General features: G+C 37.1%; 12 protein-coding genes across 13 annotated transcripts; 7 read left to right on the forward strand and 5 right to left on the reverse strand.

The window, feature by feature from the left end:
* Nucleotides 1–3,491: 3,491 nt before the first annotated feature.
* Nucleotides 3,492–6,685, reverse strand: LOC131488824 (olfactory receptor 10AG1-like). Of its 2 annotated transcripts, XM_058690668.1 has the most exons (2): nucleotides 6,673–6,685; nucleotides 3,492–4,417 (listed from the first exon to the last, which is right to left on the reverse strand). In XM_058690668.1, the coding sequence occupies exon 2, from the start codon at nucleotides 4,398–4,400 to the stop codon at nucleotides 3,492–3,494; it is 909 nt and encodes a 302-aa protein (XP_058546651.1). In that variant the 5' UTR covers nucleotides 4,401–4,417; nucleotides 6,673–6,685. The 2 variants fall into 2 exon arrangements, with proteins under 2 accessions (XP_058546651.1, XP_058546650.1); XM_058690667.1 differs by lacking the exon at nucleotides 6,673–6,685 and having other exon boundaries at nucleotides 3,492–4,448.
* A 9,832-nt stretch (nucleotides 6,686–16,517) lies between these two features.
* LOC131488825 (olfactory receptor 5F1-like) lies at nucleotides 16,518–17,358 on the reverse strand. The gene is given in 2 exon segments (XM_058690670.1): nucleotides 16,518–16,553; nucleotides 16,555–17,358. Coding segments are annotated over 2 exon segments (840 nt in total).
* A 10,709-nt stretch (nucleotides 17,359–28,067) lies between these two features.
* Nucleotides 28,068–28,908, reverse strand: LOC131488826 (olfactory receptor 5F1-like). The gene is given in 2 exon segments (XM_058690671.1): nucleotides 28,068–28,103; nucleotides 28,105–28,908. Coding segments are annotated over 2 exon segments (840 nt in total).
* Nucleotides 28,909–39,513: 10,605 nt separating this feature from the next.
* On the forward strand, nucleotides 39,514–56,691 carry LOC131488827 (olfactory receptor 1052-like). Its single transcript, XM_058690672.1, has 3 exons — nucleotides 39,514–39,702; nucleotides 54,749–54,801; nucleotides 55,626–56,691. The coding sequence occupies exon 3, from the start codon at nucleotides 55,753–55,755 to the stop codon at nucleotides 56,689–56,691; it is 939 nt and encodes a 312-aa protein (XP_058546655.1). The 5' UTR covers nucleotides 39,514–39,702; nucleotides 54,749–54,801; nucleotides 55,626–55,752.
* LOC131486662 (olfactory receptor 5AS1) lies at nucleotides 45,669–46,607 on the forward strand. The gene has a single exon (XM_058686555.1). It carries the CDS (start codon nucleotides 45,669–45,671, stop codon nucleotides 46,605–46,607), a length of 939 nt encoding a protein of 312 aa, XP_058542538.1.
* A 14,148-nt stretch (nucleotides 56,692–70,839) lies between the features above and the next one.
* On the forward strand, nucleotides 70,840–71,790 carry LOC131488828 (olfactory receptor 1052-like). Its single transcript, XM_058690673.1, has one exon. The coding sequence runs from the start codon at nucleotides 70,852–70,854 to the stop codon at nucleotides 71,788–71,790; it is 939 nt and encodes a 312-aa protein (XP_058546656.1). The 5' UTR covers nucleotides 70,840–70,851.
* A 7,226-nt stretch (nucleotides 71,791–79,016) lies between these two features.
* On the forward strand, nucleotides 79,017–80,064 carry LOC131486663 (olfactory receptor 1052-like). Its single transcript, XM_058686556.1, has one exon. The coding sequence runs from the start codon at nucleotides 79,057–79,059 to the stop codon at nucleotides 80,062–80,064; it is 1,008 nt and encodes a 335-aa protein (XP_058542539.1). The 5' UTR covers nucleotides 79,017–79,056.
* A 10,322-nt stretch (nucleotides 80,065–90,386) lies between these two features.
* Nucleotides 90,387–95,012, forward strand: LOC131486664 (olfactory receptor 8I2). The gene is made up of 2 exons (XM_058686557.1): nucleotides 90,387–90,472; nucleotides 94,052–95,012. Exon 2 carries the CDS (start codon nucleotides 94,080–94,082, stop codon nucleotides 95,010–95,012), a length of 933 nt encoding a protein of 310 aa, XP_058542540.1. The 5' UTR covers nucleotides 90,387–90,472; nucleotides 94,052–94,079.
* Nucleotides 95,013–104,115: 9,103 nt separating this feature from the next.
* On the forward strand, nucleotides 104,116–105,063 carry LOC131486665 (olfactory receptor 8H1-like). The gene has a single exon (XM_058686558.1). It carries the CDS (start codon nucleotides 104,116–104,118, stop codon nucleotides 105,061–105,063), a length of 948 nt encoding a protein of 315 aa, XP_058542541.1.
* Nucleotides 105,064–114,475: 9,412 nt separating this feature from the next.
* Nucleotides 114,476–115,408, reverse strand: LOC131488829 (olfactory receptor 5T2-like). The gene has a single exon (XM_058690674.1). It carries the CDS (start codon nucleotides 115,406–115,408, stop codon nucleotides 114,476–114,478), a length of 933 nt encoding a protein of 310 aa, XP_058546657.1.
* Nucleotides 115,409–124,236: 8,828 nt separating this feature from the next.
* Nucleotides 124,237–134,266, reverse strand: LOC131488830 (olfactory receptor 5T17-like). The gene is given in 3 exon segments (XM_058690675.1): nucleotides 124,237–124,286; nucleotides 124,289–124,442; nucleotides 133,361–134,266. Coding segments are annotated over 3 exon segments (1,110 nt in total).
* Nucleotides 125,675–126,682, forward strand: LOC131488473 (olfactory receptor 5T1-like). Its single transcript, XM_058690366.1, has one exon. The coding sequence runs from the start codon at nucleotides 125,690–125,692 to the stop codon at nucleotides 126,680–126,682; it is 993 nt and encodes a 330-aa protein (XP_058546349.1). The 5' UTR covers nucleotides 125,675–125,689.
* Nucleotides 134,267–144,179: the final 9,913 nt, after the last annotated feature.

Below are 144,179 nucleotides of genomic sequence, written 5' to 3' on the forward strand. Positions count from 1 at the left end.
AGAGGCCCTGAATCAAGACTCGAACCCATGAACCATGAGATCATGACCTGAGCTGAAATTGGACGCTCAACCGACTGAGCCATCTGGGTGGCCCCCTACACTAAAGTCTTGAATCCCACTACTTCCTCCACTAAAGGCAGAATGGTGAGTCCTTTCCAGAAGGTTTTTCAGTTTACTTTTCCCAGGTCCATCAAAGGGATCCCTATCTACGGCAGCTATCACTTCATAAAATGCATTTCTTAGCTAATAAAACTTGGAAGTTATAATTATTACTTGATCCATGAGCTGCCAAATTGTCTTAGCAGGCATGGAAACCACACTAATCTTGTCCATCTCCATCAAAACTCTCAGATGATCAGATGCATGGTCAATGGGCAGTAGTAGCTTGAACGAAATCTTTTTTTTTTTTTTTTTTTTTGAGTGATAGGTCTCAACTGTAGGCGTAAAATAGTCAGTAAACCACGTTGGAAACAGATGTGCTGTCATCCAGACTGTGTTGTCCCATTTCTAGGGCACAGGCAGAGTAGATTTAGCATAATTAGCATAATTCCTAAGGGCCTTAGGACCTTCAGAATGGTAAATGAGGACTGGTTTCAACTTAAAGCGAGCAGCTGCATTAGCCCCTAATGAGATAGAGTCAGCCTGTCCTTTGAAGCCTTTGAAGTCAGGTATTGACTTCTCCTCTCCCGCTGTGAAAGTCCTAGATGGCATCTCCTTCCAGTAGAAAGCTGTTTCATCTCTGGTGAAAAATCTGTCGTTGAGTGAGGCCACCTTCATTAGTATCTTAGCTAGATCTTGTTGGTAACTTGCTGGAGCTTCTGTATCAGCTTCTGTTGCTTTACCTTGCCCTTTGATGTTATGGAGACGTTTCCTTTCCTTTAACCTCATGAACCAACCTCTGTTAGCTTCAGACTTTTCTTCTAGTTTTACCTTTCTCACCCTTCATAGAACTGGAGAGAGTCAGAGCCTTGCTCTCAGATAAGCTTTGGGATAAGGGAATGTCGTGGCTGGTTTGATCTTCTATCCAGACAACTAAAACTTTCTCCACGTCAACAATAAGGCTGTTTCACTTTCTTATCATTTCTGGGTTCAATGGAGAAACACTTTTAATTTCCTTTAAGAACTTCTCTTTTGCATTTACAAACTTGGCTGTTTGGTACAAGAGGCCTGTCAGCCTATTTTTGGCATTAAGCACACCTTCTTCACTAAGCTGAATCATTTCTAAGCTTTCTATTTAAAGTGTGATCTTTTTTTTCACTTGAGCACTTAGAGGCCGTTGTAGGATTATCAACAGGCCTAATTTCACTATTCTTGTGTCTTAGGGAATAGGGAGGCCTGAGGAGAGGAAGAGAGACAGGTGAACGACCAGCCGGTGGAGCTTTCAGAACACACACTACATTCATTGGTTAAACTTGCCTTCTTACATGAGTGCAGTCATGGAACCCCAAGACATCAACGATTGCTGACCACAGATCACCATAACAAGTGTAATAATAATGAAAAAGGTTGAAATACTGTGAGAGTTACCAAAATGTGACCCAGCTTTGCTAAAATTATACGATGATGACCTTGATAATTGTTTCTTAGCATTTTTTTTCCTTTTCTGTTCTTTCTTTCTTTTTTTCCTTTAAGTTGAAGTTTTATACCAGGGAAGAATCATAGGGAAGTTGTGTTATATACACTCTCTTATTCCTTCTAAAGAACTCTGGTGATAAATGCAGTATGGTGATGGAGAAGGTGAAGGGGGGAGTGAAGGTACTCTGTATTTTCAAAGGAATATTATGAGAAGCTTGCTGGGAATACCGAAGGGCCTGGAATGGTTGGTGCCCAGAGGTTTATAGAATTCGGGATGGTGTGGAGGAAACAGATATGGGAAGAACAGATATGGGAAGATAAATGCAGTATGGTGATGGAGAAGGTGAAGGGGGGAGTGAAGGTACTCTGTATTTTCAAAGGAATATTATGGGAGGCCTGCTGGGAATACCCAAGGGCCTGGAATGGTTGGTGCCCAGAGGTTTACAGAATTCGGGATGGTGTGGAGGAAAGAGATATGGGAAGAACAGTATTGACTAATAGGAGTTTTATCAAATTTTGCTTCTTCAATGTTCAGATTTACTCTTTCCTGTCTTCCCACACAGCTATTTCTTTGTCATTAAGACACTGGAAAGTTTCTTTTTAAAAAAGAAAGAAGGGAAATTGCTGATTTCTACTTTAAGAAGGGAGGAAGAGATAAGAAATGTAACTCACACAGCCCAGAACTAACATTTTTTTTAACTTTTATTTATTTTTGAGAGACAGAGACAGAGCACGAGTGAGGGAGGGGCAGAGAGAGAGGGAGACACAGAATCCAAAGCAGGGTCCAGGCTCTGAGCTGTCAGCACAGAGCCCAACATGGGGGTTGAACTCTGGAGCCATGAGATCATGACAAGAGCTGAAGTTGAACGCTTATCCAACTGAGCCACCCAGGTGCCCCACCAGAGCTAACATTTTGATAGTTTTATGTAAAACTCGTTTCAATTACCCAAAACTGTTATCTCTTTCTCCCCACATTTGCATCATTTCTATACATTTACAATCTATATGTCCAAATTACCATCAAGTCTTCTAATTAACATGACAAAAGTAAAGTAGATTAGTTAACATTCTGGAGGAAGACTGGATCCTGGAAAGGAGATAATGTGGCGTCCTTTTCCATCTGTGAATTCAGCTTTAGGGAATAGCTGATGATTCACCAATAAAAAACAGATTGAATGTGAATTATCTGTAACATGTCAACTGTACTTAGTACCATTGGATTCAAATCCTTCCTTTCTTTACATGACCTCACCTGATTAGAAGGTGATTACTAATCATGAGCAGATAAAATATCAGCAGTTCAACTTTTATTATTTGTCATCCTTTCCATGTAACAAAGTTAACTAGATGTCTAATATTTTTCATATAATATGTGGGGACTGGAGACAGAAAAATGAATAATCTTTCTGTGAAACAGAAAATGTTGGCCATATTCTGGAATCTTACCAAAAAGCAGCAGCAACAGCACCTTTAATAACTCCTATGTGTTGTTTTAAATATTTCAATACTTTGGATTAAATGTGGTATTAATATACTGTTTAAAAATAACAACTGTGGGGCACCTAGTTGGCTCAGTAGGTTAAGTGTCAGACTATTGATTTTGGGTTGTCATGATCTCATGGTTCATGAGTTTGAACCCAGCATCAGGCTCTGGGGCTGACAGCACAGAGCCTGTTTGGGATTCTCTCTTTCCCTCTCTCTCTCTGCCTGTCTACCACTCATGCTGTCTCTCTCTCTCTATCTCTCAAAATAAATAAATAAACATTAAAAAATAACTGCTGAGTTTACTTAATATGAGGTAAGAATATGGCAACACTTAATCGAATAATTAAGAGTCATGTTGGAGAAGAACCAACATGAATGGATGGAGACTGTGATAAATAAGAAAATAGATTTTACAAAGCTATGTTTTTGAGTCATATTACAATCCATTTTGGTAAGAATTTTTTGAGTGCCACTAAAACATCTTTGTTTCTCAGACAATATATTATGGGATTAAACATTGGTGTCACAATGCTGTAAAAGAGAGAAAGCAATTTGTCCATTCTTGTTGAATGGCTGGACTTTGGTCTCAAATACGAAATGATGCCTGACCCAAAGAATAAAGCCACAACCACAAGGTGGGAAGAACACGTAGAGAATGCCTTGGCTCGCCCAGCGGCTGATGGCAGCTTCAGGATGGTTGAGATTATTTTCACATAAGATCCGAGAATCAACATAAAAGGAATAGTGACAACTAGAACAGCAATTGTATAAACCAATATCTCAATCGTAAAAGTATCCCCACAGGCAAGCTTAAGTATTGGAGGTATGTCACAGAAAAAGTGATTCAACTGATTGGACCCGCAGAAGGGTAGAGAGAAGATTAGGTAGGTGAACCCTATGTGTACTGGAATTCCAGTGATCCAACAGCCAGCTGCCAATTGGATACACAACCTATTGTTCATGATGAGAGGGTAGAGTAAGGGGTTGCAAATGGCGACATACCTGTCATAAGCCATTGCAGTCAAAATAAAGCACTCGGTGGCTCCAAAGACCAGAAAGAAATACATTTGTGTAGCACAGGCCAGAAAGGAAATACTTCTACTTTGTCTACAAAGATCTGTTAATAATCTGGGGACAGTGACTGACACATAACATATTTCCAAGGAAGAAAAGTTCCCAAGGAAAAAATACATGGGAGTCCGGAGGGAGGGATCAATCTGCGTTATTATGATAATGAGGCTATTTCCCATCAGAATAATCACATAAATTATCAAAAACACCCCAAAAAGAAACTCTTGGAGGTCAGGAACATCAGAAAAGCCAAGCAGGATGAAATCCATTAATGTAGTGTGATTCCCTCGTGGAGGATATTGTCCTTTAGATTCCATCTACAAAGAAAATGATTTCAAGGCTTAGAATTCTCTTCAACTGCTGGGCCCATTGCAGAATGGGACATATTAAATAGATGATTTCAAATCCACTGACACAGGATAGATATCCAGTTTTTCTGTTTTTTGTTTTCTATTGTTGGTGATATATTTCAAATCCAACATCTCCAAATTCCAGTACACAAAAACAGAAAGTAATCTTAAACACTAATCTTCCTGCTGCTATTAATAACATATATAAATGGATAACACAGCAAAACAAACAACAATAAAATAAAAACAAAACGCATCAGGTAGCCTATTCTTAGGATAAGAACTGCACTAATTAATACAGGACGTTCTCTAATGAGGAATGTGTCTCTTTCCTGATTGATCTGGTATCTACAGTACTTTATTTGTCTTTTTTTTTCTGCCTAACACCTTCTTTTTTTAATGTTTATTATTGAGAGAGAGAGAGAGTGAGAGAGAGAGAACACACATAAACGGGGGAGGGACAGAGAGCAAGGGGGACAGAAAATCTGAAGTGGTCTCCATGTTAAAAGCAGAGGGCCCAATGTGGGGCTAGAACCTGCAAACCACGAGATCATGACCTGAGCTGTAGTTGGATTCTTAACCGACTGAGCCACCCAGGTGTTCATGCCTAGCACCTTCTAATTTCCAATCAATTTGTATGATTCTTTCATGTTTGGTTTGATGTTTCCTCTGTGAACTCCATCTCAGATAACCACAGGGCAAGGTGGTCAGTAGGACTGCATAGCCAGGCCCTGCCTCAGGTCAGTCTTGGCTGCTCACTAACTGGGAAAGAGACTTAGAATCTGATCAGGAAAATAGGGAATATTGCCCAGATTCCATCAGAGAAAAAGACTTCATTTAACATATCATATACAGTTGTGTTAGAAATCATGTACCACTCATAGTAAGTCATATGTTCGGAATGTAAAATAAATTATATAAGATTTTGATGTAATAAGTCCTTAACCCTACCATGCCCCTCTCCAAAATCTTAATAATTCTGTTTATATTCCAAATGTTAGGACTTTAGGAATAATCAGATAAGTTTAGGGCTTTTATGGAGTAATTAAACAAGGAAAATGGAAAATAAAAGGTGTGAGGGAATTTGATCTTAGGGTTGACACATCTAATGCCAGACAAAATATGAAATCTGTTTTTGTATACCTTACTTTTACCTCTAAGTATGCATTTCTGAATATATAATTAATATACAATATACTTTTCATATAAATTATAAACATATCCATCGATACATATTTTTAATATATATTATAGCTTACTTTGAATAAATACTATGTATTATGAATATATACAGTTGACCCTTGAAAAATGCACCAAGCCCATCCCAGGCAGTCAAAAATCTGGGTATAACTTTTGACTCCCTCAAAACTTAGTTACTAACATAAACAGTCAATTAGCTCATGTTTTGTATGTTATAGGTATTATATACTGTAGTCATACAATAAAGTAAGCTAGAGAGGGACGCCTGGGTGGCTCAGTTGGTTGAGCGTCTGACTTTGGCTCAGGCCATGGTTTCATGGTTTGTGAGTTCAAGCCCTGCGTCGGGCTCTGTGCTGACATCTCAGATCCTGGAGCCTGCATCATAGTCTGTCTCCCTGTCTCTCTGCCTCTCCCCCTCGCGCATACTCGATCTCTGTCTCTCAAAAATAAATAAATATTTTTAAAAATAAAGTAAGCTAGAGAAATAAAATCAGAAGAAAAAGAAAACACATTTATAGCATCTACTGCAAAAAAAAAAAAACCCCACATACAGTGAACGAGTGGACCCGTGTGGTTCAAACTGTTATTCAAGGGTCAGCTGTCTTCTAAATATCTACAGCTGACTAACCACTGGGAAGCACAGCACTAAATGCACTGTAGATGGATTCTACCCCGCTTCTTCAATAAGTAAGCATTTTTAGACCACCTAAGTTTGCTCTCTTTGCCACCACCCTGCATCCAAAGACACCGCATCACTTTTTGTGATTTTCAGCTAGCCTTCATTAATGCCAAACTGTGACCTTTCACGTAGATGGTCACAGACTCCGAAACCCGTATCGCCATGAGTTTTGAGTCTCTTCCTCAGTTTCTCAGACTCCAAATTTGCCTTCCTTTTCCTCCAATACAACCCCTCTTTCTTCTTTTAAGAGCTGGCTCCTTCCACCTCGGACAGATCCCACAAGACTGAAGCAATTTACAATTTATACTTGGCCTATCTGACTTTTCACACGTCCTCAGTGCCTCCCTCCTTAGTTCAGTGAATCCTCTATTCTGACTTTAATTTTTCACTGCATACCCTGAAGATAAAAGCCCTCTCCTGGTTCCTCTCTGTTTATGGCTCAGAGCGGTCAAGAGGAGGGACAAGGTCCTGGACGTTTCAGGTTCAAATAATATGTTCTATAAACTGGGACTGAGCGCATGCTCCCCACATCCTCTCTTGCCATCATCTCTACCTTTGTTTTGCTGATCTTTCTTTGTTTTCTCCTCTTTTCACACTTTGGCAGTTATCTCCCCCATTTTATATCTTCTCAAAAGTTTCATGATTTTATATCATCTTTCCTATATATTTCTTTCTCCAGAAGTTCCTCAGAAAAAATTGCAATGGAAAAAGAATTGAATTTTCAGTGACCCAGATATGTTTGATGAACATATATTATATAGGAACAAATATATACAGGAACAAACATGTACAGGAACAAATATATATATATATATATATATATATATATATATATATATATGTATATGTATATGTATATATAGTGTGTGTGTGTTGTGTGTGTGTGTGTGTGTGGTTTATTATGAATAAATCCTGAGTGTATTCAATACAAAGTATACTGAGGATACTAATGGTAAACAACATGAGCTCAGTTTCCATCTGTACAGAGCCTACAGAAGTCAGCAGTCAGGTGTTCCTGGGAATGTGTAATCTATGTAGAGAGAAGTACGAGGTGTTAAGAGAGTGTAAGACAATTTCTTAAAAATTTTTTTAATGTTTTTGTTTATTTATATTTTTTAAATAAAAAAAATTATGTTTATTCATTTTTGAAAGACAGAGAGAGACAGAGCACAAGCAGGGGTGGGGCGGAAAGAAAGAGGGACACAGAATCTGAAGCAGGCTCCAGGCCCCAAGCTGTCAGCACCAGAGACTGATGCAGGGCTCGATTTCACGAACCGCGAGATCATGACCTGAGCCGAAGTTGGACGCTTAACCAACTGAGCCACCCAGGTGCCCCAACAATTTCTTAAGGAAGCGACATCCAATGTGAGAGCTCATCAGATTTTGAGGTATCATAGAATCATTGCATTATTTTTACTTTTAAGAAAAAAATAAATAAAACACTCTAGGAACAAAATGCCCTCGTGTGCTTATTTAGTTTCATATTCCAGTAGCTAGTAAGGGCTTACATGGGTGAATGGTTTTTAAATACTTCCTCACAGGTAATGGCAAAAATGATTTTCCATTGATTTCAGCAAGCTGTAATCAACTAGATTCAAGTTCACTGAAAAAAGAACTTGATATTGAGTGACCTACAATTCAAATTTGATATAGTCTGGTGATATGTTTTTATTTAAAGGATCAGAGCTCAACTTTCCTTGGTTGGAAATATAGGCTGTAATGATATCATGTAGCTTGAAGGGTTGTTTGTGGAGTAAGTAACATAGTTTAATCACTGTACTTAAAATAAGTGATAGTTTGATTAAGCATTTTTATGATAATGATCATACTTATTGTATTCATTATTATGATTTTAACATACATCTTTTTTTTTTCTTTTGAACTTCGATCATCTTCTGTCCTGCCCTGAAATAATCTTTTCTTAATCTAATGGGGGAGAGAATGAATGTACAGGGTAGTGTTCTGGCAGAAAAACTGAGTTTGAAATTAGTGAACTTTTCCTGCTGTATAGATCTAAACCAGCAGCAAAACCTACAGAAAAATTTTTAAAAAACATTCTAATTTAATGGGCTTTCATTTTTAGTTTTTTTCCCCCATCTGTGCCAGGGTTCTGTACTTTAAGCTAATAAGAGAAGTAGACTTGTGTATGTAAATACAGGAGAAAAATTAAATGTGAAAGTCTAACTCAAATCCTATTTAATATATGAAAGCATCCTCAGAGATAACTTCCTTTGATTATTTTCCTTTCTGAAACTGATATATTCTCTTTATTAACAATTAATGGTAGGGGCGCCTGGGTAGCTCAGTCGGTTAAGTGTCCCACTTCAGCTCAGGTCATGATCTTATAGTTCGTGAGTTCCAGCCCTGGTTGGATTCTGTGCTGATGGCTCAGAGCCTGGAGTCTGCTTCCGATTATGTGCCTCCCTCTTTCTCTGCACTGCCCCACCCACTCCAGCTCATGCTCTCTCTCTCTCTCTCTTCTGAAAAATAAATAAAGCAAAAAATTAAAAAAAAAACAAGTAATGGTATTTTGCAGTCTTATTATGGGAAGTTCAGTTCTTCCTTTACCAATGTTTCTATTTTAGCAGGGATGAGCATAGCTATGCAGAGTGGAGAGTCCTGATTATTTGAAACTATTTTTTACTGTTAACAAGTTTGGAACATTTATTATGTGCTAACCACCCTGTTAATGGATTTCCCCACGTAATTTCATTTTATTGCATTCTATAAATTTTTTAATGATTATTTTTGCAAGAGAGAGAGAGAGTGCATGAGAATGCTGGGGGAGAGGGGCAGAGAGAGAGGGAGACAGAGGATCCAAAGCACACTCTGAGCTGACAGCAGAGATCCTGATGCGGGGCTTGAACTTACCAATGGTGAGATCTAAGTCAAAGTGGGATGCTTAACTGACTGAGCCACCCAGGTGCCTCTCATTTTATTGCATTCTAAATGAAATAGGCACTGTTACTATTCACATGTTGCTTAAAGAGGCAGAGGCATAGAGGGGTTAAGTAACTTGCCCAATATCAGGAAGGCAGGATGCAACCAGACTTCAAATTCACCCATATAATGCCAGAGTCCATTCTCTTAATCAAAACGAATGGGCTTTGCAGCATTGTCTTGTGACAGATGGTGGCTACACTTGTGGTGAGCAGAGCATAAGGTATAGAGTTGTTGAATCACTATGTTGTACACTTGAAACAAATGCAACATTGTGCATTTGTATGGCAACTATACTCAAAAAAAAAAAGAAAAAAATCCCTCAATGGGCTTCATAGAACATTCTCTAGGAAACACAGTTTTGAATTTAATATTCTAATAATATAAATACAACTAAGAAATAGAAAACTTTTTACAGTGGCAAGAGGATTTTGTGTCCATTTTATATCTCACTTTCTGTTATGAAAATGAAGGATTGATTACTTCTAGTTATAGATTGTATAGTTCCTACATAAACTAATTTGATGCTTATGATACTATTCTTTAATTTTTATTCCATAATTAGAACTCTTCTTGTCATTATATTTCAAATTCAGAAGATTTATCTCATAAAGGGATCTGATTAGAAGAAAGTATTTTGCTTCATGACTTTTGATTCTTTTTATTTAAAATTTTTTTAATGTTTATTTGTTTTTGAGAAAGAGAAAGAGACAGAGCACGAGTGGGGTAAGACAAAGAGGGAAAGAGACACAAAATCTGAATCAGGCTCCTGGCTCTGAGCTGTCTGCACAGAGCCCGATGCAAAGCTTGAACCCACCAACTGTTAGATCATGACCTGAGCCAAAGTCGGACACTTAACCAACCGAGCCACCCAGGCGCCCCAATGACTTTTGAATCTTAATACACATATACAGTGCCATAAAATAAGCAGGGTAAAATAATTACTGCTTACCTTTTTATATTATGGAGAAAGCGCTGTGGGTCACTCTTTTATAAAGACTGTGGTCTTATGTAATATAAATTTTGGTTTTGAATTACTCAAGGCAGATTCCAGCCATTCTTATTTTTCTGTGAAACTTGTACTTTACTTATATTGATCAGTGCGCCTTTGGTTGAAAAAAAGCCCCTTATTCTTTGCAGGGGCATCTTCTCTCTGTGATGTGGCATTTTTAAACTCAATCATCTGTTTACCAGGTGGTAACTAAGAAAATAACTAAGGCTGTCTCTGGTTGGATCAGCACTGCCTTGAAGATTCTCTCCCTGTGGAGTATGGTCCAAGGAACGGGAGCCTCCTGGCTACTCCTCTTTACCTTTCTCCCCATTCTGTCCATCTTTGGAGAATAGAACAATTCCCCTGCTAGGACATTCACAGTGTTAAATTTGCTATGTATGTATGTCTGAAAGCGGAGGATACCAAATTTGAAAGTATTAAAACACCATTTCTTAGCCTCAAACAATGCAATTTTGAAACTATCTAGAGCTCATGCATCATCATCTGGGGTTTTTGTAGTTACACACACTTACATAAGGAACAAAAAAGAATTTGGACAAGAAGATAGAGTACACTGAATTTCAAGTTTTCTGCATTGTGAAGTTGAAGATGGGAAAATTGCATTATGAGGGCTTTAACACTATTAGGAGAGGAAGGTAGAGTGAATTTTTATTGCGGCTGTAAATCTTTGGTAAATTCTGCAAATTAATTAATTAATTAATGCATTCATCTTTTCTCTATTAAAGCATTCAACAAGCATCTAACTATATAAGGTGTTGTGCTATATACTACAGGAGGCACAGAAAACTTTGTACTCTATAGATTGTTCTGCATATATTGGTTTCTCTGTTGAACTGAGCTGGTGTTTCACATCCCTTGACAAGTGACCCATTATTCCTGCAGGTGAAGTTAACTATTTCTACTGTAAGGCTCTCACATCCCTCCTCCATAAACTTCTAGCTCGCACCTTATGATGTTATGGTTTAATTTTTATTCCATAATTTGACCTTCTCTTCTTATCGGTAGCTCCTTGATTCAGGACATTAGTGTTGCTCACTGGTACACCTCCAGCTCCAAGTATGGAGCCAGCTGCATATAACCCTCTGGGGCTTTTTAGGGACTCGGCATTTCACACCTGTATCATTTAACCTTCCCAAGTCACTAACCATAGATAGTGTTCTCTCCAATTGTTTGCAGGGACTAAAATTTAAATCCAAGTTAGTTATACAGTGGAATAATGGTTTCAGGAGAGGAATGAAGACTTTTGCAGCCATTAGATCACTTTTAATATTTCTTTATATATTTGTTTATTTATTTCTCTTATCTATTTATTTTTTAGGTTGCATGATCCAGTATTTACAGTTTAATTTGTCATTGGGGGTTCATTATTTTGATAACTTTCTAATATCCACATAGATGGGATTTTTCATTATTAGTAATGTCTTTTCATCTAATTATAATGCAATATAAAAGCCTGTGTTTCCTTATGCTTCATAGGATGTATTGATTGATCTGAGGTTGGGACATCCTTAGGAGTCCAAATTCAATCTACACAATCCAGTGTCTACACAACTGTTCACACTGTTGTCAAGCTGCTGTTTTTCATGGCTACTGCATAGCTGTGGGAACTGTGATTGGATTAGGTCAAGTTACAACACCATAAATTCTGTTTTTCTTACCAAAATTCATCAATTCTTATTGAGTAAATGCTCTTCACATTGTATCAAACCTTTGATTGATATCCTGAGCTCTGAAAAAAGTTGATTTAATCATTTCAAAGTATTTACCTTGATTTATTGAAGACAGATTCATAGAGGTCCTCCCATTACAGAAGTCCTTCACATTTCTTCTATTTCTCATTTTTTTCATTAAAACAAATCCTGATCACTTATTTTTTTAAAGTGTTTGTTTATTTTGAGACAGAGAGAGAGGGAGAGAGAGCTCAAGTGGGGGAGGGAAGGACATTTTTTTGTGTTTAATAAACAGTTTTAAATGTTTACTTATTACAGACAGAGATGGAGAGAGAAAATCCCAAACAGGCTCCACACTCACCACAAAGCCCAACACAGGGATCACATTCACAAACCATTAGATCATGACCTGAGCTGCAATCAAGAGCTGGATACTTAACTGACTGGGCCACCCAGACACCCCTAGATTCCTTACTAATATCATTCATTATCCCATAGATCCTTACAGCTTTGAACCATGGACAACTCAGTAATCATCCCTAAAAATGTCTCAATATTTGTATTATTGGGATGTAAGATTTTCTATTCGTTTATTTGGTGACAGTTTAAAACATTGCTTTTTAAATGGTGAAATATTAATTTTTTTTCCATTGAAGAATCATGGTAGGAATTAGGGATTTTTTTCACTTCAAATCTGTCATGATCTGTTCACCTAAACAGATCAATAGTAGATACCGACTTCATATGGGTCTCGTATGAGGTTATCAACCAATCCTCATGGGATAATTTAAAACACATGCAATTTTTTTGGGGCGCCTGGGTGGCGCAGTCGGTTAAGCGTCCGACTTCAGCCAGGTCACGATCTCGCGGTCCGTGAGTTCGAGCCCCGCGTCAGGCTCTGGGCTGATGGCTCGGAGCCTGGAGCCTGTTTCCGATTCTGTGTCTCCCTCTCTCTCTGCCCCTCCCCCGTTCATGCTCTGTCTCTCTCTGTCCCAAAAATAAATAAAAAATGTTGAAAAAAAAAAAAATTTAAAAAAAAAAAACACATGCAATTTTTAAAGGGGAAAAATTTTTTAAAAAATTAAGAAATAAGAAAACAGTATATTTTGCAATTTTGTTTACATTTTAGAAAAAAAAAAGTTACTGGCAGTAGCCATTTAAAGATAAAACTTGTTTCTTGTCACTCTGCTTCTGATCTCTGTTGCCACAGTCTTAACTCTGTTTGTCATCTGTATTGACCCCAGCCATTGGAGGATAAAACTATGTCCCTGCAATCAGCCATAGATAATATCTTTAGCATGTGCTCCTTAAATGTGTGGTTCCCATTGACCACTTTCACCAAATCTAGCATTTCAGGTCATTCTAACACACAGTTCACTTCTGTAATGCACAATTTGGGCATGATAATTTTATGACTGGGAAGATCAAACCTCAACCTTTATTTCACATGGTTTTAACACTGCTTATTTTTTGCCAGCTAAATAAAACTTCTGTTTCCATACCCTTTCTAAGTCTGTACCTTCTTTTCATCTTTTTGTTTCTCTCATCAGTGTATAAGTGAATCTGACACACTTTCAACACAAACTTAACAAATACATTATATTTTATTGATTTTATTTGGTTACAACACATGATTAAAATGATCATAAGACGTCAGGAGGTTGAGGGTTCAGAGCACAATTCAGGAACTCGGTTTTTGACATAGGTATTCATCTGGTTGATCTCCCGTTTTCAAAACCTCAAAATTACTTAGCCAATATTCAGCAACTTCCTTTTTAGTAGCAGATCTGAGGGTAAAAATTTTGATTAAGTGGCTGAGAATATACCAAAAATTCTTCTGATACTTTGGAATGGTACAGGAATGCATGCAATGTTTTCACGTTAATATTCAAATCACAAAATTTAAAGAGAAACTTAAAGACAATATGCACCAATTTCCCAGCCAAAGTAGTAGATTATATCTAAGTTTAGCAACAATGCAATTTCTGCTTTGTGTTGCCACCCATCCTATTTAACGTGTGTTACATATTTTTCCATAGAGCTATTTAAGATTCTTTCTATAAAGCTATATATTTTAATAAAGCTATATTTTCATTCCATACAGCTCTTTGTGCATTCCTTTTCTACAGATTACACATTTTCACATCAACTCAACTAATGTGTATCTCCTTTTTTTCCCATACAGCCAACCACTTGGGTATCATCTTCTTGACAAAATTTTGCTTGTCTATATTCTTTGAAAGATGCTTATTATGAGTTAACATACTATCTTTTCTTTCATTTGAGCAGTGTGAAATTAAGCGTGATGATAACTTCATGTACTCTCAGCACCTAGCCTTTACTTAACTATTGTTGATAAAGGTACACCTGCCATTTTTAATAGACCAATGGAAATTACATGTTTCCGTTGTTAACTTCCACTTAACAAACTAAATCCAAAATTATTTTAATGTATAATATCAATTTATTTCTCCCTAAATTCAGGATTTCAATATTAATATTTTTGTTGTTTATTTGGAGCTCTGTGATTCTTGAATATTGATTCTTTCATTATTTCCAACTTGTTTGTTCACTCAATATAATAATTAGAAGTATAAATGGCTTCACAGATAAAATTTATTTTGAGTTAAAGAAGATAAATAATTTCTGGGACATTTTTAACATAAGTGAATTGTATATTAAACAAGAAATTATGATAATTTAAAAAAATGTTTTTTACAAGTTCATAGTTAAAGAAAAAATCAAAATTTATATAGGAAATACACATTTAAGGAATTAAAAAAGCGCACAAGATAATTAGATGATAATCATTCCCAAAGTTGGAAGTATTTGTAGTCCCTGTAAACAAGATTCGGTAAATGTAGGAAGGTTCATTAGGGTGCAGAGAACATGGCCTCAAATAAGATACATCTCAAACCCAAATCTCAGAATAACTGGACTCATCTCCCAAACATTTTTGTTAAATTTTACTAGGAAATAAAACTTTTAATGGACGGGATACATTATTACAATTTCGCTGTGAAATATCGTGGTCCCATATATGATTCTGCTGAATAGTAGGGAAAAGGAAAGGAGAAAGGATACAACCAGTGGGCAGGTAGGCAAGGCACTCAGTGAAAGAACAAACTATCTCAGAGAACAAACCATCATTTTGCTGTAAGGGATCTAGGCCAGGTAACCATCGTGGGACCAGCGGAGTGAGGATACAACCCACAGGTGCATACACAGCACCAATCACTTCATGAACACCTGTCTGGGCGGGGTAATCTACAGACACCACTGGAGACATTAAATGTACCAGCTGGATGACTTCTTTGTGACAGGACACAATGTATGGAGATGTATCTCAGATGACACGGACATCGCTTCTATTAGGTGCAAAGTCAGCTGCAAGAACAAGGCCCATGGGCAATTTCTCCCCCAAAACTCTAAGTGCGGTCGATTCTTTAGAAAATGCTAGCCCCCACTCAGTCTCCGCTGAGTTCTACTAAGCCAACTCCCCGTTTACCTCCATATCAGCAAAGCTTAGCTCTAAGAGTAATTTCCATTGATTTTTACTGAACAAATGATAGATACCTATAAATACCTAGAAGCAGGAAATTCATGAGCATATTGCAAAGAGTATATGTGAGATTCACGTGTTGAACAACTGATCCACCTCCTTTGGAACGATGCACTGGTTACACTCTGCAACACGTGGATATGTGTGTCTGTGTGTGGCTTTCTGGTATGTGTCAGTCCAAGAGACAGAAAAGGAGAGGATGGTTAGAAATTTGGGAGACAAGAGAATGGAATATGAGAGCTGTCATTGGTGCAGTCTAATGACATGGCACTTTTCTGATAGCGTGCTTTTGCTCAAGCTCACCTTTATTTTATTTGTGAATACATATGTACACACGGAGATGGATACAGAACACAAAGAGGTGGAGAGTTTACACTGCAATGAAAATTGTAGCCTTGAAATCTGATTTAAACATCCTACTGGAAGATAATCCAATAAAGTAAGATGAAAATCTACTTAAAATTTAAAGCATCTTAAACAGGTGATATAAAAGATATCTTAAAAATCACAAATGGTGGAATAAAAATGCAGAGGAAAAAAACCAAGAGAGCAATTACAAATATTGTATGTGGCTAATTTCATGTGATATTGTAACTTTGGTAACTTTTGACTCTAAATACTGAATCCCTTTCTTCTGTAACCAAGATTTTATCAGAAATAAGACCTATGTTTGAGGACCCAGCAAAATTAGAGAATAATTAGATCGAAGTCCTGAGTCCAGAGAGAAGATGGACTATTTACATTATACCAATTTGGGGACATGTATTTCAGTATTAACAGAAAGCAACTATTTATAGAAATATCTTCATGAAAAGTGTAGACTTCAATCAACCCGCAGAAAAATTAGTTCAAAAAATTTGCAAAGCATATCAGACGAATGGAGGGATCCTCCTCCTGGTAGTGAAATTCCATAAAGCCTTCTTTACTTCCTCGTTCCTGAGGCTGTAGATCAGGGGATTCAACATGGGGATCACTATTGTGTAGAACACAGAAGCCACTTTGTCCTGACCCAAGGAGTAGCTGGAACTAGGTCTCAGATAGGTATAGATGGCGGTGGCATAGAACAGAGTTATCGCTGTCAAGTGAGAGGCACACGTGGAGACGGCTTTGTGCCTCCCCTGCCCTGAATGCATGTGGAAGACAGAGAAGAGAATGTAGGAATAGGAGGTGAGGATGATCAGCAGAGTCCCGGCCAGATTCGCACCAGCAAATGCGGAAAAGATACTTTCATTCACGTGTGCGTCAGCACAGGAGAGCCTAAAGAGTGGAGGGCTGTCACAGAAGAAGTGGTGAATGACATTGGAACCACAGAATGGCAAGCTGCCTACATAACTCGTGTTAACCATGGAGTTCAAGAATCCTGCCGTAAAAGCCCCTGCTGCCATTTTGAGGCAGGCTGTCCTGGACATGATCAAGGAGTAAAGGAGGGGGTTGCATATGGCCACGTAACGGTCATAGGCCATTAAGCCAAAGAGGATGGCTTCGGTTGTGGCCAAGGCGATAAAGAAGTACAATTGCAGGAAGCAGCCTGCGAAGGAGATGGTTTTCGTCTCTGACAGTAAGTCTGCCAGCATCTTTGGGGTGATGGCGGAGGAGTAACAGACATCCACAAAGGACAGGTTAGCCAGGAAGAAATACATGGGTGTGTGAAGTCGGGAATCAGTGCCGATTAAGAGGATCATCCCAACATTCCCCAAAACTGTAAGGGCGTAAATCCCAAAGAAAAGCAGAAAGAGGATGATCCGTAGCTCCATGGTGTCTGCTAATCCCAACAGGATGAACCCCTCCAGCGAAGTGTCGTTCTCGCCGCTCATGTGTTACAAATGCAGTTTGCTGAAACTTGCATTAGGTGTCAATATTGTCAATATTGCTTATGGGAAATAGAAATGTGAATGGGGTTATTCATGCATCGGAAAGGAAAAAACAACCTAAGGTAGTCCAACACAGTAAATAGAGTGATCCAAGAAGAAGAAACAGGGGACAAACAGAGAAGCCTTTGAACTTAATCAGCAATTGTCTGTACTGAATCTGAATCTGGGCTTTGGGCCTCTCGACTCACTAGTGCAAGGCCACAGACATGTCACTCAATTTCTGCAAAAGCAATACATGTTGTACTATTGTCTGTCTACAGTCCGTGCCCAAATCCAAAGGATACAAGTGTCCTTGCTGATGTCTCTCTCATTCTCTGAACAGGTAAATGAGTTTAACTCAGTTTTTTTTCTCCTCCAGACTACTCTGAATTTCTCCTGAAGACCGTTCCTCAACATGGCCTCCCAGAAATCACTCTTGTGTACGTCAAACAGCAACAATCACGACCATTTCTAATAGTCAATTTTTAGACTCCATCTTATCCTTAGAAATGATTTTGTAGTGTTCTAAAAGTGGAACACAATATTGTTCTCATTAGAAAGAACATTGTCGAATCAGCATCCTGTCGGAGCAGACATGCTGTCCACAACAGTGAGTGACAGCATGAAAAATCCTGATCACTTCCTTCCCAGCCCCTCACCTGTGTGATCTTGTTGTTTCTTTTTTATTAGGAGATTTCAAATCAAATGGAGCTTACAGAAAAAGGAAAAAATTTTCATTTGAAAATGAAATGAAATGCAATACTAATTCAATTTACCCCTCTGCAAAAATTGAGATTTCTTCTGAGTACATACGTATCACTGCCCTTATGTTTTGTGTTCAGAAGGAGGAGTGGGTAACCACGGGAGCTAGATTATAGGCTAATTGTGAGTCAGTCCTCCAGAGGGAGACAGTGCAGTCTCCAGAGCTCACTCAATATGATCACTTGCTGATAAACGGAATCCATGTGTGGGGCTTGCATCAGAAAGTACTTTCTGACCTCTACGTTATTTAAAAAAACAGTATTGACAAGAAAAATCATACTTTCTCATTGAATATTTATATTGCCTCTCCCTTTTTATTTTTAGCTTACTCCAAATGGGTACATATCTCAGTACCAAAGTATTATTTTTCCCTCGCCATCTCAGTAATGGAAAGAATCATTAATCTTTTCTTTCCCTGTTGTGTGATATTGTGTTTTTTGCGTTTATGTGTGTATGGGGGGGGGCATGTGTGCGTGGGTGTGTATGTCATAGGCATATACACATGTGCCCCTTCCTTTGTCTGGGTAAGAGTAACTTTCCATTCAACTCTGTCTTGAGTAGAATATATAAGAAGGAAAAACTAACTCCACTGCACAATGTTTATTTTTTTATCTTTTTTTAAATCTTTAATTATTTATTTATTTTTTAATTGTTTATTTTTTCAATATATGAAATTTATTGCCAAATTGGTTTCCATACAACACCCAGTGCTCACCCCAAAAGGTGCCCTCCTCAATACCCATCACCCACCCTCCCCTCCCTCCCACCCCCCATCAACCCTCAGTTTGTTCTCAGTTTTTAAGAGTCTCTTATGCTTTGGCTCTTTTCCACTCTAACCTTTTTTTTTTTTTCCTTCCCTTCCCCCATGGGTTTCTGTTAAGTTTCTCAGGATCCACATAAGAGTGAAAACATATGGTATCTGTCTTTCTATGTATGGCTTATTTCACTTAGCATCACACTCTCCAGTTCCATCCACGTTGCTACAAAGGGCCATATTTCATTCTTTCTCATTGCCACGTAGTACTCCATTGTGTATATAAACCACAATTTCTTGGGAATCCTGGGAAGATGGGGGCGTAGGAGGACGCTGGGCTCACTGTGCGTCCTGCTGATCACTTAGATTCCACCTACACCTGCCTAAACAACCCAGAAAACCGCCAGAAGACTAGCAGAATGGAGTCTCTGGAGCCAAGCGCAGACGAGAGGCCCACGGAAGAGGGTAGGAAGAGTGGAGAGGCGGTACGTGCTGCACGAACTGGCAGGAAGGAGCTGGGGCGGAGGGGTGGCCTGAGGGCCAAGTAGAGCCCCCGAGTCTGGCTAGCAAAAACAGAGGGGCCGGACGGAGTGTGTTCAGACAGCAAGAGGGACTTGACATCTGGAAGGTTATAAGCTAACAGCTCTGCTCAGAGAACGGGAGGGCTGGAGGACAACGGGAGGGAGAGTTGTTGAGCCCGGACAACAGAGCTCAGCTTGGTGGGGAACAAAGGCACTCAACAGGGCCATCTCCCTCGCCCATCCCCCAGCCAAAATCCCAAAGGGAACCGGTTCCAGCCAGGGAACTTGCTTGCACTGCGCAAACACCCAAGGCTGTGCTTCTGCGGATAAATCCCTCTGGCGGGTCTGACTCCCTCCCGGTGCTGCAGGGCCTCTTCCGAAATGGATCTCCGAAGGATAAGTGAGCTGAGCCTGCTCCTCCCGCTCGTGTGCACCTTGCTGATCCACCCCAGTTAATATGTCAGATCCCCAGCACCACAAGCGTGGCAGTGTGCAAGTAGCCCAGATGGGCCACGCCACCCCACAGTGAATCCCGCCCCTAGGAGAGGGGAAGAGAAGGCACACACCAGTCTGACTGTGGCCCCAGCGGTGGGCTGGGGGCAGACATCAGGTCTGACTGTGGCCCCGCCCACCAACGCAAGTTATTCAAGACAGCACAAGGGAAGTGCCCTGCAGGTCCGCACCACTCCAGGGACTATCCAAAATGACGAAACAGAAGAATTCCCCTCAGAAAAACGTCCAGGAAATAACAACAGCTAATGAACTGATCAAAAAAGATTTAAACAATATAACAGAAAGTGAATTTAGAATAATAGTCATAAAATTAATCGCTGGGCTTGAAAACAGTATAAAGGACAGCAGAGAATCTCTTGCTACAGAGATCAAGGGACTAAGGAACAGCCAGGAGGAGCTAAAAAAATGCTATTAATGAGCTGCAAAATAAAATGGAGACAACTATGGCTCGGATTGAAGAGGCAGAGGAGAGAATAGGTGAACTAGAAGATAAAATTATGGAAAAAGAAGAAGCTGAGAAAAAGAGAGATAAAAAAACCCAGGAGTATGAGGGGAAAATTAGAGAACTAAGTGACACACTAAAGAGAAATAATATACGCATAATTGGTATTCCAGAGGAGGAAGAGAGAGGGAAAGGTGCTGAAGGTGTACTTGAAGAAATAATAGCTGAGAACTTCCCGGATCTGGGGAAGAAAAAGGGATTGAAATCCAAGAGGCACAGAGAACTCCCTTCAGACCTAACTTGAATCGACCTTCTGCACGACATATCATAGTGAAACTGGCAAACTACAAGGATAAAGAGAAAATTCTGAAAACAGCTAGAGATAAACGTGTTCTAACATGTAAAGGGAGACCTATAAGACTTGTGACCAATCTCTCTACTGAAACTTGGCAGGCCAGAAAGGATTGGCACGAGATCTTCAATGTGATGAACAGAAAAAATATGCAGCCAAGATTCCTTTATCCAGCAAGTCTGTCATTTAGAATAGAAGGAGAGATAAAGGTCTTCCCAAACAAAAACTGAAGGAATTTGTCACCACTAAACCAGCCCTACAAGAGATCCTAAGGGGAATCCTGTGAGACAAAGTACCAGAGACATCACTACAAGCATGAAACCTACGGACATCACAATGACTCTAAACCCATATCTTTCTATAATAACATTGAATGTAAATGGACTAAATGCACCAACCAAAAGACATAGGGTATCAGAATGGATAAAAAAACAAGACCCATCTATTTGCCGTCTACAAGAGATTCATTTTAGACCTGAGGACACCTTCAGATTGAGAGCGAGGGGATGGAGAACTATTTATCATGCTACTGGAAGTAAAAAGAAAGCTGGAGTAGCCATACTTATATCAGACAAACTAACTTTAAATTAAAGGCTGTAACAAGAGATGAAGAAGGGCATTATATAATCATTACAGGGTCTATCCACCAGGAAGAGCTAACAGTTATAAATGTGTATGTGCCGAATACCGGAGCCCCCAAATATATAAAACAATTACTCATAAACATAAGCAACCTTATTGATAAGAATGTGGTAATTGCAGGGGACTTTAACACTCCACTTACAGAAATGGATAGATCATCTAGACACACGGTCAATAAAGAAACAAGGGCCCTGAATGATACATTGGATCAGATGGACTTGACAGATATATTTAGAACTCTGCATCCCAAAGCAACAGAATATACTTTCTTCTCGAGTGCACATGGAACATTCTCCAAGATAGATCACATACTGGGTCACAAAACAGCCCTTCATAAGTATATAAGAATTGACATCATACCATGCATACTTTCAGACCACAATGCTATGAAGCTTGAAATCAACCACAGGAAAAAATCTGGAAAACCTCCAAAAGCATGGAGGTTAAAGAACACCCTACTAAAGAATGAATGGGTCAACCAGGCAATTATAGAAGAAATCAAAAAATATATGGAAACACATGAAAATGAAAATACAACAATCCAAATGCTTTGGGATGCTGCAAAGGCAGTCCTGAGAGGAAAATATATTGCAATCCAGGCCTATCTCAAGAAATAAGAAAAATCCCAAATACAAAATCTAACAGCACATCTAAAGGAAAGAGAAGCAGAACAGCAAAGACAGCCTAAACCCAGCAGAAGAAGAGAAATAATAAAGATCAGAAATAATAAAGATCAGAAATAATAAAGAAATAATAAAGATCAGATCAAACAATATAGAATCTAAAAAAACTGTAGAGCAGATCAACGAAACCAAGAGTTGGTTTTTTGAAAAAATAAACAAAATTGACAAACCTCTAGGCAGGCTTCTCAAAAAGAAAAGGGAGATGACCCAAATAGATAAAATCATGAATGAAAATGGAATGATTACAACCAATCCCTCAGAGATACAGCAATTATAGGGGAATACTGTGAAAAATTATATGCCAACAAACTGGACAACCTGGAAGAAATGGACAAATCCCTAAACACCCACACGCTTCCAAAACTCAATCAGGAGGAAATAGAAAGCTTAAATAGACCCATAACCAGTGAAGAAATTGAATCAGTCATCAAAAATCTCTCAACAAATAGGAGTCCAGGACCAGATGGCTTCCCAGGGGAATTCTACCAGACGTTTAAAGCAGAGATAATACCTATCCTTCTCAAGCTATTCCAAAAAATAGAAAGGGAAGGAAAACTTCCAGACTCATTCTGTGAAGCCAGTATTACTTTGATTCCTAAATGAGATAGAGACCCAGTAAAAAAAGAGAACTACAGGCCAATTTCCCTGATGAATATGGATGCAAAAAATCTCAATAAGATACTAGCAAATCAAATTCAACAGCATATAAAAAGAATAATTCACCACGATCAAGTGGGATTCATTCCTGGGATGCAGGGCTGGTTCAACATTCGGAAATGAATCAATATGATACATCACATTAATAAAAGAAAAGAGAAGAACCATATGATTCTGTCAATCAATGCAGAAAAGGCCTTTGATAAAATTCAGCAACACTTCTTAATAAAAACCCTCGAGAAAGTCGGGATAGAAGGAACATACTTAAAGATCATAAAAGCCATTTATGAAAAGTTCATGGCTAACATTATCCTCAATGGGGAAAAACTGAGAGCTTTTTCCCTGAGATCAGGAACACGACAGGGATGCCCACTCTCACCACTGTTGTTTAACATAGTGTTGGAAGTTCTAGCATCAAAAATCAGATAACAAAAGGAAATCAAAGGCATCAAAATTGGCAAAGATGAAGTTAAGCTTTCACTTTTTGCAGATGACATGATATTATACATGGAAAATCCAATAGACTCCACCAAAAGTCTGCTAGAACTGATACATGAATTTAGCAAAGTTGCAGGATACAAAATCAATGTACAGAAATCAGTTGCATTCTTATACACTAATAGTGAAGCAACAGAAAGACAAATAAAGAAACTGATCCCATTCACAATTGCACCAAGAAGCATAAAATACCTAGGAATAAATCTAACCAAAGATGTAAAAGATCTGTATGCTGAAAACTATAGAAAGCTTATGAAGGTAATTGAAGAAGATATAAAGAAATGGAAAACATTCCGTGCTCATGGATTGGAAGAATAAATATTGTTAAAATGTCAATACTACCCAAAGCTATCTACACATTCAATGCAATCCCAGTCAAAATTGCTTCAGCATTCTTCTCGAAACTAGAACAAGCAATCCTAAAATTCATATGGAACCACAAAAGGCCTCAAATAGCCAAAGTAATTTTGAAGAAGAAGACCAAAGCAGGAGGCATCACAATCCCAGACTTTAGCCTCTACTGCAAAGCTGTAATCATCAAGACAGCATGGTATTGGCACAAAAACGGACACATAGACCAATGGAATAGAATAGAAACCCCAGAACTAGACCCACAAACGTATGGCCAACTCATCTTTGGCAAAGCAGAAAAGAATATCCAATGGAAAAAAGACAGTCTCTTTAACAAATGGTGCTGGGAGAACTGGACAGCAACATGCAGAAGGTTGAAACTAGACCACTTTCTCACACCATTCACAAAAATAAACTCAAAATGGATAAAGGACCTGAATGTGAGACAGGAAACCATCAAAACCCTAGAGGAGAAAGCAGGAAAAGACCTCTCTGACCTCAGCCGTAGCAATCTCTTACTCGGCACATCCCCAAAGGCAAGGGAATTAAAAGCAAAAGTGAACTACTGGGACCTTATGAAGATAAAAAGCTTCTGCACAGCAAAGGAAACAACCAACAAAACTAAAAGGCAACCAACGGAATGGGAAAAGATATTTGCAAATGACATATCGGACAAAGGGCTAGTATCCAAAATCTATAAAGAGCTCACCAAACTCCACACCCGAAAAACAAATAACCCAGTGAAGAAATGGGCAGAAAACATGAATAGACACTTCTCTAAAGAAGACATCCAGATGGCCAACAGGCTCATGGAAAGATGTTCAACGTCGCTCCTCATCAGGGAAATACAAATCAAAACCACACTCAGATATCACCTCACACCAGTCAGAGTTGCCAAAATCAACAAATCAGGAGATTATAGATGCTGGAGAGGATGTGGAGAAACGGGAACCCTCTCGCACTGTTGGTGGGAATGCAAATTGGTGGAGCCACTCTGGAAAACAGTGTGGAGGTTCCTCAAAAAATTAAAAATAGACCTACCCTATGGCCCAGCAATAGCACTGCTAGGAATTTACCCAAGGGATACAGGAGTACTGATGCATAGGGGCACTTGTACCCCAATGTTTATATCAGCACTCTCAACAGTAGCCAAATTATGGAAAGAACCTAAATGTCCATCAACTGATGAATGGATAAAGAAATTGTGGTTTATATACACAATGGAGTACTATGTGGCAATGAGAAAGAATGGAATATGGCCATACAGAGAAAGACAGATACCATATGTTTTCACTCTTATGTGGATCCTGAGAAACTTAACAGAAACCCATGGGGGAGGGGAAGGAAAAAAAAAAGAGGTTAGAGTGGAAGAGACCCAAAGCATAAGAGAGTCTTAAAAACTGAGAACAAACTGAGGGTTGATGGATGGTGGGAGGGAGGGCAGGGTGGATGATGCGTATTGAAGAGGGCACCTTTTGGGGTGAGCACTGGGTGTTGTATGGAAACCAATTTGACAATAAACTTCATATATTGAAAAAAATTTTTTTTTAATTTAAAAAATTAAAAAAAAATAAAACACAATTTTTTTTATCCATTCATCAGTTGTTGGAGATTTAGACTCTTTCCATAATTTGGCTATTGTTGAGAGTGCTGCTATAAACCTTGGGGTACAAATGTCCCTATGTGTCAGTACTCCTGTATCCCTTGGGTAAATTCCTACACTGGGCAATGTTTAAATAAATACTAAACACTGGGTAAATAATAAAATGGATAAGGAAACTTTTTTTTAATTTCAGAATTGTGCTGGTGTTTACAATTGTTGTCTATTATTCAGATACTAAAATGGGATGACATGACAAGTTTTCCAGATCTAAACACAAGAAAAGGGTGCCTGGGTGGCTCAGTCATTTGAGTGTCCGGCTCTTGATTTTGGCTCAGGTCATATTCCCAGGGTTGTGGGATCCAGCCCGCAATGGGCTCTGGGATGAGTGTGGAGTCTGCTTAAGACTCTCTCCTCTCTCCTCTACCACTCTCCCTTGCTCGCACTCAATCTATCTCTAAAATTAAAATACATAAATACACACACACACACACACACACACACACACACACACACAAGGAAAGCAAAGTGAAATAAACCACATTGGGTGTTCCTATGCATGGTGAGCCCATTTGCATACAGAACTCATAACATGTTACTCTTTTCAATTTAATACCTCAATTAATCTTCCACACCCATCTTTGAAGTTCTTATTATTATTTTACACATGTTGCAGTGGAGATTTGAGACTATTAAATGACTTTTTAGTAGAAAAACCGTTAGCAAGTAAGGTAATCAATTTGAGTACAATCTATACTGGAGGGAAATAATGCCAAGCTACTTAACTTCCCATCCCATCCTATTTTATGCTAGTCACTTAGAAGATAACAAATATGTATATGTGTGTGTGTGTGTGTGTGTATACATACATATATATATTTACTAAAGCAATGAAAATTACACTATATACGTTAGTGTACATTTCACAAACTAAATCAAAATTACTTCTGTGTGTTACTTGGATATATGTGATTCTTGAATATTGATGTTTCATTCCTTCCAACTTGTTTATTTTTCCAACTTTGTGATGCTCATAGGTTTTGAAGGGTAGCTCTATTTGAATTCATTCACCTCATCACTGATGAAAATATTGGCCAAAACAAAGCCCAAATACATACACTTCAAATACCCTTCATTAATTTTAGTAAATGACTTACTCAAAAAAAAAAAAACATCAAATAAGGCAAAATATAGGGTTCCATCTGTGTTTTTATATAATGAATTTGAATTAAACATTCAACTGAAACAAAAGTCTGAGGGAAATAAAAAAATAGAAAAAGTGGAGAGTATATAGCAAACAAGGAAAAAGCATATTACATTCACGAAGAAGGATATAGTAAATATTATCAAGGACGTAAGACAAAATGGAATGATAAAACACACTCAGTAGAATAATGAAAAGACTCAATGTTTTACAGTTTAAATTTATTTTGAGCTAAGTAAAATATGTAATATTTGGAACATTTTTACATAAATGCATTAAATAATAAGCAAGAAACTAGAATAATTTAAAAATATGTTTTACAAGTAACTTGTATTAATGAAACAATCAAGATTTAGATAGGGAAAAGATAGTCAATGAATTACAAAGCAGGCAAGATAATTAAGTGATCATCCCTCCCAAAGTTGGAAGCATTTGGAGACACTGTGAAGAAGATTCAAGAAACATAGGAAGGGTGAATTGGAGAGCAGAGCACATGGCCTCACATGCGTATAAATGTGACAGATAAATGCCAAATCTCATAATAACTGGATTTTATCTCTCATTGTTTCAATTTCTAAGTTTTAATAGAAATTAAAGCATTTAAGGAAAGGAATATACTATTATCATTTACTTGTGCAACATCTCTGTCTGATCTATGGATCTACCAAATATCCAGGGCAGAGAAAAGAAAGAGTCCAGTCAATGAGCAGCCAGCTGGTGCAGAAGAATGTGAGCAAACTGCTCAGTCAAGGAGCAAATTATGTCTGAGGACAACATGGTCATTGTCTGAAGAGTGCCCTAGGCCAGGAAACCCCTACAGACCTGGAGAGGAAGAGTTCGGTGCATGGGTGCAGAGACCATACCGATGACTCCATGTACACCTGTCTGGGCAAGGTCACTTATGTGGATCTTAGGAGACATTGGAATACAAGCGGGATGACCTGTTTGTGACAGGACACAATGTATGTGATGTCCCAGTTATCATGGACATCACTACTATCATGTACAACTTTAGTGGCAAGGGTAAAGGTCACGGGTAATCTCTGTCTGAAGATTATCCATGTGGTCGTCCCCCATGCAAGCATTGGCACCCATCAGTTTCTAAGTAGCCAATTCCCTGTTTGCCTTCATACTAATAATGCTTACTTTCAAATATTAGGTTAAGTTAATTTTATTGGCAAGAGATAGACACATTTTTGAGCTGAAATCCATGAGCTTATTGGAAAGAAAATATGTCAGATTTAAATATTGAATATTGATCTCTCCCTTTGTAACTATGTGTGGATTAAAATACATAGCAGCTGAATGTGTGTATGTGTTATTCTGTTGATGTGTCAGTGAAAGCGAGACAAAGAGGGAAAAGGGCTGGAAATTTTTGAGATGAAAGGAAGTTAAATATGGAATAATTACAAGGAAGTTCTATGGCCTCATGTAAGTTTGGTAATTTACCTTATGCCTCAATGGTTACATATATTTGAACACTATAGACTGTAATTACTCAGAAAATATTCTAAAAAAAACCTGTAGGCTTGAATCAGCCTCTGAAAATCAATGAAATACTCAGTTTTGTTCAGAGAATCAACCAAACAACCATAAAAATGGAGGGATCCTTGTCCTGGTGCTTACGTTCCATAAAGCCTTCTTTACTTCCTCGTTCCTGAGGCTGTAGATCAGAGGATTTAACATGGGGATCACTACTGTGTAGAACACAGAAGCCACTTTGTCCTGACCCAAGGAGTAGCTGGAACTAGGTCTCAGATAGGTATAGATGGCGGTGGCATAGAACAGAGTTATCGCTGTCAAGTGAGAGGCACACGTGGAGACGGCTTTGTGCCTCCCCTGCCCTGAATGCATGTGGAAGACAGAGAAGAGAATGTAGGAATAGGAGGTGAGGATGATCAGCAGAGTCCCGGCCAGATTCGCACCAGCAAATGCGGAAAAGATACTTTCATTCACGTGTGCGTCAGCACAGGAGAGCCTAAAGAGTGGAGGGCTGTCACAGAAGAAGTGGTGAATGACATTGGAACCACAGAATGGCAAGCTGCCTACATAACTCGTGTTAACCATGGAGTTCAAGAATCCTGCCGTAAAAGCCCCTGCTGCCATTTTGAGGCAGGCTGTCCTGGACATGATCAAGGAGTAAAGGAGGGGGTTGCATATGGCCACGTAACGGTCATAGGCCATTAAGCCAAAGAGGATGGCTTCGGTTGTGGCCAAGGCGATAAAGAAGTACAATTGCAGGAAGCAGCCTGCGAAGGAGATGGTTTTCGTCTCTGACAGTAAGTCTGCCAGCATCTTTGGGGTGATGGCGGAGGAGTAACAGACATCCACAAAGGACAGGTTAGCCAGGAAGAAATACATGGGTGTGTGAAGTCGGGAATCAGTGCCGATTAAGAGGATCATCCCAACATTCCCCAAAACTGTAAGGGCGTAAATCCCAAAGAAAAGCAGAAAGAGGATGATCCGTAGCTCCATGGTGTCTGCTAATCCCAACAGGATGAACCCCTCCAGCGAAGTGTCGTTCTCGCCGCTCATGTGTTACAAATGCAGTTTGCTGAAACTTGCATTAGGTGTCAATATTGCCAATATTGTTTATGGGAAATAGAAATGTGAATGGGGATATTCATGCATCGGAAAGGAAAAAACAACCTAGGGTAGTCCAACACAGTAAATAGAGTGACACAGGAAGTGGAAAATTGGGGGACAAAGAGGTGAGTTTATGAGCAATTGTCTGTGTGATGTCACTAGTGCAAGGCCACAGACATGTCACTCAAATTCTGTAAAAGCCACCTGTGTTGGTCTATTCTTTCATTCCAGCTAATAGCTGAATTCAATTGATAAATATATCCTTGCTGAAAACTCTCTAATTTTGTGAACGTTTATGGGAGTTTAACTCAGATGTATTTTTTCCCACTCAGGCCCACTCTGGATATTCTTTAGTACCAAAATTCATTCGTTGCCTGCCAGAAATCATTCTTGTCTACCCAAGGAGCAACTATATTGACCATTTCAAACAACCAATAGGTTGTCACCTCTCATAAAAGTTTAAGAACGATTTTGTGGTGTTTTCAAAGTGAATCGAGGGACGTCTGGGTGGCTCAGTCGGTTAAGTGTCCTACTTTGGCTCAGGTCGTGATTTCATGGTTTGTGGGTTTGAGCCCTTCATAGGGCTGTGCTGACACCTTAGAGCCTGCTTCCGATTCTGTGTCTTCAGCTCTCTCTGCCCCTCCCCTGCTCCCTCCCTCCCTCTCTCTCTCTCTCAAAAATAAATAAACCTTAAAAAATAAAAGAAAAAATAGAAGTGAATCAAGCAATCGTTCTTGTGACAAAGTACACTCTCCGTTAGCATCTTCTAGTAGCAGGCATGCTGTTTGTCCACCTCAGTGCATTACGGTGCCAAAGCCTGATAAATTCCTTCCTCATGTCTTACCTGTGTAGTGTAGTGTTTTCTTTTTTATTAGGAGTTCTCAGCTGAAGCTCCGAAAGAAAAGAAGAGCATTTTCATTTTTAAAATGCAATGCTATGCAATCCAAATTTGAATTAACTCTTTGTTAAAATTTAAGACACCTGGAAAAATACACATTTCCATGCTTTTATATTGTTTTTCATAAAGAGACATGGGTAACCATTGGAACCAATTTATGAGTTTTCATTGTTAGTCAATCCCCTAAAGGCAGAAACTCCCGTCTCAAAGGAGAACACAATATGATCACATGCAGATCTATGGACTCAAACATTATGTGGGACCCTTCACCACAGAGTACTTCTTGATCTCTATGTTACTTTAAGGGCTTGCCAAAGTAATTGATGAATCACTATATTATACACTGCATGTTGACTACGCTGGAATTTAAAGGAATTGAAAAATTGTCATTTGCCAAAAAAAAAAAATTAATTGGTTATTTGTTTCCTCTCTCTATGTATTGGTAGTTTATCCCAAATGGGTACATGGTCAACCACCAATTTATTATTCTTCCCTTGCCTTTTTAATAATTGAAAGAATTATTCTTTTCTTTTCTCTTTGTGCGTACATGTGTTTGTGATGTGTGTGTATGTGTGTGTGTGCATGTGTACAAGCACACACACTTTTTCCCTTTGGGCAAGTTTTATCCTTCAACCCAACTCGAGTCCTGAGTGAATTTCATGACAATGAGAAACTAAATCCATTGTACCATGTTTAAAGAATTACTACGCCCTGAGCAAATGAGGCAATAGATGAGAAAACTTAACTTCTTTTTTTATGATTTTAGAGTTGTGTTGGCTTTTTGCAATTATTGTCTGTGATTCTGTCCCTAGATGGGGGTTAAAAAAACAACTTTCCATATCTAATTATAAAGAAAACAAGATAGCCAACAAATACACGGGGCATCCGTATGCACAGAGTCTATTTGCATAGAGAACTTGAAATATATTACATTTGTCCACTTAAATTCCCAATTAATCTTCCACACCAGTCTTTGAGGTTCACATTATTATTTTACACATTTTGTAGCTGAGGTTTCAAGCTATTAAATGACTTTTCAGTAGACAAATGGTTAGAAAGTGGGGGGATCAGTTTGATCACAATTTTCAACAGAAAGAATATCCAGCTACCTAACTTTGTTATCTTGTTCCTTTTTATCATAGTCACTTAGAACATTATAAATAAATAAATAAATAAATAAATAAATAAATGCACATATATGTACATATACACACACATATATACTGCACACATATGTTGCATGTATCTTCCAGTATATAGAATCTTCCAATCATTAGACCAGGGAGAATACTTCTAAAAAAAGGTCTCTAACATCATGCAATATATTGCTTGAAAACAACTTGATGTAAAGATGTCATCCTCATGCCATTAAAAACTACCTCCTAATTCATATATATATATATACATATATATGTATATATGTATATATATATATGTGTATATTTATATGTATATATGCATATATATACATATGTATGTGTATATGTATATATGTATATATATACATATATATGTGTATATATGTATATATGTATATATATGTATATATGTGTATATATGTATATAGGTGTGTGTATATATATATATATATATGTATATATATGTAATGTTTATTTATTTTTGAGAGAGAGAGAACAGGGCAGGGGAAGAGAGAGAAGGAGACAGAGGATCTGAAGCAGTCTCCATGCTGAAAGCAGAAAGCACGATGTAGGGCTTGAAACATGAGACCATTAACCTAGGTAAAGTCAGATGCTTATTCAACTGAACCATCCAGGTGAGCCCATAATATTTATTTAAAATGTGTATGAGTTATCATGGGAGCAAGGGAAGGAGATAATGTTATGAACAAAGAACAGATCAGTGTTATTCAACCAAACTTAAAACAAAGACCAAAAACCAATATTAAAATGGGGCACCAGGGTGGCTCAGTCAGTTAAAAGTTCGACTTCAGCTCAGGTCTTGATCTCGTGGTTTGTGAGCTTGAGCCCTGCATTGGGCTCTGTGCTGACAGCTAGGAGCCCGGAGCCTGCTTTGGATTCTGTGTCTCCCTCTCTCTCTGCCCCTTCCCCACTCACACTCTGTCTCCCTCTGTTTGTCAAAAGTGAATAAATGTTAAAAAAATTTAAAAATATATTACATTTATTGAACAAGAGATTATAACTGAAAATCTTGAGTTTCATTGGAGAAAAAGCAGAAAGGACAATAAATTTAAATTTTTTTTCCATTTAAAACATGGTTAAAAATGGTAAAATAATGAGTTGGAAGCTGTGACCTTTTAGTTTTTTTTTTAGTGTTTTATTTATTTTTGAGAGAGAGAGAGAGAGAGAGAGAGAGAGAGAATGAAGGGGGAAGGCCAAAGAGAGAGGGAGACACAGAATCCAAAGCAGGATCCAGGCTCTGAACTCTCAGCATAGAGCCCAGTGTAAGGCTCAAACCCAAGAACCGTGAGATCATGACCTGAGCTGAAGTCAGATGCTTAACTGGCTGAACCACCCAGATGTCCCTGGAAGCTGTCAGATTTTTAAAGTCAGGTTTACTGTACCACAGTTTTCCTACAGTAAATTATCACCATGTTTAAGTACACAGTTTCATGATTTTTGACCAAGAAAGTCTTGCAAACACCAGCACAATCAAGACAGAATATTGCTGCTAGCCTAACAAATTCCATTATACCCCTTTATAGACAATTCCATCCTTTTCTCCAATCTCTGACAACCAAGGGGAAACCATTGATGTGATTTATCTCATGCTTTTTGTCCTCTGCAGGCTATGATCTAAATGGAATCATGCTGGAGGAGGTCATTGAGAGGATGTGACCTCTAGTTGAGTTGTGATCTGAACCTAGGCAATCAGAGGCTCCTTACTCCTCTCCTGTCTTTGAAATGCATGTTCTACCCATTATTCCAATGTTAGCAGCCATGACAAGGATGTAGCCTTGAGAGAGTAAGGTGATGTTGAGATCTTCTGGACTGAAAGCATGACTAAATCCAGGTAAGGCCTCTGTATAAACTTTTAAATTTCCGGTGAGCAGGTGTAGCAACCTACTTGTCTTGCTTATTAAACCTGCCACCAATGGAGTGGTCTACCTCTTTCTTAGGTTTCTCTTTGCTATCCATGCTTGGGGTCAATTTGCAAACCAACCATAGCAATGTAGCCTTTTGAGTATGGCTTCTGTCCTTCATTGTAACTTTTGAGATTCAACAATGTTGTTACCTTTATCCATGTTCCCCCTTATATTACTAAGCTAGTGCCTTCTATATATGCATCATCCATTGATGGCAATTGAGTCTGTTTCCAATTTAGAGCACTTACGTATAAAGCTCCTCTTCCTGTGGACCTATGTTTTTATCCTGAGTAAATAATAAAATTTCTAGAATCCATAGTAAGTGTTTAAAAGACTGACAAACTTTAACAAAATTATCGTGTTGCTTTTTATTTCCACCAACAACGTCTGAGAAGTTCTGTTGCTTTAAATAATCTCCAGCACCTGGCATGTTCTTTCTGTTTTTTTTTTTTCTTTTTTTAAAGTTTTAGCCATTTTAATAGTTATGAATGTGTTTCTTATTGTGATTTTAATTTGTTTCCTTAATGACTAATCATCTTGAACATTTTCATGGGCATATTTCCACCTTTATTTTACTTTGGTGAAATATCTGTGAAAATCTCTTGCTTATTCTGTTATTTGGTTGCTTGTTTTATTGCTACTGAGTTATAATAATTCCTTATATATTCTGGATACAAGTCTTTAAATGGATATGCACTTGCCAATATTTGTTTTCTAGTTTGTAGCTTGACTCTTTATATTTTTATAAAAATATAAAATATCACTTATAATAAAATATATTATATATATTATTTTTATATAGTGTATAATATTATATATTTTTATTAAAATAAACTATATTTTTATAGTGTCTTTTTGAAAACAAATTATACTTTTAAGTACAGCTTATTAAATTTATTTGTGTTTGTGCTTTTTGTGCAATATTTAAGAGAAAGGTTCCTAACTCAAGGTGAAATTATTTCCTCCTGTGTTTTGTTCCAGAATTTTTAAATTAAATTTTACTTCAGGTCTATCACTTTTCCCTTGACTTGGGTATATGGTTTGACATAATTTTCCTTTCTCCCTCCCTCCTTTCTTCCTTCTCTCTCTCATTTCCTCTCCTTCTTTTATTGCGTTTTCTTTTTCTTTCCTTTTTGTATTTTTTTTCCTGTGAATTAATGTCCAATTGATCAACCAGTGGGTTGAATCTTTCCCTGGGTTCCAAGGTCATCAAGTTCTGGGAAACTGGTGTTTCTCAGCACTCCTCTGAACAGCTGACTCAAATTCAGGCTTTGGCACCTGAGTTGATAATATTTGTCATTCAGGGGTAAGGCCACACACACACACACACACACACACTGAATCCATAAAAAGAGAAAGCCACAGGGATAGGGCTGTCTTTCCGAAGTCAAGCTCACTATATATCTAGCAGGCTTTCCATGTCTCTATAGAAAAATAAGGAGATGATAGGGATAGGTCTGGTCTACTTTCTGAAGACCTCTGTGTTATAAACTTTGCCAAAATCCTGATCTTTAATCTGATGTAAGTGGTTTGGTGTTTACATTCGCCTGCTTTTGCACAGTAACTGATCAAAGTAGCCATGACTTTTATGACCTGGTCAGACCTAAAGGGAACATCTCATGGCATCATTTTCTTAACAGGGTTTAATGTTCATAGGTGCAAACTTTTCTGTCCTGCCACAGATGACTCCTCTTGTAATAATACCGGAAAAACAGAAAACACTATAGCTGCTCAGGCAGGCTTAGAATCCTGATGATGTTCTTAATTATTTCTTTTATAATGTACTCATTTCCATTACATAAACATAAATAATTAAGGGCTAAAATATTGAGTTTGTTGGAATTACTTCCCACAAGTAGAGAGGATTGGGTAATATATCCTTGAGCAGAGACGTCATAGAGTTTGAGACCCTTACATTGTATATTGTATCTTTGCTACTGTGGCCTTCTTTTCAATGCCATCAGTGACTTGCTTTTTGCTACATCCAATGGATTTATTTTACTTTTTAACTTAATAATGTCTCTGAAGAATTCTACACATCTGTGAAAACTTTCAGTGTGTGGATATATTCACTTGTATTTGATTCCTTCTGATTCTCTTACAGACTTTCACAGAAAGTGTCTAGGAAATAAACTCTAGTGTTTTGATAATTGCAATCTCTTGACTCAGTATAAATTGGACTCCTCAAAGGGCCATTATAGTTTATGAGATGTAGGGTAAGTCCTGTGTTTTCACATGTCATTTACTCAGTTATGACCAAACAAAAACATCGACATAAAAATGGAGTTTGAAAGGATAATTTTAAGTAAGCTAAATATTTTTGTTATTCATTGAGTTACACGATGAAGAGGATATTCATTTATGTTGATTCAGATTTCTATATATCTTGACGTTATTACATAAGATTGTTGTGATATTTACATAGTTTTTAAAACTTCAACATCAAAGGTAGAATAAAGCCCTTAATTATTAAAGTTCATTCATTTATATTCTCAGGACATAATAATAACAGAATTTATCATTTTCAGTTACTGGTTTATGTATTTTTCTTTTTTACTTTTGTAACAATTTTTTTGGAGCACAAAGCTTTATAATATTGACAGGTTGATAGAACAGTGTCTGTCATATAGTAGACATTCAACAAGTATTTTAGAGAAATAAAAAAAAGTATGAATAGACTTGCTTATATTTTAAACTGTAAAATTATAAATCTTTAAGTCATTTTATACATAATTAGAATCATAATTCATCACTTCCTAGATTGTAAACATGTTTATCTGTGCAATTTAAGGATCAAAACGTTAATATTTTATTATAATAGTTTTATTCAAATTAATAAAGCAAATACACATAATAAATTGTGCATTAATATTGTAGGAAACTTGGTTATTAATTTAGTCATTTCTGTTGCTGAAATTCATGAGTGGATTTTTTTATACTTAGAAGAATGAAAAATATGTTGAATCATTAAGTAACTGTGATGTCTATTAATTTCTCTTGAGATTCAATAAGAAATAACATAATTAGGAAGCATTCTGATGTTGAGCCTTATATTTTTCCCAGTGCAAAAGGTAGTAATTCACAATTTTCAAAGGGATTTATTACATTATAGTAAAAACAGTTAGTAAGGAGTCTTCATTTTCTTATCCTATAGTAATTATTTTTCTCTCACGGTATTCACCACCATGGTACTTATCCCTTCAGTAGTAATTGAACTGTATACTCCTTAAATTTAAGCTAAAAAATGCACCAAAGGTTATTGTTGATGAGGTCCATTGGGCATTAATTTTGAAAGGTTAATCTTTCTCAAAAGGTAATAACATCAGCGCTGCAAATTTGTGGCTTAAAAAGGTGAAATGATAATGCTTTTGAAAATAGTGGACAACCACCTTTAATGGCTTGTCTTGTTTTGCAATTTAATGTCTAAAAGTGTATGATTAGTTGCTTGAATTTTTGTTCCAAAAGATTTATCATTGAAAAAGTTTTTTTTTTCCTTTCCTTTTTTTTTTCCTTTTTTGTATCTTCCTTTATGGTAACAATGGTACAAGACAAGCCAGATAAGTTGCATTTGGAGGCTCAAACATAATTTCGATTAAGATTTAAAATTAAGTTGGCATACTGTTATCAAAACTAATAAACAAGGTTAGTTATATTCACTTTAAAATTAAATACAAAACAATGATGTTCAATGTTGTCAATTCTAGGTAACAATTCAATGGAAGGTGCAGTTAGCAGAAAAAAAAAACAAAACAAAAACAAAACAAAAGTTTAAAATGTATATGGAATAGATTCTTGGAAAAGGTAAGATAGAAATTAATAAGAATAAATAAAAACATTGTCTGAGTTGTTGAATTTAGGATGAATATCTGATCCAAAACTTAGTTGTATTTTCTGACCACTTCAGTATATAGAAGAGTATCCTACAATGTAGCTCAATTCTGACACTGTCTACCTAAAGGTAGCATCAGATTCCACAGGTTAAGGATTCAGTCCTGCAAAACTGACCTCGCCCTCAAATGCCATTCATAAGCCTGGATTGTTACCCATGTTTCTGATAGACTGGCTATTGATTGGAGCTTCCAAGGGCCCCCTCCTGGGATTATAATTTAAGGTCTCTGTCCTACAAGATTCTCATTCCCTTGAGGTGCCCATTACAAGTCCTGATTGTCACCTGTACTTTTGACTGAAATGGCTAAAAATCAGAGGTTCCCAGTTCCCTCCCTTGGGTTTAATTAAACTGCTACAGTGGCTTGAAGAACTCAGGGACATTTCACTTACCGGATTAGTAGTTTATTATAAAAGGACATAACTCAGAAACAGCCAGATGACAGTGATGCATGGGGCAAGGTATGAGAAAAGGGTGTGGAGCTTCCTTGCCTTCTGGGAGAGGGTTCCACTCTGCCTGAATCTCTAAGTGCTCACCAATATGGAAGCTTCCTAAATCCCATACCTTCAAGTTTTAATGGAGGCTTTATTACACAGGCACGATTGATTAAATCATTGGCCATTGCCAATAGATTCAACACCCAGCACTCTCACCTCCCCCTTCCCAGCCTTAGGTTGACATAGGGACATCCCAAAGGTTACCTCATTATTAACATAGCAGAAGACATCTTTATATCTCTCACAAGTTAGGAAACTTCCAAGGGTTTTATTTGTGTGTGTGTGTGTGTGTGTGTGTGTGTGTGTGTATGTTTATCCTTTTATTTTTTAAATGTAATTTATTGTCAAATTGGCTTACATACAACACCCAGTGCTCATTCCAACAAGTGCCCTCCTCAATGTCCATCACCAACTTTCCCCTCCCCTCCCACTTCCATCATCCCTTAGTTTGTTCTCTGTATTTAAGAGTCTCTTATGGTTTGCCTCCCTCCCTCTCTGTAACTATTTTTTTACTCTTCCCTTCCCCTATGGTCTTCTGGTAAGTTTCTCAAGATCCACATATGAGTGAAAACATATATCTGTCTTTCTCTGACTTCTTTCATGTAGCATAATACCCTCCAGTTCCATCCACGTTGCTGCTAATGTCATGATTTTATTTTTTCTCATTGCCAAGTAATATTCCATTGTATATATAAACCACATCTTCTTTATCCATTCATCAGTTGATGGGCATTTAGGCTCTTTCTATAATTTGGCTATTGTTGAAAGTGCTGTTTTAGAAGCCCTGTGCTAGAAACTGGGACAAAGAACAAATATGTATTTTTTATTATACATCACAATATCACATCCTTCCTAGGTGGAGGCACACTTTTCTAAACCTCGTGTTTCCTACCACATAAAAATGCAACCTACTGAGGGGCGCCTGGGTGGCGCAGTCGGTTAAGCGTCCGACTTCAGCCAGGTCACGATCTCGCGGTCCGTGAGTTCGAGCCCCGCGTCAGGCTCTGGGCTGATGGCTCGGAGCCTGGAGCCTGTTTCCGATTCTGAGTCTCCCTCTCTCTCTGCCCCTCCCCCGTTCATGCTCTGTCTCTCTCTGTCCCAAAAATAAATAAAAAACGTTGAAAAAAAAAATTAAAAAAAAAAATGCAACCTACTGATAAACAGCTTTCAATTCTGGAGATTATATCTTCTATATGGGTGAGTCCACTTTTAACCCACTTGGTGGTTCCTTTTATAGGTTGACAACTCTGTGCAGGACGCACAGCAAGAAGGGCTCTTCCAACTGCAATGCAAGGAGTTCCAGACCTCAGTCATTTTCATACAGCATTTCCCAAATTGACATGGGCATATCAAAATGATATGTGCAATAACAGAAGCCTTTAGAAATTTTAAATAGATCAAATTTTTTTTTCAGCAAATGTACTTCCCCCATCTTGAAAAACAGCATTATCTTCCTACTGGGTTCTGGCTAAGATAGAAATGACTGACCATAAGACACCAGGTTATCACGAGTCCTAAATTTTCTATTATGAACATGGTGTTATAAGGTCTCTTATTGATAAAGTCAGGTACTCTATGAAGAACAGTATTATTTCATGGAATTTGCATATGTGAAGCTGGGCCTGAGCAAATCCTGAAGGTTTAAGTAATTTTCAGGAGACCCCCACTTACTTTCCCAGCACAGTGTGGCACCAAGGGACTCTATGGACAATTAACAGAAGAGTTTAAACAAAAGCAAAAGCAAAACAAAACAAAAAAATACAAAAACTAAGCCCGGTTTTTGGGAAGATCTACATACCGTAGTGATTGTACCTCAAAGAATGTACTGCAACAGTATTTTTACCCCAGGCTAGGGAATTCCTAAAGAATATTGGATGATTTATCCATTAAGTAGAGCTTCTAGAAGTTCTAGAACATTTTTATCTACACTGCTTGGTAGAAGAGATCTATTTCAGTTTGGCCAGTTGGTCACGAACATGAAGGAATACAATTGGTAGCAACGGGGAGATTCAGGGAAGTTATATGTGGATGGACTTCTTGGTATGGGTTGTGCACAGTTGACGACACACCCCTAAAAATGATTCTTCCCTACTCTGGTTCAACTGTTTGTATGAAGGAGAGTTAAATTTCCTCTGATGCACACAGTAGTGTTTGGACTGAATCGGAATCCTGTGGCAGGAATGTCACAATGCCCTTTTAGCCACCCAACTAAGGTCACGGAGAGAAATATTTCATCCTCTAGCTCCCTAGAAACTAAAGCTTGAATATGTGCACTACTCCTGGCTAATCAAAATTTCCAGTCCTAACTTAGAATTCAAAGCAAAATGAAAGATTATTTACAACAGCTGGAAATGCAAGGGGCGGGCGATTGTGGTATATGAAACAGACTGTTTCCATGGTGAGATCCTCGCTCTTGTCTATTTCCTTTGGTTCCTGCCGGTTTCTCAAGGTCCTCACCTTCCCGATACTCTGAAGGAATTATCCAGTCTATTTTCTGCTTTCAAAGGGCATATCTGTTCTGCTGTTTCTCCCCATATCAATGTTTGTGAAACACGATAGTACCCTTAAAGTGAAGGATCTTTGTGTTTTAATAACAGACACACACTCCTTATAGAAAGGGAAATGTTCTTCACAATTACATATGTTGAAAACACAATGGAGAGATTGCTATTTGTTACTATTTTTGTATTTCTTTTTGCCGGATGTGTAGGGTTCGTCAATGAAATAGGAAAGAAAGAAAGAAGAAAGAAAGAAAGAAAGAAAGAAAGAAAGAAAGAAAGAAAGAAAGAAGAAAGAAAGAAAGAAAGAAGAAAGAAAGAAAGAAAGAAAGAAAGAAAGAAAGAAAGAAAGAAAGAAAGAAAGAAAGAAAGAAAGAAAGAAAGAAAGTGATTTTGGCATCTGATCTTTTGTTATTAAAGATCTGACCTTTTGCTTATTAAATAAGAAACCCTCTAGTTGCAACAAAAGTGATTTTAATTTTCCCACTAGCCATAAGAAAGAAGCCAGATGTTTACAATGTAATGTCTAGCATCCTGGATTTACCTGTTTTCCATTCTGTCTACCTTAAGAGTCTTAAGGTACAGACTCTACACCATTGCCGATAACTTAAAAGCTAGAACTGTGTTTGAATTACCAAGAAATTCTGCTGTAAATGCTGCTATAATTGTTAAAGAAAGCTAACCGTTATTAAATGAATGCAATGTGCTGAACAAGGGGCTAGGTTTTACATGCATTGTCCCAATCCTCACATGAATATGATGAAATGGACAATTATTATTCATAATTAAAAAATTAATAACCACCGGGCGCCTGGGTGGCTCAGTCGGTTGAGCCTCCGACTTCAGCTCAGGTCACGATCTCACGGTCCGTGAGTTCGAGCCCCGCGTCGGCTCTGGGCTGATGGCTCAGAGCCTGGAGCCTGCTTCCGATTCTGTGTCTCCCTCTCTCTCTGCCCCTCCCCTGTTCATGCTCTGTCTCTCTCTGTCTCAAAAATAAATAAACGTTAAAAAAAATTAAAAAAAAATAATAACCACGAGGCTAAATAAGTAGCTTAATGGCTCACAGTTACGAAATGGCAAAACGCCTATTCAGATCCAGGTTGCCTGAGTCATAAGCCCTTACTCCAGCATCTTATCATTCAAGGCACATTTTCTTATAGTCACTCAGATAATTGAATGCTAAACAAAAATCCGGGTGCCTAGGATTCTTCTCAATAGTATTGAGACTGTACTTTAGAATCCCCTCAAATACCGAATGCTTTAAAGTGTCTTTCAGCATCTGATAGAAATCTTAGAATTTACAGGAGAGAGCTTTTTTTTTGTTGTTGTTCAGTACTATTAAAATGTTTACTTTATTCAGTCAAACATTTTCCAGTGATGGAGACACGTGTTGTTTCCTAACTGGCTATATTAGAGTCGATTATATTACCAGTTTTCATCTTTCTCATTTAAAAGAAGCCATTTAAGGGGTGCCTGGGTGGCTCAGTTAGTTGAGCATCTGACTCTTGAATTTGGCTAAAGTCATAATCCCAGGGTCTTGGGATCGAGCTCCGAGTCGGGCTCTGAGTCGAGTGTGGAGGCTGCTTGAGATTCTCTCTCTCTCTCTCTCTCTCTCTCTCTCTCTCTCTCTCTCTGTTTCTCTCTCTGTCTCTCCCTCTGCCTTTCTCCCTTGTGTTTTCTTTCTCTATAAAATAAAAAATAATACTAAAATAAAATAAAATAAAATAAAATAAAATAAAATAAAAAATATAAAATAAAATAAACCCTTCAAGCCATACCACTGGAAACAAAGTGGTTGCATATCCCAAGTCCTCCTGGGGTTGGGGATTATCTTGAGGTAATGTCCCACTTGTCACACATTGGGAGATAAATACTCATCCCTCATAAGATCCATTTGTAAAATTTGGAGAGAAGTGTTGTCAACAGCTTATACAAGATAAATTCTACAATTCAGAATTCTAGATGGTGCTAAGGTAGGTGACTGCTGCGAATGGGACAGTGTAACGAAAATAATGTTGTCTTAGAGAAAAGGTTATGCTCACTGATTATCTGTGGTATTTTCTTAGTTTACGTGTATATGTGGGCCGGGGGAGTAGACAGGGAATGATAGAGGCATTAATCTGCACTTACCTTACCTAGAGCTTTTTCCAAAAGTACCGTTTCATTCATTTTGCTCATTATTGCCAGGAGGCGAAAGCTGACTTGTGTCTAGGTTGGAATTTGGGAAAATCCAATGATTTAATTAATTGAGTAAAGCTTAAGTAAGCTCACCCTCATCAGTAAGGTGAATCTCACTTTCTATGAGCACATACGTATATTTGCATACAATGTGACTATTTTGTGTTTGTGCCTATAAATATCAATTTAGGGAACTTGTGACTTTGTGTCAGATATTGAATAATCATAATGGCATTAATGGTAATAATAGATAATAATGAATCCATTTGATGCATCTCTAATACAATAAGTTCTATAAATGGTGCTATAAATTATCCACGTTAATCCTGGTTTCAACCTTCTTTGTGGGATATTATTACGTTAATAAATGAAATAAAACAATTCAGGGATACAAACCTTGAATGGCTTACAAAACCTTAGAGACCGCATCTGAGGTTAAAGTCAACTTTGGCTACCCCAAATCTTGCGTGTTTAACCACTACGGCACGGTGCCATTAGCTTGTTGATACCAATGGGAAAATAAAACATGTTTCAAGGAACGTGCCTGATTTTGAGAATTTCTATTAATATTCTACAAACAAAGATCAAAGTGTCCTACCCCGTCATGAAGCTCTTGAATATGCAGTCTTGTTTGCCTTACAGGACAATTCTATACAGTGAATAAAGTGGGTCTGATTTCATAAACAAGGATAGGTTGGCGTAAAGATGGAATGATTTGTAGTAGAAGAACCAGAATTAGAGCTCAGGTATCCAGACACTTCTTTTTTCCTATTTCCTAGTCCTTGCTATAGCCTCTTTTGCAGCAGTGATAGCAAAATCAAGCCCGATAAGCAGGCAAACGTGACGATCTGGAGGTCTCAGTGTAGAGTGTTGTTACTCGTATAGTCAAAAAGCTGATGCTAATAGTGATATCTTGTCTGATACAACCCTTGGGAACCAATGACGAAAAACCTCCTAAATTTGGCACACTTTTGTTATTTAGCGGGTTCTTTAACACTAATTCTTTAATTGGAAGGTTCACACAAATTATTTAGAGGAAACCTTGTTATGATTATTGAATTGATTCCTTTTGAAAATTTTATTATTTATTTTGAGAGAGAGAGGGCGCAAGCAGGGGAGGGGTGGAGAGAAAGAGAATCCCAAGTAGGCACCAGGCTATCAGTGCAGAGCCCAACGAGGGGCTGGGCCTCACAAACCATGAGATCATGACCTGAGCCAAAATCAAGAGTTGGAGGCTTAACTGATTGAATTACTCGGGCACCCCATGATTATTGGATTGATTCTTTAACCACTGAATCTGTGCGAACGCCTTATTTAAAGTTCAATGTAGAATGTAGTTACAGCAAATAATTAATTATAGATTCTCTAGCCACTTTAATCACTGAATTTATTTATTTATTTAAAAATGTTTAATGTTTATTTATTTTTGAGAGAGAGAGAGTGGGAGTGGGGGAAGGGCAGAGAGAGAGGGAGACACAGAGTCTGAAGCAGGCTCCAGGCTCTGAGCGGTCAGCACAGAGCCCAACACTGGGCTCGAATTCATGAGCTGTGAGATCATGACTTGAACTGAAGTTGGACACTTAACCAACTGAGTCACCCAGGTGCCCCACTGAACTGAGTTTTTAAACCACTACTTTAGAGAAAAAAGAAAAGACAGATTTAAGTTAGGATGTGAATATTACATAAAGCTTAGAAATGACAGTTGCACAGCATAGCCATGTAAACTTTTTTCTCTTTTATTTTAAGAGTTTGGATTGTTTCCCCATAGTTTCTGACATTCACCTTACATGTTTTTTTTTTTTTTAACGTTTTTTATTTATTTTTGGGACAGAGAGAGACAGAGCATGAACGGGGAAGGGGCAGAGAGAGAGGGAGACACAGAATCGGAAACAGGCTCCAGGCTCCGAGCCATCAGCCCAGGGCCTGACGCGGGGCTTGAACTCACGGACCGTGAGATCGTGACCTGGCTGAAGTCGGACGCTTAACCGACTGTGCCACCCAGGCGCCCCTCACCTTACATGTTTTCTTAGTCAAGTTCTTCCTTTCTACGATCTGGTTCCCAAAGAAGACGGACCACTCTTCTAAGTGTATCTGGAAGATTGCAGATGATTTTGTTGGGCGAGGCGACACTCTGAGGTTACCAAGCATGGCAGAGAGAATAGATCTCCAATATTTAATTGCCTTACTACTCACTACAGTGTTCCTCTAACATTACTAATCTTTAACTTCCTGCTGAATATATTCCATCACACTATGATTTATTTTATATTTACACACATTCTGTTTTTTTTTTTCCTTGATTAATTTCCCTCTGGTTATATAGCATATATTTTCTCATATAGCTAGCTTAGAAGTTCATTAATGAGTGCAGAGATACAGTTTTTCCTCAAGACACTTCCTGTTTCCGGGATCTCACATCAGACATTGTCTTATCTCAGAGGTAAGAAAGAAACATAAACCCTAGGAGAGGAAAGCAATACTTATAGGACACGCGTATAAGATTTACTACTGCGAAACAATATATTTACATAGAACACACACACACACACACACACTTTTCTTTATAAGAAAGCACAGATTGTGTATCCATGTTGTCAAAAATAAGATGAATTTTGAGACACCTGAGTATTTCATTTAAAAAATTGTCCTTCCCCTGCTCACACATGTGCTCTTTCTCTCTCAAAATAAACAAATAAACTTTTAAAAGGGGTTCCTGGGTATCTCAGTTGGTTACGTGGCTGACTCTTGGTTTTAGCTCAGGTCATGATCTCACAATTCATGAGATCAAGCCCCACATGAGGTTACCATGCTGTCAGCATGGAAATTACTTGGGATTCTCTCTCCCTTTCTCTCTGCCCCTTCCTGTCTCATGCTGTCACTCTCTCTCTCTCCCTGTCTCTATCTCTCTCTCTCAAAACAAATAAATAGGCTTTAAAAACTGAGTATTGAGTAAGCAATTAAAAAGAAACAAGATGTCCAATTATTTGCTTTAACGAATTTTATTTAATAAATTCTCATATTAGTGTTTATGAGATGCCAGTAACATAAACAATATTTACAAATATCCACTCATTTATTCCTCTAATCATCACAGAGTGGTTAAATAATTTAATCATTCTCATGCAGCCAGTAAGCAGGAAAGCTAGGATTTGAATCCTGTCATCTCTTACAATAACTACTATGCCTTAACAGTTAAGTTCAACTACTTCCCAAGATCACAGCTATTTTTCTGTAGAATTATCTACAGAAAGTGGTAACTTTCTTCCTAGAGTTTTTCTCAACTTTCCTTTACATGGCAGAATGGGATTTCAGGATGGAAAAATAAAGCTTTGCTTCGAGGATTTTGCCAATTTTCACAATTCTACTGGTCTTAATCAACCAAGCCACATTCATCCCATTTCTGCTTGGAAGGAACAAATACATTCTTCATGCCTCCCAAAACACCACCTCTGAATAACATCCTCTAGTGTCAACAAAGATTTTTAATTACCTTTTTTAAAGAAAGTGACAGAAAAGAAAAAAAAAAAAGCAAATGTCACAGAAAAGGTCATCATAACTATGATTTTATTATCCTTCTATTTGCTTCCTTAGAAGAGAGAGTGAAGATGTTCTTGCTTCATACATCACTCAAGTCAACACGTGTGTTCTGATCCCATCTCTTTTGGACAAGGAAAACAAGAAAACCAGGATGTTGGAGAGTAATTATACCATGCCAACTGAGTTTCTTCTTGTTGGATTCACAGATTATTTGCCTCTCAGGGTCACACTCTTCTTGGTATTTCTTATAGTCTATACGCTAACTGTGGTGGGAAATCTGGGTTTAATAATCTTAGTTCATATCAATCCAAGCCTTCAAACCCCCATGTATTATTTTCTTAGCAACCTGTCTTTCTTAGACATCTGCTATTCTACCGCGATCGCTCCTAAAATGCTGGTGAATTTTTTAGCATCCAGGAAAAGCATCTCTCCCTATGGCTGTGCACTACAAATGTTTTTCTTTGGTTGCTTTGCTGATGCTGAGTGCCTCATTCTGGCAGCAATGGCCTACGACCGCTATGCAGCCATCTGTAACCCATTGCTCTATTCTACCCTTATGTCGAGGAGAGTCTGTATCTGCTTCGTTGTGTTGGCATACTTCAGTGGGAGTATGACTTCCATGGTACATGTCTGCCTCACATTCAGGCTGTCATTTTGTGGCTCTAATATTGTCAATCATTTCTTCTGTGATATCCCACCTCTTCTGGCTTTATCATGCACGGACATCCATATCAATGAGCTTCTGCTCTTTGCCTTATGTGGTTTCATCCAGACCAGCACTTTTGTGGTCATATTTATCTCTTACTTCTGTATCCTCATCACTGTTTTGAGCATTAAGTCCTCAGGGGGCAGGAGCAAAACGTTCTCCACTTGTACTTCCCATTTCATAGCGGTCTCCTTGTTCTACGGAACACTCCTGTTTATGTACTTACGTCCCACCACTGACTATTCCCTGGACACTGACAAGGTAGTTGCAGTGTTTTATACTGTGGTCTTTCCCATGTTTAACCCAATAATATACAGTTTCAGAAACAGGGATGTAAAAAATGCCCTCAAAAAGCTATTAGAAAGAAACTGGACTTTCAAATGAATAAGAATTAAAATCATTTAAGAATATTCAAGGTAGGGGCGCCTGGGTGGCTCAGTTGTTTAAGTGCCGGACTTTGGCTCAGGTCATGATCCCACAGTTCATGGGTTCGAGCCCCGTGTCAGGTTCTGTGCTGGCAACTCAGAGCCTGGTACCTGCTTCAGATTCTGTCTCTCCCTCTCTCTGCCTCTCCCCCGCTCACCTTCTGTCTCTCTCTCAAAAATAAACATTTAAAAATTTTTAAAAAGGAATATTCAAGGTATAGTCTGCACTTCCAATATCATCATGCCATGAGCACCTTGTATGTCAACTATTTGAAATTTATTATCATTTCTCAGAAATAAAGATAACTATTCATCCTCCATACTTTAAAATGCTTTTGTCTTCTTCTAAAAATCTTCTCTCCAAAATTACTCTACTCTATGAAATATGCTTGAGATAAAATAAGCAATAATATCTCTTTTCCAATTAGTGTTCACAAAATACTTTGTATATTGATTCATTATATTTTTCATCATGTTATACTCAAGGTCTATGTTGACTTGTCTATCAACCCATCCATAAGCAGAAACTGCTTGGCAGCAGGGGATATGTATCTTGGTTATTGTTCCAATTCCTATATAGTGCAGGAAATATGGCATATTCTCATCACATGTATGTTTAATGGATGAATGGATGGAATAAATGGATGGATGGATGGATGGATGGATGGTGAAGTGAGTAAATGTAGCTTCCTGTGTCTGGGAAAATAAGTCTAGATTTTGCCCTTTCAGAACACTTATCATCAGGGAAATTGATATCACTCATGATAAACAATGGTGGTTTCGCTGGTTCTTAGGAAGTTAGATAGAAGTCACATAGCAAGGGCCTCTTTAATATTAGTACAGTGTGAGGTTATAACACATTGATTTCTCTGGGATGCACTGATTAGTGTAAGAGATCCTCTACTGTTCCATTCACAGTGGGTACATGTGGAAAACCAAACAAGTTTGTGAAGATCATCAAGATTATAAACTGTATACATTACTAATTATTTGCCCATCTGTTCCTGAGTGAATCTTTGAGTCCCCATCTTCAAAGAGGTGAACAATTGCTCTAGTTATTTTATTATGTATATTGACAACGCAAATCGATTGCAGTATAAACATTACTTTCTCTGCGATCACTTCTGTCAATTGAACTATCCGTAGTTGTTCTCATCCTTCGGTTCCCATTTCCTCTTTGTTTTATCTTGACAAAGTTGAAGGAATACATTGTGTACATGTGAAAATATGATATTGTTCATTTTCTAGTAAATGTGGAAATATGAGTGACTGGATTAGTTTATAGTGGATGTGACCCTATAAAGGGAGATAAGACAACAATAAGATATTGCCCATTGAAATGGGTTGTTTTGGGGATTAAATGAAACAGTATATGTAAAGCTACCAGTGTATGTATGATTTGAGAATTAGATGTTCAAATATGTATCAATCTCCTAGAAAACATGTAAAACTTGCACTTCTTGTTACAATCTAATGGAATATTAATGTTTATTATTTTTCTACCATTATATTATTTTTTGATTTTAAGAAACAGTAAAGGTTTAATTTCCAGAAGAAATTAAGCATTAAAAAATATCTGTGAAGTTCAGAGTGCCTGGGTGGCTCAATCGGTTAAGCGTCCAACTTCAGCTCAGGTCTTGATCTCACAGTTCATGAGTTCGAGCCCCCCATTGGGCTCTGTGCTGACAGCTAAGGTCTGGAGCTTTCTTCAGATTCTGTGTCTCCCTCTGTCTCTGTCCCTCCCCTGCTCACGCTCTGTCTCTCTCTGTCTCTCAAAAAATGAATAAACATTAAAAAAATTTAAAAAAAAATCTGTGAAACAGTCCAAATGTTCTGAGATATTACCAGGAAGCAAAAAACAAACAAACAAAATAAAAATAAAGAAAACAAAAGAACAAAAACAAGATAAAAACACAACCTGGATTTCAATATTCAAATCAGTGACCTTCAACTTGTTAAAACACGTGTCCTACTATGAAGCATTTGTTACAGTACACAATGTCATTCATTTGTAATTGTTTTTTTTTACTAGTTTCTGAAACTTATAGGTTAATTTGAATTATTCTTTTAATTTTAGAATACTCTGTTTTAAAAAAACATTGATGGGAATATTGTGGAATGAGCTGCTTCCTCTTCGTTATCCATCCATTGTGTGATGGACATAAGGTTGCATGAAAAGAAAAATATCAGCTTCCTTAGTACGGACCTATTGAATCTAAGACTCATTTTTTCATTTTCCAAAATAAGTTATTTTTAAAATAAGTAAACCAAAATATATTTGGCTTTTTTTGTTGTTGGCATTGTTTTAATTTTCTGAAGTTTTTGTTTAAATTCCAGTTGGCTAACGTACAGTGGGATACCAATGTCAAGTGTACAATATGGAGATTCAATACTTCCATAGAACACTGGTGTTCATCACAGAAAGTACATTCCTTAACATGTATCACTTGTTTAACCCATCCCTTGCCCACCACCCCTCTGGTAACCATCACTTTGTTCTCTATAGTGCAGGGTCTGTTTCTTGGTTTGCCTCCCACTCTTTCTTCTCTTTATTCTTTTGCTTTGTTTTTTAAACTCCACATATGAGTAAAGTCATATGGTATTTGTCTTTCTCTAACTTATTTCACTCAGCATAATGCTCTCTAGCTGCAGCCATGTCTTTGCCAATGGTAAGATTTCATTCTTTTTTATGACCAAGTAATAGTCCATTGTATATACATACATATACATATAATATATTATAAATAACATGTATAATGTATATATATTATTCATAGTAACAATTTTATTATTATTAAATTTTTCAATGTCTAATCCTTATCTAAATAACAAATCATTCTTTACATGATTGAACTTTGCATTGATGAAAAGTGAAATTACAAAAGCTTTTAAAATAATGATGGAAATTCTAATGTTTGTCTAGGTTATGTATTATCTTACAATTTATATTCAAAGACATATGGATATTTTCTACCCCCCTCTCCTCTCTCTCTCTTCCTTCCTTCCTTCCTTCCTTCCTTCCTTCCTTCCTTCCTTTTTCCTCCTTTGTTTAATACTAGATCATGAGTGTGTATGGAAAGAGACTTTTTTTAATCCAATGTCACCAGAGTTTCATGAATAATATATGGGAATCTGAATGTAATGAAATTTTCAGCGTGTAGTCAGCAATTAATATACTGATAAGTTACCATTATATCAGACTCCAAATATCATTGATCTAAAATGCTGGAAATTAAATGATGTGAAGAGTGATTTTGTTTTGGAATATTGTACACATAATTCCCCATCTATTTGTTGACAGACGAATTATTTGTTAGCTTCAAGAACTGCTTTTCCACACAGTAATGACTATACACTGCTAATTTGCCATCTTATTTTACTTAACAAGCAATGCTTTTCTGTAATAAACATAAAAATAAAACTTTTTTCCTTATATTTTGATTCATATAACAAAAACAGGGTAGTCTAATTCTATAACTAGTGAATTTTCACCATTACATTCCTAAGTGCTCTTAAAAACTGCCACAATTTATAGTCTTATTTAATTAAACTATATATTTTCCATTGAAGTTATAGATTTCTTTTTATCTTCTTAAGCTTATTAGGTCAATAAATTGAATCAACACAAGAATATAAATGCTTTTTATTTTAATACATGAATATATAAATATAGTGAATTCCAAATTATCTTATTACTTTAATACTGTTTAAAATCATACTAACATTCCCTTCAACTGTCAACAAAACACCCAGTCTTAAGTCAGTTTCTGAATTATGTATTTGAAATTGGTTTCATGAATATGATAAATCTTAGGATCTAAATTTTCTAAAACTTTGTGTTTTATGAGCTTAAGTTTATTGTTTCTGTATTAAATCTAATCTTCCTGGGATTCAAAATATTCCCCATTTATGAAGCAGCTAACCCATCTCAAGAAAGTTAGAGATTGCATTGCAGAAAACTCAAGTTGTGTATCAGCCATGGCATGTTTGGCCAGTATTTAAGATTATCTTCTGGCCATTGACACTGATCCTTTGTTAGAGTTATTAAAACAATGTCTTTACAAATTATGAAAAAGCTGGTTTTAGAGTATGTGCCATTAATTTGGCTACATTTAATAATATTGGGGGTTTTTTCCTGCTTCTAATTTCCAACCTTCCTTATTTTTTTCTGCTTCATTATGTAGCTAACTTTATTCCTCCATTGACTGTTTTGTTGGATTTTGAACATTTTTTTCCTGTGATTGCATGGTAATATCTTCCATTTTGTATCTAAAGACACTCTAATTTTGTTTTATTGGAATCTTCACAACTGCATATAATTTTGTGATATGAATTTGATTTTTGCACAATATTTGGACTGACATGACTTTATTATTTTATTTATCTGCATATGTTGTAACTAACTTGCTTTTACATTGAAATAGCTAAGGCATTCTAATTAGCAATACGCTTTAATAAAACCATCCACCACCCTCTCCCAAATGTATAAATAGTGAATATATTATTTGTATGATTGAAGAGAGATGAATATGAAATTATGCAAAAAGCTAATAAAACTATGTGAAACATATGCAAAATCCCCGCAGTGTCTTATGCGTCTCCTACCACTTCAGTAGAATGGAAGCTAAAAAAAGAATTACAAGGCACAATCCACAGCTCTATGATTCCTATTGAATTATTGCTGAAAAGAAAAGCATACATTTTAATTTTTTATATTTTTCTTAATATTATTTTATTTGATTTTTAGAGAGACGGAGCGTGAGCGGGGGAGGGGCGGAAAGAGAGGGAGACAGTGAATCCGAAGCAGGCTCCAGGCTCTGAACGGTCAGCACATGGTCCGATGTGGGGCTCAACATAACAAACCGTGAGATCATGACCTGAGCCGGGGTCAGATGCTCCCTGGACTCAGTCACCCAGGCACTCTGAGAAAAGCATACATTTTTATGTAAATAAACCAAAAGGAGAGTGTACAATTCAATCAATGCTCTGTGTGTGTGTGTGTGTGTGTGTGTGTGTGTGTAAAATCTCATAAAAAGTGTAAATGTAAATTAATGTCAATGATTATTAAAGTTCGGAGAGTAAAATGTTATGCATTTCCTTATATCAATTTCATAATGAACCAATGAGGGAGACAAAACATGTATGAATGTCCCCATTTCACAGGGGGAAAAAAAAGTCAGTCTGAGCTCTTTCACCATGAGAACACTTGAACGTTTGTCTGAGTCGCATGCTTGTGATTGGAACACTTTTCTTCAGTTCCTGCACTAGGTTTATTCTCTGTATCGTTTATTCATCTTGACCCCAAGATGTTTGAGCGGTTTATGTACGAAAGGGAGTGCATTTTATCAAAGTGAAAGCAGAGACATCTAGTGGATGGTGATTGAGGAGACTTCAGCCACGTGGCATGATTAGCTCTAGTCATAAGAGACTGGGAGGGACGCTAATGATCCAACCTGTGGACATCTGAGATTCACATCTACACGTGAGCTACAGCTCATGTCCCCCAAAGAAAAGCCACCAAACGTTACAAAAATCTCCACTCTCAACAATCAGTCTCTGAAGAATCATGAAAACCTGGTCTTCTTTACCAGATATTCTGTTTACTCTGGACTTTGCTTTGTTGTGAATGTGTTTAAGAAGTGGTAACGTAGCTTTATATAAAACTTTTAATATTTCCTATCTCCTCACCCTAAAAGAATCTGTTACCAGCTCTATGATTTCAGTAATGTTCCCAAATAGACAGAAAACAACGTCCTAACTTGTGGGTTATTTAGATTTCAAAGGTTCTCTTCTCATGTTATGAAAAAAGGGCAATGTGTATATAATCCTGCTGCACTTAATGTTTTCATGTATGCATGTGTGTTTACAATATTTAATATGTAGTTGATGCAGTAACTTAAGGCTATTTACGCATATTTTTGCAAAGTCCTTAAAATAGAATATCTGAGAATTATAATGTTTTTATATCGCAAGGAAAATACTTTCTTTCATATCTATATAATAACATTTTGGAATATTTTGAAAACATTTGGAACATTTTGGAAATATTTTAGATATAATTTTATTTGATGGCTCCAATAATAATATTTTAAGAATTATTTTTCTATTTTCCTTGAGTTTGTCACTGCATCCTGTCTGTGATCAAACCAGGGCATGCACACAGACACTTGATTTTCAGAGCTTAACACTGTTTTCACTGCAGCCAGCTGATACGTCTTCCCACTAGAAATCTAGTGTGCCTGGATAAAATAGTCCTCAAATCAAGGTGTATTGTTTTTAAAGTAGACTAGATAAACTATAGTTTCAAACTTGCAGAAAACCCACTTTTTCCTCTTTCCCTACATTTAGGGAAATACATAAAATACATAAAAGGGAAAATCATGCAAACATTTAGGGAAATACATAAAATACATAAAAGGGAAAATCATGCAAACTCTGCCGTGTTGGTTCCTTTTCATAGTTTCTTACAAATAGGCAAAATATAAGGCAAATTAAGGGCTAAGCTATGGTGGAACCAAGCCTTCCTCATTCTGCTATACTCCAGAATGCCATGTTCCCATGATGCTAAACAGCCTTGCAGGAGAAAAATATTGCTGCTCACAAAGTACGTTTTACCTCTAATTTTTTTTTAATTTTTGTTCTTGTTTTTGTTTTAGGTTGAGTTTATTTCCAGGTTATTTTTTTTAATTGTTAATGTTTATTTATTTTTGAAGGAGAGAGAAACAGAGCATGAGCAGGGGAGGAGCAGAGAGAGAGGGAGACACAGAATCCGAAGCAGGCTCCAGGCTCTGAGCTGTCAGCACAGAGCCTGACGCAGGGCTCGAACCCATGCACCGCGAGATCATGACTTGAGGGGAAGTTGGGCACTTAACCGACTGAGCCACCCAGGTGCCCCTCCAGGTTAAAAATTTGATTTTATACTTTATGATCTGGTTTTATTAACAGAAAAAAAAAGTACTGGTAATTTCCACAAATAGTTCCTTCTTTGCCTTGTATACAATTGAACATGGATTCGCTGTGTTTCTCAGGGCCACTGATTTAAAATACAGATAGGATCTAATTTAAAAAAATTTTAACGTTTTATTTATTTTTTGAGACAGGGAGAGACAGAGCATGAACAGGGGAGGGTCAGAGAGAGGGAGACACAGAATCTGAAACAGGCTCCAGGCTCTGAGCGGTCAGCACAGAGCCCGACGCGGGGCTCGAACTCACGGACCGCGAGATCATGACCTGAGCCGAAGTCAGCCGCTTAACCGACTGAGCCACCCAGGCGCCCCGATAGGATCTAATTTATAACCTCAGTTGATAAGAGATAATATTATACTTACAGAATGAAGATTTTGCTTTTGATTTAGCAATACCATAAAGATCGTATTCCAAGCTTCCCCTTATCCCTACTTTAGTAGACCTCAAATTCCATAGAGCACAATTTTTTTGAGATCTCTAATGCCTTTTTTAAAAATGCATGTTTGTTGTTCTGAGACACCGATTTTTGGTAATTTTTATAGTAATGATAATACAGAAGTAATATACTGCAGAATAGGGTACCTATCATCTGTTTTTACTCCCTCTTCTTTACCTTTCTTCATGGCACTTATTATTACTGTATATAGTATATCAAAGCTTTATTTATTTCTCTAATAAAATGTGAGCTACTTGAAAGCATGGCATGTTTCTTGCTCACTGCTTCATTTCTAGCAACTTTAACATTTCTTGGCATAAGGTAGTAAGTAAGAATACCTATTGAGTGCACGAAAGTGTATATGAATGAATGAACTTATTAATATTTAACCATAAATATTATTGAATAAGTATAATATGGCAAAAAACAAGTGAAACTCTGTGGCAGTCTCCATTTTTGAAAGCAGGCATATCTGATAGGTATAGTTTTGGTCCCTCACACTCGTATCTTGTCTCTATACATTGGGTTTTCGGAGGTTTTGTTTTAAGGATGATAAAAAAAAACAAAGATGTAAAGGTGAAATTATACAAAGATGCAAAAGGGAAGGATTTTCAAATTAAATTGTCCTGCTAGTTTTTGATTGGCCTTAACAATATCAAATGAAGAAAGGATTGTTCTACCTCTTTCTCTCAATTCAGCTCTTTCGGAGGACATGGTCATTGAACTTGCGAGCGTGGAATCTGGGCAAAAGGTGAGGCAAAATAAAGTTCTGATGTTTGAGATCTGGAAAGGAAAAGGGTTGCCTATTATGAAAGTCAGAATCATGAGTTAACTGGGTATTAAAAAGTAGGAACAGGGGCACCTGGCTGGCTCAGTCAGGAGGCAGCGACTTCAGCTCAGGTCATGATCTCATGGTTCATGAGTTTGAGCCCCACATTGGGCTCTGTGTTGATGGTGCAGAGCCTTTTTGGGATTCTCTCTCTCTCCCTCTGTCTCAGCCCCTCCCCCCACCTCTCAAAATAGATACATAAACTAAAAAAAAAAAAAGTAGGAAAAGTTTGGCCAAAAGATAAGGAAATTTTTTTTAAGTTTTATTTATTTATTTGAGAGAGAGAGAGAGAGAGAGAGGAGAGAGAGAGAGACAGAGAATCCAAAGCAGGCTCCAGGCTCTGAGCTGTCAGCACAGAGCCTGATGCATGGTTCGAATACACAAATCATGAGATCATGACTGGAGCCAAAGTCAGATGCTTAACCAACTGAGTCATCCCGGTGCCCGAAGAAATAATTTCTCTAATAAGGTGCAACAGTGTGTAGCCCATGTAAGCAGAGGACTTGTATATGTCCTAGAATAAGTCAGAGGTTTGATATGAAGCATAGTCGTGTTTGACTGTCAGTTCTACCAATTAATAATTTCTTGTCAGAGAGTTTCTGTTTTGTAATATTTATGATGTGGAAACTGAGAAGCAGGGAATAAAATAATCTCCAGTTCCCAAAATTTAAGACACTGTAGATGAATTGTCCGGTACTTTTATAGTCCACTGCTGAAGTTAATTTCTTTCTTTCAACCAACTATAGGGTAGACATTAATGTCCCAATGCTATTATGGATCCTGGATCATGGAGGAAATTATATACATATATCTTTTTTCATCTGAGAGATATCACCTTGCTCTGCGACTGAAAAGCTACATGAACCTGAATGCATGGCAGGTTGGAACCAGACAGGGGTGAAGGAATTCCTTCTGGTAGGTTTAACTGAAAACCCTAATTTGCAGATCCCTCTCTTTTTCCTTTTCACCCTTATTTATTCCATCACTCTGGCAGGTAATTGGGGGATGATTATCTTGATCTGGTTAAATACCCAACTTCATACTCCAATGTACTTTTTCCTTAGCAACCTCTCTTTTTGTGATATCTGCTACTCTACTGTCTTTGCTCCAAAGATGTTGGTCAATTTTCTATCAAAACACAAAGCTAGCACATTTTCTGGTTGTGTTCTACAGAGTTTCTTTTTTGCAGTTTATGTAACCACAGAGGGCATTCTTCTGTCTATGATGGCTTATGACCGCTATGTGGCAATAGCTAATCCCTTGTCGTACACACTCATAATGACCCAAAAGGTTTGTATTCAGATGGTCCTTGCGTCATACTTGGGTGGGTTCATTAATTCGTTGACACACACAATAGGTTTGCTCAAGCTAGATTTCTGTGGTCCTAACATCGTGAATCATTATTTCTGTGACATTCCCCCTCTTCTGAGACTCTCTTGCTCTGATGCCCATAACAATGAGATGCTACTTTTAGTTTTCTCTGGGGTCATTGCAATGTTCACTTTCACTATCATCATGGTCTCTTATACGTGCATCATCATTGCCATCCAAAGAATCCGCTCAGCTGAGGGGAGGCACAAAGCCTTCTCCACTTGTGCCTCTCACCTCACTGCTGTGACCTTATTCTATGGGTCTGTAACCTTTAGTTACATCCAGCCAAGTTCTCAGTATTCCCTGGAACAGGAGAAAGTCTCTGCTGTGTTTTATACATTGGTTATCCCCATGCTGAACCCACTGATTTATAGCCTACGCAATAAGGATGTAAAAGAGGCAGCAAAAAGGTCAATGTGGTGGAAGAGAACCCCCACCTGACACAACCTTGGTGGTGGCTTTATTGACCTAACATTAAATTGATAGGCTTTCCTGAAAATTGTATCACAGACACAAATGCCAACAAAACTATAATCAAGATAGTCTTATGAAATTGAAGACATAAGTGTTGAGTTTGACATGAGTGTTAAGTGTTGAGAATTAATGGAAAATTACTGGAAAATCACTCTATTTGACTATTCATTGTTTTGTGACTTAACGGTTCCTTTCTCTCAAGAGCTAATACATTTTTTTTCTGAGAAATTCTGATGCTAAACTGTGAAAGAGTTCAGCATGGATTTAAAAGAATCTGACATTGGTTCAAATGAAAAGAACATTCCAATACCCCAACAAATGCACTCTTATCTGAGAGGAAGAATGAAATAGTCCCTTGGCTTGATTATCTTGGAATCAGATCTTTTTGGTTGTTGTTCTAAAAATGCTGCCTTTGAAGTAAGGACATATATCTCCACTTCTGTATTTAAGTTACATATTTTAGTGATATCTTTGAAGAGTGGTTATAGAAGAAATGACATTCACTAGTTATAGTTTATTCATTCAACACACTTCTGTTGAATCGCTTTACTTGTACCAAGTATGCTGTGAGATCCAAACACAAATAGATTCAGGACACGGAGCAAAAGGTGTTAGAGGAATGGGTAATAGAGGAATATAATAAGAGTCTCCAAAGTGTTGTGTGAAGATGAATGCATTACCTAATATTGGATCGCAAACATTTGGAGAGCATGACTATGTACTGGATAATATAAAATAATATTATGTCATTACTATTATAAACATAAATAGAAATATATGTATATACACTCATACTTACGTACATACAGTAAGTAGAAATTGAGAGAGTAATAAAACAAATGTAGCAATTGCAGTTAGGATCTACAGGTAAAGAACACAGGAGAGATCATCTAAATATTCTTGAAAATCTGTCTTATTCTTGAGTCTGTTCTGCAAATTTGGAATGTTTCAAATTTTTTTTATAAAATTAAACGAAATTTTAATGTTTATTTATTTTGGAGAGACAGAGAGAGACAGAGCACAAGGAGGGGAGGGGAAGAGAAAGAGAGGGAGACACAGAACCTGAAGCAGGCTCCAGGCTCTGACCTCTGAGCACAGAGCCTGATGAGGGGCTAGAACTCGTGAACTGCGAGATCATGACCTGAGCCAAAGTTGCACACTTCACTGACTGAGCCACCCAGGCACCCCTCAATTTTTTTTTTTTTTAAGTTAGGATAATATGAGGAAAGTGCTTATAACATGACAGGAGCACTTTTACTTCTGGATGGAGTAGCTTGTGATCGAGACAGCATCTATGCAAAGATGACAAGACAAGCAAGATAAGATAAGACATCACCTCTGGAATAAAGTGAGTCTCTATGGAAGAAAAGAGAGTTGGAGTGGCTTAGGTTTCAGAGAGATGTAAATTTGAAGATGTGAGCTGATTTAATCTCACTGATTCAGGGCACACTTGGTGATGCACACATGGTTTGCCTGGAGGGTCTACAGAGGGTTCAGAGGACTCGGGGGAGGTTTGGGCAGATATTTGCAGGTTTTACCACACATGGTTGTATATCCTCTTAGGGCATTAGCCATATTCTGGGTCTGAGCAGGCCTGAAGGCCAGGTAAACAAATAAATGAAAGGATGGACATATAGTAGATCAGGTGGATAGATGATAGATAGATAGATAGATAGATAGATAGATGATAGATAGATGATAGATGAAAAGGGGTAGATAAATGATTGACAGATGACAGATAGATGATAGATTAGAGAGACAAATAGATGGATAGACATATCTAAATGGAGAATTAATGGAAAATAGAGGAGGAACAGGAACAAGGAGGAACAGGAAAACAGAGGAACATTTGGTGTTGTCCCAAACAAAGTAAATATTAAAGATTGTAGTCTACCTAAAGGAGGGACTCTTGTGCTCTGTGGCTGCTTTTGGGGAAGAGAGAACAGTGGCCCTTTAGGCAGGTATGTGGCCTGTGGAGATGACTGGATTACCCGGGAGTTTAAACACACAGCTGTTTTTGACCTCACAGGAAATTGGATGGGATGGGGGGCGGAGAACGTAAGCAATTGGTTCTGGACCGCAGGGTGGAATAAAATCTCCCACTTTCCTGCTGTGCTTAGAAGACAGGAAATCCTGCTAGCACCAAATGTAATACGGGTTTCTTCCCCAAAGCATTGGCCAGATTTTGATCTTGCTGTAAGCCAGGCACAAATGGCTAGAGTTTTCTTTTTGGAGCACGAGAAGGTTCAGACTTTGCAGATTCGGATGTAGCTGGAAAGACAGTGACATCTTTCTCAGTGTTTAGGCGCTTGGCTGATAAGTTCCCACCCGACGTAGAGGTCTGCGTCGAACACAGGGCTGGCAGCCCCCTCAAGGCACTGGCTCCCATTTGAAGATGTACAGGCCCACCTCACTTGATTGTGCTTCACGTTAACTTCACAGCTACTGCGTTTTTGTTTTTTTTTTTTTTTTTTTTTTTTTAACAAATTGAAGGTTCTCGGCAACCCTGCATCAAGCAAGACTATTGGTGCCACTTTTCCACCAGAATTTTCTCACTTTGTAACTCTGTGTCACATTTTGGTAATTCTTGGCAATATTCCAAAATTTTCATTGCGTATTTTTTTTTTAACGTTTATTTATTTTTGAGACAGAGAGAGACAGAGCATGAATGGGGGAGGGGCAGAGAGAGAGGGAGACACAGAATCGGAAGCAGGCTCCAGGCTCGGAGCCATCGGCCCAGAGCCCCACGCGGGGCTCGAACTCACGGAATGCGAGATCATGACCTGAGCTGAAGTCGGACGCTTAGCTCAGATGATAGTTAATATTTCGTAGCAATAAAATGTTTTTAAAGTACCACATTGCGTTTTTTTTTGATACAGTGGTATTGCACACTTAATAGACTATCGCATAATGTCTATTATGTGACCAAATAGTCAGAGTCAAGTAAATATTTTCCTTGACTCACTCTATTTCAGCATTCTGGAACTGAATCCACAATATCTCCAAGGTATGCCTTTATAGGGCAGGAGGCTAACTTTACACCACCAAAGAGTCAAAACTGAATTTTCTGCAGTATTTAAGGACTAGAAAGAGAGAGGCCCACCTGAACCCTGCAACAGGGACAAACCAGAAGAAAAATGAGTTCTAACTTCAACCCGGTCCAGAACTAGCCCAAATAATAATTGAATTAACTTAGTCAGCCTCTCATTCTTTCTGCCTTTTTAGAAAGAGTGAAGCCCTCCCTGGTGGGAAGTAATGTTATCCTCCCTTTCTATGAAACTTTCATTCACATGCAAACAGCCTGAAAGTATTTAAAAAAATTAACATTTATTCATTTTGAAGAGACAGAGCGCGAGCAGGGGAGGAGCCAAGACAGAGGGAGACACAGAATCCGAAGCAGGTTCCAGGCTCTGAGCTGTCAGCACAGAGCCCTACCGGGGGACCATGGATCTGAGCTGATCATGATCTGAGCTGAAGTCAGATCTGCTCTGATCATGATCTGAGCTGAAGTCAGACGCTCAACCCGCTGAGCCACCAAGCGGCCCAAGCCTGAAAGTATTTTTAAAAAAAGAGTAAGAAAGAGCAGGAAAACACAAAATATAAGCAGGGCTACAAAAGAGTTACAAACCTTAATTTTAACTCATATCATACGTGAAGATTGACTTAAGATGGATCATAGAAGTAAATGTGTGAGAGATGAAAACAAAGCAAAACACTGAAGCCTCTAGAAATAAACATAAGTCTGTATCTTTATTACATCAGAATGGGCAAACGTTGGTTTTCTTTTTCTTTTTTTTTTCTTTCTTTTTTCTTTTTTTTTGGAGGGGAGGGGCAAACATTTCTTAATAAGGATACACAAGTAGTAAAATAAAATGGACAATGGAAGTACAGGTCTTTGTTTTATTTTTTTCTTTCTCCAAAACTTTATTTAAATTCAAGTTAGTTAACATAGAGTGTAATATTAGTTCTGGGTATAGAATTGAGTGATTCATCACTTACATACAACACCTAGTGAGGTATTTGTTGTAAATGAGGACTTTTGTCTCTAGAAATACACCTTTATGACACTGAAAAGGCAAGCCATACAATATGGAAAAATATTCACAGAATGTGTACTGACAAAAGATTCATCTGGAATATATTAAAAAGAATCACCAATCAATAAAAGACATGTAAGACAACAAAATATGGAAAAAAAATAGAAAACAAACTTTGTATGAAAGACATCCAAAATGCCAACAAGCATATGTAAAAATGTTTAACATCATTGCTCACACATTTCCAACAGATATATGAAAATGGTACAGGCATTTTGGAGAAATGTCTGATGGTAAGCTGAATATATAGCTAACTATGTCCCAGGATTTCCACTTAGATATGAATGTGTGTGTTCACAAGCATAGAGGAGCAAAAATGCTCTCACCATTTTATTCTTATTGTTTATAACTAGAACAATAAAACAGACCATTTTGAGAGAATAAGTTAATAAGTTTTGATATATTCACAAGATGGAGGGATACATAGTGCTTTTTTGAAACAGCTACCAAAACACAATGTCAATGAAGGTCACAAACGTTATGATCAATAAAGGAAAGCAGACACAAAAAGTCCATATGCAAGATTCCATTTGTGTAAGGTTTAACAAATTAATTTATAGTAATACAACTACCAGGGAACATTCTGTAGTGCTAGAAATATCTGTATCACTATGTTTATAAGGTGGTTATGCTCATGGCCATAGACACAAAATGTAAATAAGCTGTATACTTAATATCAGGGCACTTTATAATGTGTGTCTATGTGTATGAGTGTGTATATAATTTTTAAATGCTCAGAGGAAAAGACAAAAATGGAATTTCAGTGAATAAAATATGGAAAGCAAAGGGAAGGGTAAGTTTGAGATTTGTGGGTAATTATAAATAGTGATTGAATTTTGACTGTACAACAACAATGATATTTTATTAGGAGGTTTAAAGTAAATAGAATACAAATGCATGGAAAAGACAATGAAAAATTCAGTGTGTATCAAAGGGGTTTAAACCTTCTAAGGCTCTATCATTATAAGAAAAGTGAAAAAGGGAACAGAGCATAGTATATTTAATATTTCAAATTGCATGATTTAAAATGGAGGGCAATCAATCATACATAGTGAATGCAAAAGTTATAACAATAAAAAAACCTGTATTGAGACATCTTAAACACTTAATAGGCATCATATTTCTTAAATATGACATAAAAAGTTCTGACCATTAAGGAAAAAAATAGCAAATTGAACTATATTGATTTTTTTTTAAAGTATAAAGTAAAACCGCAGAGTCAACGAAAATATTTTTCCTACATAAATATGAAATTATAATCAAATTATATAAAGAAATCCAATAAAACCTAGTAGTCAATGTAATAGAAAAAAAAAATAAAAGACAGGGGCAGGGAGCAAGGTATGTCACACCATAAATATCGAAAATCTCCCCACTTGCAGTAAAAATGAAAGAAAGTTGTTCAACTTTATTAGTAATTTGGGGAAAGAAAATTAATCACAAAAATATATGACAACAAAAATAGTATTTAATATTAGGGGTACCTGTTTTAGCTTAATTGTTGGAGCCAGTGACTCCTTAACTTGTGGTCGTGAGTTCGAGCCCCATGTCGCTTAAAAGAAACAAAAGCAATTGCTTAAAAGAAATAAAATCTTTATTGCTTAAAGAAATAAAATCTTTAAGATTGCTTAAAAGAAATAAAATCTTTAAAACAAATAGTGAGTGGGGAGAGGCAAATAAAAATGTTGGTGGGGGTGCCTGGGTGGCTCAGCCAGTAAGCATCCAACTTCAGCTTGGGTCATGATCTCACGGTTCGTGAGTTTGAGCCCCACACTGGGCTCTGTGCCGACAGCTCAGAGCCTGGAGCCTGCTTCAGATTCTGTGTCTCCCTCTCTCTCTGCTCCTCCCCCACTCACACTTTGTCTCTCTCTCAAAAATAAACATTAAAAAAATTAAAATAAAAAAATAAAAAATAATAAAAAAGGTGAAGAAATGGAGGTGCTATTATTCTTATAAAGCACCGATGGAGATGTTACTCAGAACAACAATTTTTAAAGTTGCCAGTACTTAATAAAGTTGCACATACAAAATGCAGAGCATCTACACTGTACAAATAAAGAGAAGATTTTTTATTGTTTTAGTTTTTAGAAAGGGAGAGAGAGAGAGCATCAGCAAGGGAGAGGGGCAGAGGGAGAGAAAGAGAATCTTAGGCAGGTCCCATGCTAAGCACAGAACCCAATGTGAGGCTTGATCCCATGACCCTGGGATCATGACCTGAGCCGAAATCAAGAGTTAGATGCTCAATTGAGTCACTCGGGTGCCCCTATAAAGTGTAGTTTTTAACACAAATTTACAAGACCTATAAAGGAACAGAAAAGTGTAATGCATTGAACTCAGGAAAAACAAAAGTCAGTAGGAACTGCATGACCCAGATGTTAGCTTGAGCAGAAAAAGACTTCAAGGTATTATATAAATAATATGTTCAAATAATTAAAGAAAATATATATAAAGAATTAAAAGAAAGTGTTAACAATAAGTATTCATCAAATAGAGAATCTCAATAAAAAGAAAAGGATTAAAGAAAATACCAAATGAGAATTCTGTAGTTAAAAAATGTAATAACTGAAATGAAAAATCTATTAAAAAGATCTAAAAACAAGCATGAGATGATGAAAGAAAGAATCGGTGAACTTAGAGATAAATCAATGGAAAGCATCCCATCTGAAGATCGAACATGAAAAGAATGAGGGAAAATAAACACAGCAGAGATTTGTGTGATACGATTCAGTATAACAATAGACACATAGTGAAGTTTCCAGAGAGGAAGAGAGGAGAAAGAGGTTAAAAAGCAAAACAATAAATAAATAAATAAATAAATACTAAATAAATAAATAAATACTAAATAAATAAATAAATAAATAAATACCTGACATAGTATTGGACAAACTGCTTTTGGTAAAAAAATTCTATTGAATATTTTACTGGAGATTCCCATTATATAACATACAATTCACAAAAAATACACAAAAATAAGCTGCAGGAATAGATGGGCTTTACATATAAGTAAAAGGTAGAACAATTCAAAAATGAGGCAAAAAATAAGTAAGGAAGGAATAAACAATACAAAATAAAGGAACAATACTAAATGAAAGAACAATAAAAAAATAGAACATTACAGGAGCACCTGAGTGGCTCAGTGGGTTGAGCCTCTGACTTTGGCTCAGGTCATGATCTCAAAGTTCTTGTGTTCAAGCCCCTTGGGCTCTGTGCTGACAGCTCAGAGCCTGGAGCCTGCTTTGGGCTCTGTGTCTCCCTCTCTCTACCCCTCCCCCGCTTGCATTCTGTCTCTCAGAAATAAACAAACATTAAAAAAATGAAAAAAACAAAATAGAATAACACAAAATAAATGAACAATATAAAGAAAATGCTAAAGGCAGGCAAATTAGAAAAGAATAAGTACAATTTTCATTATTCTTGGATGAAATTATTATGTATGTAAAACGTCTTACCAAGTCTTACAAAATCAATATGCAAAACTCAACTGTTTTCTGTGTATTGCTAGCAAACTGCTCAGATAATTAATAAAATATCTCTATTAACGATAGTACAAAATGTATAAAACATTTTGGAATAAATCCAACAACAAAAAATCAACTTGATGGTAAAGACAGGAAAACTGTAAAACATTGCTGAGAGGAACGGGACATTTAAATAAATGGATATTCCCTGTTAATGAAGTGAAAGACTTCACTCTTAGATACTTATGGAGGAGAACTGAGTAATCATGTCCTTTCAAAACTTTTACTCTAGTATTTATAACAGGTTTATGCGAAGTAGCCGAAAATTGCAAACAACCCAAAAGTGCATTAAGGGGTGAGTGGATAAACAAAGTGTGTATATGCATACAATGGAATGTTACCAAACAACAACAACAACAACTAATGATTGCTGTCACATGTTTCTGAAAACAGTATTCTGATTGAAAAAAAATCCAGACCAAAAAAACTTGTATTATCCCAACGTTATGAAACTCCGAAAAAGCATATCTCATAAATATATATGGCTGATCAGCAGCTCTTTGGAGCTGGGTTTCTGAAACAGGGGTTTCTTGGAGAGAGAACAAGATACTTTGAGGGTTATAGAAATGTTCTATGTTTTGATTGTGGTAGTAACTGGCCTGGAGCATGCGTTTGTCAAACTCGTTAAATTATACACTTACAACAGCACTGCTGCTTGTATCAGAATTATTCCTCTGTAACTTTTCTTGAAGAAAGTTATTTTCTATAACGTTTCAATATGTTGTATTAATTAATGTAACTTCTTTTAACTTTTTTAATGTTTATGTATATTTGAGAAAGAGAGAGAAACTGAGTTTGAGAGGGAGACACAGAACCTAAACAGGCTCTGGACTCTAAGCTGTCAGCACAGAGCCCGACGTGGGGCTCGAACCCACAAGCCATGAGATCATGACCTGAGCCAAAATCCGATGCTTAATGGACCGAGCTGCCCAGATGCCCTAATAAATATACTTCTGAATTATGTTTTTCCCAAAAAAACTTCTTTCATGATCAAAAACCAATAAATATATGCTAAATTCATTTTAAATACCGCTGCTAAATTTTTCTATATGCCAAATTCAATTGAAGCCCTATAAATGGGTTAGATGTCAATACTTTTAAAATGTCAATACATTTAAATAAATAAAAGCATTTAAGTCAATATTTTTAAAAATGTCAGTTTTTATTGTTAATCCATTAGCTCTTAGCTTGGCTATTCATTTAAGGATCTGATAATCGGTATGAGGCCATTTCTAAGAAATAGGTGCATTTATGTATTTATGCATTTATTTATTTATTTAAATGTTTACCTGTTTATTTTGAGAGATAGCATGGGCAGAGGAAGGACAGAGAAAGACACAGAATCTGAAGCAGGCTCCAGGCTCTGAGCTGTCAACACAGAGTCTGATGCAGGACTGGAACCCACGAACCACAAGATCATGACCTGAGTCATAGTAAGACCCCTAACTGAGTGAGCCACTCAGGCACTCCGAGAAATAGGTGCTTTTAAAGATAGCATTGCCCGGGGTGACTGCCTGACTCCGCAGTACAACATTTGAGTCTTGACCTTGGGGTCCTGAGTTAGGACCCATATTGGGTGTAGAGATTACTAAAAAAAAAAAAAAAAATAGTATCGCATATAATCTCAAGAGGTTTGTAGGTCTACAGAAGATAGAGGACCTGATAGCGACTTTTTTTTTTTTAATTTTTTTTAACGTTTATTTATTTTTGAGACAGAGAGAGACAGAGCATGAACGGGGGGGGGGGGGTCAGAGAGAGAGGGAGACACAGAATCAGAAGCAGGCTCCAGGCTCTGAGCCATCAGCCCAGAGCCCGACGCGGGGCTGGAACTCACGGACCGTGAGATCGTGACCTGAGCTGAAGTCGGACGCTCAACTGACTGAGCCACCCAGGCGCCCCTGATAGCGACTTTCTAAATGCAGGGTTTTTCCCCCAACTGAGTGCCTGTGTCAACGAACAAAAGACAAACTAGAATTTGCAACATACAGTACGTGTGTTTATTTGGGGATTTAGGGATTGCAGTGCAAGAGAGACAGATTCAACCCAAATCACAAGCGCGCTGAGGGGAAACAGAGGGAGTCAGAGTTTTTAAAAAGGAGAGAGGGAATTTACATAACTAATTTAAAGGACATGTGATCGGTGCTGCTGTAGCTACAGTTACGCTAACCTGTATTTGATTGGTGGTAGGGCTCATGTCAGGCAGAAAGGCCATTTGTGTCCATTTTAACACAGAACGCATGCGTTGGCTTCTAGTCCCACCTCCTCAATGTCCTCCCAGCTCCATTTTAAACAACCCTCTGAAAAATACTTATTCAGTTTTATTCTCTCCCTTGTCACCTGTAAATACAGAAATCTATCAAGTTTTTTTTTTTTTTCCCACATACTTTTTGTCCTTAATCTACCATTTGCTAGGAGAAAAGATGATATTAGTCTGAGAAGCTTAATCTCTTCATACTTCTAGGTGGATCAGTTGGTTAAGCCTCCTGCTCTTGATTTCAGCTCAGGTCATGATCTCACCAGTCGTCCTAGGATTGAGACCTGCATTGGGCTGTGTGCTTGAGATTATCACTGTCTCTCCCCTCCCCCATTTGTGTGCACATTCTGTCTCTTTCTCTCTCTCAAAATAAATAAATAAACTTACCTTAAAAAATCTCCTTATAGGTCTGATATATATTTGTTATATAATTCTTCATATATGGACTGGCAGTATATTATATACTTGGAAAAAACCGGAATGCACCAGGTACTTAGAATGTTCTAAGCTTTCTGAAATAATGAGTCCTCTTCTGGCCTAAATCAAATTTAGAATATCACTAATCCCCACTTGTACCAACGGCTCCATTAGCCTTTAATGAAGGAATTTAGGAAATGTACATTTAGGAAAGAAAAGTTAAATTGCTTTTAGAATCAACAACAAAGGACAATTCTTATTTACAGGATTATAAATAAACAATTTGCGGTTCAATAAATCAAGTTTACAATTCCACACTGTGCGGAAATAGCGCGAAATATTACCACCAGAAATCTTCATTATTCATTTAAAGATGGAGGCCAAATGCCAAAAGTTTCTATCAGTAGACACATGATAGAATGGAGGAACAATCATTCAAGCTTTAGGTGGTTGGGTTCATTTCGTGGAATCCTGTGAAGTTGTAATTTCAATTTCCTTTGATGTTATCCATAAAATCCAAGAAAACAAAGGAATACATTTTTTGCTTAAACCACATGTTATTCTTCTACCTTAAAACCCATCAATGTTGTGTTTTAGTTTCACTTTTGGGGGGGGGAGGGATGTGTGTGTGCGCGTGCGCGTATGTGCTCACGGTAGGCCCAACTAATGTATTCTTCTGAAAAGCTTCTCTTGGTAAAGTACCGAGCAGGCATCACTATCTATTCTATGGCATTGTTTTTCAGAGTTTATATATTCTTTTTTTTTTTTTTTAATACCTGTCCCATATTTCCTTTTATTCGCTGTAACATTCAGGTAATTAAATGTCTTCAGGGAGCCATTAAGTTCTTGAGAGTTTCCTCACTCCCTTAAGAGGAACTTTTAATCATGTATTTCTTAAATCCTTTTGATCAGACGATTAACTCCAGAGACTCTATTCCCATTTGAAGTGAAGTAAACATATAACTGAATTTGCATCTAAGCCTGTCTTCGGACAGGATGGTTTTCTGACCATCTCGCGCTTGCTCTCACATCATGGAGCCTCTGTGTATGGTTCTCATATATTAAAGGATAAGTTTGAATTTCAATCCTGCTACCTCTAACTACTACCATTTACCAAATTTTTGTATTATTGTAAGTATAAGACAAATGAAACATTTTGTGTGATTGATGGGTTGCTTTGAGGGAAATATAGAGAACCAATCCATTAGAATGAGTGATTATAAGATTCCTAAATAAGTTAAAGTGTTGAATAGTTTTTCTTTAAAAGTGTTTTATTTATTTTTGAGAGAGAGAGTGAGAGACAGAGCCTAAGCAGGGGAGAGGCAGAGAGAGGAGGAGACACAGAATCCGAAGCAGGCTCCAGGTTCTGAGCTGTCAGCACAGAGCCCCATGTGGGGCTTGAACTCAGGAACAGTGAGATCATGACCTGAGCCAAAATCAAACACTTAACTGCCTGAGCCACCCAGGTGCTCCTTTTTTTTCTTACACTAGTACGTTAAACTCACTTATTTGATTATCTCATATACATAAATTTTGCAAATCAGTTAAAATTACAAACAACAAGATGAAGGCACAAAAATGATGCTCCAATTTGAATCTTATAAACACAATGTGGGAGAAATTTATAATTTGGCCATTTATTCACACCCCTTATCCCACACTTCATTCTCTTTTTCCACGTTAACATAAAAATCACTAGGCAACATCTACTGAAACAATGAAAAACAATGTTTTCAATGTGTGTTTATTTTTGAGAGAGTGAGCACCAATGGGGGAGCAGCAGAGGGAGAGGAACATAGGATCCAAAGCCTGATGAAGGGCTCGAATGCAAAACCTGGAGGTAATGACCTCCGCTGAAGTCAGTAGCTCAACCAACTGAGCCACCCAGGTGCCTCCCAAAACCAGCATTTTACAGTGTGAAATACTCTTCTCTAAAGGATGAATTGCAATCTGTCATAGCCACGTATAAACATAGGGATTACTCACCTATCATTGCAGATATTCCACATCTAACACAGTTGCCTCATTTCCTACTATTTCAGTAATTTTGCAATGTTTTTTTTTCTGAGTTTGACATCCTGTACCCAAGAAATAGTCTCTCAGTGAAAGGATGATGAAGCCGTCAAGAGTGTCTCCCTTTATCCTATAGAAGTAAAACTGTATTATTGTGAACTGTTTAAAATATTTACTTTTATATTCTATATAGATGTAGAAAGATAGCTATATTTTTTCAAACAAAATATAGTAATAATCAACAACTGTCCTTTAAGTGGAAAAGACTTTGCATACCTCAGGAAACATGCTGCCACATCCAAAAAATACTGTAAAAAAGTATCTGTATGTTTTATAGTTTTGCTTTACTTTATAGGTTTACTTAGCTCTTTCTCAAAAAGGTATAAAAATTGTGTTTCTTGAATCTTTTGAGTAAGGTATTTCTTTTTTTTTATTTTTATAAAGTTTATTTATTTTTGAGAGAGATGGAGACAGGTGAGAGGGGAGAGGGGCAGAGAGAGACGGAAAGAGAGAATCCCAAGCAGGCTCCACGCTGTCAGGATAGAGTCTGATGTGGGGCTCGGACTCACGAAACATGAGATCATGATCTGAGCCAAAACCAAGAGTCAGATGCTCAACTGACTGAACCACCCATGTGCCCTGTAAGATATTTCTATTTGATATCAAAAGCTAAGTATAAGTTGATTATACATTACTGTTCATCAGGTTTTGCATTCCAGCTCAGAGTATCTATCTCTCGTTTCCAGTGGACATTTTTCTAAGAAGCCAATACCTTTGGCTATTTTACAAGGATGACCACAAGTTTTTTGGATGTTAGGGCTTTATCATTCATCACATCCAGCATACAAAAAATGTGGAGCATGAACTAAATGTGAAGGTTTAGTGGATTTCTTAGTTCAGATGGTATAGTACAGTTAATTCTTTTTTTTTTTATTTTTTTTAACGTTTATTTATTTTTGGGACAGAGAGAGACAGAGCATGAACAGGGGAGGGGCCGAGAGAGAGGGAGACACAGAATCTGAAACAGGCTCCAGGCTCTGAGCCATCGGCCCAGAGCCCGACGCAGGGCTCGAACTCACAGACTGTGAGATCATGACCTGAGCTGAAGTCGGATGCCCAACCGACTGAGCCACCCAGGTGCCCCAAGTACAGTTAATTCTTATATCTTGTTGTATTTGGCATTAGCTACCATTAAACCCAAAGCGAGAAGTTTATTTATTTTTTTAATTTTTTAAAGCTCTATTTATTTATTTTGAGAGAGACAGCGCAAGTCAGGGAGGGGCAGAGAGAGAGAGGGAGACAAAGAATCCCAAGCAGGCTCTACACTGTCAGCATGGAGCCCGACCTGGGGCTCAGACTCATGAAACCATGAGATCATGACCCGAGGTGAAACTGAGAATTGGTTGCTTAATCAACTGAGCCACTCAGGAGCCCCCCAAAGTGAGAAGGTTAAAAGAACTTCAATGAGACCACAGATTAAAGTTCTAACCTTATTTATTACGCTTTATTAACTGGACTTTGCTTTGCATATTTTAGAATAAAATTCGCTTTAGTTTTTTTTCTTTTCTTCACATAAAAACATAAACACTTGAACGCGTCCTGAAACTAAGACCCTAATGTTTTCTTTTCTCGCTCATGCAATTTCCTTAAAAAATAAACTAATAAACAGTCCTTGAAGAGATTAGAGACCTTCTAGTTAAAACAACCAGAAAAGAAAAATCAACAGCTCAAGTTGCCAGATAGGGCTTCCAAATAGGCTTGATGGTGTGGCATGATTATTCTCAATTTATTCCAGTCTTATCATTAACAGGTGCCAAGAAACACACACATGGCTGATGTTAATTTGACATTGGTTACAGAGTTTATCCTTTTGGGACTGACAGACCGTCCTGAACTGAAAGTGGTCCTCTTTACGCCGTTCTTTCTGATCTACACCATATCTTTGGTGGGGAATCTAGGAATGCTCTTTCTAATCCAAATAACTCCCAAACTCCACACACCCATGTATCATTTCCTTAGCTGCCTGTCATTTGTTGATGCCTGTTATTCGTCAGTCTTTGCACCGAAAATGCTGCTCAACTTCTTTGTTGAACGGGAGACAATCTCATTCTCTGCATGCATCGTGCAATATTTTTTCTTTGTGTCACTCCTTACCACTGAGGGTTTCTTGCTGGCGGCAATGGCTTATGACCGCTACGTGGCCATCGTGAACCCTTTACTTTATACAGTGGTGATGACTAAAATAGTTTGCGTTGTCCTGGTCATTGGGTCATGTGTAGGAGGCTTAATCAATTCGTTGACACACACAATTGGCTTGGTGAAATTGTCTTTCTGTGGGCCAAACATCATCAGTCACTTCTTCTGTGACCTTCCCCCACTGTTGAAGCTGTCGTGTTCTGACACGTCCATGAATGAACTGCTGCTTTTAATCTTTTCTGGAATTATTGCCATCGTCACATTCTTGACTGTGATGATCTCCTACATCTTCATTGTTGCCGCCATCCTGAGGATCCGCTCAGCAGCAGGAAGACAAAAAGCCTTCTCTACCTGTGCTTCGCACCTAACGGCCGTGACTTTATTCTATGGCTCTATAAGCTTTAGTTACATTCAACCAAGTTCCCAATATTCCTTAGAACAAGAGAAGGTGGTGTCTGTGCTTTATACCTTGGTGATTCCTATGTTAAACCCAATGATTTACAGCCTGAGGAATAAGGAAGTAAAGGATGCCGTGAAAAAGGCTATAGAAATGAAATACTTCCCTTGTTAATTTCACACCCTCTGCATCCCAAAATAGCATACAAAGAGGCACTCTGGATAAGAATGTTTATACGAATTTGTTAAAGTTTTGAGCCCACAGGAATCCTAGACTTTATTTAATGGGAACCTATGATTTATAGCAGAAGAAAAACGACTAGAAGAATGTAACATGTTATAAGAGATATGTCTGGCTATTGTGTAAACAAACCTAAAAACCACAGTAAGATCTAGGCTTTTTATTAGTGGACAATTGAAGACACTTTCATTCCTGCATATGGGTAGAAGTGAGTACATACAAATAGATATACAGACACATAAACACACACAAATAGATAAATACAAACATAAGATTAATAAGTCAAAAATATATCTTAACTCCATCTTTCTATTAAGCACAGAAATAAGTAATAACTTTCAAAGCAAAAAGTATTGGTACTTGAATTATCCACAAACCTGGCATGTGCATTTTCTTTTCTCTCTTTTTTTTTTAATGTTTATTTATTTTTGAGTGACACAGAGAGAAAGAGAGACAGAGCATGAGCAAGGAAAGGGCAGAGAGAGAGGGAGACACAGAATCTGAAGCAAGCTCCAGGCTCAGAGCTGTCTCACAGAGCCTGATGGGGGATTTGAACTCACGGACTGTGAGATCATGACCTGAGCCCGAAGTTGGATGCTTAACCGACTGAGCCACCCAGGAGCCCCCTGGCATGTGCATTTTCTAAAATTAGCCTGGATTATTTATAGCCAGACATTTTTCAAAACAAATGTAGATACTCAAATATAGTAAGAAAGAAAACTTGGGGAGAACTGTGGCTCAGTCAGTTAAGCACCTGACTCAATTTTGGCTCAGGTCATGATCTCACAGGTTTGTGAGATCGACCCCCCAGTCGGGCTCCTTGCTGACAGTGCAGTGCCTGCTTGGGATTCTCTTTCTGCCCCTTCCCACTTGCCCTCTCTTTTTTTTTCTCTCTCTCTCTCTCAAAATAAATAAACATTAAAAAAAGAGAGAGAGAGAACTTGAGTTCTAGATTGCCTGTGCAATTTCACTTGTAGTCGTCACTATGAACTATTTCCCTATCCCCAGCCTTGGTTTCCATTACTATGTATGAATCTGAACAGGAAAAAATGCCACTGTTTTACTACTGCTCATTGTGGAAGGGTCACTAATACTCACAGAAAACTTACTCTGAAAGGTTTTACTTCCTGTTTGGAAAGAAGGTTTCCAAGGTAACTAGGGAGTCATTAAAAAATCAGACTCATTTCCCTTTTTCCATTAAGGATTTTCCAAAATCTTCTTTAGATATTAAACAAGAAATTCCCTGAAGGTATTATATGCAGGGGAACACCTGTGCTGTGTATTCCAGGTAGAGAAAATACGTGAAGCCAATTGTTTTCCCTTTGATTCAAATTATATGTATAAGTGCATAATGATGAAATCAGGCCCATAGATACTGATTGTTCCATAGTGACCTCTTCCCCTAAAATGCTATAAAATCTTCTATCTGGAAACAAAACAGTATTCTAGAAAATATCTTCATTTACAAATAACTTTAATTCTTTTAAATACTTAAATAACAAGAGGCATCTAGTCTAATCAGCAAATGAAGACAGTTGAATCCTCTGTAGGTATGAATTCATCGTTTTACATGGAAAACTAGATTAAGCTTTTATTTTTTTCCTCTCAATAACAGCAAAACTCATGAGTGAATGGCTCCAATGTTTGTGAAGTTATCAGATTGAAATGTATAAAAAAGAAAGATAGCAAATTGACATCCTCATTGTATTAGACATCCATGCAAAGAAATTCAGAGGAAAGGTTGCTTTTCAGAATGAAATAATAGCACCACCACCAACAAAATAAGAACATCATATAACATTGGTAGAGCCCTTTATGATTTTCCAAAATCATTGAATATATTATTTGAAATTGGGGCCCGTAATGCGACATATATGTGACATTTATACGTAAGAGGCATTCATATAAATGAAGGACAAGTTTTAGTTTTCAGAAAAAATAAAAACAAATAATAATGATAGGTAAATCTGATTTTATATCATGCTTCACAATTTTTTCAAAAGCATTCAATATCTTATACACTAGAGTATCAAACCCAAGGAACGATATACAGGCGAGATATTTAAAACTCAGAAAGACAAAACTAATCTGTTACAATACTCTCCTCATAAAATAAGGGGCTGGCCAGAATGCAGATAACAGTATATTATGTGGGTATGTGTGGGAGAGGAGTCATTCTATAGAAAAAAAACTAGGATATTTGTTTATGTTTAATATTGACCTTCAACAAGAGGTTACTGTATTATATATAGTAACTATATTATACTATAAAGTCACTGGATACTAAAATAAGGGGGGGGAAGTCCATTTTCTAAATTGTGAAGCAAATGAAGGGTGTGTGGCAGATTTGTTGAACGAAGATTGGAAAACGAGTAATATATTCTAGATAATGGGTAATATACCTTACATAATGAGTAATATACTGTCTATATATACCTGAGTGATCTCTATATATGTGTGTATCAATAAATGCAACTCAGTTAAACAGATTCCAAATGTCCTTAAATGGTTGATATAGTTAGTCAATAAGAAATAAATGAGGACTTCATGAGTGAAATATCTGATGCTATGCCATCAATTTTCCTGTAAAATATCAGGACAAATTTGAGAATGGGCACTTTCAGTTCCAGTCCCTTTACCCCATCTATAAAACTGGTTATTGCTCAACATCAACACTTGGAGAAATCAGAACTTAGCAGATGTCTATCAAACATAACTTTCCTCTCAGTTCACAGAGAATCTCTACTAAATACGTATTATTATTATTATTATTATTATTTAATTTCAAGTGTGTAGGTTTGGAGTGTGCAGCTTGGAAATTGGCCTAACTCATCAAGGAAATAAGTTACTGACACTATTTGGATCAGTCATGGGTACAGTTGCACCATGGTCGGGTTTCTTATTTGTTAAGAGACCCATAAGCCAGTGTGATGAATTTATGGTTTCCAAGATCTGAGATTTGTCTTGTGCTTTGAACACAATAATTGATCCCAGCTTTGATGACAATTTTCATTTGTCTTTGGTCAAATGTGGCCTGTGAACAAATTACAACTCCCAGAATTAAGGATACCTACGGCTCATATTGTCATCCCAACGAAACCCTAATCTGATATAGAATACCCTATTAAAATGGTCTAATGGCTATCATCGTTCTCCTATAAACTAGCTTATTCAATTTTACAAATTAAATATAACCTTTTTATTTTTCAGTTTGAGCAAGACCTTTCTTTGTAGAGCCAATATCAACAAGTCTTCAATACATCTTATGAAGTCTTAAAATTCTCACTCTTTATTCTTAGGTGGCTCAGATGTTCAGTTTTTGCTAGAATACTGTCCTGAGTCTAATTTTTCTCGCACTGGAAATTTCCTATATTTTCCACTATTCTTAATGCAATATGGTTTCCAATTCCATCATTTTTATGTTCACTCCTTAGTCTGTCAATATTGAAAGTCTGTCTAGAATAAATACTAAACGCAGCACAAAGTTTTACTTCGGGCAATCACTGTATTAAGGTACTGTTCAACCATTTCCTAAAGTGTAAACTTAGACAATTCCTTTAAATATGCTGGGCCACGTATAATGTAAATCATATGGATCAGAATATTCAATTAAATAAAATTACACAATGATTAGAGATAATAGTTGCGAAGTGGCTGGAACATATTGGGATTTAATACATAAAAAGCATTCCAACGAGGGTCCTACTTAATATTTAGTTGCCAGAGAAAAAGAAATACACTTGTTAGTAAAATTAATTATAATATTCCCTGTGTGTTAGTCTGTTTTAACTATGTAGTCTGTTGGTCTCATTTTAAAATTGCTGCAAATTTTCACCACCTTGTTCTTATATAGCTGTTTGAATGCATTTGACCTGTATCAATGACTTATTCATTCTTATTTGCCCCCTTTCCCTTTTTTATCATATGTAAATGCCTACCATTTCACTGTGATTTACTACCTTTTATATTTTTCATTCTATCCTCCAAATAGCAGCCTGCCTAGCATTTCTAGAAATTACATTTATGTTCAACCAGTACAGTGACAAAAATGTTAAACTTGAGATAAATTCCCTCCTACACTAAAGTGCAATCTGGTGTATGCACACACACACACACACACACACACACGCACACCCCTGAATTCCATCTAGTGATTGCTGATTGCTTACGCTTCTTTTGAGTTACCTTACATTGAAATATAGGATATTTTCCATAACTGCTACCAAATATAATGTATGTATATAGAAGCATATGGTCATCAACAAATTGAATTTAGCACTCTTTAAAAAACTATATACATAAAATATTCATAACTATATTATGCAAATTATAATAACAAACACCAATGGAGTTCATTTTTAATAATGAGGCTCATATAGGTAAGACACAAATTTATGTGATGACTTTCTCTAAAACTGAAAAAGGGCAAATACATGAATTGCTGCAATTTGGAAAGATAGTGCTGGGACCTTGGCTTCCCCTGGTCTCTCTTTGCTCTTTTAATGAAACGTAGTATCACAGAATCATTGGGGATTCCATTCTCCAAAGACCCTGAGCCAAATATAAATGCAAGTCAGGAAACTAAAAGAAAGGGCTAAGCTTCCTCTCAACACCAGGTAGGTGTTACGTTTCTGTGTTTTAACAAAGGAATTATAAATGCCTCTCTAGTTTTCAAAAACAGCAACTCTTGACACATGCTATGAATGCAAGACAAAGAAAAATCACATGCTTCAAATCCCTTCCAATTATTGAGATAAGGGAGATAAAATTAGACCATGGCCACATCAAATGGCTCTCGTAAGTAATTAGTGGGTTAATTCCCTATTTCCTCAGGTAGCTGTGTAGCTATGTGAATTACAAAAGGGAATTTAAAGACATTCTTTAAAATTTAAGTTTGATTATTACAAGCTGTTGAATTGTGTTAGATCTGAGGAAGAGAGTGGTGACTTTTGGCCCTTTAACCAGAGCCAATTTTTAGATTCAGTGCTTTATAGCATTAGAAAAGTGGTGTGAAAGGCAGTCCAGATGAAAATTACTGCTAATTAAATGAAAATCAAAGAAACAAACATGAAATCAGTGAGATAAGAAGAAACTCATCATCATATTAACAAATTGGTTTGCTTAGAAACAAAGTCAATGAAAGGAAAGCTATTTAAACAAAATGAAACAAACAACAAAAAAAGCAAAGATCAGGGGCGCCTGGGTGGCGCAGTCGGTTAAGCGGCCGACTTCAGCCAGGTCACGATCTCGCGTCTGTGAGTTCGAGCCCTGCGTCGGGCTCTGTGCTGACAGCTCGGAGCCTGGAGCCTGTTTCCAATTCTGTGTCTCCCTCTCTCTCTGCCCCTCCCCCGTTCATGCTCTGTGTCTCTCTGTCCCAAAAATAAATAAAAAACATTGGAAAAAAAAAAAAAAAAAGCAAAGATCCAAAAAATTACTTTCTTCAAAAGCCATTTGTCCAGTGTGTCAACAGTCCAGTTTCTGTTTTAGCTATTTGTTTCACTTTGACGCTACAGCAAACATTTAGGGAGTGTGCCAGTTTTAACATATTTTCTTAGTTATTTCAACTACCTCCTGAGGAAGGTTCACAGAAACCAGTAGTAAAGCTAGAAACTAAGGCTGAGAAGTGAAATCACAGGTTTTGTGGCAAAAAAGAACTAGTCGTTCCTTTCCACGTCTGGCATTTCAGTAAAGTAGACATGATCAAAGCAATCTTGTCCCAAGGTTTGCAACATTTGAATTGTTACTAAATAACTTTACGTCACACTGGGAAAAGGGTAGAGATCCAAACCTATGTCCTTCTCACTTTTTATTCAACATCAGGGAAATATTCTCAAAGCCTGGATTGTGGAATACCATATCCATTACTGTTCAGTGAAAATAAATTCAGCTGGGGTGCCTGGGTGGCTCAGTCGGTTAAGCGTCCGACTTCAGCTCAGGTCATGATCTCACGGTCCGTGGGTTTGAGCCCCGCGTCGGGCTCTGTGCTGACAGCTCAGAGCCTGGAGCCCATTTCAGATTCTGTGTCTCCCTCTCTCTCTGCCCCTCCCCTGTTCATGCTCTGTCTCTCTCTGTCTCAAAAATAAATAAACGTTAAAAAAAAATTTTATAAAAAAAAAATAATAAAATAAAATAAATTCAGCTGTCAAATTAACATGAAGCATGCTTTATATTTACTTCTCCCCAAACTCCCCAAATATAATAGTGGACTATATATTCCTATAAATTCTGCAGTAAAGAAAACTTTCCTTTAAAAAGATTTAATCAAATATGTCCCTAATATATCTGCTATTATAATCTTATTTTTCATGTATTCTGGTGTATATGATGAAGCCCAAGATAAAATTAATTTAATAATCTTTTTCTCAATAAAAACCTATGACCTAATGTACCAAAAACATGTTCACGGTCCTTGAAATTAGACTTGTAATCTGTTGACTGCAGGGATCAAAACATATTGAAAAGTTTCTTGATTCAATCTTATGAAAAAAATATGATATGGACTAATCCAAGCCATTGGATAATAAATGCTCTAGGAAATCAGAAAATAGAATGGTAAGTTATTTGTTGGAACAGCAAAGAATGACTTCCTGCAACAAGGGAGTTTTAACAAAAAATAATGTTATGATAGAAAATGTTTGATTTTTTTTATTCTCTATGCTAGACATCCCTAATTTCTCATTTTCCATTTTTATGGACCGTCTATAAATTTAATCATCATATATATATATATATATATATATATATATATAGTATATGCATATTATTGTGAAACATGTGTCATGTATTACTTGTCTAAATTAAAAAGACATCATAGACAATAATTTTGTTAGATGTCTCAGAAATTGATCTGTTAATATTGAGGGGTGTTTTGTTTTGTTTTGTTTTGTTTTCTAAGGGATGTTTTTCTTACAATATGGGGTCCTTGCCTTATGTTCTAGAATATGGAATATATTGTTATCCAGGGTCCATGTCTTAAACTTTCTGTTAAACCAACATTCCCGTGAAGCTTTCCAAGGGGGCTAATTTCTCCAGGGTTCTTATGAGGCATCATGCCAGTTTACATCAAAGCCCCTGATGGGACTTTGATTCAACCCAAGTCTCTTATCAGGCTGACTTTTCACAGTTGTGAGAACTGAATTTCCTGTGGACTGTGATTGTTAACTAAGACCATTCAGTTTTCTAAAGATGCTAGTAGATTGAATGCATATATTCGGGTTGTTGTCATTGCCCTCTTGTTCCCTCCAGGGCCCCCACTGGGGAGACACACAGATGGCCAACAGAAATGTCAGTGTGGTAACTGAATTCATCCTCCTTGGGCTGACCGATAACCCTGAACTGAATACTGTCCTTTTTGTGCTGTTTCTCTCCATTTATTTTGTCACCGTGGTGGGCAATGTTTGGATTATAGCAATAATCTGGGCTAGTGCCCAGCTCCATTCCCCCAAGTACTTTTTCCTTTGCCAGCTGGCTTTCTTGGATTTCTGCTATTCGTCAGTCTTTATTCCTAAAATGTTGGTGAATTACCTAGCAGGACAGAAAGTCATCTCCTATCACGGTTGCCTCCTTCAGTATTCCTTTGTCAGCATGATCCTGACCACTGAATGTTTCCTGCTGGCGGCCATGGCCTATGACCGCTATGTCGCCATTTGCCGCCCGCTTCACTACAAAGGCCTCATGACCCCCACGTTTTGCATCCACTTGCTGGCAGCTTGCTACCTGCTAGGTTCTGCCATTTCACTCACCCACCTGAGAGGCTTGCTCAGCCTGTCTTTCTGTGGGCCCAACATCATCAACCATTACTTCTGTGATATCCCACTGCTCTTTCAACTGTCCTGTTCGGACACCCAGCACAACAAGATTTTACTTACCGTCCTCTCTGGAATGACATCGGTGACCACCTTCCTGATGGTGGTTGGTTCCTATGCGGGAATCCTGCTCACTGTCCTGAAGTCACCCTCCACAAGGAGCAGATATAAAGCGTTCTCCACGTGCATATCTCACCTAACAGTAGTGACTCTCTTCTACGGAACAGTGATATTTACTTATCTGGGAAGCAGTTCCAGCTACCCACCAGATAGAGCCAAAATCCTGTCCATGTGTTACACCCTTTTGCTGCCAATCCTAAATTTCCTGACATACAGTGTGAGAAACACAGAGGCCAACGAAGCAATGAAAAGAATTATTGTGAGAAAAATATTTGCTCTCTGACTATGAATTTTTAAGAAGTGACATTTAAGGAATGTTTATTGATTCTATAGGCAGGTGCATTGTTTAATACCTGTGAGACTTGTTGGAGGAAACAAAATGGTGTTTTCAAAGTATATATTCATTATTGGCTTTTGGAAACACAAAGACATATGTTATATATGTATTATGTATTATGCACATATGGACATATACACATGCAATACATTCTGTCTGGTAAGGAAGACATTTCCTCTGTCCTCTTAGGTTTACTGTTTGAGGACCTGTGAACTAAACTGACAGGCGACAGACTATCAGGTGAATAGACAGTTTCCTCGTATGTATATAAGATGCACACACAAAAAAAGTGGCTTGCTCAGTAATTAGAGGTGGGGTTTATATACTTAATTTAGCAGAGGACGCTTCTATGGGAAGAATAAAATGGCTTTTGAGGGAAAAAATGAGAGATAAATTTTGTGATATTGTTTACCAAGGGGTAAGTGGTCTCCTCAGTCTTCTTTCTTGTCAGACAAACCCCCCCTGGGGAGAGAGCAGTTATAGGCAGCCTCACTCTCAAAATTCCTGCCTTTAATCAGATAAAGGAAGTTCTGCAAAAGCCTCTTTGTGCATCTATTGAATCCTAAGTGTCTCCAGTTTAAAATAAGTTTATGTCATTATTTAATTTGGATCCCTTACATTCCCAAATTATTTTTTTTAATTTTTAATGTATTTTTAAAATTTATTATTGAGAGAGAAAGAGAGAGCATGAGCAGGGAAGGGCAGAGAGACACAGAGACACAGAATCCAAAGCAGGGTCCAGGCTCCCAGCTGTCAGAGCAGAGCCAGACGCGGGGCTCTAACTCACCAACCATGAGATCATGACCTGAGCCAAAGTTGGACACTTAACCGACTGAGCCACCCAGGCGCCCCTCCCAAATTATTATTTTGAATCTCTACTAACTCAGTAAAATCCATTGCAAAAAATGCCGGAGACTTCCTTATTCTTTATGACTCTAGAGGAGCTGCCCTGTTTTACAGATGAGACAACAAAGGACCAATGGAGTTGAAAGCTCACCCAAGCTCAGACAAGATGAACATTTGAGACATAGAATCCAAGCACACAAGCATACATGGCGCCAGGGTGGCTTAGTCCATTGAAAGTCCCACTCTTGATTTCACCATAGCTCCTGGGAGTCAACCCTGTGTTGGGCCTCCATGCTGAGTGTGGAGCCTGCTTAGGATTCTCTCTCTCCCTCAGGCCCTCTCCTCCTCTCTTCTCTCTCTCTCTTTCTCCCTAATTAAAAAAAAAAATCAAGTATACATATATCCATATACTTACACAGGCCTTCTCCCATTTTACATAAACTAATAGAAGTTCCTATACGCATTTTGTACGCCATTTTTGCCTAGAACCATTACAATTTGCATATTTACCTTAAAATATAATTCCACAGGTGGGGCTCCTGGGTGGCTCAGTCGGTTAGGTGTCCGACTTTAGCTCAGGTCATGATCTCACAGTCTGTGAGTTTGAGCCCTGCATCAGGCTCTGTGCTGACAGCTCAGAGCCTGGAGCCTGTTTCAGATTCTGGGTCTCCCTCTCTCTGCCCCTCCCCCGCTTATGCCTCTGTCTCTCTCTCTCTCAAAAGTAAATAAACGTTAAAATGACAAAAATAATAATAATTCCACAGACTTCTTTTTTATGGCAATTCCATTTCTCCCAATTGTTTAAAAGAAGTACCAAAATGGCAGTGCAAAGGGATTCTGTCATATCAGAGTACATTGGATTCACTTAAAATCAGCCCTTAGGAAACTTCCACAAAAGAGTACAGCCACTTGAAAATGCTGATAGTTTTTTTTTTAAACAAAATGACTGTTGGTATTATATGTGTTCCTCATTGCATATAGTGTTTATTGTTCTGCTTACTCAGACATGGATCAGAAACTGTCCGGTATCATTGTTAAAACCACAATTGCTAAGAAAGCAAGCATAACTTTGGTTAACGGCACTTTCGCAGTATGTAGCTAACAATGGTTTTGAGTTTATGAGAATGTTTATCAAATGGAATGATATTTAGCTCATGCCAGTAAATTTTTCCTGCTAAAACCTATTAACTTACGGAGTTTTTTTTTCTTCTTTCTGAATAGTCAAATTTAGGTAAATTTGTAATATAATGTGTTAAAGCAAATTTTGTTTTACTGCTTCTATAGGGCCCATATTTCTTTCCAGAATAATCCCATTGTCATATATTTTAACATAATAGCTATTCATTTTCCAAAATATAAGTAATCACTGTTGCTGTTATAAACAAACTTCCAATAAGGATGCCTGAGTGGCTCAATTGGATAAGTGACAGACTCTTGATTTTGGCTCAGGTCATGATCTCGCGGTTCCTGAGCTGGGACCCTGCACTGGGCTCTACACTGTCAGTGCCTGGGATTCTCCCTCTCTCACTCTCTCTCTGCCCCTCCCCTGTTCACTCTCTCTCTCAAAAATAAATAAATAAACCTTAAAAAATCAAACTTCCAATTGTAAAACTATTACCTAGGAAGGAAGATTTTAGGCAATGGCAAGCAGTTTTCTGGATATCCCATAATCACAGACTAAAATTTAACTCAATGTTGGCCCTACTAAATATCCATCTCCCGGTGTCATATGCTTAAAGTTTATATGTTTTACAAAAAAATTGAGATAATAATGAAAACGTTTGTGTATAAATCTTTATTTTTGTAATTGGATTCGTCTCAATAAATTACTTTGGAAAATTCATAGAAAAAATTTATTTTGATACTATCCTAAATTACTTTCCAAGAGACTTGTATGCAACCTAATTCTTTCATCAACACAATTATATTTATTTAAAATTTGAGTTATTATAGCTTTATAGAAATAAATAATAAATGCTCTGCCTAATAAAATCTCATAAATAGGAAGTCAAAACCAATAATCTGAAAATTAATGAAGATACAATGAGTGATCGTGCTTTTCTTTCCCCAAATTATCGATTGATTTCATGAGAAGCAATATGAGGACATTAAGTTTCCTCTATTCTTTTTACTAAAAAAAGGGACTTGAAAATATGGTCATTGAACCAAAGTCAATAAACAAGAACATATTAAATCAAATGGAAGGGATAGGATAAAGGAAATTGGCATTCTGAAATATTATAAAATTGCAGATAGAGGGACTGTTTAAGAATACCATTGAAACCACAAAGAACCCAGATGTATTTAAATATTTCTTACAAAAGTTATAAATTGGTAGAGTGAATTTTCCTAATAGTTTAAGGCTGATATATAAAAGAACAACAAAAATTAACTTCTCAGATCCAATGATACCTTAGTTATCTACAAAGATAGTTCCTCCAACAATCAGTAAACTACCTTAAGCAAAGTTCACCCTGAAGTTTGCCTCATCTACTTCTGCACTTTGTGATGATCTTGTTTCTGGAAATATATTTATGCTTTTTAAAATTAAGGGGCGCCTGGGTGGCTCAGTCGGTTAAGCGTCCGACTTCAGCTCAGGTCACTATCTCGCGGTCCGTGAGTTCGAGCCCCGCGTCGGGCTCTGGACTGATGGCTCGGAGCCTGGAACCTGCTTCCGATTCTGTGTCTCCCTCTCTCTCTGTCCCTCCCCCTTTCATGCTCTGTCTCTCTCTGTCTCAAAAATAAATAAATGTTAAAAAAATAAAAATAAAATAAAATTAAGCCAGTAATTTAGTATACTTTTATGGCATGTGATTGAATATAGTTTATTTCTGTAGATGTATAACCAGTCTGAAGATATGTGTTTGATTTTTTTGCTCTTAAAAGCCTCTGTTAATAGCCAAATTATGGAATGAGCCTAAATGTCCATCAACTGATGAATGGATAAAGAAATTGTGGTTTATATACACAATGGAGTACTACGTGGCAATGAGAAAGAATGAAGTATGGCCCTTTGTAGCAACATGGATGGAACTGGAGAGTGTGATGCTAAGTGAAATAAGCCATACAGAGAAAGACAGATACCATATGGTTTCACTCTTATGTGGATCCTGAGAAACTTAACAGAAACCCATGGGGAAGGGGAAGGAAAAAAAAAAAAGGAGGTTAGAGTGGGAGAGAGCCAAAGCATAAGATACTCTTAAAAACTGAGAACAAACTGAGGGTTGATGGGGGGTGGGAGGGAGGGGAGGGTGCGTGATGGGTATTGAGGAGGGCACCTTTTGGGATGAGCACTGGGTATTGTATGGAAGCAATTTGACAATAAACTTCATATATTGAAAAAAATAAAATAAAATTTAAAAAATAAAAAAAGCCTCTGTTAGCAGTGCAATGCTGATAATAATATGTAACTATATCTATATCTAATCTATATCCGTATCTTTATCTATATATATACATCTAAATATGTCTACAAATCTCTTTCCCTGCCTATACAGAGATAGATACACTGTATGGTAAAATTAAGGTATTAAGGTTTCAAGTTCTACTTCAATCCACAGTGGTCAAACAATCCTAAATTAATATATGTAGGTGTGACTATCACATATTTCAATGTTCCAATTTGTTTAAGTGTTTTTGTAGGGGAAAGCATATCATCCTGATGAATTAAAAATTAAAAAAGGACACCCATTATAATTGCCTCATTATTCGTTATTGGAGAAATATCATAAAAAGAAGAGATTAGGTTTGTCTTATAGGGTTTGAAGGAATACAATTATAAGAATTAAAAACAAAAACACTTGAACTAAATGCATTTGAAAATCAAAGAAATGTATCTTTAATGCTACCCTGACTTCTTAGAAGCTGTGTGGAAATACATTTCAACTCAACATAATGAGGCTTTGCAATATATGATATCCTGAGATCAGACGAGATGCAAGAGAATAAAGATTGCTTAGAAGATTCAAGCCAAAGAAGACAACAATTTGGTAAGAATTTGTAGGGAGCATTTTAAGTACCAGATTAATGGTTTGTGTATTGGCCTCCAAGTGTCATTTTGAACAATGAGGAATTCTGCTGATGGATATCAAATAGTTTATAACTTATGAATTTCAAAGAGCTAAAAATGGTCTTTTCTTTGGTGCCATGTTCTTTCAGAATCATAGAAATTTCTAATTGAATCAGCCATTGTAATCTGTTCTGGTGAAAAAGCCAAGTACTGAAGAGAAGAAAATGCAACTATATACTATAAATGCATTTGGGCTCATTACTCATTGTGTTATTAGTGACTGTCTGAATTTCAGTTCTGTTCTCTCATATTGGATTAAGTATTGTTGACTCTGGTTCCCAAATACCCTTAAAACAAGTTTTCTTTTCTTCATTAATCATCAGCACTGCTGTCTCAGTTCAGGCCCTATGTTCTCGAATCCTAACTATTAAAATAGCCTTGTGACTTCTTCCATTGCCACTTTACCTTCAGTGTGTTTCTATTCTTATCTCAGAAACACACGTTGGTCATAATTCTTTCCTTAATGTCACATATGTTCTCTTATCTTAGTAGGAAGTCCAAATTCCCTGAACTGTTTATACTTCTCTTTAATCATTCTCAAGGGCCAAGAGCAAGAATTCTCATCTTTCCCAAGATTTTCCTTGATAATATCCTTGAGAAAATTAGATTATTTCCTCCATTGTTCTATCATTGTGCACTGTATTGTAACAGTGGATTGTGAACTTTTGTTTTCACAAAAGTCCTCTTCTGAACTGTTAAATCCTGTGAGGAAAAGACTGCATCTTATTCAAGGACTTTTGGGATAGTTTCAGGATTTCTGGCATAGTGATTATCACATAGTAGGTACACAATACTGACTCATTTAATAAATCAGGGTGTTAATTATTTCAGAGTGTTTTTCTTTTTTACCTGTGTGGTAATGGCATGTTTGATATTGAGGAGTAAATAAAGATAAGTTTTAAATTAGAAGTTTTTCCATCTAGTATACTTTTTTTAAAAAAATTAGCTATTTATAGGAGTCAGGTTCTCAATAACATGTAAAGTGGTGAGCATATAAACAGTAAGCAAAAATATAAGGAAGTTTTCTTGATGCATAGTAATTAAATAAATACCTAATAAAATAACTTCTGATTTACCAAGCTATTGAGCTTTATTATATATGGAGCTTGAGGAGATGTAAATGACTAATGGAGGCAAGGTTATTATGACACTGATGATCAGGGACAAAGCTCATGGAAATTAAAATTTTCCGGACCACTCTAGAACGCCTCCCAGTGATAGGTCATAGAAAGTAGTAATGCTTCAGGTTATTTAACTGAAGGAAACAAATTAATGTGCATTCTGATTTATTTTTTTTTTTTGAAAAGAGATATCATGATGAATGTAAATGTCCAATGGTGAAAGAAACAGCTTAATAGACATGGGTATATAGATATAATAGATTATTGCAAATTTCATTTATATTAAAGACACAAAACAAATGTCAATTGAATACCTAGTCTATCTTCAATATTATAACATATGTATTATAACATAACATCTTGCACTATATATAAATATATATATATATATACATATATATATGATATTTAGTTTTATTTTCAAAAACCATGAGGAAGTTACTACCATTGTACTATCGTCACTTCGCAGATGATGGATGCTGAGGATTAAAGACATTACAAAATTTTCACATGGTCATAAAGGCAGTAAATGGTATTTCAAGACACAAACTCAGAATTATGACTCCCAAATCTAAACGTTTTCAACTGTTGCACCGTCTTCTTTTGAAAAGTTATAATTACAAAGACTTGGACATTTAAAAGCATTGAAAATATGTGTGACATATTCTCAAGGGAAAACCATGGGTGCACACACAAAAATAGAATCTGTGGTCCAGATTCAGGTTTCCAAATACCATCCTCCCATAAAAGATGGCAAGGATCCTTGGAGAAGTAGTTGTTTCTAGAGGGGAGTCTGGGAAAATAGAAGATGAGCCTGGAATATACTGTGCTGCCAGATTTAAGAGGTGAAAAAACAAACACAAAACAAAACAAAACAAAACGAAAAGACAAGAGCATGACCAAAGACCAAAGAGCAAAGTGCACAGAAACTAATTCAGTAATGGTTCCATTAGCAGAGCTATTTGAGCAATAAAATAAATGAAGGGGGTGTTGGATAACCCAAAGGAAAAGAATTCCGAGTACATATTCGTACAACTATCTAACCAAATAAATACATAAAGAAGAAAGAACAACTCTTCCTTACAGAATCATTTCAGTTAAAATATCCGGGCACCTGCGTGGCTCAGTGTGTTGAGAGCCAACTTCGTCTGAGGTCATGATCTCATGGTCCCTGGGTTCGAGCCCCTGAGTCGGGCTCTGTGCTGACAGCTTAGAGCCTGGAACCTGCTTTGGATTCTGTGTCTCCCTCTCTCTCTCTCTGCCCTCCCCTGTTTGCATTCTGCGTCTCTCTCAGAAATAAATAAACATTAAGAAAAATTAAATATATATATATATATATATATATATATATATATATATATATGTTTGAAGGCCCTTTCATACAGATGGCTGAAGCTGAAGAAGGAAGCTCATCCCCCTCAAAAAGCCACAGCCAAAGCAAAGGCTTTGAAGGCCAAGAAAGTGGTACTGAAAGGTGTCCACAGTCACACAAAAAAGAAGATCTGCAGGTCACGTACCTTTCCAGGATCCAAGGCACTGAAGGCAGCCCAGATATCCTCTAAAAAGCACCCCCAGGAGAAACAAGCTTGACCACTAGGCCATCATTAAGTTCCCCCTGACTATAGATGGAGTCAGCCGTGAAGAAAATAGAAGACAACACACCTGTGCTCATTGTGGATGCCAAGGCCAACAAGCACCAGGTCCAACAGGCTTTGAAGAAGTTTTACCACATTGACATGGCCAAGGTCAACACCCTGATTAGGCTGGATGGAAAGAAGAAAGCGTGTGTTCCACTGGCTCCCAAGTATGACACTTTGGATGTTGACGACAAAATTGGGTTTATCTAAATTGAATCCAGCAGGTTAAATCTAAATCTAAATTTTTTCACCAAAATAAATAAAATAAAGTAAAATAATAAAATAACATAACATAAAAAAATAAAAATAAAAAAATGAAATAAAATAAAATAGTTGAAAGAATGGGAAGATGGAAATTTGCCACAAAAACACCACAGTAATAATAGGTAGAGGCAACATATTGATGGGTGTCGAAAAGAATAAATGGAATATTTGCATACCCTAAATTATCTTCCCCAAGTATACATAAACTACAAAGAAAAATCCTAAATTTATAGTGAAAAAGGCAGGCAGACACTATGTTAAGTAAATATCGAGTTTAAATCACTGGTAATATCACTCAGCGACATCATGTATCCTTGGAGAAGATGAAAAGGCATGCATATCACCTCTCTGGCACTTTTCCCCATAATCAATTACCTCAATTTCATCATGAGAAAAATATCATGTAAACTTACATGCAGGGACATTGTACAAAATACTTGATGAGTAATCTTGACAAATATCACAGTCGTGAAAGAAAAGGAAAGAAAATGGGACAGTCACAGATCTCAGGAGACGAGACAGAGGTAACAGTAATGGCAGCATGATGTTCTAGATTGCACCATAGTGACCCAGAGCCCTTATGCCAGTTATGTACTGGCAACCAGTATACTTACACCTCTAGGCTCACCAAAGATCAGACTACCAAAGAGCTGAGCCAAATTTTGAATCTCAAAAGAGGCAGTTAACTCTAAGTAATGGAAAAGCAACAGCAGTATCATTCCTTTTTTTTTTTTTTTTTTAATGTTTATTTTTGAGACAGAGAGAGACAGAGCATGAACGGGGAAGGAGCAGAGAGAGAGGGAGACACAGAATCGGAAGCAGGCTCCAGGCTCTGAGCCATTAGCCCAGAGCCCGACGCGGGGCTCGAACTCACGGACGTGAGATTGTGACTTGAGCTGAAGTCGGACTGCCCAACCGACTGAGCCACCCAGGCGCCCCTAGTATCATTCTTATCTTTGCAATCATACACAAAGCGGACATCCCAGAGTCCACTTGGGATTCTCTTTCCTCCTCTCTCTGCCCCTCCTCTTCTCATGGTCTATCTCTCTCTCTCTCAAAAAATAAGTGAATAAACTTTTCATTCACACCTCAGAGACCTTGTGCATTCAGTTCCAGACCACTGCAATAAAGTGGGTCAAATGAATTTTTTGGTTTCCCAGTGCCTATGAAAGTTATGTTTGCATTATGCTGTAGTCTATTAAGAATAAAACGTGCTTTACTGCTAAAAATGTTAACCATCATCTGAGCTTTCAGTGAGTCGTAATTTTTTTGGAGGGTCTTGTCTCAGTATTGATGGCTGCTGACTGACCAGGGTGATGGTTGCTGAAGGTTGGATGGCTGAGGCAATTTCTTAAAATGAGACGACATGAAGTTTGCTACATCAATTGATTCTTCCTTTAACAAACAATTTCTGCGTAGCATGTGATTCTTTTTAATATCATTTTACCTACAGTAGAACTTCCTTAAAATTGGAGTCATTTCTCCCAAAGCCTCCCGCCGCTTTATCCACTAAGTATATGTGATAGTTTAGGTCTTTTTTCGTTTCAACAATCTTGATGGCTTTTTCACTAGGAGTAGATCCCATCTCAAGAAAACATTTTCTTTGCTCATTTTATAAGAAGCAATTACTCATGCATTAAAGGTTTATTATGAGATTATGGCCATTCAAACATAATAATGAGGAAAAGTTTGAAATATTGCAAAAATTACCAAAATGTGACAAAGGGACACAAAGTGAGTAAAAGATATTTGAAAAACGACACCTACAGTCTTGCTGACAATGAGTCTCCACAAACCTTCAATCTGCAGGCAACCCCCCCCCACCAAAATAAAAAACAAAAATCCAAAACAAAAAAAACAAATGCAATATTGGTGATGCGTGGTAAAGTGCAAGAAAACAAGTCCTGTCCGTATCTGTCATTTAATAGCTTCTTAATAGATGGGTGTCGAAAAAATAAGAGAATGGATAGAAATTTGAGATTTCAGGTATACGGTCCAAGACTTTCAATGTTTTATTTTTTTCAAGATACATAACAGGGCAAATAAAAAATGCTGTTCTCTTCCTCTTGTCTAAATATCTGAGTCTACTGATCATCTGTAAGTGATAGCACATATATAGTAGATTTTATTCCTTCTTAAAAATCTTTAGTGTGAAAAGTAGGATTAGAGAGGCATTTATCCCCTTTCCAATGTAGAATCTATCTTGTTTAATCATTGTAATACTAACTCCCTTTATTTTTTAGTGTATTTTTTTAAGCTTATTCATTTATTTTTTGAGAGAGAGGGATAGACCATGAGAAGAGGAGGGGCAGAGAGAGGAGGAAAGAGAATCCCAAGTGGAGTCTGCAACCCACTCGCCATGAGCTCATGACCTGAGCTGAAATCAAGAATCAGATGCTCAACGGACAGCCACCCAGGTGCTCTCTAACCCCTTTTTAGAGATAAGTCAAAAAGAGATGACAATTCCAGTAGAAAAATAATTTAGACGAGTCTGTGAGGTCCTTCAAACCTGATGTTTGTCAATCATCAACGGACCTGATGCATTTTGAAAAATTTACCTTTGTGGGTCTGATCCTACTAACCTAGAAATGTTTTAGGGGTGTGGCCTAGGAAATGGCTTTAGAACAGTAAACAAACAACAAATGGAATAATGATGTGAATTGAGTTCCTATCAGCCATTCCTGAAACTGGGAGTAGAGTTTGAGTTTTTACTTCAGGTTTCTTGTCTATTTTCCTAGATGGCATTTTCATTCTTAGTGATTCCATGTGTGCATCATTGAGCACAGTCAGCAAAAAATCAGAGTACCTGCATTAAAAATAAATACATAGTGGCGCCTGGGTGGTTCAGTCCATTAGGCGCTGACTTCAGCTCTGGTCATGATCTTGCAGTCCATGAGTTCCAGCTCTGCGAGGGGCTCTGTGCTGACAGCTCAGAGACTAGAGCCTGCTTTGGATTCTGTGTCTCCCTCTCTCTCTCTCCCCCCCGCTTGTGCTCTGTCTCTGTCTCTGAAAAAATGAATATACCTTAAAAAACATACATAGATGATTTGTTGACATCACGGTAATGTAATTTCAATGTATAATAACACCATTTAATCAGTAGATAGGGAAAGCTCACTTTTCCTTGCTGGGAGGGTTGTCTGAGAAGCCCAAGTGGAGGCAACAGTGATCTGATATTCTCTAACATCATGTATCTCATATATTTTCATGGTGGTCAGTGTTTTAGAAAATCTTCATATATTTACATATTTATTATATATATGTTATATTATAGTTGTATCACATATACATATATATTGCACTGTTGTAATATCATATATGTGACATGATATATAACATATGATTATATATTATATTTTATCACATCATATGAATTATATATTATATATCATATAATCATATAACATCATATATCATGATACCATACTATATATTCTATATGAATACATTATTATATATAAAATATTTTTTCAATATATTTTTAAACAATTTTTTATTATTTTTTTTTTTTTGAGAAAGATAGACAGAGTGTGAGTGGGGAGGGACAGAGAGAGAGAGAGAGGGAGACAGAATCCAAAGCAGGCTCCAGGTTCTGAGCTGTGGGGCTCAAACTCACGAACCATGAGATCATAACCTGAGCTGAAGTCAGCCACTTAACCAACTGAGCCACCCAGGTACCCCTCAATATATTTTATATGAATAGATAAAATATATGATTAGAACATATTTTATAATAAAATAGATTTTATATAGAAAATATATGAATAGAATATATTTTTCCTATATTCTGTATGTATATATCATTATATATGATTTATATTCTATAAACATGTATTGTGTATATATTATATATTATGTATATATTATATATATGCTAATAATATAAAAAATGACTTTCAAAACTATATCAATTATATTTTTCAGTATATCCATTGCCATTTAAAGTGAATTACACAAAAGGAAGGGGTATGTATTTCTGAACATTTCCATTGGAAATGTATCCCAGGCAAATTAAGAATAAGCCTTTGGGCACAATTAAAATGCAAATCTCAAGAGATCAAAGATGCTAATTGATCAATTCCTTTATGATATGAGTTTGAGATTTGGGAAGAGATGTTGCTATAAGAAGAGTGTTAACACACTACATTTCCGAAGACAATTCTTTGTCCTGGGACTGCATTAGAAATATATGAAGAACAACACGAATCCTGAATGTGAATCTAGCTTTGAGCTAAAGCAGTAGATATTAATTCTCAACAAGGCACATGAAAATAAATAGTTATTGTAGTTAACTTGGGTGCCATTTCCATTCTATCAATGAACGATAATAGACACATTACCCAGAACTCTCCTCAACACCAGCAATTTTTTTCATCAACTTCATAATATTAATAGATTTCCATTATATAGGAAATAGAGCTCTGTGCTAAACCACAGCAACAGATGAAAGCTGTCGCATTAACAATTCGTGAGATCCAGAACTGCAAATAAGGGAAATATATGTCAAAAACTAATGGTGAATTTGGTGAATACTGAATGATGTCTTCTCTTCCTGTTATCTGATAATAAACCTCAAAATCACAGGAAGATGACCGAAAGAGGCTTCGTTTGGATGACTAAATCTCAGGTTAAGTCTAATCTTTTCTTTCTGAAAATGTGTGCACGTGTTTTTCACACTGAAAACCTTTCTCTTCCTCTTTTTACATGACTGCATCTTTCAGTAAACCTTAAGAAAAGTGCCTCCAGGGGTGCCTGGGTGACTCTGTCAGTTGAGCTTCTGACTTCATTTCATCTCAGGTCATGATCTCAGTTTGTGGGGTTGAGCCCTGCGTCGGGCTCAGCAATGGCAGTGCAGGGCATGTTTGAGATTCTTTCTCCCTCTGCCCCTCTATCCTGCTTTCTCGATTTCTCTCTCTCAAAATAAATAAATAAACAAGAAGAAAACTAAAGTGCCTCTAATGAAAGGCAAGAAAAAATGCCTTCATTGATTAAATGCTTGTTAAATGGATTGGTGATGAATAGACACCCTCGAGAGGGTGGGAGACACTGAATGATCAAGTCTCCTTAATACAACATCAAGTCCCTTTGGATCACTCGGGTGGAGTGTTAAACATCTGAAACAAACTTGCATTAACCATCATATTTATGTCACCTGAATTAGGCAAATAACTTCTCTAATTTCTAGTAAGATCACCTTGTGTTTTAATACTTGGTTGTAAATCACATTTATTTTACTATTTTTAGCCTTTCTATTTTTGACTTGGAAACTACTGTTTTTGGCAATGAATTGTCTGTTGCCTGATGTCACAGATAACCATGTGCTTTATTTAGGAGCAAACATGTTTGCTGAGCGCATGCACAAAACAATTTGGCTATGTTATAGATTAACTCTCATGTTTGGTCTTTCTTTACTCACCAATAGAAAGGGTATGTGACAAAAAAGGTGTAAAGAATTTTATCATTAATGTGTAAAGTCAGCAGGATTTTTCATATATATATACATGAATATATACGTGTGTGTATATATATCTATATATCTGTGTATATATATATATATATATATATATATATATATATATATGTTTTCTTTAAAAAACTTAGCAAAGCTTTATTGACTATAAGAAACTATTAGATGTGCTCATATAAGATCTTGTTAAGCTCCTAAAATGACCCTTTAAATTATCTGTTAGGTGTTGACAAATTAAAACTGCCACACAAAGGTATCACTGAATTCACAAATTACACAACTTTCTTTCCTAAATAGCCTTTATATTCTCTAAGAGCATCATATAATTGATTCCAGTAGGTAAGTTGCAAAATGTATGATTTGGGGCCCAACGGTAGACTGGAGTAGAAGGTAGTATATTCCAGGAAGAATCTCTTCCAAAATCATTCTGCCATCTTTGACCCTCCCATAATTGGAGTCTAGGTCAACTCTGGGTACTAAGTCTTTAAGCTTGAATTCTTTTCTGACTTTTGTTTCTGCTTTTTGGCAGGTAAAGTAAAAGGCCTGAGTTGATAAAAATGACTGGGAACAATTTCACTGAGATCACTCTCTTCATCCTCTCTGGATTTGCAAATCACCCGGAACTACAAGTCAGTCTTTTTTTAATGTTCCTCTTTATTTATCTGTTCACTGTTCTGGGGAACCTTGGGCTGATCATGTTGATCAGAATTGACTCTCGTCTTCACACACCTATGTACTTTTTTCTTAGCAACTTAGCATTTATTGACATATTTTATTCTTCCACTGTAACACCCAAGGCGCTGGTAAATTTCCAATCCAAACAGAAAACCATCTCTTTTGTTGCCTGCTTTGTTCAAATGTACTTTTTTGTGGGTTTGGTGTGTAGTGAGTGTTTTCTTTTGGGATCAATGGCCTATGACCGCTATGTAGCAATCTGCAATCCCTTATTGTACTCAGTGGTTATGTCCCGGAAAGTGTGCAACGGGCTGGGAGTCATGCCATACGCAATAGGCTTCACGAATTCTCTGATATCCGTCTGTGTGATAAGCAGCTTGGCATTCTGTGATTCCAGCATCAATCATTTCTTCTGTGATACCACAGCTCTTTTGGCCCTGTCCTGTGTGGATGCGTTCAGCACAGAAATGGTGATCTTTGTCTTAGCTGGGACCACCCTTCTCAGCTCTCTGCTCATCATCACAGTCACTTACATTGCCATCATCTCGGCCATCCTCAAGATCCAGTCTGCAGCAGGCAGACAGAAGGCCTTTTCCACCTGTGCTTCCCACCTCATGGGCGTCACTATCTTCTATGGGTCCCTGATTTTCACGTATTTGCAGCCTGATAACACATCATCCCTGACCCAGGCACAGGTGGCGTCCGTATTCTATACCATCGTCATTCCGATGCTGAATCCACTGATCTATAGTCTGAGGAACAGAGATGTGAAAAATGCTCTCCTGAGAGTCATGCACAGAAAACTTTTTTCATGACAAATCTGTGCATGTTACAATTAAAACTCACCTGGGTGGTTTCAGGCAATCAATTACCGCAACAATCAGGAAAATCGGAAAATGAACCCAAAGGCTTACGCAAACTAAATCACAACTTAGAGTTTTGAAATTTGGGAGGTGAAATATTATTTTACTTGTTTATGCAGAGTACTGAATCAGAGCACGAGGAGTTCGTTTCAGCATATAGATTATTTATACTGTCTACACAGTGAGTTGCAAATACAATGTCAACGGACACTGGGTAATATAAGCAATCTCTTGATCATGTGAATTCATTTGACCACATAGTTAAACGTGAGCTTTGATGGCATAGAAAAGTGATGTCTATGTGGCGGAGTATGGTCTTAAACTCAAACACAGCAGAGTTTTATTTCGAAAAAACCATAATGTGCCTCCCAAACTTCAAACATTTGGTAAACATTTAAATGCCTGTGTGTGTCGATAAATAAAGCAGCAGCTGTAGCACAATTCCTGAGTCATTTGGAAGTATATTACAACTATGCTTGTTTTTCCAAATCAGGCAGACATGCTCGGTGAAGTCTATGGTATTAAAAGGAGAAACTGGGCTTTTGTTTTGTTTTTCCTTGAAAAGGGACTCCGTTCAATGGACTCCCTCAGGCACTGTTACAAATGACTACTGGAAAGAACATGTCCTTCAGTACTGCCTTTGCTGTGCATAAGTCACCGAGCAGTAGTCAAAGTTGCTGGCAACCACTTTTAAAAAATACGTTGAAGGATGCCTGGGTTGCTCAATCCGTTGAGCGTCCAACGTCAGCTCAGATCATGATCTCAAGGTTCATGAGTTCGAGCCCTGCATTGGGCTCACTGCTGTCAGTGTGGAGACCACCTCAGATCCTCTGTCTCCCTGCCCCCCCACCCCGCTCTCTCTCTGTTCCCCTCATCCACTCATGCTCTCTCTCTCTCAAAAATAAATAAACACTAAAAAATTAAAATATACATTGAGGGATGTCTTGGTGACTTAGTCGGTTAAGCATCTGACTTCAGTTCAAAGTCGTGATCTCAGGGTTCCTGGGGCCCAGGCCCACATTGGGCTTTGCCCTGAGAGTGCAGAACCTACTTGAGATTCTCTCTGCCCCTCCCCCACTGTGCTTTCTCTCTCTCTCTCTCTCTCTCTGAAAACAAATAATAAACTTAAAAGAAATAAAAAAATAAAAAATAAAATATATGCCCAAAGGGACTGAAGATAAATTTGATGAAGCTGTTTTACAAGAACATGTGTGTGATTAATAATATTTCTTTCTGGCCAACAAGAATGTAAGCTCTTTCAGAGCAGAGTTTACTTATTCATATCTGTGCTCTCCACATTTAGGAAACATATCATATGCACAATATGTAAGTAAACGCTTTCTTTGCTTTCTGTGTCTTGTACAGTGATGGATGCATAGAGGGGATAGATTCTGCTTTTCTCCTGTTTGTGTCTTTCTTTGGTAGAAGTCAGATGGTCACGTGCATATTGATATTCAAAAACATTAGTAGAAAATTCCATTTCTAGAATTCTTTCAAAAAACATGGCTTATTTATAAATTAAAACTGGCATAATAACTAGCAGATGTACTTCTTTTCAAAGGGCTTTTTTCCTTCAACAGTTAGGACGTGTAAATAAATACACTCTGAATTATACTTGGTATAAATAATTTTAAATAATTGGCGTAAGTTGGAGGGGCTTCTCATAGGTCACACATCACAAACAAAGTAAATGAAGAATCCCAGTTTTCAGCCTTGGGAGAGGCTGAAGGGATCTGTGTGTGCCCATGTATGTATTTGCTTTGCAATTTTTAATTTTCTTCTCTGATCTATATTACTGGGCTCTGACTCTTGCAACCTTCATTTTTCAAAGCAACATCTTATGTTATAAACTATGGTAAGTGACACCTTATGAGACATACTATGCTTTATTTTTTATTTTTTTTAATATGAATTTTGTTGTCAAATTCGTTTCCATACAACACCCAGTGCTCATCCCAACAGGTGCCCCCCTTACTATGCTTTAATTTATGGGCCTTTTGAGGCTACTGTTTGTCTAGCTCATCATTCATTCTCTTTCATTAAGCCTATGTGAATTTCTTCTTCCTTCTGAACACAGCATCTGACTCAGATTGATTGCTCTGAAGGTTTTTCACCAGCAGCTTTCAAAACTATTCAACTGATTATATTTCCTTTCTCCCCCCCCTTTCCACCAAGGATTTTCATTCATGCATTCTAAGTACACTGTTCAATTTGTTTTATAATTGTGTAGTTTTTCACGTGACTTATATTTACCCTGGATCTAATTGTATGTATTATTTTTATTTTCTTGCATTGCAAGTATATTCTGCTGTAGATAATTTCAAGATTTAACATTTATTTAGCATTTATAAAAGTATGTATTTAATTTCTCTCTTATATTAATATTTTTTGCTGTTCTTGGTCTAGGAGCAAAAACATAACACACTTTTCTGGCCCAACATAAGAAGTAGTAGTATATTTTATTTGCCCACACTTATGCCCAAATGTCCATCTTTGTTTTTCAATATGTTCTTCATATTTGTTGCTGGTATACTTTCCCTTATACTAGTCTATCTTCTAGCTGCTCTTTCTGTACCTTCTCTTTGGACCCTGTAATACAAATCTTTCCATAATAGGTCATGCATGCCTTTGTCGTTTCTTCAGTCCTTTTTTTCTGCCAGGCTCTCCCAAAACTTTTGCCCTTGACCAATCCAGATAATCCACTACCTCATATCTGGGACCGTGTCCCAGAACTTATCAGGGCATATTTAATTTGCCATATATCTTCTTCTTTTAAAAAAATATGCTAAAAAACTATTCAATTTAAAATATATGATGCACTGGGCTTCAATATGAAAACGCAGAATGTTTTTGTTTTTCCGAGGTGTTAAACTTACGGTGCCCTTATAACATTCCTGTTGACCATTTGTGTTCCTTGAACTTGCCTTCTGTGTCACAACATTTAACATACCTTTATATCAAGATAAAAAATCATAAGATTATTCTTCTTAACTTGTTTTATTTTAAGAAGTATTGCAGGAACTCCTGAAGAAACAATTTACTCAATGAAAATAAAACATATAGAATGAAATTGACTTATTGATATCAGGTAGTGTTAGACTCACACTTGTGCTCATACACAAAGATCAGAGGCTTATTCAGAAATAAATTTCAGAGGCACCTGCATGGTTCAGTTGGTTAAGCATCTGACTCTTGATTTCGGCACAGGCCATGATCTCAGGATTGTGAGATTGAGCCCTGTGTTGGGCTCTGCACTGAATGTGGAGCTTGCTTAAGATTCTCTCTCTTCCCTTCCCTATGCCCCTCTCCCTTGCTCAAGCTCTCTCTCTCTCTAAAATAATTTTTAAAAAATTAGAAATAAATCTCAGAATATTGTTTGATAAGTGTAGAATAATTTAGGACTTTGCACTGGATAACTGTCTTTCAAAGTATGGGGCAGAGAATGGGTAGATTAAACTATCTAAAAATAGCTAAAAGGCAACAAGTAAAAAAGAAAAAACTCATTTCAGGAAAGGAAACTAAAAATATTGGTGTTATGAGAAAATATAAGTTATTTTGCATTTATTCAGTGTAATACATTCCTCTAAAAGGATGAAAATTGTAAAAGTGAGTCAAAACACAAACTCTCTGGTGTTTATAGCAGCTTTATCGACAATTGTCAAATTATGGAAAGAGCCCAAATGTTCATCGACTGAGGAATGGATAAAGAAGATGTGGTGTGTGGGCGCCTGGGTGGCTCAGTCGGTTGAGCGTCTGACTTCGGCTCAGGTCATGATCTCACGGTACGTGAGTTCAAGCCCCGCGTCGGGCTCTGTGCTGACAGCTCAGAACCTGGAGCCTGCTTCGGATTCTGTGTCTCCCTCTCTCTCTGACCCTCCCCCGTTCATGCTCTGTCTCTCTCTGTCACAAAAATAAATAAACATTAAAAAAAAATTAAAAGAAAAAGAAAAAGATGTGGTGGGTACATATGTATATACACATGTATATATACATACACACACACACACACAATAGATTATTCAGCCATAAGAAAGAAGGAAATATTTGTATTCTTATTTTTTAATGTTCTTATTTTTGAGAGAGAGAGACAGTGTGAGTGGGGATGAGAGACAGGGAGACACAGAATCTGAGGCAGGCTCCAGGCTCTGAGCTGTCAGCACAGAGCCCAATGCAGGGTTTAGACTCACAAACTGTGAGATCATGACCTGAGTCAAAGTTGGTCACTTGAACGACAGAGCTACCTAGGCACTCCAAGAAAGAATGAAATCTTAACTTTTGCAACAACATGGATGGAGCTAGAGGGTATTAGACTAAGTGAAATAAGTCAGTCAGAGAAAGACACATACTATATGATTCCAATCATGTAGAATTTAAGAAATGAAACAAATGAATACAGGGATAAAAAAGAGAAGGAGAAAGAGAGAGAGAGAGAGAGGCAAACCAAGAAACAGACTCTTAACTATAGATAACAAACTGATGGTTACTGGAGGGGAGGTGGGTGGGGGGTTGGGGAAATAGTTGTTGGGCATTAAGGGGGGCACTTGTTGTAATGAGAATTGGGAGTTGTATGTAAGTGATGAATCACTAAATTCTACACAAGAAACCAATAGCACACTGTGTGTCAGCTACCTGGAATTTAAATAAAAATTTGGAGGAAAAAAACCCCAAATACAAACTCCAGTGTATCTTTACACAATTTTTGCCAAAATTAAGTGAGGTAAACATTAGGAATGTAACCAAACCAAAGGAGAGTTTCTCTAACTCTTGCACAGCAAGCCAATAAAAATGGACACGGAGGCTTTGCCTGGAGAGAGGTTATTTATTGGTGTCGCACCACCCAGAAGAACAGGGAGCTAATGCTCTAAAGTCTTGAACTCCCTGATACCTTGAAAGTGAGGATTTTTAAGGGTAAAATTTGTGGCAGTGGTCCCTGGGAAGGTGGATGCATTGACTGGAGGCCCATGCGGTCATGCTAGCATGCTCTGAGACTTGGGATATGAAAATATATCTTTACTCCTTATGTTGGAGAGCTCATTAAGCATGTCTGATGATTATATCCCTAGGGTGATTCTGGTTAAGTACTTGTCCTACGTACAGGCTCCTTTGAATGATAAGCAGGCGTCTTTACCCGTTGAGCTCAGTGTTCCTTGACCGGCCCCATACCTGGAGCTGATAGAACCTCTGGTGTTCATCCTTCCATCTGAACTGACAAGATGGACGCTGGCTTCAGGAAGAAGGAAATCATTGTATAGAACATTATTTCTACCATTCCATTGATCTGCCCCTCACTTCCTCCAGATATTTTTGTGTGTCTCCACATCCTTCAGTGTGACCCTATCACTAAAGGTTTCTCTGAGAATAAAGGTTATTTGAAGATAGTAAGTCCAACTGTCTCCATGCTCTCTTCACTTTGTTCTTCCTCACTGCCTTTGTCACCATTGACATCCAGGTACTTCACTGTTATTTCTCTGGTCACCTCTGCTCCCACAATAGAATGATACTTACTACACAGTATTTGCTATTCCTCCAACTGCATGGTCCATCAACCGATGTTTCCAATGGTCTGAAACACTTTTGTCCAAGTACCTACATGACTAACTCTTCCTTCCTTCAAATCTTTGCTCAAATGCCAATGTTTCATTGAAGTCTACCTTGACCACTCTATGTCTGATTGCTTCCTAGTGCCCCTACTCCGTCACTTAAGCTGTTTTACATTTTATTTTTTTTTTACAGCACTTCTCACCTCCTAACATGTTGTATCACTGATTTTCGTATTTTTGTTTGTTTCCCCCTGCTGAGAATTTACAATCTGTAAATACTATAGTTGGTAAGCCAGACTTCCATATCAACATATAAGCCTTTCTTTCCTGGCATATATGAGCTGTTTATACTAATTGATTGCAATTAATCCATAAATATCAATAAATTTACACAATTTAACTTAGAAGAGGTCACATTTTCTGCATGCATGCAACACAATTTAAAATTAATATTTGAGGGTTACCTGGGTGGCTCAGTCAGTTGAGCATCCAACTTCGGCTCAGGTCCTGATCTCACAGCTCGTGAGTTTGAGCCCCGCGTCGGGCTCTGTGCTGACCGCTCGGAGCCTGGAGCCTGCTACAGATTCTGTGCCTCCCTCTCTCTCTGCCCCAACCCACTCACATTCTGTCTCTGTCTCTCTCAAAAATATATAAACATTAAAAAAATAAAATTAATATTAAAAAAAAGAAAAAAATGTGTCATTTAGCTTGCAAATTAAAAACACAGACTTTTTAAAATATTGAATTATTATTAGTCAAGTAAGAAATAAAAAAATATAACTTTACCTTATCTAATAATAGGCCACAATGGGAATAATTAATATCACTACATATAAGTTAAAAGTGAAGTAACACTCAGATTAATAATGCAAATATGAATTTCCTGTATTATTAAACAGATAGCAAAATGTGAATAAAACAAGAAGTCATTACTAGGTGCAGAAGCAAAAACAAACAAAAAATTAATTGAACCTGAAGGGAAGTGGAATTTGCCACTCCCAAAATATGTCTCTTTGGCGTAAGCGTTTTTCTTGTGCTGGTGATTTTTAAGAAATAGTAGACACAACAGAAACTCGGGAAACCAAGTAGAACTCACTGTTTTGTAAAAGACATTTACATTTATAAGGAAAATCTCCATTGATGTAAATGTCTCCCTCTTTGTACCAGGAAGAAGAGAACTAAATCTCTAGAAACTACCAAGAATGGAGAAGGCATGAATTTAAATCTGAATAACGAGCATGCCCTTTTTTTCTGTGATTTTCCTAGTAACTTCCTACACCTGGCTTCCATCTTTTGTGTTTAACAGGAGATAGTGTTTAAGGTGGTGACTTGGGCCACTTGGGGAGTTAGTTTTCTTGGTCATCTTGTCACCCGAAACTAGGTTCACCTCTTGGTGGGTGTGGAGCCAAAAGATACAACCATGTCAGGGAGTAGAAAGGAAGGATTTTACTTGCAACAAGTAAAATAGAACACTGGGGATATTTCCCTAAACGTGTCTCCTGTTTAGACAACAAAATTGGGGAGGTTTTAAGCTAAGGGTGCATGCATATTCATGAAGGGGCTGACACAATGGGGGATTCAGCATAGAATTGGGGCAAAAGTCACCTTAAGGTGATAGAGTCTGTCATAGTTGACCAAAGTTGAGTGGGCGGGCAAGAGTCAGTATCATCAATTCCCTGGCTCCAACTGGTCCAGTGTTTGAGGGCTCAAAGAGACTTAAATCCTGCAAAAATAACTCAAAAATATGTTTGGGATAAGATGTGCTGGTCAGGCATAGATCACAAGATGGCCAGGACCTAAAATGATTTTTCTTATGTTAAGAAAGCTCTCCCTTTTTCTGGGGCCCCCTAACTCTTTCTGGTTACAATCTCCCATGTATACAATAAATATACAAGTTATTACACTTCTGTTTGTTTTTCTTTTGTTAATATGTCTTTTATTATGAGAGGAGGGGGTGTCACAGCCAAGAATCTAGAAAGGTAGAGGAAAAATTATTCTTCCTTGCCCGTAAGCCTTATAAAATAGGAGAAATAAAATGGTAAAACTTTGATATAAATTGATGTATTTGAACACAAGAAAAAATAGAAATAACTTCTTCACCATCCCGGTCAAAAATTTAGAGCATCCCAAAAGAAAATCACACCATCAGACTCTTCATTGTGTGACTTCTAAGGAAAAAGACAACTATTTTCTCAAACCTATCATAGCTACATTTAGTCCTTGAACTTTTGTCCTTGGAGACATGCCAAGCAATCTTCCTTAGAAATTGGTCCACAGGGATGACCAAATGTTGCATTATCTTCAGTTCCCAGTACATGAGGTGTCCTGGAATTATCAGGATGACAGGTAAGACATATTCTGCTCTCCTTATGTTCAGAATAGATTCCTGATATTCTTTTTAGAAATAATTTTCCTGTTTGACCAGGACCTGAACAAAATTTCCAGGTTGATTATTTTTTATTTCAGAATAAAATAAAATGAATGCACTAAAATTTAAAGAGAACTTATCTCAAAGAAAACAAATATTATATTACAGAAATTTTCAGCTCAAATGTTTTTCATATTTGATTTGTGAGCAGAACTTGAGGCTGACAAACTTCTAGGCGGATCGTGTTGGAAGAAAGGTTTTTCCCCTCCAACTTTGGTTCACAGTAAGTATTATTCTCCCAAAATTAGAGGTCTTAATTTAGTTTGGATCAAATATAATGGGGACATTATCAGAACAGTGTGCATACACATGTCATTTAGACTTTCCCCAAGTAATGTCAGGATTTGTGGAATCAGAAATATAGAGTTAGTGGAATCAGGGTCTATGAGTAATGAATATATTTTCAAACTTTTATTTTAAATGTTCAGATTAGGAAAACACACCTTTTGGAAACTAAAACTAATATGGGGTCTACAATTTTAATACACTTAACTAAAGTCCTCTAAGTTTGAAATTTGTCATTTGTATTAAGTAATATTGAAAAAAAAGGACACTGAATGATGCGTTAAAATTGTTTTTATATCATCATTTATGATTTATCTAACTTTTTTTCAGGTTTGCTGAAATTAATTATAAACAAGAATATAGTAGTATGAGCATGCTCTCTGGGGTCAATCTAACTTGTAGAATCACAGAGCAACATTTAATAGCTCTGACTCTGAATAAGTTTCTTGAACTTTTTCTCATATAAAAAATGTGGCTAAGAGTAGTGGCACCTGGGGTACAATATGTCACATGGACTAAATACATTAAGAAGCACTTAGAACAGACTGGGCTCATTTTAATTATTCAGCATGTTAGCTTTCATTATCTTGTATTCAAAGGTGAATTTATTTCCATTTTTATATTTGGCAATCAAATTAAGATTTTTTTCAGTCATATTTTATAAATCACTCATTATCATCAATTTCTAGAAACACCCCACTAATGTAAATACGCCATGTCATTCACATAAACACACTTTTTGAAGTCATTCCTGTTAAGGGTCAACTTTGATTTTTTTCACAGTTGAAAGCAGTTGAAAGCTATGGGTAGAAAGAATAACACACATGTGCCTGACTTCATCCTTATGGGGCTGACAGATTCTGAAGAGATCCAGCTGGTCCTTTTCATGCTGTTTCTCCTGATATACCTGGTTACTGTGCTGGGAAATGGTGGGATGATATTAATCATCCGCCTGGATCTCCAGCTTCACACCCCCATGTATTTTTTCCTCAGTCACCTGTCATTTCTCGACCTCAGTTACTCAACTGTCATCACACCTAAAACCTTACAGAACTTACTGACTTCCACCAAGTATATCTCATACACGAGCTGCTTCACCCAGATGTCCTTTTTTGTCTTCTTGGGCGCCACTGAATGTTTCCTTCTCTCCTCAATGGCCTATGATCGCTATGTCGCTATCTGCAATCCTCTGCACTACCCAGTGGTTATGTCCACAAGGTTCTGCTCTCACCTCATCTTTGGGTCCTATGTGATTGGCTTTGTGGACTCCTTTGTCAATGGGCTTTGCATGAGCAGGTTGCATTTCTGCGACTCCAATGTAATCCGTCACTTTTTCTGTGACACAACCCCAGTTTTAGCCTTGTCTTGCACTGACACACATGACATTGAAATCATGATATTTATTGTCGCTGGCTCCACTCTAATGGTGTCTCTTATCACAATATCTGTGTCCTATGTGTCCATTCTGTCTACTATCCTGAAAATTACTTCCACTTCAGGAAAGAAAAAAGCCTTCTCTACTTGTGCCTCTCATCTCCTGGGAGTCGCCATCTTTTATGGCACTATGATTTTTACTTATTTAAAGCCAAGTAAGTCTTATTCCTTGGGAAAGGATCAAGTGGCTTCTGTTTTTTATACTATTGTGATCCCCATGCTGAATCCGCTCATTTATAGTCTCAGGAACAGAGAAGTGAAAAATGCTCTCCTTAGAGTCATGCAGAAGGGTGAGGGCTCTGGGCAATTGAAATAGGTGATGCTCAACTTTTCAGTTCATTGTTCTTCTTCCATATAGTGTATTTCTTTTGTCTCTCTCCAAAAACTCCTTTAACTTGTTTGTATTTCCATTGAACCATTCTTTACTTGACCAAATATGATCTCAGACATTTCCAGGAAGATGTCTTGAGAAATTCCATGTTGTAACTGAAAACCATGAAATATGTTTTAAATCTGTGGTCTAAATGCATGTTTTTTTTTTTCAGTGTTGAAAGTTTTTATTTATTTTTATTTATTGTCAGTTAACAAAAATACAGTGCAGTCTTGGCTTCAGGAGTAGATTCCCAGGATTCATCACTTATATACAACACCTAGTGCTTATCAGAACAAGTGCCCTTCTCAATGCCCATCACCCATTTTTCCCACCCCCCACTGCCATCAATCCTCAGTTTATTCTCTGTATTTAAAAATTTTTTTTCAACGTTTTTTATTTATTTTTGGGACAGAGAGAGACAGAGCATGAACGGGGGAGGGGCAGAGAGAGAGGGAGACACAGAATCGGAAACAGGCTCCAGGCTCCGAGCCATCAGCCCAGAGCCTGACGCGGGGCTCGAACTCACGGACCGCGAGATCGTGACCTGGCTGAAGTCGGATGCTTAACCGACTGCGCCACCCAGGCGCCCCTATTCTCTGTATTTAAAAGTCTCTTAAGGTTTGTCTCTCTCTCTGTTTGTATCTTATTTTTCTTTCCCTTCCCCTGTGGTCTTCTGTTAAGTTTCTCAAGCTCCTCATATGAGTCATATCATATGATATCTGTCTTTCTCTGATTGACTTATTTCCCTTGGCGTAATACCTTCCAGTTCCACCCACGTTGTTGCAAATGGCAAGATTTTATTCTTTTTCATCACCAAGTAGTATTCCATTGTGTATATATACCACATCTTCTTTATCCATTCATCAGTTGTGGACTTTTTCCATAATTTGGCTATTGTTGATAGTGCTTCTATAAACATTACAGTAAATGCATGTGTTTTAAGGGCAACTGATGTGCAAAATGAGACAATATAGTAGTCATCTTTTAAACTCTATCAAACAAATTCCCATGAATAGAGTTCTTCAGAGATCTTTATTATGGAAGAGAACTCCATTTTTGGCACGATACCAGTTTCAGAAATCGTTTTGTTTATTATATAGAGAAATAATTAGCAGAGTGATTGTGAGAACTTGCTGTGAAACCAAACATTCAAGTATTTGGATTCTACGCTACCCTTTTAGCTGTATAACCCTCAATGGATCACTGAAAATCTAAGCCTCAGTTTTCTCAACTGTACAAGATAAATAATAATTCCAGGGCTATTTAGTTAATTATAAAGATTAGATCAGATAATAGATGTGAAGCATTCAAGGCAGTCCTAATAAATGTGGGCCATTATCATTAGAAGGCTTACATTCCTGCAATATTTTCAATGCACAATGGCTTTTTCTTAAAGAATATTCATTCGTGTTTCATAAATTACTTTTTGCCAACTTAACTGACAAACAACTAAGGAAAAGCTCAGCACTTCACAGTTTTGGATTTAAAATGCTTTGTGTTAACATTGGAGAATGCTTGGAAACCACGGAAAAGAGGAAGGAAATAGAAATGCCTTAACAGTCTTTAACAGTTTTGTGTGTGTTCTTCTGGATCTATAGTTATGTACGCATGTGAGTATATTACATACATAAGCAAAATTTCTGTCGTTTTCCATGTGTTTTTCTACACTTTCTGTATACACTTGAAAGTTTAACTTTTGATAATTCCTTTATCGTTGAAATCTGAGATGAACGTGTTCTGAATATTTGGGAAAAAAATTAAGAGTCTCATGTTGCAGTGCTTTGGATCTGAAATGTAAATATATCAACTTAAAAATCTGTATGCAGTGACATCTCTTTGGTGGCTACCTGCTAAACATTTAAAAACCTTACCTTTCTGTGACATTTAATAAGCTTCAGTAGATAGCTGCTTTGTTGAAGCTTTGTGTGTTTTCTCAAAACTCATTGCTTTTCTCCTAATTTTTATAGATTTGCTATGGTCACTAAAAATAAATGTTGAATTAAGTGTTCGACTCATTTGTTTTAATTTTTTAACAGAGACAAGCTGTAAAGCCAAGAAATGACAATGAATTCAGAATTTGTGGCAACCTATAAACTGTAGTCATACTGTTGAAATTTCCTTTATTTTTACATTTTCTCTCTCCATAATCTGAATTACAATTTTAGTTTTCTCTGCTATGTAAATGTTAAGAATGTATTTTTCCACTTTCCAAGTATCTGTTTCTTTTGTTTAAACTTTTGTAACTAGATAGTTTTCATTCAAGCAATAATGTTATAACATTTTCACTTTTTGAAATGTATCACATTTTTTGTATAACTATAGTTCATTATTTTTCCTACATGCTTTTTTAAGTGTTCAAAATAAAGTGCAAAAGTGTAAACTTTCTTTTAGAAGTTAAAAGTTTAAAAATTTTTCACTAATTCAGAGCACCCGGTGGCTCAGTCGGTTGAACGTCTGACTTCAGCTCAGGTCATGATCTTACGGCTTGTGAGTTCCAGTCCCGTGTCCCTCTCGTTAACAACCAGAGCCTGCTTCGGATTCTGTGTCTCCCTCTCTCTCTGCCCCTCCCCTGCTCGTGCTCCATCTCTCTCTCAAAAATAAACATTAAAAAAATTTAAAAAAATTGTTTTCACTAATTTAAAAGTACTGAAAAACCTATTCAAACCTTCTAAGTATGCGTTATTTTCCTCCACTTAATTTATTTTACAAGTTTCCTGCTCATATATCATGCCATTTAAAATTATTATGACTTAGTTTTTGCTTTGATATCCATGTGGTCTAGACTCTTTCTTTAGAGCTATTGTTACCTGTTTTTGTTTGCAATTGGTAACGAGTGTATGATAAACACTTGTTGATAACAAGTGTATGATAAATACTATAGTATTGTTGAATAATATACTTTTTGGCTGCTCTTTCGTCTTTTACATGCACTATGTCATTTAATACATTTACCGGTCTTTTCATTTTTCTGATCTTTTTTATAAACTATCTTTTCACCTTGTTTTCATTTAGGTCTACTTCTGTGATTAGGAAATGCACTCTGCTGGCTTGAATTGGCAAAGATGGCCAATAGATTCTGTGACTGTGTAGATAGCACTTAGGTTGAACACATGCTAATTAAATTAAATTAAATTTATAATTAAAATAGGACTACTGTAATTTTTTATAATATAATTTGGAAAGCATTATGCATTACATACATGTAACTATAATCTATGCACAATATGGAAGATTTAGACTGTTTGTGTTTGCCCTATAAAATTCCCTGTGACGTAAGTGCATATCATATTTTATGTAAAATGTGGTCTAGACATAATTTAAGACATATTATTTTTGCTTATGGTGCCATGCCAAAATGCTATTTAATACAAATATGTTAAAGACATAAGAGTAGAATAGAGTATGTCAAAAATATGAGGGGTGTGTGAGTGTCTCCGTCGATTAAGCGACTGACCCTTGATCTCAGCTCAGGTCATGATCTCATGGGTTTGTGAGTTCAAGCCCTGAATTGGGCCACACGCTGTCAGTGTGGAACCTGCTTGAGATTCTCTCTCTCTCTCTCTCTCTCTCTCTGTCTCTCTGTCTCTCTGTCTCTCTCTGTCTCTCTCCATCCCTCCCTCCACCCCGTCTCTCTCTGCCTCTCTCTCTCTCTCAGAATAAACTTAAAAAGACATTAGAGGGGCGCCTGGGTGGCTCAGTCGGTTAAGCGTCCGACTTCGGCTCAGGTCACGATCTCGCGGTCCGTGAGTTCGAGCCCCGCGTCAGGCTCTGGGCTGATGGCTCAGAGCCTGGAGCCTGCTTCCAATTCTGTGTCTCCCTCTCTCTCTCTGCCCCTCCCCCGTTCATGCTCTGTCTCTCTCTGTCTCAAAAATAAATAAACGTTAAAAAAAAAAAATTAAAAAAAAAAAAGACATTAGAAAAAAAGAGCATGTCCAAAATATGAAAAGCTGAGCCTGCTTCCAGGTAATTGATAGTGTTGGTAATAACATATTTTGTTGAGCACTTATCACGTGCCAGACAATATTCAAAGGATATAACATATCCTCACAAGATAACTTTTAGGTAGGTACTAGCAATATCCAAATGTTAATCTCACATAACAGAAAGCAATCCTTCTATCCCTTCAGGTGGAGATGTAAGAATAATCCTATAATTTTCTTTATAGAAAATCACACCTAGTTCAGCTGCATACTATGTTGACTCTAGATACAGAATATATCTAGAGTCTATCTCTCAGCACATTCTCTGTCATCACATTGGCCCAAGGGACCTGGTCTCAGAATTATTGCTGCAGCCTTTCACTTTGGCCTTACCCATCATGAGTCTGATCTTGCTGTAAAAGCCAGGGTGATACTCTAAACCAGTAAACTGGATCATACCCACTTTCACAAATCCTACCAGACTTCTCATCCCACTAAGAATAAAAACCAAAACTTTTACAAGCACCTATTGGTCCCAAATGATCTTGTGCCCACTCCTTACATATAATAACTCATTCCTTAGCGTTCTGTCCATCATGCTTACTTTGCTTCAATAACATGCCCTCCTAACTCTGCCTGTACACATTAGTCTTCATACTGCCTGGAATTTTCTCTTTTCTCCTCTTCACCCTGACACTTCCTTTTCATAGACAACTGCATGACTTGGTCCTTATTCTGTTCTGAAGAATATCCCTTACCACCCGATTTAAAATTGTACCCGTTCGTAGCCCTCTTTCATGCTCCATTTGTTTCCCATAATGTTTTCTCTCCAACTAACATTTTATGTATTTAGCTCATGCCTTTCCTTTCTTGTATCCCTCCTCTTCTGCCCTTGCATCCTGTAAACTCTATGAGCGCAGGATTTTTACTTGTTTGTTCAATGTCATACCCCCATCACCTAGGGAACGGCCTCAACAGCTGTATCTGAAGGCTGCATTTTGCAGCTAATAAACCTAGAGCACAAAGAGATTAAGTAACTGGTTCATAAGTACTCCGTGTTAAAGAACAAGCTCACGTTGGAACTCAGAGACTTTTCTCAGAGGTGAAAAAATAGAATTCATTGTTATATTAAAGCAAGCGTTAAATAAAATACCAGGAGCTGTTAAAAGGTGTATGTTGCCCGCACTCTAGAATTGCTGATGGGGGCGCCTGGGTGGCGCAGTCGGTTAAGCGTCCGACTTCAGCCAGGTCACGATCTCGCGGTCTGTGAGTTCGAGCCCCGCGTCAGGCTCTGGGCTGATGGCTCGGAGCCTGGAGCCTGTTTCCGATTCTGTGTCTCCCTCTCTCTCTGCCCCTCCCCCGTTCATGCTCTGTCTCTCTCTGTCCCAAAAGTAAATTAAAAAAAAAAAAAGTTGAAAAAAAAAAAATTAGAATTGCTGATGGAAGGCAGCGTGATTTTGACGATACTAGCTAAATTTTCTCAAACGGGTACAGTCCTACTTACAAAAAGAGAGATTCTGGAAAAGAAAGAACAATTTATCAGATGATGGTATGGTTCTGGAGAGAGAACCTGTAATAGTCAGGGCACAGGCTATGGTAGTGTGATGAAGGGATTCAGAAATCAAGTGTCCCAACAAAGACAAAAACAAGTACCCTCGGTTATAACATTGCAGAGTTTAGCTGGCTAAGGTTTGTGGATGGCTTTTTTTCACCAGGTCATCCCGGGACCTGGGTTTCTTCTATGTTGAATTGGTGTCGCCCAGATGTGTCCTCTTGTGCGTCAGTGAAGAGGGTTCACCCAGCACTCTGCACATGGCGGTCTGGGAGAAAGGGGCAATTTTCACAATGGGAAAGCAATTCCCCTATTTTTGTTCATACAGACTTTTAAGGAGTTATTCAATTCATTTGATACATGTAGGACTGTTCAGGTCACCCGTTTCTTCCGAAGTGACTATCTTTATGCAACTGCACGTTTCATTTAATTTTCAAAATTATTAACAGAGTTGTTTATACTATTCTATCATTACCCTTTTACTATTTCTGGGGGCAAAGTGGCGCCCCTTCTTTCATTCCTGATGTGGGAATGTATCTTCTGTCTTTACAATGGTGACCACGGGAATTATAATATGCATGTTTAGTATAGTACAGTTTACCTAAAATAATATAAAATACAACTTTTAATGTCAGAAACCCAAAGCAGTAAAGACCCAATTCTTCTCTCTTCTTCTTTCTTTTGTTGTCACAAATTTTACTTTTATGCCTGGTTTAAGCCAATAACGCATCAGCATAGTTTTACCTCATCTATTCTTTAAAGCACTTATAATTAAGTGTCCAATATGTGTTAAATTTATCTTCATTGTAACTTTTTTGGTATTACTCATATCCTTGTGTAGACACAAATTTTCTTCTGTTATCATGCTTCCATTGTCCGGAAAAGTGTTGAAACATAAGTTTCCTGGCTATAAATTATTTCAGTGTGTGTATATTTATTTCCAGAAAGATTCTATTTTGTTTTTTATATTTTAAAGATTTTAAAAATATTTCCATGCGTATTACATTCTGATTGACAGTGATTATCTTTCACTACTTTAAATGTTTTTTCATTATATCTGGTATGAATCATTTCTGATGGCATCTTCTATAATTCATATAATTTTTACTTTGTATGTGACATGCATTTTCCTCTGAATGCTGTCATAATTATCTATTTATCTTCATTATTAATCAGTGGGACTAATGAGTCTAGGTGTGTTTTGTTTGTTGATTGGTTTGCTGTTTGTATTTTTCCTGTCTAGGGTCCACTGACCTTGGACCCATGGTTCGATGTTCCCTTAATTTTCTTTTCTTTTTTCTTTTTTCTTTTTTTCTTTTTTTTTTTTTTTGAGACAGAGAGAGACAGAGCATGAACAGGGGAGGGGCAGAGAGAGAGGGAGACACAGAATCTGAAACAGGCTCCAGGCTCTGAGCTGTCAGCACAGAGCCCGAAGCGGGGCTTGAACTCACTGACCGTGAGATCATGACCTGAGCCGAAGTCGGACGCTTAACCGACCAAGCCACCCAGACGCCCCGATGTTCTCTTAATTTTAGAAAAGTCATGGCCATTATCTTTTTAAATATTTCTTCTGATTAATTCCTTCTCTATTTTGTTCTGGATATTAGACTCTTTGATATTGTGCCATGATTATTAGATATTTTTATTCTCACTTTTTCTATAGCTTTCATTCTGTTGGCTTAATTCCTGTAGTTTATCTTCCAGTTTTCAGCCTGTTTCTCAACCTCTTTGATATACTGATGAACCCGTTGAAGGAATTATTTGTCTCTGATACTGTGAGTGTGTAAGTGTGTGTTTATTTCTAGAGTTTCACTGGACAGTTTTTCATGGTTTCCATCCATCTGATGAAATACATACTCACTTATCTAATGTTACTGTCTCTACTAGATCTTTTGACCTAGTAATTTCAATGTTTAGTCAAGACCCCCAGCAACACCTGCTTTTAAAAAGTTGATTTATTATGATTCTTATGAGCTATTCTTACTATTTTTGGCTGGAGGCTGCAGAGAAAACTACAGTGAAGCCAAAAGTTCTCTTTCTAGTCTCCTCTGCTTTTCCCAATCGCCCAAACCTGGCTTTCATGTACACATATACATACATATATTTAAAAAAATAACATTTTTATTTATTTTTGAAAGACAGAGCATGAGTGGAGGAGGAACAGAGAGAGAGGGAGACACAGAATCCAAAACAGGCTCCAGACTCTGAGCTGTCAGCACAGAACCCGACGCGAGGCTCAAACTCACAAACCGTGAGATCATGACCTGAGCCCAAGTCAGACGCTTAACTGACTGAGCCACCTAGGCCCCCTGATATATTTAATTTAGTTACTTTCTTCCTACCTTCTTGCCTGGCTGCTACATCTTTCTCCCACCTAGTACAAAGGTGAAACAGTGCATGTGTCTCATCTCCTCCTGGAGGAACTTGTCTCCCCTTTCGATTCAGATTACTTGGATGTTTGCAAATTCTGCTTTCTGATAGACTCATGAAAAGCTATAATTGTGTAGATTGCCTGGATTTTTAAAAACATTATTTGCAGCTTTCTAAACCCAAGTGGAAGTGGAAATTAATTAATTAATTTATTTATTTATTTATTTAAAATTTTAATTCCAGTGTATTTACGATACAGTGTTATGTTAGTATCAGGTATAGGGTACAGCGATTCAACAATTCCATTTAGTACTCAGTGCTCATCAAGATAAGTGTTCTCTTAATCCCCTTCACCTATTTATATACCCTTTTAAGTCCCATCCAGTGGGGCAATTTCAAATATCTCCTTTCTAGATAATGCCACATGTATAGTGCAATATTTACCTGGCATTCCAGTTCTGCACCTTGAACATGTAATGAAATTTCAGAATCAGCATAGATATAACTGATAACATTGATCTCCTTTCTTTCTTTCTTCCTCCCTCTCTCCCCTCTCTTTTTCTTGCCTTTTTATTCTGTCTTCATCTTATTAATCATCCACGCTCAAAACCTGAACATTCTACATGTTTCAATAAATGGAATACATTTTGAAATCTAGTGGAAACCATTTTAAATGTATTCCTTTTTATTTCTGCCAATGACTTAAAGAAGATTTTTACTACTTCCGAAATTACGGGCTGGAAGCCAGATAATGCAGTTGGCAAAGTGAAAAACTTAGTGTATTCTTCCATTCCATGTCACAATGTGCTTAAAACCAGGGACAGACATCCAACATACTTTTCAGTTTTGGTTAATGGAAAAAGTGTCCTTGGGGCACCTGGGTGGCTCAGTCAGTTAAGAGACTTCAGCTTAGGTCATGATCTCACAGTTCCTGGGTTTGAGCCCCACGTCGGGATCTGTGCTGACCGCTAAGAGCCTGGAGCCTGCTTCGGATTCTGTGTCTCCCTCTCTCTCTCTCTCTGCCCCTCCTCAGCTCAAGCTCTGTCTCTCTCAAAAAAAAAAAAAAAAAAAAAAAAAAAAGATAATAAACAAATAAGCGTTAAAAATAGTAAAAATATCCTTTTTTATGAACTAATTTCTTTTGAAATTGCTTTTCATTGCCTCTTTTAATGTTTGATCCTGGAATTGTAAGGTTATAGGTACAGGAAGCAAAATTGTAGGGGGGGGGTCACTAAGGATAGTAGTGAGTGGTACCACTCCCATTTCAACCTTTGGATTCCTGGACCTGTGAATCCTGGCTCTGGGAGAACTGGTACCATATACTAGATGCTAAATGAGAGCATATATAGCCTTTATTTATGATCTTTATTGAAAATGTCCAAGAAGAGAAAGACACTAAAAACAAACAAAATATTTTTTATTGTAACTTCTTCAACTAGAGACAATATACATTATTCTTAATTTTTTTTAATTTAATGTGAAATTTAATGTAAATTTAATATGAACAATACAATTAATTGATAAACCAATTTTTTTGAAACACTCTTTTCATTGCCTCTTTTACATCTTTGTTCCTTAAACTGTAGATGATGGGATTCAGCATGGGAATCACAATCGTGTAAAATGTTGAGGCTATCATGTCATGGTCCAGAGCATAGCTGGAACTTGGTCTCACATACATGAAGAGGATGGTTCCGTGATATATTGACACTCCAGTTAGGTGAGAGCCACATGTAGAAAAGACTTTCCGCCTCCCTGCAGCAGAATGAATCTTCCGAATGGCCAACAGAACGAAACCATAGGAGATCAGAACTGTCAGGATAGTGACGATCTCAATGGAGCCCACAAGGTAGGAGAGCAGGAGCTGGTTTGTGTGAGTGTCCGAACAAGAAATGGCGAGGAGAGGAGGGATGTCACAAAAGACATGTCTAATTTCGTTGGATGCGCAGAAGGACAGGCTGAATGTGGCCACGGTGTGTACGGAAGCATGCAAAATGCCACCCACGTAGGAAGCAACGATGAGCGGCACATAGACTCTGGGTGACATGCTCACTGAGTACAGGAGGGGGTTGTAGATGGCGACATAGCGGTCATATGCCATTGCAGCCAAGAGAAAGCATTCTGTGGTCCCAAAGGTAACAGCCAGAAACATCTGTGTTGCACATCCAAGGAATGAAATGATTTTATTCTTTGACATGAAATCTACTAACATATTTGGAGTAATAACTGAGGAAAAACAAGCATCCACAGATGATAACACACTTAGAAAATAGTACATGGGGTTGTGGAGCCGGGAATCCCCAATGACCAATGAAACTAAAACCAAATTCCCCATCATAGTAAAGAGGTAGATTGCTAGAAACAGGAAGAATAAGATTGTCTGCAGCTCAAGCTTATCTGTGAAACCCTTCAGTACAAATATGGTGACTTCCGTGTCATTCTTCATGTCGATACCTCATGGAAAAACTTGAAGATATTAATACAATTGTATCATATTAATATGATAAAAGTGGCCATTCGTGTGACTCATGGAAAGTGAACTCTGTCCTCGTATTTATTTCTTGGCAATGAATAATATCCCATTAGTTGATGAGGAGACAGTGACATGATGGTGGATCAAAGGTTGAATGCACTCACTGTAGAATTAAACGGAAGATTGGAGATTTTACTCACCGGCTCAACTTAGGTCATTTCTAAAACTGAGGCCAAATGGGTGATTTACAACTGATTTCTATTAGCTGTTTTCCTATTAAAGCACAGTGCACTGCTATGTATGTTTTTCTTATAACATAAAAACGGAAGATAGTATATCAATGAACACAACATTGGAATTCACATCAGAATTCTAAACGTTTCAGCAAGTGTGTAAAATGATTTGCTATAATCTACTCACCTATAGCATTATGACATTAATATTTCTCTCAAAACATTGGAACAAATATTGAAGAAAATGTGTTAATGAAATTAAATGTTCAAATTAATTTAAAATAGAGAATATACTAAATTAGGTTAGTTTGACAGGTTAACAGCCAATTGGATAGTAATATTTTAGAGGTTTAAATCTAAAAGCTTTCTAACTCCCTTAAGTTATTTTGAACAGAACAAACCAAGACTGTTTTCAAGAATATGGACCATGATTGGATATAAAATTCTATGACAACATGTGTTTCATTCAATGTGTTTTTGAAATACATATTATTCTTTGGAAGATAAATATTTGGTCATTTGTATGGGTTTTGGAGGTCTACATTATTGATAATGTATGTTTTTCTATTCTTTCAGAATTCTATGTTTAAAATGAAAGAATTATAATAAAAAAATAGGAAATCTGTTTTTCTTTCAGTATATTACACTTGATTATATAATGTTGATTTGGGATTCAGTGAATGAATAACTAGGTAATTATTATATAAAAGTAACAAATTCAGAAAATCAGTAATTAAAAATGTAACAAAAATCTTTGCACCTAGACATTACACTTAATATTTAAAAGAAGAAATAGTAGCAAGAAATGAAAGCTAGAAGATGTAGAAAAAAACTTTTCAGGCATAGTGTCATGGTTAATCAAACTAGGAGTGAAAGTATTAGCTGAACCTGAATTCAAAGTTCCATTATTTGCCCATAATATAACAATAGTTGGAGAATAGGTTTTATTCAAATTATTACACTTAAAATTTTTTTTAGGTATTCACCCATAGGACATGTGAATCAGTCCTGAGGGCACATAATCTGCGGCAGATAATATTCGGTTAATTATTTAAATTCATTATGCAAGTCGAGCCCTAGTTTCAATACATTGACATGGGCACCATCAGTAAGAGAGAGAGCCATTTGATAACAAATCGTGATAGAAAAAGAGGAAAGTGAATCCCAGCCACCTTCTAGGAACGGTAAAGTCAGTATCACTTAGAATTGTCAATATCGGCAGAAAACATTTTCATAGATTATTGGAAAGATTAAATGCAGAGAAAACCAGAAAAACTCATCGGAGACATCAAAAAAAAATAAAAGCAAACTTAAGGTGAATCCTATGTATTGGAAATAAAAGTTACAACAAAACAAATTAAGACGCTCAAACAAACCACTTATCCTAATTAACTGAATATTTTTGAGCTTCTTTAACATAATGAAATGCTTTTAAATATATCATTTCATTAAAAAAACACAAAACAAAACAAAACAAAAAAACAAAAAAAACAACCTTGGCGTGCTAGGGTGGCTCTGTTGGTTAAGCGTCTAACTTTGGCTTAGGTTATGATCTTATGATCTTCATGGGTTCCAGCCCCGTGTCAGGCTCTGTGCTGACAGCTTGGAGACTAGAACCTGCTTTGGATTGTGTGTCTCCCTCTCTCTCTGCCCCTCCCCTGCTGGCATTCTCTCTCTCTCTCAAATATAAATGAACATTTAAAAAAGAAGTAGGAGGATGGCTACCCTCCCCGCAAAAAACAAAAACAAAAAAAAAACAAAAAACCACCTTAATGAATTGACTGTGAAAACCTGAACACGTTTTTTCTTATGTTAGAGAAAAGGAAGAGTGCCTGGGTGGGTCAGCCCATTGAGCTTCCAACTTTGGCTCAAATCATGATGTCATGATTCCTAAGTTCGAACCCCTCATCAGGCTCTCTGCTGTCATTGCAGAGCCTGCATCAGATCCTCTGTCCTCCTCTCTCTGCCCCTCCGTGCTCATGCTGTCTCCCTCTCTCTCAAAAACAAATAAACATTTAAAAAATTTTAAAAAGGAAAAAAACGCCATGGGGAAAAATATCATGAATATTTACCAAAGGGAGGTTCAGATAAGAGTTTATGTAGATGAGGTAAAAACAGAAAAGAAAAAAAAAAAAACAGACTTTCATAAATATGATGAAACCAATCTATGTTTTAATGCAGCAAAGAGTCACATGAAAAAGCTCAACCCCAATACAACTCACGGCATCAGGTCAATGATATACCGGGTACAGGGACAATTACATAGATTTGGAATTTGGAGGTATGTTTTCTTCATTCAGCTCCATTAGTAAAAGTCATGTGTGATACCAGGCTTTCTCTCCAAAGCAACCCTTCTTCTTTTTGTTTTCTTTATTTATTTCATTTTCAGTATAGTTATATTGTGTTATGTTAGTTTCAGGTGTAGGATACAGTGATTCAACTCCTCTTTCAAAGAGCAGTAAATTGAAGTGACAAAGTGGATACAATAATGTACAACCAGGCAGACTAACTAAGCATGTAAAACAATAAATATTTCAAGCCATTTTCTTTAAATACGTCCATTTTTAATAATTTTAAGATTTTCATATAATTAAATTTGCCATCAATATACTATTTTTTTAAAAATAGTAAATATATTGGGCGCCAAAAAAAAAAAAATAGTAAATATATGAGCACAACACCAATGTTACAGCTACATCATTGAAAACCAAAGGACCAGAGCCTTGAACTAGATATTTCATTCTTTAGCTGCACGTAACACATTTTTTTCTGATTGCTTATGTACTTAACCATTTTTCCAGTAGATTAAATCCAGTGATTTATATTATGATTCTGTTTTTCCCTCGGCACACAATTTATGTCTACATTAGAGACTAGTTTTGTGAATTGCATGATCCATTAATAATAACAACAACAAAAACAAAAAATAAAAATGCACACACAGATCCCCATAATCCTATGTGTTACATTAGAGTGGGCTTAATTTTTTTTGGGGGGGGGGTAAATAAGATAATAAAAAATTACAATATTTAACACTTCATTTAAATATTATATAAAACTATCTTTCTGTTAGGTGAGTATAACTAAATCAATATTAGTACATATATCAGACCCAGACTTATGAAGAGAGACTGTATTCTTAAAGAATTTAATAATGTATGATCAACATTTATAATTAATTTAAAGTCACTTCCAAAAATATAACTTTCATAGAAGGCAGAATACTCCAAATATTTTGGGCTCACTACTGAAGCTCTAAATTCACAAAGGAGTAGAGAACAGAGAACTAACACTTATTGACCTGTAGGAATGGTCTTGTGCACACATTACTTTATTTCCCTTTTGTAATAACTCTCACAGATAACAAGTGCCACAGCCAAGATTCAGTCTCAAGTGTCTTTCAGAGAGCACCCACTTTTCACCTTTTTTCATTACTTCTTATTATGCCATAGCTTCATTCTGCAATTGACTTCCCTCCCCAGGACCTCCATTGGAATAAAACAAAATGTGTTTTTTTAAATGTATTTAAATATTTTAAGTCATCAAGACAAGAGAAACACTATGAAATAAGTCGTCATCTGAAGTGGCCAGCAAAATAAAATGAAAGGAATTATTATTTGCCTTATTATATTAAAATATAATATAAAATATAATATAAAATATTATTTGCCTTATTGTATTAAAATATAAGTGCCCAGAGAGTTGAATGAGTTAAATGTTTCCTTGCCCTCGATTGAAACATTTTATCTTGTTTCACTTTGAACTGGTCTGCCTTCTGACATCAAGAAAATGAAAATATAGATGTATTTGGAGACTTCTAATTGCTTTTACAAATTCAAATTCATTATTTTCCATTTCTTTTGTTTTATTCCAGGAAGTGTTGTTATCCAATTTTTAGACAGATCTGCATAAGTCCAGTTTGTGAAGAATGTATTCTATTCACCTGTACAATAGGCAACAAGTAAAAGCTTTAATATTGGGGATTTCATCACGTATTTGACCTTGATGTTTTAGGTTTCATTTCCTAAATATTCTGCAAATTATCTGAAAACTTTTCTTACCTACAGAACAGCAAAGCCAGGTTTAGGTACCTTATGAATGTAGTTCATTTAGATTGCTTATATCCACTTACTCAGCTGTTGATAAAACTCAGAGGAGATGCCCTAATGGGAATCTGGTCCAATTATCTTCTGGTTCAAAATAGCAATACAAGGATTTACTCAATAATAAAGAAGTAAGTAGTCTGGAATAATGTACCGTATGTTAATATTATAGAAAATAAATAGTTGTTTGATCCCTGGTTTAAAATAATGCCCTAAAGATATATACAGACACTAGATAAAAAGTCTTTAGAACTGAGACATGCTCTTAATATAATAGCTCTGACACTGTGTTAGAACTAACTTCTCTGAGAATCAATTCCCTCATCTGGGCAATATAAGCCATTTTTTAAATTGCGACAGGTCAGTAAACATGGTAAACTAAAATGATGTAAAACTACAATATATCTCCTGCAGAATCTAGCAGATGGATTTATAGTCAATGAAAGGTATTACACTTTTACTCTGTACAAATCATAGAGTACATGGGTTTGATGAATACATTTAGAAGTGTGCCATCTAAGCTTGCTGGAAGATTGATCATTATTCAAGGTAATAAGAAAAATCCAAAAACTCCCATAGAAATGTGAGGAAACATTAAAAGTTTAAAGCTCTGTGGGACTTGAAAAATCATGTAATTTTGTGACTACTAAATGTTGATGTAGTGTTTATTCAAATTAAATAAAAATATCTATTGATTGGTTGACAAACAGATGTTTATCATGTATACACGTGCAGTTCACTCATACACACACATACCCCTGGGACCAAAGGAGAGACATTTAACATTTTTATTTTTTTTTATTTTTCTTTAATTTTTTTAGGTGTCCCCCACTCTTACACAGGCTTAATCATGTTACAAAGGGTCCATAAAAAACTGGAATAGATCTCAGAAGTATGCCGTACATACTTGCTTTGGAAAAGACAGGGCTTCACTTAGAAGAAAAGCTGAGAATCATGTCAATTGAGTAAGGCAAATACACTAGGAAAGTAAGTTTCAACAAGGGAGGGGTCTTCTGGAAAATGCAGGACTTATAAAGGATTGCTAGAGCAATACACAAGTCTAAAGTGTAGAGTAATCCTTTACAAGGCAACATCTGCTGTGGCACTTAAAGTAGCTGTACAATAATATTTTAAGACCTTCATAAAAACATGAGTCATCTTTGAACACAAAGCTGGAAAAGCTACTTGACATATCTCCAACTACACACGCGCCTCCTGATAGTCAAAATGCCCATCCTATTGACACATTGAATGAATCAAAGGATTATTATTGAACTCTTTATAATTGCGTTTAAATTGCAAAAGGGTAAAAATAACCAAATAATGTTCAAATGTTACCAAAATCAGAGCATCAACCCAGGCCATAAGGAATCAAATGAACCATATCAAATACATCTTAATATAAAACAAACAAAAACAATTAAATGACTGATGACTCAAGAATATCAAATGTATCAGAAATGAGAATACAAAATATCAGAAGGATGAGGACATATGCTACAAAGAGCTCGGAATAATAAACCAGAAAATGGAAATAAGGCAAAAATTCAGTAATCAAGAGTAATTTAATACATAGAAATTTAATACAAGAGTGGGTGGTCACTACTGAAAGCATAATTAAGGAAAGAGAAGAGAAAGAGAGATGAAGAAAAATCAGTTTCAAGTAAATAATTAAGAGAATTAAGAATTTGATAGAAAATGACAGATCTAAAAGTACTAAGATATAATTTAAAAAAACAATAGAAATATGACTCATACAAATATAAAATTGACATAAAAAATTTATAACTATCTCAATGAGTATATCAATAAAATGAGAGATATAGAATTTTTAAGAAATAAGGGTTTATGACATTTCTTTGGAAAAGTTACAATAAAATATTTAGTTTCCTTTTTAATTTTATTGAAAAAATGTACACATAGAAAAGTACATACATCTCAAGTGTATAGTTCGATGAATTTTTAAATTGAACATACCCTTATAAACAAGCCCAAGAAAAAGAACATTTCCAGAACCCAGGGAACCTCCTGTAGTCTTCCAGTCGCTCTCTCCCATGTAAAGATAACCATAGTATGAAACAGAGACTAATTTATGTAATAGCTAGTTTTTTTCAAGGACAGAGTTATTGCATTTTAATAAAATACAGAAAATCTGCCATTTATATGTGCCAGTTACATGAATTTGAATAGACACACACAACTGTGTAACAATAACCACATTATGGGCAATAGAAATATTCTATATTGTAGAATTGTGGAATTCCTTTGTTAATTTCTACAAAAATGCTTTTCTTAGTTTTAACTCAGGCTGCATTGAATATGTAGATAATTTGCAATTACATTTAATTAATAGATCAGTATCTGCTTTATCCCTTTTTTTCTTTCATTCTTTTGTTCTTAAATTCAAATCCCATGACCAACATTCCCTATCTATTAATTTAGTCTCCCCAGGTGTTGAGCTCAGGCACCTATGTATTTTAAACACATTTTGAATAATTTATTTAAGTACATAGCCATGAACTAGTTTATAGATGAGTATACAAGATTTCCAAGACAAGACCCTGACCGACACAAAAAGTTTGACCTTTATCTCTGCCAGATCTCTCATATTTTGTTTATTGCATAGAATATTAAATTTATCTATATAGTGTCCCATCTCTGCTTTCAATACTTCCTGTTTATGTATTCATATATTTTCTCCCTATTAAATTCTCAGTGAGCTTCAAGTATTTTTCATGCCACTTTAAAAGTTAAATAAATATAGTAATCTTTATTAAATGATTATGAAGTTTGTCATACCTTATTTTGAGACAAGTAAACAGGTTATGTTCTCAGGAAGAAAGAACTGGGTTTTAGAGAATTTAAGTCATAAACCCAATGGCGTATATTTTTTTTTTTTTAACGTTTTTTATTTATTTTTGGGACAGAGAGAGACAGAGCATGAACGGGGGGAGGGGCAGAGAGAGAGGGAGACACAGAATCGGAAACAGGCTCCGAGCCATCAGCCCAGAGCCTGACGCGGGGCTCGAACTCACAGACCGCGAGATCATGACCTGGCTGAAGTCGGACGCTTAACCGACTGCGCCACCCAGGCGCCCCCCAATGGCGTATATTTATTTAGTATCTGAGCCAGGATTGTGTCCTGTAGCCTTAGATTGTTTTCCAGCCCTATGTATTGCTCTGCCCTGAGGGCTATTTTATACCAGAGGCCAAAGTGTATTCATGTGATCATTTTTATCATGTAGCTCATGGTTCCAGAGCCACTCATTTACTATGAAAGAAACACATGAAATTATCTGACTTTTCCGTCCCAGAAGATAATTACCCTATTTTCTCCTTGGAGCATCCCTGTGGACATCAAGAAGAGCTTGAAAGTCTGCTATAAAACTCCAAATGATCAGTGAGCATAGGGTATGTTAACTCAATGAGCAGTTCATTTCCACAGGTAAGAGGAAAGTGTTTCTTATTACTTACAGAATTCTTCAGAAGTCATAACCTTGAATCTCAAACTAGATTCCACATTATAATATTTAAATCTGAGATGGAAATTTCTAGTTAACCGAGAATTAAATTAAAATTGAACAAGGAAATTCCAGGGAACATTACAAGGATAATAGGAAAGACTCCTTGCATGTTTAGGTCAACAGATTTGGAAATTAGACATTTTATTTCACTTTCTTTTTTTTTTTTTTTTTTAATTTTTTTAAATTTTTTTTTTTTTCAACGTTTTTTATTTATTTTTGGGACAGAGAGAGAGACAGAGCATGAACGGGGGAGGGGCAGAGAGAGAGGGAGACACAGAGTCGGAAACAGGCTCCAGGCTCCGAGCCATCAGCCCAGAGCCTGACGCGGGGCTCGAACTCACGGACCGCGAGATCGTGACCTGGCTGAAGTCGGACGCTTAACCGACTGCGCCACCCAGGCGCCCCTTATTTCACTTTCTTGATGGAATGTAACAGCTGGAATAAAGGTAGTTGAAATAAAGGGATGTATTACAAATTTAGGAAAATTATTAAATAGAGAGCAAATTAACTATCAACCAATCATCAGATACATGCCAGTTGAAGATCATAATTTGTTTTTCTAATGCAAACACATAAATGAATTTTAAATTTGTTTTACTGGTTAGCTGCTTGCTGAAGAAGCCACTTCAGTTTTATTTTCTTTTTTTTTAAGTCATGGTCTGCTTAAACTTGATGGCTTTATAAAAGAATTCAAACACACGAGGATGTTATTTTGTATTGTTTCCAGAAGACAACCTTTCCAGAATTATGGCATATCAAAATGAATTGCAACATAGTCAACTGCCCGTAGCTTATTTCTTCATCATTACAAAAGTTTATTTAACAAAAGGTTCAATATGAAAATGCACATAACCTGATTTTTATATTGTAGTAAAACAGGTGTTATGGAGAGGGGACATGTGGAAGCCATTTTGATTTCTTCTGATGAACACACACGTTGTTTATATTCGTTCCAAAGCTTCTAACATGATGATGCTATTTCCTTGTATACCACCATTCCAATACTGCTCTGTTGCCCACTAGTTGCCATTTGCACACTTCGATCTATCACAAAATTCATAAAGGGATTGAACCCCTGCAATAGTCCTTGGACATGTCTGCCATTTGATTTCAATGACAGTTTCTTGTCCATAATTTTTTTTTTCAACTCGGGAGGGTGAGCTTTGTTCATGGTGTCTACTCGACCACTTCAAAGATGCCCCCAAATGGAATTCATGGTGTCCTTCATGCTCCCGCTAGACGCAGCTGCAAGTGTGGGACAGAGAAACCTGGTCTTCAATCCTGTCTTTGCTTCTAACTATCGGTATGACCAGGGCCTGGTTATAGGTCAGGCTGTTTCTCAGTTTTCTCATCTATAAAAGGATGCTAAATTATTTAGTTTGCAGGTTGCTATGCAGATGACAAGATAATGTACACACAATTTTTAACCCTCAGTAGCCACTTAATATCATGTGGTTGCACCTATCATTGCTGTCCTTCTCAAGCTTAGCATTTATGACATTGTTCTCATAGATGTGCCCTGTGTATGTTTTCCAACTGTATTACAGGTGAAGAATTGAAAAAATTAGTCTTCCAGATTGGTCTATTTTGTTAAAATTGAGAGTTTGTATTTTTGTCTATCTAATCTCTATCTCCTAAGATGAAATGAGCTAGATAAGGAAAAAAATTATTATGGACAAAATCATCAGGGGGATGTAAGTAGACGTACTATCATTTTACTGACATGACCAAAGTACAATGCAATGATAGCAATGAATTTCCAAGATGCCTGACACCATAGAGTATTGTGATGGTCAGAGAGGGCTGCCCTGTATGACAAGGGCTAATATCTAAATCTAACATCCTATATTGTACTCATTTGTGAATATTTTGAATTTAAATAATTTTCACACTGTATTTCTCATTTAAATGCATCCCAGGGATACACATGTAGTTGGTCCCATTTTAACAACTGGATACACACACACACACACACACACACACACACAAAAGGAATTTCACACACATTTTACAAAATCTAGGACTAGTAACAGGTATGTAATTTTTATTATAATATTTTCAGATTTTTAAATTTCTATATTCATTCATATTTGAGGATTTTCAGATGATGCAATATGAAGCAAGGTGGGAGAAAATTTAACAGAAAACAACTGGAAATTAACCCAATAATTGGCATAATTTGTTTAACATGAAAAATTTAGCCAACAACTTAATAAAATAATTTCTTTATTTACGCAGGATAATGTATCCTCTGGGACACAACTTCTTCATCACTGCCTTTTCCTTCACTGACAAGGATTTCAACATGTCCTTCTAAGAAACAAACATGAGAATACATAAAGTGGGTTCTATTTTCAAAAATATCTCCTTTAAAACCTGCAAATAAACAATAAAATGCCAGGGTTGACATTGGATTTAGATTTATACACAATTAAGTTGAAAAATGTAACTGAGTTCACTACGTTTATATTGACGGGTTTCACAGATGATTTTGAGGTGCAAATCTTCCTCTTTTTACTATTTCTAGCAATCTACCTTTTTACTCTGGTAGGAAATTTGGGACTAGTTATATTAGTCATTGGGGATTCTCGGCTACACAACCCCATGTACTACTTTCTGAGCGTATTGTCTTTCCTGGATGCCTGTTATTCTTCAGTTGTCACCCCAAAAATGTTGGTCAATTTCCTCGCAGAGAATAAAGCCATTTCCTATGTTGGATGTGCAGCGCAGATGCTTCTCTTTGTTACTTTTGGGACCACAGAATGCTTTCTCTTGGCTGCAATGGCATATGACCGCTATGTCGCCATCTACAACCCTCTCCTGTACTCAGTGAGCATGTCACCCAGAGTCTATGTGCCGCTCATCGTTGCTTCCTACGTGGGTGGCATTTTGCATGCTTCTGTACACACCGTGGCCACATTCAGCCTGTCCTTCTGCGCATCCAACGAAATTAGACATGTCTTTTGTGACATCCCTCCTCTCCTCGCCATTTCTTGTTCGGACACTCACACAAACCAGCTCCTGCTCTCCTACCTTGTGGGCTCCATTGAGATCGTCACTATCCTGACAGTTCTGATCTCCTATGGTTTCGTTCTGTTGGCCATTCGGAAGATTCATTCTGCTGCAGGGAGGCGGAAAGTCTTTTCTACATGTGGCTCTCACCTAACTGGAGTGTCAATATATCACGGAACCATCCTCTTCACGTACGTGAGACCAAGTTCCAGCTATGCTCTGGACCATGACATGATAGCCTCAACATTTTACACGATTGTGATTCCCATGCTGAATCCCATCATCTACAGTTTAAGGAACAAAGATGTAAAAGAAGCGATGAAAAATCTGTTTGGTAAAAATTGGTATATCAATAAAGTCTACTTTTCACATTGACCGTTAAATTGAGAAAAATTATGAATGCTATTGATCATCTCAATATTAAAATAGAAATGTTTTGCTTTAGTTTATTTGTGTCTTTCTCTTCTTGCTATATATTTTTAAAGATTGTGATCACATCTCCACCTGTACATTTTTCACATACGTAGAAAATCTGTCATTCTTTTGCTTCTTCCTTAATTCATCCGGAAATACACACAGGTGCACACATGCATTTATACACACATGTGTAAATACATATGCATCTATGCTGAGGCTGATTGTATTAACTTGCTCAGGCTGCCATAACAAAGTGCCACAGACTGGTGGCTTTCACAGCAGCAATCTATTGCTCACCGTTATAGAATCTGTAAGTCTGAAGGTGAAACGGAGTGAATTTCTTCCTAGTCCTCTCTCCTTCACTTGTAGATGGCAGTCTTCTCTTTCTGTCTCCACATGGTCGTTCCTCTCTGTGTTTCTGCGTTCTGATCTCTTTTTGTGATACCAGTGATCTTGGATTAGGGTCCACTCTAACGACCTCATTTTAAGTTAATTATGTCCTCAAAGGCTTTATTGTCAAATATACTCATATTCTGAGGTATGGGGAGTTAGATTTTCAACATATGAATATTGGTGTGTATATACATATATACATATATATATATATATGTATATATGTATATACACCAATACACATACACATGTATATATACACATATATATACACATATATATATGTGGGTGTGCATGCATGTACATGTGCACACATGCATATATTCATTACATATAGATATATTTGCATATAGACACATACATATATTTATTATTCGTAAGTATATTTATAAATACAGAGTCACATATGTATGTGATCTTTACTTTAAAATGTGTAGTATTACCTTTCATCCTCATATGAGTCAAACTGGATATTCTCCCATAGTTGCAATTATACATAACTTGAAGATCATATCTGAATAGCTTGAGCAAATACCACGTCACTGGGGAAAAAAAGCCAAGTTCACATAATCCCAGTCCACTTCCATTGAGTCACTGACTCCTGATAAAATATCTGACTCCTGATAAAATAACTCCGCTCCATCCTTTTTTTTAAATTTTTTTTTCAACGTTTTTTATTTATTTTTTGGGACAGAGAGAGACAGAGCATGAACGGGGGAGGGTCAGAGAGAGAGGGAGACACAGAATTGGAAACAGGCTCCAGGCTCCGAGCCATCAGCCCAGAGCCCGACGCGGGGCTCGAACTCCCGGACCGCGAGATCGTGACCTGGCTGAAGTCGGACGCTCAACCGACTGCGCCACCCAGGCGCCCCACTCCGCTCCATCCTTAAATCCATGCACTGACAGCAGGGACCATAGATAATATATTTAAATCCCTGGTGTCACTACCACGCTGCTTGTGAGAGTACGTCTCTCCTCTTTTCGTTATTTCATTCAGAGCATGGACATTAAATCCATTTTTCTTCCTCACAGAATACAGAATGCAGAATACCAACGTTAGCACTGATCAAGATTATACTTAAACTCAAGAACAACAAAAAACAAGCACAATTCAGAGAGTGAGTTACAGCTGGCTGGCGGAAGCTGAGCTAAGCTGCAGCCCAACTTTATGGGCTTTCCTACTAACCTGGTATAGACTCAGCTTTGGCTCTCTTTTCTTCTGACCACTACCACCTTGTTATGGTCTTACAGACGCCACTACTCCTCGGTGCCCAGACCCAAGAACCAAGGCATAGGGGTGCCTGGTGGCTCAGTTGGTTAAGCGACCGACTTCAGCTCAGGTCAGGATCTCATGGTCTGTGAGTTCGAGCACCCCATCGGGCTCTGTGCTGACAGCTTAGAGCTGCTTCAGATTCTGTGTCTCCCTCTCTCTCTCTGTCCCTCCCCAGCTAGTGATCGATCTCTCTCTCTCTCTTTCTATCAAAACTAAGAAGCATTAATTTTTTTTTTAAAGAACCATCCCAACTATACTCATGTTTAGCCCTGTTTCCAACAGACCTCATTTTAATTGCAAGGACATGTGTCCTTCAAAGTTAATTAATTGTAAGTGGTTGTGTTTTTCAATCCTTCTTTCCTTTTTTTTTTTTTAAATTTTTATTTTTACTGATTTTGAAAGAGAGAGAGAGAGTGAGCAAGCAAGGGAGGGCAGAGAGAGAGGGAGACGGAATCCCAAGCAGGGCCCACGCATCAGTTCTGAGTTCCACACAGGGCCCTAACCTACAAACTGTGAGATCGCAACCTGAGCTGAGACCAAGAGTCAGGTGCTTAACTGACTGAGCCCCCCTGGTGCCCCTCCATCCTTCCCTCTTACATTTCATTATCATCATCATCATCATCACTATTATTTTTTTATTTATTTTGAGAGAGGGAGAGAGAGAGACTGGGGAGGGGCAGAGAGGGAGACAGAGAATCCCAAAGCAGGCCCCACAATGTCAGTGCAGAGCCACAAGCAGGGCTTGAACTCACAAACCATGAGATCGTTACCTGAGCCAAAATCAAGAAGCAGACACTTAACTGAGCCAAGCCGGAGCCCCTATTATTATTATTATTATTATTATTATTATTATTTTAAGTGTTGAATCCCTTTGGTTCCAACAAGATGATCTCCTTAGAACACAGAGTACCACTTAAGGATATTTCCCTAAAGTGGGATCATTAAGTATAAATAACACCTTAACTGTATAAATATAGATAATCTTTTACCACAATATATTTGCCCCAACAATTTTTCTGCATTATTTTCCTTCTGTTTGCAAGGTTTTCTGGGCTGTCATTCACATAACTCCTGTTTTTAAATGCCTATTCTTAGTGAGGAGTTCATTGACTACATTATGATTAGAATTTACTTCCTTTGAATATCCTCATATTCTTTCCTTCTTAAATACACTCCTTTCACTTATCACAATTTCATATAACATGCATTTAATTTATATTTGACTTATTGTCTGATCTATTTTCCAGACATATGTGTCTGGAATTTTATCTCACACATATTGTGGCTCAATCAACATTCCTTAAATGAACAAATTGTGTATATAAGAAATTGTCAAAAAGATTTTATTTAACTCAATGAAGGGATGCATGTGAAAAAAGAGTGTTATTAGGTACTGCCTTAGATTTTCTAATTTACATTTTTCCTTTAAAATCTATCCTCTCTCTCTTGATCACTTTGCTATTTTTTTCTAGCTTTCTCATTTGGGTACAAATTTTCCAGTGAATATTATGTCAGTGGAATCACGCATATTTCAGCACTTCATGTTTTCATAATCAGTATTTCTGACTTTTTCCCATTTCTTTTGACTTAAGGATAGTTTAGTAACATACAAAAATGCTTAAATGAACACATTGAGAGTTTTTTTTTTTTTACATTTGTCCTTCATTTCTAAATAGAATGAGATTTTGAGAAACTTTTTTTATTCAAGTCTTAGTCATCACTAATGTATGGAAGTTTTCATAAATGCTGCACTACACTTGTAAAAACAATTATCACAAAGCTTTTCTACATACTTACCTACAAAAATAACCTTATTGAAGGTTTAAAGTCTTTATGTACGTTTTAAAAAAAATTTGAATGTTTGTTTATTTTCGAGAGAGAGAGAGAGACCGAGCATGAGCGGGGAGCGGCAGAGAGAGAGGGAAACACAGAATCTGAAGCAGGCTCCAGGCTCTGAGCTGTCATCACAGAGCCTGACCTGAGGTACAAACTTGCAAAATGTGAGATCATGACCTGAGCAAAAGTCTGATGCTTAGCGGACTGAGCCACCCAGGTGCCCCTAAGTCTTTATGTCTTAATTAAAGTTTTCTTACTTGAAAACAATACAGGCGTATAAAGTTTTCCTAAAGTTAGCAGGCTTCGTTCCATTTCTCTCGTTGCATCTCCTGTATGAGAAGTTTCCCGTTTGGGATAGGTATTGCTACATAACCATTTGCATAGATAACATTCACTCTGGAGAGGTAGAGTCCAAGTGGAGGCATCCACCTGCAAGGACAGAAGGATGTGGTTACCCCCTAGAACGGTGGACTCAAAGCAGCGATCAGAATAGCCTTGCTCATTTATAAGCAAGGCGATGACAAGTTGATCATGGTATTTCTAGAAGTGAAACAGATGAAAACACTAAATTCTGACTTGATCTGTATAAGCAGGTTAAGTGAACAAAAGTCTAACTTGAATCATAAAAACTGTCATTGTGGGAGCTCAGCAATCAGTGTGAACTGAGGAAGCTTTTAGCCCTAGAACCTCTTTAGTGAAGGGAAGTCAGGTACCCTTGAGGGATGAACCTTGCATATTACCAAAAAATTTAAACTATCAATCTTTCTCCAAGCCTTTGCCAAAGGGACTTTGGACATTTCTCAGGGTAACTGTGCGTTAGTAAAAAAGAAATAACCAGGTCTTTGGGAACTACTGGATACTAGTTCTGAACTCATGATGATAATTCCAGAAGACCCAAAATATCACTGTGTGTGTGTGTTTTTGTGATCCAAGAGTCAGGGGAGGGGCTTGTGGAAGTCAGGTGATCAATGGAGTTTTACTTCTGGCCGATGTTGCAGTGAGGCCAGTGTGTCCCTGACCCATCCTCTGGTTATTTCTCCAGTTCCAGAATGTGTAATTAGAATAAAACAACTGAGCCCCTGGAAGAATCCCCACATTGGTTCCCTGACATGTGGAGTTAGGGTTATCATGATGGAAAAAGCCAAGTGGGAGCAACTCTAACTGTCTCAACCAAGAAACCATACGATTGCTATATAGCAATCTACAACCCTCTCTTGTACTCAGTGAGCATGTCACCCAGAGTCTATGTAACACACTCAGTGTTTCTTCCTATGTGGGTGGCATTGTGCATGCTTTTGTACACACAGTGACGACATTCAGCCTGTCCTTCCATGCATCCAATGAAATTATACATGTCTTTTGTGGCATCCCTCCACTACTTGCCTTTTTTAAATTATTTTTTAGATGTTTTTAATGTTTATTTTCGAGAGAGAGAGAGAGAGAGAGAGAATGAGTAGGAGAGGGGAAGAAAGAGAGGGAGACATAGATTCTGAAACAGGCTCCAGGCTCTGAGCTGTCAGCACAGAGCTTGATGCAGGCCTCGAACTCACGAACTGTGAGATTACGACCTGAGCTGAAATCAAAAGTCAGATGCTTAACCAACTGAGCCACCCAGGCACCCCACTACTTGCCATTTTTTGTTCTGACACTCACACAAACCATATATACATACATAAATGCATATATGATGTATGTATGTATAATATGTTTATATATCATGTATGTATATAATGTAGATATAAGGTACACACATACATATTATATATACATATATTTATATATTTCAACAGTTGTTGCTTTTCTCTCAGCTCTATTTCTATTTGTCTTTCACGACACTTAAATACACCATCAATAGGGGGTGCCTGGGTGGCTTAGTCGGTTAAGCGTCTGACTTCTGCCCAGGTCATGATCTCACGGCTCGTGGGTTTGAGCCCCGCATCGGGCTCTGGGATGACAGCTCAGACCCTGGGGCCTGTTTCAGATTCTGTGTCTGCCTCTCTCTCTGCCCCTCGCCCACTCGCACTCTGTCTCCCTCTGTCTCAAAAATAAACATTAAAAAAAATTTTTAAAAAATAAATACAGGCGCCTGGGTGGCGCAGTCGGTTGGGCGTCCGACTTCAGCCAGGTCACGATCTCGCGGTCCATGAGTTCGAGCCCCGCGTCAGGCTCTGGGCTGATGGCTCAGAGCCTGGAGCCTGTTTCCGATTCTGTGTCTCCCTCTCTCTCTGCCCCTCCCCTGTTCATGCTCTGTCTCTCTCTGTCCCAAAAATGAATAAACGTTGAAAAAAAAAATTTAAAAAAATAAATAAATAAATACACTATCAATAAATGTTACTGTTCTATGACTGGACAGTAATAAGAAAAGATTCTCATAATGGAATAAAGATATATAATGTTGAGCCAAACAGTGGAAATGCCATGGCAATAAGCCTGGATGGATCTTACTCCTAAATAAGGCAAATGGGGGCGCCTGGGTGGCTCAGTCGGTTAAGCGTCTGACTTCAGCTCAGGTCATGATCTCGCGGTCCATGAGTTCGAGCCCCGAGTTGGGCCCAGTGCTGACAGCTCAGAGCCTGGAGCCTGTTTCAGATTCTGTGTCTCCCTCTCTCTCTGACCATCCCCCATTCATGCTCTGTCTCTCTCTGTCTCAAAAATAAATAAACATTAAAAAAAATTAATAAAAAAATTTTTTTAAAATAAAAAAAAAATAAGGCAAATGAAGTAACATTAAGAAGGTCTTCACAGGACTCCAGAATGGAGAAGTAACCTCATAATGAGTGCTAAAGACAATCAGCAGTGTGAATGTGTTCTAATCCATAGGATCCCGAGAACATAAGCCATAGTAGTAGTGAGTGCAAATCACATTCCGCAATGACAGACAACAATACATTACATCAATTAATATTTAATATGAATCCATTTGAACACAATAAAAGTAAACAGATGATAAAAAATATCTATATTTGTAAAATGCTGTGTTCGAAGGCTGATAAATGCTTTGTTGGAAAATATTCTAGGATATACAAGCACTGTTACTGCAATCAAGACATTTTCTTTAGTTTCTGAACAAAGAGACTTGGACTGGTATGAAACTCAGTGTTGAAAATGTATTTTACTCAGGAACCAATTTTTACCAATTTTTTCATCGCTTCTTTTACATCTTTGTTCCTTAAACTGTAGATGATGGGATTCAGCATGGGAATCACAATCGTGTAAAATGTTGAGGCTATCATGTCATGGTCCAGAGCATAGCTGGAACTTGGTCTCACGTACGTGAAGAGGATGGTTCCGTGATATATTGACACTCCAGTTAGGTGAGAGCCACATGTAGAAAAGACTTTCCGCCTCCCTGCGGCAGAATGAATCTTCCGAATGGCCAACAGAACGAAACCATAGGAGATCAGAACTGTCAGGATAGTGACGATCTCAATGGAGCCCACAAGGTAGGAGAGCAGGAGCTGGTTTGTGTGAGTGTCCGAACAAGAAATGGCGAGGAGAGGAGGGATGTCACAAAAGACATGTCTAATTTCGTTGGATGCGCAGAAGGACAGGCTGAATGTGGCCACGGTGTGTACAGAAGCATGCAAAATGCCACCCACGTAGGAAGCAACGATGAGCGGCACATAGACTCTGGGTGACATGCTCACTGAGTACAGGAGAGGGTTGTAGATGGCGACATAGCGGTCATATGCCATTGCAGCCAAGAGAAAGCATTCTGTGGTCCCAAAAGTAACAAAGAGAAGCATCTGCGCTGCACATCCAACATAGGAAATGGCTTTATTCTCTGCGAGGAAATTGACCAACATTTTTGGGGTGACAACTGAAGAATAACAGGCATCCAGGAAAGACAATACGCTCAGAAAGTAGTACATGGGGTTGTGTAGCCGAGAATCCCCAATGACTAATATAACTAGTCCCAAATTTCCTACCAGAGTAAAAAGGTAGATTGCTAGAAATAGTAAAAAGAGGAAGATTTGCACCTCAAAATCATCTGTGAAACCCGTCAATATAAACATGGTGACTTTGGTCACATTTTCCATCTGAATGCTGTGTAAATTTAAATCTGATGGGAACCCTGACATCCCACTTTCTATTTGTAGGTACTAAAGGCAATATCTTGTGAAAATAGAGTCCACCCAATCATATTCTCATATTTGTTTCTTAGCAGGGTATAAAGGTTTCCTTGGCAGTGACAAAATAGGCGGTGATAATGATATTGTTCCCAAGTGGTTGCATTTTGCTGTTAAATAAAAGGACGAAATGATTATATTCAGTCATTGAGTGCATTTATCAAGTGAAAAATATTCTGTTGATTGAAATGGTTTACTGTCTAATTCATTTTCAGTTAAATTCTTTGCGGTCTTATATTCATATCACATAATCTTAAAATTCACAATGATTAATAAGCAGGCATATTTGAATCTTAAAAACATCATGATGGAAAGTACACATCTGAATACTGGTTCCGGATTGGCTACCATGCACATCAAACTCCTTGCTCTAATATTCCCAACTGTTAAAATGGGAGTAAGCATATTCTATCACGAGTTTGGGATGAATTTAAGTGAGAAATACTATGGAAATTATTTACTTCTAACATGTTTCCAGATGACTAGGAAATGAGATAAGTTACACATCTGAGCTTGTACAAGGCTGTCTTTCCCAGCAAAACTGTTTACATTATTTTTTCTGACAGTTATCCTGTTCCATTGGTTTCCATTCCAGAGCATGGGTGAATAGAATAGCGGAATATTCTGGAGATAGATGCACCTTATTTTCAAACATAAACAGTGCAATGTCTTTTTTTCTTTCAGTTTTTTTTTCTCAAAATATACATCAAGTTGTTCATTTTGATCTTTGTGGCTTATTATACTGTTATTTTTTTTCAAATTTTATCTTAATATATGTTTTCAATTTATGTGATTATTACTACAAAATCCTTTGATATATTTTTAAAAAATTTTTAATGTTTATTTATATTTTGAGATAGGACAGAGGGCGAGCAGGGGAGGCGTAGACAGAGAGGGAAACATAGAATCCGAAGTAGGCTCAGGCTCTCAGCTGGAGTCAGCACAGAGCTCGAAACAGGCTTGAACTCATGAACCATGAAATCATGACCTGAGCCGAAGTCAGAGGCTTAACCGGCTGAGTCACACAGGTGCCCCACCCTTGGATGTATTTTTAAGATATATTTCTATCAAAAAGAAATTCTGTCCATTTTTTAATGTTATAGCTGCTTATGGAGTTCCTAAAATAACTGTGAAATTAATGTCACCAGGCAGTAGATAATAAAATTGTTTCTGAAGTTTTTGCTAAGAGAATCAAATCACTATATTTGTCACAAAATAATTTATTTGTTTTCTTGATGTCATCATACTCTTTCTCATTAAGTGGAGAACGAATAAATGAAACTTAAAAACAAGTTGAAGAGACACCTGTAATCTGGACCAAAATGTAGGTTATTGAAACACAATTAATTACTGGATTCATCATATTTAGGGGACAGATTTCAGCATGGTGACTTTTGCTTTTCCTTTGGCATGTTATAACCAAAAAGTGTTTAAGAAGAGTAAAAAAAAGTCCACAGTACATAAGGCCATGCTGGATTTACTCACTTACAAATGATTTATAGGCATGATGTGAAATATGCCACAGTTTTGTTATGTTGAGATATCCACACATCGGTAACGAATAAATAAGTTAAGGCTACTATTAGAAAGAAAAGAAAACCACGTGTGTTTATTTTCCCAGAAACGTTCTCAGACATTCTTGCGCTTCCGCAAGATATATTTCTGACATATATATTTCAGATATATTTCTTTTTTTTAACGTTTATTTTTGAGACAGAGAGAGACAGATCATGAATGGGGGAGGGGCAAAGAGAGAGGGAGACACAGAATCGGAAGCAGGCTCCAGGCTCTGAGCCATCAGCCCAGAGCCCGACGCGGGGCTTGAACTCTCGGACCAAGAGATGGTGACCTGAGCTGAAGCCGGACACTTAACCGACTGAGCCACCCAGGCGCCCCTTTCAGATATATTTCTGACATATAGAATAGATTCATAAAGGTGAGTCTCTGAAACCCCAAAATGCTCATTTGATTCTCAGAAAAATTGAGAGTAAAAAATATATAAAGTTAAAATCTGATTTTTTAATAAATCCAGATAACTTACATAATTCTCATATGTGTTTGGAGTAGCACAAAAAATACACTTCTATTTAAAAAATTCCTATTCTCTCTCTTTCTATCTCAAACTGTTCTTCTCTTCTCTCTCTTCTTCTCTATCAAATCCGTGGAATACAAACAAAAATGTTTACTGTAAAGAGTCAGATACAAAATAGGAGTTAAGCAGGTAAGAATAAGTATAGGGAAAACAAAACACACAAGCAAATTTGAAAAATGTACCAATGGGTTGTATACTAAAAGTACCCATCACAAAATACATGTTGACTCATATACACAGAAGAAATGTCAACAACTTGACAATTCTAGCCTTTAATTAACTAATGTGCCTGAGATAAGATAATTGTGGGAGATTAAGAACATTACATATGGACTCTAAAACCACCTGGTGACAATGTGAACTTGGAAAAGTTACTCCTCCTCATTAACCAAAGAATAACTAACATTGACCCAAATATTCAGGCAAATCTTGTTCAACTACCTCTGTATGATGACTGCAGAGTGTTGCTTGACCTGATGCGTTAAAATATCTTGAATTACCTTAAGGTGTTAATTATATGCAAAAGACGCATACAAATGAAATGTGACCTCCAAGTTTATTTAACTCCAACAAAATAAATAAGGATTATACAATCATTTTTTTTTTAAATAAAAGCATTTTGGGGCACCTGGGTGACTCAGTCGGTTGGGCGTCCGACTTCAGCTCAGGTCATGATCCCCCGGTTCCTGAGTTCCAGCTCCAAGTCGGGCTCTGTGCTGCGAGCTCAGAGCCTGGAGTTTGCTTCAGATTCTGGGTCTGCTTTCTCTGCCCCTTCCTCTCTCACACTCCATCTCTCTCTCTCTTAAAAATGAATAAACTTTAAATAAATAAATAAATAAATAAATAAATAAAATAAAAGCATTTGCAGTTGATGGATCCCAAACAGAAGCAAAGCATTTCAAGTTATGCATATATTTGTTACATGGTAATAATATGTTAAAATACCAAACTGCTTTTACAGCAGGTACTTCTATTAACTGAAATTTAGGAAAAGTAGAACTGGCTGTGTTGATGTCTCACTATTTCACTTTGCTAGGGGCCAGAAAGACAAAAGTAGAGATCCTGAGTTTTTAACAAAGCACGATCATTCTGGAAGACTAAAATAAAATCAGTTTCTCAGCACTCATGGTCAAACATAAAAAGTACACGCACGGGAACAAACACCCAGTTCAACAACAAGGAAAATTATGACGGTAGCTACTGTATATCATGAACTGGCTACCAAGAGTTAGGAATTTTGTGCACAGTATTTAATACAATCTACATAGCAACCCAGAAGCTGAATAATTCAGTGTCATTTTATAGATGAAAAGACTGAAGCCTAACTAGACATATAACTCAACCAAGCTCATAATTTCTAAAAGATACAGGATTCAAGCCTCAATTTCTACGACTTCAGACTCTACACTGTTTCTACTTCGCCATGTTAAAACTACATTATGAGATGCCATAATTCTGGAAATGTTATCATGTAGAATCAATGAGAGAGCATCCTTGCACATTGGAATTCTTTTTTTTAAGCAATTAAATATGAATAGACCATGAAAAAAGTACCCACTAAATTTGCTAGATCAGTGGGGTCAGTAGTAAAATAAAACTTAAAATTTGTTTGCATCCATCCATCAGAAAAAAAAATACATTGTGATTTCAAAGTTATATATATATATATTAGCTGGTTAATAGTTAATGTTACCTCCATTTAATACTTTTCTTAAACTTTAAATATAGCCCCTTAATTCTATTGTCCCTATATTGACCATAATCCTTCATCAAGAACATTAAAGCAAATTTCTAATTTACAGCTCTATTGACCAAAATATGTGGGAAGCCCTGTCTATTTTTCCTGTTATATTCCCTAAAAGGCATGTGATCAATTGTCAATATAACTTTGAGTTAACTAATTGACTAGCATCTTCTCTCTTAAATACGAACATTGAAGCATATACTCTAGTTTCCAATTCAAAGGTCTAATTACTAAAATATTTCGTTAGTTATGAAAAACCTTTCCTCTTACCTGTAGAAATGAATTGCCATTAGGGTTCGCTGTGAATATAACGTGTTTAGGTTCCATCTCAAGGTTTTAAGTTTGCCATGATGCCCCAAGAGGAAAATGCACTAATTCCTTTCTGGGACAGAGAAGTACGAAGATGATTTTTTTTTCATTGTAGACAAGTGAATGGTTCTGGATGATGAACTACATGGTGAAAATGATTACATAAATGCACTTTGGCCTCTGGTTTGAAATGATCCCTCAGAGGAAAAGAAAACTAATGAAATGGGAGATAGTCCCGGTTCTGATACTAAGTACCTGTATGTCACTGGGTTGATGACTTAAATTCTCTGAAGTCCAGTATCATCCTCCTGGGAATAAAACCCATTTGCTTCCCTCAAAATCCTATAAACATGGACATAATGAAGTGATACGAAAGCATAACCTATGGCAAACTTCATAATAATTTAATAAAGATTATTTTATTTTCAATAAATTTTAAAATACTACACTTCCAAGTGGTCTGAGAAATACATTCAAGCTCCTTGAGAGTTAAATAAGAAAGATAAGATGTGACTACATGAATAGGAATTATTGACAGGAGAGATGGCACAGAGTACAGAAAATGGTAATATTCTATGTAATAGAAAAATAGAAATATGTAATAGGAAAATGGCAGAGATAAAGGTAAAAAAATTAGAGTTATAGGATTTTGTCTTGTATTTGAGATATTATATACTAATATAGAGTACTTACTATGTACATAAAGTACTCTTAAAAAATTATGGAAAAGGGTACCTGCGTGGCTCAATCAGTTAAGTGTCTGGCTCATGATTTTGGCTCAGGTCATGATTTCATGGTTTGTGGGTTTGAGCCCCGCATCAGGTTCTGTGCTAACAGTACCCGAGCCTACTTGGGATTCTCTTTCTTCCCACCGCCCCTCTCTCTCTCGAATAAATTAAAAAGAGAAAAAAGAAAAATTATGGAAACTATATGGATGCCTAGGTACCACACTCAGGGATTATAAGTTATTAGATAGGGAATATTGTTTATAGAAATGGAATTTTAAAAAAGGATGATATTGGCAGGCAGCTCAACTGTGAAAAATTGATCTCTTCATTAAATGCAATCCTAAACTTATCTATAAATTTAATGCAACTCCAATTTAAGCTAAACAAGTATCTTGGCAGGAACTGACATGCCAATTCTATAATATTTATAAAGAAAAGAAAGAATTATGAAAATAAAAATAATTGGGATATTCACACATGTAAAGTTAAATAATCTTAATGAACCATTGAAAAGATAGACAACTAGATAAATGGAACAGAATAGTGTTAAGAAATAGATTCGTCCATAATTGCTAAGAAAAATCTATGAAGGAGAGTAATTTTTTAATGGTGCTTAATTTGTAAAATAGCCTTATGCCACAGAAAAAGAAACATTGACTCATTATTTGAACCATATGTAAAACTTATCAAAATGAATCTTACACCTTTAATATAAGTCCTATTACTATACATACCTAGAGAAAACTTGGGCATCTGTGTGATCATGGTTTAGTCAGAGATTTTTAGATAAATCTCAAAACACATGAGACATGAGAGAAAAAAAAAAGTGATAAATTGTATTTCATCACATTTAAAATCTTCTGCTCTGAAGAAGATATTGTTGAGGGCATAAATAAAAAAAACCGTAGACTTGCATAAAATATTTGCTGAACCCAATAAAGAATATATGAAAAAAACTCTAAAAACAAAACAAAACAAAAAAGAAAAACAACAAAAAAGTGGGCACAAATTTGAGCAAACGTTTCACCATGGAAGATACACAGATGGTAACTAAGACCATGAAAAAGGTTAACACCATTTTTGTGTTAAACTTTCTGGCTCAAATTCAAGAGCCAAACTCTTGATTTTGGCTCAGCTCAAGATACCAGGGTTGTGGGATCGAGCCCCATGTCAGGATCTACGCTGAGCTTGGAGTCTACTTGGGTCTCTCTCTCTCTCTCTCTCTCTCTCTATCTCTCTATCTCTATCTCTATCTTCTCTCCCCATGCCCCACTTCGCTACTTGTGGGTACTCTCTCTGATAATAATAATTTTAAAAGTATGAAAACAGCTAATAGAATGCACTTACCTTGTATTTTACTAAATTATTCTTGATTTATGATTTTTTTACTTCTAGCTAATTCCTTCTTCTCTTACTCATGTTTTCAGATCCTTTCAATGTTTTGCCTTCTCAATTGTAACATATTCATATACTTTATTATTTCAATAAAACTTTACTATTTTAAATTTTCTTTAACCTTATTCTAAGATACTGAATTATCACATTAGCTTGCTTGCTCTAAAGCCTTGTTTTATTAGTGGATTTTGGTAACTTTGGAATATTGTTTACTTTTATTCCTTTGCAAGTTATGTGCCACAGTTGGCCCTTGAACAACACAGGTTTGGACTGTGTGGGTCCACTTATACTTGGATTTCTTTTAATAAATACAGTACAGTGCTATAGAGGTATTTTCTCTCCCTTATGATTTTATTAGTAACATTTTTTCTTTCTCTAGTTCACTTTATTGTAAGGATACAACATATAACACATATAACATACAAAATATGTGTTAATGACTTCATGTTGTTGATAAGACTTCTGGTCAACAGTAGGCTCTTAATAGTTAAGTTAGCAAGCAGTCAAAATTACAGACTTTTGACTGGCAGGGGTGGAACCCCTAGTCATGTTGTTCAAGGGTCAACTCTATTTCATTAATTCTTTTATTGCCCTTTCCCCCATGTTTATTTTTTAAATTTTTTTTCTTTTTTTTTTCAACGTTTTTTATTTATTTTTGGGACAGAGAGAGACAAAGCATGAATGGGGGAGGGGCAGAGAGAGAGGGAGACACAGAATCCGAAACAGGCTCCAGGCTCCGAGCTGTCAGCACAGAGCCCGACTCGGGGCTCGAACTCACGGACCGCGAGATCGTGACCTGGCTGAAGTCGGCCGCTTAACCGACTGCGCCACCCAGGCGCCCCTCCCCCATGTTTATATATGATGGGCATTTTGACTATCATAAAGAGGTACGTGTGTGTGTGTGTGTGTGTGTGTGTGTGTTTAGTGCCCTAAAATTTCTCTTTGCTCTGTCTTTTCATCTTCTCTCTCCAAACATCTGGCAACCACTCATCATTTTACTTTCTCCGGAGTTTTGCCTTTTCTCCAACATCATATTGTTGGAATCATACTGGTTATGGTAGCATTTCAGATTAGCTTTGCTCACTTATTAAAATACATTTGTTGCCTTCTTCTCTTTTCGTGACTTGATAGCTCTTTCAGCAGTGCATAATAATTAATTGTGTATAACACACTTTATGTATCCATTCATATATTGAAAGACATGTGGTTGCTTCTAGATGCAATTCTGGCAATTACAAATAAAGTTGCTACGAACATCTGTGTGCAAGCTTCTGAGCGAATGTTAAGTTCTCAACTCCTTTGGATAAATACCAAAGAATGTGATTGCTGGATCAGAGAGTAAGAGTATGTCTGGCTTTGTAATTCCTTCCTCCTTTATCTGTTATTGCTAGTCATTTATTTCCCTTATAGGTAAGCACACATAAGCATATATGTAGGTAAGATACATACATATGCATATATGATCGAGTACATTGTTCCTGTTCTATCATTTCATTACACTCACTTCTTGTTTGAATGTTTACTACGAAGTTGGATGTGATTCTTATTTGCGTTCCTTTGTAGGTGAGGTGTTTTTTTTTCTCTACCTTCTTTCAGAAGTTTTTGGGTTTTTAAAATTTGTTTTAGTTTTTAATTTTGTTTTACTTGTGATTCTCTGCAGTTTGAAAATGATATGTCAAGGTATAATTTCTATGGCATTTATCTTGCTTAGTGTCGTCTGAACTTTCTGGACCTGGATCTGCGGTCTAGTGTCTGGAATTAATTTGAGGAAATTGTCAGTCATTTTGTTTCAAATACTTCTTCTTTCCTTTTCCACAATCTTTGGATATTCTATTCTAGTTTTCTGGGGTTTTTTGTTTGTTTGTTTTGTTTTGTTTTGTTTGGGTTCTTTTTAAGTGTTCGTTCTCTTTACTTTTCAGTTTTCAAAGTTTCTATTCAGGTATGCTCAAGTTCAGAGATTCTCTCTGCCGTGTCTAACCCACCAGTCAGCCCATTAAAGGCATTCTTCACTTCAGAAGGTTTCATCATTGTCCTTCCAACGTTTCTTTTTGTTTTTTTTCCTTAAGATTTCCATTTCCACTCATCTGTGCTTCCATGCTGTCTACTTCATCCATTAGAACCCTTAGCATATTACTCATTGCTGTTCTAAATGCCCCATCTGACATTTAATTCCAAAATCCCTGCCAAGTCTGGCTCTGGTACTCGTTTTGTGCCTTCAAAGTGCTCTATTTTGCCTTTTAGTTGAACTGTAGTTTTTTTTTTTTTTTTTTGGGTAGCCAGACATAATGTACTGAGTAAAAGGAACTGCTTTAAATAGACCTTTAGTAACAATGTAGTCAGGTGTGGGAGCTGGAGAAGTGTTCTTTAGTCTTAAGATTGGATCTCAGTCTTTTAGCGGGCCTGTGCCACCCGATTGTGAACTTCACAATTGTTTCTTAATCTTCTTCTTTCCCTTAGGTGTGTCTGGATGGCTAGAGTATCTGGAGTTGGGTATTTCCCTCCTCCCTCCTTACTTAGGCTCTGATAATACCCCACCAGCCTAGGCACTGGTTAGCTAATTTCTCCTGAGGGTGGGCTTTCTTTTACTATATCTATATCTATCTATATCTATATCTATATCTATATCTATATCTATATCTATATGTGTGTGTGTGTGTGTATGCTTCCTGTAAAGGGAGACAGAAGGAACTATTTTGAAGGGTATATATATGTATATACATATATATGTATATTTATATATGTATATATATGTATATTTATGTATATTTATATATACATATATATATGTATATTTATGTATATTTATATACATAAATATACATATATATATACTTCAAAATAGTTCCTTCTGTCTCCCTTTACAGGAAGCACAGGATGTTTTCTTCAGTATTTACTGGTGGGAATCAGGTCAAGCTTCTGAAGGTAAATTAAAGCAGGGGTGGGGGCACCCTCTAGATACCCCTGAAATCTTTAAGACTCAGAGTTGTTCACACTCCACCTTCCACAATTTGTCAGTTTTAGGTCAGGTTTTCTTATCTAGGTGCTGGTTCCCATGGTGTTTTCTGCTTCTGAGTTTCTGCTCAAGCAAGATTTGACTCCCTGTATTTGCCTGTTTCTGCAATCTTGGAGGCTGCTACTTGCCTTCTGTCTTCTTCTCTTTAAGGATCTGAGAAGCATATAGTGTGTTCAGTTTTTTGTTTTTTACTCATTGATAGGACAGAGTTGTGCCCTCCAAGCTCTTTACTCTGGAGCTAGAAACCGAAGTCACCAATTTTGTTTTATTACTTGTTTCTTTTTTTCTCTTTCCCATAGTAAAGGATTTAATCAAATGTCTGGTAACATATGTTGTCTATCCATCATTACATGTAGGTAACTAAAAGGAATTCTTTTTTTTTAAGTTTATTTATTTATTTTGAGAGACAGAGTTGGGGGGGGGCGAGAAAGAGAGAGCAAGAAAGAGAATCCCAAGCTGGCTCCACACTGTCAGCCCAGAGCCCCATGCAGGGTTTAAACTCACAAACTGTGAGATCATGACCTGAGCCGAGATCAAGAGTC

This window comes from Neofelis nebulosa, chromosome 10, assembly GCF_028018385.1.
Source record: "Neofelis nebulosa isolate mNeoNeb1 chromosome 10, mNeoNeb1.pri, whole genome shotgun sequence".
In the NCBI taxonomy this organism is placed as follows: Eukaryota; Metazoa; Chordata; class Mammalia; order Carnivora; family Felidae; genus Neofelis; species Neofelis nebulosa.

What these genes read in the sequence shown, in the direction of transcription:
- LOC131488824 (XM_058690667.1), bottom strand. Translation starts at nt 4,448, where the DNA reads ATGGAATCTAAAGGACAATATCCTCCACGAGGGAATCACACTACATTA.
- LOC131486662 (XM_058686555.1), top strand. Translation starts at nt 45,669, where the DNA reads ATGTTGGAGAGTAATTATACCATGCCAACTGAGTTTCTTCTTGTTGGA.
- LOC131488827 (XM_058690672.1), top strand. Translation starts at nt 55,753, where the DNA reads ATGGCAGGTTGGAACCAGACAGGGGTGAAGGAATTCCTTCTGGTAGGT.
- LOC131488828 (XM_058690673.1), top strand. Translation starts at nt 70,852, where the DNA reads ATGGCTGATGTTAATTTGACATTGGTTACAGAGTTTATCCTTTTGGGA.
- LOC131486663 (XM_058686556.1), top strand. Translation starts at nt 79,057, where the DNA reads ATGCATATATTCGGGTTGTTGTCATTGCCCTCTTGTTCCCTCCAGGGC.
- LOC131486664 (XM_058686557.1), top strand. Translation starts at nt 94,080, where the DNA reads ATGACTGGGAACAATTTCACTGAGATCACTCTCTTCATCCTCTCTGGA.
- LOC131486665 (XM_058686558.1), top strand. Translation starts at nt 104,116, where the DNA reads ATGGGTAGAAAGAATAACACACATGTGCCTGACTTCATCCTTATGGGG.
- LOC131488829 (XM_058690674.1), bottom strand. Translation starts at nt 115,408, where the DNA reads ATGAAGAATGACACGGAAGTCACCATATTTGTACTGAAGGGTTTCACA.
- LOC131488473 (XM_058690366.1), top strand. Translation starts at nt 125,690, where the DNA reads ATGCCAGGGTTGACATTGGATTTAGATTTATACACAATTAAGTTGAAA.